Here is a 132,161-nt window from a genome sequence, read left to right as displayed (position 1 = left end):
ATACTTAAAGAGTGGGAAAGGAATTACTATTCAGTGGATGTTAAGGCCCTGCCACTTCACAAGACAGTGGCAATGCGAATTTTCATCTTACGTACAGATATTGTATTATCACAACAGGCACAACTTTGAAAAAGAATGCTAAACAAACAAAAAGACATTTAGCAGTTTATATCCATAGTTGAAAAATGCTATTGTAGCTCTACTCAAGAAAATCTATTTAAAAGTGAAAACATAAATGGATAGCTCCAATACCTGTATAAGGCCAATGACAACAGCACAGACACTGAACAGGAAAATGCCAAAAGGTACCTCTGGAAAGGAGGCCATTAAGGAAAACTAGAAAAAAATGAAACTAGGTGAAATATTTAATTAAGAAGCTATGTAGGAATAACAGTAGAGAAAGGGAAGCACTTTTCATTCAATATAGAAGCTCAAAAACTTAAATAAGACTTTGCATTTCAATATAATTCCATGAAATGTAATTTCTAACCCCAAATACATGCAGGCATCACAACCAAAGGCATCTGGAGAGGTGGCTTTGCTCTCATGTTGATACACCAAAACTCTCTGATGCTGTGTCTCCATACTAACTACAGACTGGCTTGCAGCTCAGCACAAAGTTTAACAGTGTTTTCAGTGGACAAGATGTTCATAGCTGTGAAAATTAATACGCAGACACCTTTTTGAATGTTTTAATTTCTCTGTCTCCATGGCCTCCTGTTATATTAATTTCTGCAGCTTCATTAGAGGAGGGGAAAAAAAGCGGGAAGTAGTATTAGGGTAACATTGACAACTTTAAAAAATTATTTCAGCTTCAAGGCAAAGTAGAAAGTATGTGCTCTTGCTAATAAAGGTAATTTCATTGACCACAGCCTTATCCTTTGCAGACTAATATATAATGCAGATATATCCACAGAGAAACAGGTGCCTGTCGTGTATATATATATATATATGTTCTACACACAATAAAAGTCAAGATGCATTTTTGCTGGTTTGTTCTGTGAATATGGTGTTCAGCTGCAAATATTCTTGCAAGGTCTAAAGGTCATCTGACCAGAAATTATGCGAAACATCAAATTCACAGATTTCAAAAATGAATGTTTGGCTGCCAGAATGAACTTTACTGAATTAAGTCAAAAGTTAATCCAAAACCTGTCTAGATTACAAAAGGAAAATGTTCTGTCATCTAAAGAGGAGCTTGAAACACAGCTAGTTCCCTTACAAAATGCAAAATTCTCATCAGGCAACTTTGACATTTTTCAGTATGGCTACTTTTTTATAAGAAATCATGGGAAACGATAACTTTCCATGTTTATAAGTTCTCTTTTAGCATACCAGTTTTCTGCCAGGTCTATAACATGCAGTGACTGAAGGTTATAACATGTCCTCGTGAATTTTTAAAAAGTAAAGCTTAACGATTACAATGGATTCAGGGTTTATATTGTAACAACACTTTCTGGGTTTCTGAATATTTTGATAAAAGTCTTTCCAATTAAAGAAAGAAAAAAACTTTCTAATTTAAAAATATATTTTAGAAAAGTACTTACTGTGTATGGCAAGAAAGTTATGATCATCATACAAGCCTAAAAAAGAAAGAAGTGTACTGAAGCACTAAAGACAAAGCAGAGAATTCCCTCATTAAAGACATGTCCAGGTAATGGAACACAAACAGCTCAAATACTTGTGCTGTATCATGAAAAAAACCCACATTTCTGAGGTTGCTGAGCTTTGACTGTAACAAATGGCTAGTTCTGTACACATCTTCCATGTTTGCTATCCAAACTGTACAGGTTTATTTTAGTAAACACTACAGTTTTGTTAGCAATACCATGGGTAGAAGTTTGGTATGGTTCTTAACAGACTTCTTTCTACAGTAGCAATGCCAAAAGTACCACACCTCCTAAAGAGCTGTTTCTGATTGGTCACAAACATTAATTTCTGATGACAAATATTTCATATATAAAAAATCCAATTAAAAAAAAAAGAACAAAAAAAACACCTCAAGCACAAAGAAATGCATTGCTTTAAAAGCTACATTACATAAGAATTACATGCCTTAAGCTAGTCTCCTAGCATTATTTCCTGTAGCGTTATCCCATGGAGTTTAAATGCAGTATCTTTATTACCAAAATTAAATTAACTGTGTAGTTGCACTGTCAGAGAACAGAATTTTAAACCATATCGCAAAAAAAAAAAAAAGCTGAGAGCAAGAATATGTTCACCATTGCAGCATCCCATTACAACTATTAGTAAACAAGATATTACAGGGTTAAAAAACTTACTCAAATAAATGACGAGTTTTTAAGAGATAAGATTTAGGCAAGTGTAAAGCTCAGAACACTGATTCAGGATTGGTCCCTCAGTGGCAGTTTTTGAAAGATCATATAATCCTCTGTTTCAAATAAGCTTCAGAATGACTTTCTAAGCAACTTAAACAAAGAAATGACTGAAAACGTAACTGTAAATCAAACCTACACTTAAGATATTTTTGCCGCAAAAGACATAGCATTTCATTTTCTTAAGCCTGGAGGACAGACAGTTCAGCTGGACAGAGATAAACAGAGGTAAAAAGCTTTTGCCATAGGTGCCTCTTCAGTTCCCTCAGATGACCTTCACTTCAACCTGTTGCAGAGCTTCTTTTGACTTATAGTAAACCATGCAGAAGTTAAAAGCAAGTTAGTTATCAATCATCCACTTTGGCAAGGAGTAATTCAAGCTCTCTGTATCTTCCTGACTTGGAAATCTGGTAGAGTTATGCTATATAATTTAGAAACTTTTGGACATGTACATACAGACTTAAGAAAAAGTGACCTGTATTTGCTCATCAAACATCCAGCGTGTCTGACAAGACTCACCAGATTTAGAAGAGCGAGGACATCATCTATAAGCTTTATCACCTGAAACAACCTGGCAAGGCAAGGCAAGATATCATGAACAAGCCATCTCCCAAAATGTTTTACAACACTGTATAAAAATTGCACTTTTATAATATTATAGGGGAATGTGATTTAATTTCCTCCAGAATTTATGCAAGTAGTGCAGGTCTACCAAAACTCATTGGCTCAAACATGGCAGTAATTTGCTAGAAAAATTTGAAAAACGAGATACAAACAGTCAAGTTCAATTACGGAGTAGTTATTAAGAACCTCACTTCTATCTGAAGGACAAGTGGCATATGGTGTAGCAAACTGGCTTCCCCCTACCCCCACTCTATCCTTCCTCTACACCTGACTTTATATATAAACTTTGATGTAAACTTCACTGTTGTTAACAGCCAATTAATCTGTGAAGAAGTGATCCAGATGTTAGCTCTGATTGAGTCACACACCAAAAACCTAACAAGGCAGTGAGCTACAAATTGATATATTTCCTTGGAAAATGGAAGATACGGGGATGATTTGAGAGCAGGAGTTGATGACGATTCTCTGCAGGACTTGCCACTTCACTACAGGATTAAATGCAGCCAAGTCACAGGGTTTGGTTTGCCTTCTTCCATGGCAGTTTTGTTCCAGAACAACTCTTATCTTTTGCCATCTGGCAAACTGGGGACCGGACAGCCAGCAAACTGCTAGTGAGCTGCACAAGGCTTGGAGTCACATGAAAACTATCATTAACTGACAATTAATCGCCTATTTACTTAAACACAGGCAAGGCCCAGAACTAACTGGAGACTCACAGCCTGTGCTCGCTGCTCAAGCAAACGCTTCTGAAGCATGAACAAAGGCAGACTTTCACCAGCAGTCACTGTTCACTGCTCACACGAGAACATCAACAAGTTCATTTCATACTCTGATGCCAAAATAAACACACTGGCACCAGCTAAAAGGCTGACTTTTAGCTTGTCATGGGAAGCAATATTGTGTAGGGATCTGAGCCCTGCAGTAGCACTGCACAGATCTTCCAGAGCAGATGCAGATGTTCAGAGTCTCAGATTTTTCTTTGTCTCATATGCCATTGTAAAGAGCTATTAATTCTGATTTTCTCTAAGTTTTACTTGAGAGAACAGAGACAAGTTCACGCTGTTAGGGCCACAGTATTTTCAGAATTTTAAGGCTTAAAATTATTTCTACTGAAGATATAATGTAGTTCTTATTATGCAAAGAAAAATTAGCTTTTCTTCCAAACTGCCCCACACCTTGTTATTGAAACTCCAGAACCACAGAAGTGTCTCTTAGAAACGATAGAGCCAATCGCCCTCCACCAAACCCTAAACTATTCAAAGGCTATATGCCTTAGTATTTACTTATGCAAAGAAAAGCAATGCAGTAAGAGCACTAGATGTGAAGTACCAGCTTCAAGTATCAAATTACAGGTTGCACACCTCTATTAGAATGCTGTCAATCCACTTAAGGAAAGAATATAGTAACATTTGTAAATTTCGTAATTCACACAAAAACTGCCTTAATTCCACTGTGATGCCTGCATGTCAATTTCTTAACTACCACAACAGGGGCAGGTGACAGTGACCACAGCTCTATAAAATGCAGCATCTGCAACATCACTATTGATTTTGTGAGAAGCACTGCTGAGGACTAAGACAAGCTTTAGGCCAGCTGTACTACATCAGCTACGCAAATATTCCCCTATTTGTGTAGCATACAAAGTCATGCTTTTGCAGCATAATCAGAAGCTCAATTTCATCTAGAATATGAAGTAAAATGAAGAGTAACTCTCATTTAAAATATACAAAATGCTTGGTTTTCATTGTATCACTGTGTCAGTGGTGTAAGCGTACAGTTATTCACTGCTTAGGGTAGCACTTGGTTACAATGAATTTTTGGTATTACCCAACAAAAGGCAATTCAGAAATACATCAGCAAGACAGAAATGTTACCTCCTGTCCTTTTAAACAATACTTTTAACTTTGGAGTTAAATACTGTGTTCCTACCTTACATGAGCTGCCCATGCCACTGTGACTATTAAGAAGGTCATCAAGTAGACTGCAATTTTTGCGAGAAGAAGTTGCTGAATACTTTCACCGAGTTTCTGAAACAGAAAGTGACACCCAGTGACAGAGAAATGAAAGGTAAATGTTACATTGTGAAATTATTAGCAACATCTGCAAATGACGAAGGGCATGCAGTCACGTAGCAGATTTTCTGAAAATGCCTGCCAAAAATGCTGTTCTTTTCCAACAATCTTCTCACTGCCATGCAGAGGAACTGGTTTATTAGACGCCTGTGAGTATGCTGAAGTGTGTAGTTAGTGGCCTATGATGAACCAACATCTCTCTTTAATCTATAAAAGGGCTTCCCAATGTGATCCATTTACACACACTCTCTATCACACAGGTAACGTGACAATGCATTTCAGAGGAGGGCTGGCCACAAAATGGTCCTTTTTTTTCTTAGCACTGACTTCTGAGGTAGAAGCATCACACAGGTTTTCGTGTGATGATTGTTAACAAGGAACAGGAAGGCTTAACCACAACAGATTTTGCATGTACCACCACAATGGCTTAAACAGACTCATGTGGCTATTTGCTGTGTTAGGGATCATACTTGAGTTTCCTGTACTAAATGAGAAGAGATATTTGCATCTATATGTGTTTATAACAGCAGAAAAATAAATCCTGATTAAACAAAATCTTGTACTTTCTCAATTTATTAATTTACGTTTCCTAACATTCCTGGCTTTTTCAGATTTAATTTATTTTCTCTAGTCTTCTATTTCCACCTTTGCTTACTCTGATTGCATTTATTATTAACCTGATCTTAAAACCAGCATTTAGATTGCACTATGTAAGTGGTTTCTCTATGTGAGGATGTATTACCAAAAGGAGCAGACGCTTTCTGAAAGGTGTTTTAGTCAGACAGGCAATTCATTTCGCATTCAAAAGTGACTAGATAAATCTGTGGCCTACATTATACACCTCATTCAGGCTTTACACCACAACTTCTGCAGATTACACAGATCTTCAGTATTTAAGTTCTTCACGTCAAGTTCCACAGCTCCTCCCCCTATGGGAAGTTTCTGTTGGCTTTAGCGTTGCAAATCTGGAACTTGAAGTGGGGGTGCAAAAGTAGGATGTTACATGTAGTTGCAAAGACAGGGGAAACAGCAAAACAGAAGACGTACGGTACCTGATCAGGATGTATTTTTGTGTGAGCCACAGGCAAAATCTGAAAAAACAAAACCTCGTCAGTACAGGGCATTCTTTTCCTTACGGAGAGCTTTATTAAAATCCGGCAAACTTCAGGTGGCCGCTGATACTCCCGGGCCGGGCCGCTCCCACAGCCCGCGGTGCGGCCGGCAGCGCCGCTCGGCCGCCGCACGGGGCCCGCGCCCCCGCCCCGCCCCGCCGAGCGCTGCGGCCCGGGGGCGGCCAGCCGCGACCGCCGGCACCGGGCTCCCAGGCGCCCTGCGGGGCCGGGGGAACGGGCGAACACGGCCCCTCGAAAGCGCCGGGTAGACAGGCCCACGGCCCGCGCACGGGCTCGGTCCGGAGGGCCCGGTCCAAGCTGCGGCTGCTCGGGGGCCTTTTCCCTCACGACGCCTAACGGCGGGCCCCGCGCCTCCCCGCGGAGCCAGCCCGCCCCGGCCCCGCCACCCCGCCGGCGCCGCCGCCCGCCCGGGTCCCGCGGCAGGGCCAGACCCGGGCCGGGCAGGCCCCGCTCCGCGGCAGGGCCGGGCGCTCACCATCACCGTGGCGATGATAGAGAGCAGCGCATCGCTGTAGGCCAGCAGCCGGTGCGACGTCGGCGTGCTGCTTCCCTCCAGCTCCAGTCCCCGGCCGCGCAGCGGCACCGGCTCCGGTTCCCCCGCCCCGCCGCCGGGGCCCGGCGCCGCGGCTCGCGAGGCCGACATGGCCCCGGTGCGCTGCGCCCGCGGCGGCGGCCGGTGGGCGGGGCGGGAGCGGCGCGGCCCCTCCTCGGGCGCCGTGAGGCGGCCCCCGCCGGCCTGGCCTGGCCTGGGGGGCAGCGGCCTCCGGCCCCCCGCGGGGCCACGGCTGCCGGCCGGCACTCGGGCTTCTGCTGCCGGAATGCCGAAATCCCCACGAACCGAGGGTGCTTTCCCCTGGGTCTGGGAATGTCTGCCGTGACCTCTTGAAATCTGGAAGCCCAGGGCTGGTGCGGGTGACATGGGTGGGTGGGCACCGGGGGGAGCAACCGCGTTACAAATGGTGTGTCGGTGTGTTACCCGCCACCGGAGGTCTTCATAGCACATGTATGCACACCAAAGATTGCGCTCACTGGATGCTGTAGCGTCTGGAGATTCTCAGCTTTGTTTACAAATTGTATGTTAAAATCTGTAATCTGAATTCCAGCGTAACTTGTCCCCACCCGGGTTGGGTTTGGTTTGGTTTTTTTACCCGCCTAACCAACCTTGTCCCACCGCTTCAAACCATTTGGCATTTGCTCTGTCTGTCACCTTCTGTCCTCTGGAGCTGTGAACTGGAGACTTTTGTTTTACGTTCAGGTGTTTATTCCATTGGCACATTTAGACCATGCCATAATGATAGTTTATTTGGCCCATGTAGGCCTTATTGTAGTTTCCAGCTGTGCTTTAACAAGTGATTCCAGCGCTGCTGCAAGGTGGTTTTGTTGCAGAGGAACAGCTGTGTTTTTTAAGTCTTCTGCTGTAACTGAAACGGAATTGAGGTCTTAAAGGAAACATGCCCGAATTTGTGAGAGGTTTTTGTCTGGCAGTGTCTTTGTCATCCTGAAAGTTGTATTTTCGGTTTCAAGAAAGCCTATTCACTGAATAATGGACTTCATAAGAGAAAACCAGAGAAAAGGCCAAGATTTAAATATCATGTAAAGAACGCAAATTACAGGGAGCAAAACCACAGTCTGATGGGGCGAAAATCCTCTAGGTTTGCACAAATTCTGATCTGAAAATACACTGAAGATACAGTTTAATTCATAAACAGTTGCCTCAGCTTACTGATGGGAGTTAGAAATCCAAGATGTTCTAGACTGAAAAGCTTCATGATACTGTGTTCTTGTAGTATAGGATGCTGCCTCCCGTAAATGGTAACTGGTTTTCCTCAGTTCCTGTATTAACTGAAGCTAAGGGTACAATAGCCAGGTCAGAAATACACAGCTAAGTACGTACTGTAAATCGGAATGAGTTTGTTGTAGACTTTTGGGAAGGAAGAGCCCAGCAGATGTGCTAGAACTGCTGTGGAAATCTCTAAAATTCGTAACTAGGAGTTGGAAATACAATCTAGTAAATAGTTGGAAGAACCTGTGGAGACCACTGAGCTGTGCCCCAGTCTCTGCTCAAGAGAGATGTTTCTGCCTCTGGTGCAAGTCAGCTCTTAAACCAGTTAGGGTATGCAAGAAAGTGGGTGGATGTTGTAGACCTGCCTATATGCCAGAACTGATCAGCCTGAGAGTGTGATATGCTTGAAACTTCGGGTGGTCTTCCTGGAAAGAAGAATGTGAGAAAAACCAGGAATCATGGCTGCACTCAGAAGCAGGAAGAGGCTGGAGGAAAGAGCTGAAAAGCTGGGATGTCTCATCTGGGAAAAAAGGAGCAGCCAAACAGCTTTTGACTAAGTGTATGAGGAGACTCTCATCAGGCATTAGCAGCTGGCCTTAGGAGAGAATGGGCTGGAAATCACCTTGGAACAGCTTGTTGGAGTGCCAGGAACAGTCCGGAGAGAAAGACCTGAATACATTTGCCTGTAAGAACAGCATTTCTTCCACAAAAGTTTCCTGAGGCAGGTAATGTGAATGAATGGCATTTTCATTTGGGGCTGACCTGAGTGGTCTGAGCTGGAACACACATTGTTCTAATAGAACTAATTACAGAAGACTTCAGCTGTAAGATCTCAGAAGTCAACCTCTTTTCATTAGCAAGTTGAACTGAAGTATTGTATAGATGATAAGAGAAAACAGCAGAACTGTGGCAAAAATAAATTTGTAAAGCAAAAAGGGGCAAGACTGGCTGAAATACTGAATGGGTGTGCCAAATATAAGTAGCATATGCATGGACTTCAGCTGGGACAGGTACAGTTCTGTGGCTCCAACAGTAAATTTTTGTGAGGCCCTGGGATGCGGAGCAATACTGAAAGTTCAGCTGCTGAAGTGATCCTGCTTTTAAAAGGTCTTACAGTTCATCTCACTATTTTCCATAGCAGCTTTCTGAATCTGGTGACACTGATGGCTTTTTTTTACACTTGGTCAAGAAACATCAGCAGAAGAGGCAAAAGAAAACATGGCTCTGACAGATATTCCTTGAACAAATTCACTAGTGATAGATAAATCTTGGCTGGGACTGCTGCCTTGTAAAACACAACCCCACTGCCACAGGCAACAGAACAGCTTGTTTTTAACTGAATTTATTGCCAATTAATGAACTTTTAATTACTGATTCTAGTATTGAAAAGAAGACAAAAGATCACTCAGGGAGAAGTGACCTGACTTCACTCTGGACACCTCTCCTCCCCGCTTCCTGACTTCAGTCCCTTGAGTGAGGTGATGGGGAGCACGAGATTGGGTTCAGTGTGTTGTCATTGCTTTTCTTTTGCTCCTCCATGTTTCTGTCTCTGCTCCTCTGACATGGGCTTCTCCACCATGTGCAGACCCCTTGGAGGCCTACCAACCCTGGGTCTTTTGTGTGTCTGCCCCGCTGTGGATGTCTCTGTTGTTGTCCTGCTCAAGCACCTTCTCTTGTGCCTGCTTTTTCTCCAGCATCCTCCTTCCTTCATGTTTCTTCTGCCCTGGCACCCCTTCCCTATGCTCTAGTGTCTCTTGCCTCCATTTTTTTGGGTTCTCGCTTACAAAGGTTGACTCTATTTTCTTTTTTTTTTTTTCTTTTTTTCTTTTACATTCAAGGCTAGGGTTGGGTATATGTATACCCCACATTATAAAACATGCTGAGAAGAATTTATTTTATATTTATATTTTATATTTATAAGAATTGTGTATAAGACACAACGAAAGCACAAGTATTTTAGAATGGAGCATAATTCATGCAGCATAATGAATTCAAGGTACAGGACACAGAAACTCTTCATGTGAGTGGTTCTCTATACTTTATATTAAGTGTTTTATGGAATGTTTAACTTGAGCTCAAAGTGTATTTATTACACAGAATTGAAGTACCTCCAGGCACAGAGATCTCTGTATTACTAGTTTAGTTTTGTATTGTATCATAATAAATTCTGAAGCTAAAGAAAAGCAAATAAATAGATGATTTAATGGATTTCATAGGGCACTTCTGGCAATCATTAACTGTGGTTTAAAGTCTTTCTCTTTATTGCTCTCCTTCACAAACACTTAAGCAATCATTGTCCTCTGAGAATTGGTGTGTTTTTTGGTGTTAGGCGCCAAAAACTTTTGTTCCTGAGATACAAATAAAAGGGGCAAAATCAAAAGATGTGCAGATGGTCTCCTTTCTCCAACCAGATCACCTCTTTCACCTCTTTGTGTATCGCTCTGTAAAGCAGTGGTTTTCACCGAGGTTGACTGGCCTGTTGCAGCACACTAGCAGCCACTTGAGTTACCACAGCTAGCCAGTGCCTCCTCTAGTCATTCATGCAGCTGAGCTATAATTTTGCTTTGGTTATTTTAAGGGTTGGCTTTGACTCATTTGTCTTAAGCGCTTTGCCTTCATTGCTGCTTTCATTCCCTCATACCCCTCACTCCCTGAAGTAAAGGGATGATACTTCTTAGCAGTGAAGACTTCTTTGCAGAATGAACACGCATCTCTTGTGAGAAGTTTGTTGGTGTCCTGGTAGGGGATGTGGTTTGCTTGTGATGGTCAGCTGTAAAGCCTTCAGTTGTAGCTGAAGTTGTACCTGATCTCTGTACCACTCTTGTTACTGTTTAACATGCTTAGTTTATGGAGCAACATTTTCAGAAACAACTACTGATTTAGAGAAGCTGAGCTCAACAGGATGTATTGCAGCAGTGTAGAGCTGCTCAGCAGAACAAGTGTTGTTATGACCAGATAACCTGTTGTCATTCCTAGGTAGCTTTGCAACACTGTGCTGTACTCAGGTGCTCCGGTGTGCTTGTTGCACTGCGTTCTGAAATAAGCCAAAGCAAACAATGCTTCCAAAGGGGCAGTGCTTCTTTTCTTAGTTTAGATACTTGAGTCCAGTTGTTTCCTGCTAGTATCTCTTCATCAAGGCAAACAGTGGGAGAAAAGGGGTCTGTAAAATGAATTGCGAGAGCCTGACCATTGACAAGTTTAAGATTTATTAAGCTAGGACATATATTTTAGTCTCAAAATCCAAGGTAACTTATCAACCCACTGTCTTCATAATTGTTTCTACAAGGTGTGCTGTTGGTTGCTCTGCAGCTCCTCACATAGCCACTGACACAAACAGAATTTGGGGGAAAGAGCACAGTTCACCACCTGGAGCTGTTAGGAACATTTGTCTCACATAGACATTTCTCCGCACAGTTCACTGCTGCAGCTGAGTACAATGTATAGATATTATACCTAGGAGAAAGTGTTATTTGACCTTACAAATTCAGATAAGATCTCTGTGCTGGGTTACTATCTTGAGTAGTTTGCACTTAGAAGAAACAGTAAGAATGGAGGCTTGGGGAAGTGTGTGAAAGTATTGAACTCTGGCTTAGCTGTGTTCACCTTTCACATCATGACAATGCTTCTGCAGAGTTTAGCGGGACCACTATTAACCAAACACAAAAGTCTTATGAAAGGAGTTTCTGTAGCAATGCATTGTAAAATCCACACAGAGCAGTCTTAATCTATTGAACTTCTGAGGAACAAACATGCAGAAGTGATTACCTCAGCTGTTTGCATAGATATTAACCTTTCCACGTCACCTTCTGCCTGTGCTTGTTCTGTAGCCCAGTTACTTTGGGTCTTTCTCATTTGCAGGCTTGCTGAAGGTACCAAGTCATGTCAATTCATACCTCAAAAAGGGAAAAACGTTTTCTTTTTACCTCAGAATCTGTTGCTGAAGGACATTCTGGTAAGTAAAAATGGTGACTGAATCTTTGCTTTTATTAATGTTTGCACTGAAGAATGGTATCTAATGAAAGTTCATTCATATCTCCTCCAAAAGAGGAAACGAAGGACCCGATTAGTTATTTTGAATAGACTTCAGATTAGTGTCTTGGTTTACTTGACAAGAATTTGTTTTGTTCAGAATGCAACATCATCTGGAACAGACAAAATTAAATCCTTGTTTGAGAGAAAAAAGCACGGAGAGGACTTCTACAGGTAGACTTGGAGCTGCCACATGTACTGGAATTACAATTTAATTTTTAATTCTGTAATGAAAAAATACTACTCTATGCACGTGTTTATTATAGGTGATCACTGAACTCTGAATGTCTGAAATGTTTGGAATACTAAGTATGGATTTTTGTCCAGCTGCATTTCAGATACAGCTGTAATACTGCTTATGCCTCTTTGCCATATTGCTCTCCCTACCACAAGTTTACCGGTGCTGTAGGCTGTACAAAGCCATTGCATTTTTCAGGTTTGGGACTGCACGACTGCTTCAGCTGTAATTGCTATTTATTAAATTTAGCTATTTTCCACACAGTTTTGTTTATACAAATACTTATCTAGAAGCTGTGTTAACTGATAGACCGGAGGAGGTTTGGACCTCCAGCACACATACTAGTAACTCAAATTTACAGTAAAGGTAGCAACAGTTCCTTTTATGGTGGAACATTCAAATGGAGTGTTTTTTAATGTTAAGACTACCTCTTACCTTTTCCATAGTAGAAGGAAAGACAAAAGACCCAATAGTGAAAAATGAGTGTGGTGTCAAACACTGAAGGTTTGCAGCAGAGTTTTTCTTGTGTATCTGTGTTCTCAGGTTTCTTATTCGTTAGGTGGGAGTGGCACAGTGTGAGACCAGTTACATTATGCTGTGTGCCCAGCCCCTAGTGAACAGTCCCAACAGCTGCAAGACCACTGGAGCATGTAGCATCATATCTTGAACCGCTGCAACCACTTGTTTGCTACAAAACACTGTGCGGGATGTTGTAATGGTGCAAGTAACTGAAGGCAATAAAACTTACCAGTTTTTCCAGGTTATGCCATTCCTGCTTGAGCATCGGACCTTCTGATGTGATTCAGGACTGTTTGCCTCTGGGTTGTTGACGAATTTAGCCCAATGACAGACTTTGGAACTTGACATTACTGATTCCATAGTTGATTGCACAAACGATTTCTGGGTCTGAAATTATGACCACATGGTGTCTCTGTCTTTCATCTTACATCCTTGTGTCTTGAAACTGTGGTTAATTTTTGTCAGTGAAGGTACCATACAACTTTAGTAACTGACCAGGATTCTGATTCTCTTAAGTAATATGCTAGCAAGAAATTTCAGTAAGATAGGGCTTGAGCTGAGGATCAGTGCAGCACAAATAGCTGAAGACAGGCTTTACAGCTATCAAGTTGGCTTTTTTGTGTGTTTTCTTTTGATGTTTTTCAAGCCTCTAATTTGTTTCATTTACTTTGCAAGTACTTATAAAATGCAGAGTTAAATGTTTTCAGCTTGTTTGGGGAAAGCACTAGAAATAAAACATAAAGCTATGGAAATTGCTGCTTCAGATTGTGAAAATTATGCCAGTGAAGGAGAGAGCTGTGCACCTCCATAAGCAAATCTCATGCTGACACTGAGATCACTGTAGCCTGTGTGAATAAAAGGGGCACATACATTTTTAGCACTACTGCTTTGCTTTTAGCCTGTTTTTAGTTTGTATGTGCGTGAGATAGCATTGATGGCACTATGGCTGATCCATTCAAAGCTACAGGCTAGCATGTTTCACTTCACTTTTACATTGTGCTGGAAAATACTACTCTACAGTTTCATACTAAAATGCAGTTTTCACTTACACTTTGCATTGAATTACACATCCTTTGGGGTACAGAATAACTCAACTCTTACCTAATAATTTCATTCTAATGTTTGTTTGCTTCCAGACCAGATTATCTTTAAAAGTAAGTAAGTAAGTAGTTTAAACTGGACATTCACTTATGCTTCTTCATCAACTTCCTCTTCGGACCCTCAAGAGAAGTTATTTTAGATTGGCAATTAATGGATAATTACATAGGCTGTTTAAAGCAATATAGGCACCTGGATCATTGATACAGTGTTGTAAATCCAGCTGTGTAGTTGTGTGGCTGAACATATTTTGGTTACCTTTTTTTGTAATAATGGTGGGTGAAAATTAGTTCACATGTCTTATGTTTGATCTGCAGATGCCTTTCAAACCTGTACTTTTGAATAAATAATCTGAATTGCTTTTACCTGGTTCAGTTACCCTGATGGGAGAAAGAAACTCAATTTGTCCCCTAAATTGTTCATTAACTTTTAACAAACCAAATGTGTTTGACATACTCAGGTCTTACTTGGACAGTAAGTCACAGGTGCTAAAGACAGAATAGGTATAATTTTTTTCTCCAGTGCTTTTGTCCTAAAAAAAAAAAAAAAAAAAGACCAAACCTCAGATATATAACTGGAAACTTATAAGTGGCCAATGCTTGTCTGTGAGATAATATTTGCAGATGCTTTTCTAAATTCAGTTGAGCCAAATAGTTGTGGGTAATTGCAGCAGTGGCTTAAATCTAATGCAGCTGTTTATAGGGCAAACAATGCTTCTTGGCATCCAAAAAAGAGATCTTAGAGGTCCCCACTGGTGTACTGAAGGGATAAACACTGCCTTAAGCACAGACCTCTGACAGTTAAAAGATGTAGATCAAAATAGGCAATTCACACAGAAAATGCAATACAAGGTTAAAATAAAGAGGGGAAGAATGCAAAACCCCTACAGAAAGTTCTTAGCTTAAATACTTCTTCCAGAGTTACTACTTGTATCTTCTATTCCCATAAAACTAATATTTCAAGATGCCCTCACAGGCCTTTTTCATTGTTCCCCCACGTGGGAGGCTGCTGGCCTGTGCAGATGACAGTAAAATATCAGAGGAGTGAAAACAGGGTAAAACACACCTTTCAGAATATACATTGCTAAAGTTGCCTCTTGGCAGATGGTCTATAAACAGAAGTCTCTTGCCCACTGGAAATTAAATTTTATTGAGAAATCACTTTTTTGTTTTCATCACAGAAAGAAATGTCTCTCTTATTTTTGTCTTCCAGATAAGATGTGTGATCAGATAAGTGATGCTGTTCTAGACGCTCATCTCAGTATTGATCCAGATGCCAAGGTTGCCTGTGGTGAGTACAACGCAAATAGAAAAACAGATTGATGAAGTACAACAACTGATCCATGTTGATATATATCCTGTGATCCAAAAATTTTTTCAGGAGCTGACTGGCAGTCAACACTTCTACAGTCAGTCAAGAGGCCAGCTCTGGCACACTGACTGAGAGGAGAAGAGAAGGCAGGAAAAAAGCTGCAAAAAATAAGCAGAACAGAGGAAATACACAGTACTCCAATACAAATTAAAAATGCTGACATGTAAGAAATAGATGAGAAAAAGCCAGCTGTATCAGGGAAAACAATGGTTGACAGAGCTAATGATAATGAGGAATCTCATAAAATTAAGGAAAAAGAGAACTGAGGAAAGATGTATGTCAAGATATATTTCTTCACAGAGTGAGTAAAAGCTGTTAATAAAACTCAAAATTCAGAAATGCTAAATAGATATTTACCATGCCTTTACAGTAGCAGAGTGATGCCCTTGGTTCACAGGAAAGTAAGTGCACAGTGATTTAAATTTTATTGTGATTTAAGTGTGATTCTGATCAAAGTGGCTTGCCTTGTTCATGGGACTTTATATTATGACTACCCTTTATGCTGCATGGATGTCACCATCAACATAACCTCTTCCAGAGGCTAAGAACATATCATCAAATTGGAATGATCTGGGTTGTCAAAGGCAAATGAACACAGAAAGGGAATATGTCTAAAGAGCTCTTTGAATGCAGTCATTTTTTTCTTAGAACAAGCCATCAAGGCTGTAGTTTCATCTCAGAGGACTAGCTGCATCCCACAAATACAGTGATCTAATATGATGCATCATCTGAAAAATTTCATGTGATCCTTGATGCGTAGATGTGAGCATTGAGGAGGCATGGGGGAGACGGTTTAGCTTTATGTGTTAGACTTGATGAAGCATGGATTTCAGTACTGCAAACAGTTATTCTTCCAAAACTGCTAAAAAGCTAGAGATGGTAGCATCGAAATGCTGCAAAAATGACAAGGACTGAAACATATGTCATAAGAAATGTGAGAAAAATGATCACTTTGTCTTACCAAAAAAGAAGACTGAGATGTGACATGATTACATAGATAAATTCTGTGTAATCTGTAGGGTAACGTATCGAAAATGCTGACTGGAGTCAGAGAACTTGAGTATAACATTAAAGTGTAAGTCTGGAAAAGATAAATTGGCTAAGCAGACACAGTTTGCTAAAAAAAAAATAGTGGACTGGAGAACAGAAAGCAATTATGGCACTGAATACAGGGTTTACCAGGTGAAAAACAGAATTTCTGTTAAGTTGTACAGGCCTTGCCTCAAAGTTTCAGAAAAAATCTCAAAGCATTGTGTAAGTAGCAAGTCACTGTAACACTGTATTTTACAAAGCTATGAAATGTAGTTTATAAAGATGTTTAAACTAGGTTATCTATACCAGTAAGAAAATGTGTCTGTGGTTCTATGAGTTTTGTTTGCTGTGGATAACTGGCTAGCTGAAAAAGTTCACATAAACATAGTCCAGCTGGCTGGACAACAATGCACATCCCTCTCAGCTTATCTGAAGTAAAGCAAAAATGCACTGTCTTTGGCTGTTCTTGTTACACAGTAACAGGAAGATCGAGGTGGGAAAAGAATGTTACAGGTGGGAACAGATAACTACAGAAGAGAAACTAGGGGCGGGCTTGGTATTTAGGCAACTAACCAATAATGAGCTTAACTTTTGTAATATGTATGAGCTAATTATAACAAGGCATAAAAGGTGACTGTAAGGGACAATAAATGAAGTCTGCTGATCACTCATATTGAGTGACTGCGTCTTCCCTCCGTCGCGACAGTTTGCTGCTTGGACTTGTGAGTATCAACAACTTTTGCATGCAATGTTCTGAATTATTACACTGGCGCTACCTCATTTCAGCAGAACAGAGCTGGTGTCTGTGCTGCCAACAAACTAGGTAGCAGTAAAATCAAGCAAGAAAACACTGGCTGCAAATAGCATAAAGCAGAAGCAAAAAGAATTATTTTACTTCCTCTCTGATTAAGTGAAGCCAAATGCTTTCTTAAAAAAAAATCCTTCCCAGTGTGCCCAACAAATGAGAGTCAAGAGAAAAAAATAACTAACCATAAATCAAGACAGTACAAAAGAGAAGGTGGCAGTTTCTAACTACTAATGGTGTCCAAAATATTCTTTCTGGGGGACTTAAAGATGTAAGAAGTCACCCCCCAGTGAAAAGCCCAAAACTTTATACAGTAACTTTCTCTTGGATAGAGCAGGTGGGGGTGTTGCTTGGGCTCACTTGTAAGTTGCAGCTGTAGTGCAGCTACTGAGATGTATTTTCTTTTGGTTGGATTGACTTTCAGTCAGGATGGAAAGCAATGAAAGGTGGGAAAATGAATCTATCTTACCCTGTTACTAAGAAAAGATCATCATGCCATGAAGTGTATCACCATCAAGCTTTGCCTGGTTGTAAGAGGCCAGGGAGAGTTTCTAGGGACTGTTGGTGCTGATTGCAGCCTTGTTCTTCCATCTTTTTAAGGCCCAGTTCCCCTACTTTGTGTTCTTCCAGAGAGGCTTCCCCTTTTTATAATAACCAGCATCTTGCAATGACCACCCAGCACAAGATTCACAGCACCATACATGTCTCGCACACATAGGTGGTCTGTAGCAGACAGGAAGAGCACTGCTCATCATTAGAGCAGGGACACAAGACTGAGTATGAAAATAATGGTACCAGGACACCCTGCACTGTAGTGGTATCGCTGCTGGCGTTGATATGCTGTATATATTTAGGACTATGATATTATTATGTACTCTCACTGTGTCCACAGTGCAATTCAGGCATGCCAGTTAGGATGTAGCTTAACAGTTAAGTCTAGACTAATTGCCCCTACAGACAGAGAACATTTCCTTGTGCTAAATTCTCAACTGCTTGTCTAGATTATCTAAGCTAAGCTGCCAGTTAAATCTTGTTTGATGATCTTTATGTGATGCTACAGTCCGTAGTTGTGCAATTTTATAGCATATTCCTACCTTAATCTTGAAATCAAATAAAATTCAAATGAGATGGTGACTGGATGATAGAAGTGATGGATGAAATTTAGTGTAGGCTAATATGCAAGGGGGAAGGGAGCAATCTAATCCCCATGTATAGAAAGTAAGTCTGCAGTTCACTGCAAACATTCAGAAGAGAGATTTTGGGGTTGTAATAGACATACATTTCTGTGAAAAGAATTGGTGTTCAGTAGTAGTAAAAGCCAAAGCTGACTATTAGGGCTTGCTGAGAAAGGAATAAGCAGTGCAGCTGAGAACATCATTAAGTCATATAAATCCATGGTTGCCTGTCTTGAGTACTGTGTGCAATCTGTTTCTCTTTCCCCATCCCACAAAAGGCTATAGTAAGATTATATGTCAAGAGTATCAAATACGATCATAGCCTTATAGTGTCATAGCCTAGGCCTTCTCAGTCTGGAAAAGAGGATTGAATGGGGTATGAAATAGAGCTATACAGTTGTAGGTTGTGTTACTGTGATGAATTTTTAAAGATTATTTTCTCTATGTTTTTACATAAAATGGAAAAGTTTAGAAGCCAGGTGGATGCTTGAAAGGAGCAATGAGATAAAATATGAAATGACTCTGCATAGAATTTGTAATGAAGTTGCATATCTTCTTGCTCCAGGATCCTGTAGATGCTAAAAGTTTTTGTGGTTGCCAAGGGCAACTGGCCAAATTACTGTAACAAAAATCTATCACTGGTAATGCCCTCTATTATAAAATTATGTCCATTTAGCTTTAGGAAGACCCTGAGCTGAAATCATAGGGAGACCAGGGAAGTGTTTGAAGAAATAGCACTATATACTTGACCTGGTCTTAGAGATGTTTGCTGCTGTCCTGGAGATAGGATAATTTGGTAAGATGGATCCCCCACCCCCTGCAAGCATTTTAACGTTCATATCAGCTGAAGAGTGGTTGCACACAGACCTGTGTATAGATAGTAAGGCTTTACACTGTTTCCCCTATACCTAATCCTTTGTTATAGCACCATCTTCTGGATCTCTCTGTGTAAGTGTAAACAGTGGTGAAAAGTTTCATGTTTCATCTTTTTTCTGCAGAGTGTGTAGCAAAAACTGGAATGATTTTGCTTTGTGGAGAGATCACATCCAAGGCTATAGTAGATTACCAACAAATTGTAAGAGAGACTATTAAGAGGATAGGGTATGATGACTCTTCCAAAGGTGAGTAGTGAGATCTTTCATGTGTTCACTCTTGGGTCTGTTCTGCATGTGACCAAAGCTGTGGTTTTATGATCTTATGGAAAATAAAATGACATGTGTATCTAGGCCTAGGAGGAAACTGCACGGGTGTTGATATGCATTTTTCAGTGCCTGGTACTGATGAAGCTATTTTAAGGTGGCATACTTAGAAAAGACTTACTCTTGAAAGTGCCAGGTTGCTCTTGCTCTTCTGATGCAGGAGAACTGATGGTTGCACAAGTGTCAGAAGGTGGTTACGTCTTCAGGTTTGTACAGTGAAAGCATTAACGCTGATGTTCCTTGTCTCTGGGGTGCATAAGCATATGACAGTTGAAGTTCACACCCAAGTGAATTCTTTATTTATTCTTAACATATTATCCAAAGTAGCTTCCTTTCAGCAGTTGAACCCCTTAGATGACTATTCCCCTTCAGTCTTCCTTTTTCATGCACGATATATATAGCTTTTCTCTAAACCTACTGAACTCTAGAACCTACAAGAAAAACTGAATACCAGTGGCCAGTAACATTTTCTACGCTCCTCTCCCAGCTTAAATACGTAAATATTTTCAACTCTAGCCATCATAAGCAGTGTAACAAGCTTTGGTGGGGCAGCTTGTAGGAATACACATATCCTCTCGGTTTCAAGAGCTCAAGTTTGAACCAATACCACTAACTTGCCCACATCCTGAGACAATTATATAAATGTGCTGATTGTCTGCTTCTATTAGCAACAAAAAATGTAGTTTAGGAGGCTTAGAGTTTTAAAAGTTTTAGCCAACTAGATAATTCCTAAAAGCTGCTCCAGCGATTTGTGAACTCTCAAGAATATATGACCTAATTTTACAAAATTCCCTTCACTAGGACTGGACTACAAGACTTGCACAGTTTTAGTGTCCTTAGAACAGCAGTGTAAAGAGATCAAGCATGCTGTCTGCCATGGCAAGACCGATGATGACATTGGAGCAGGTGATCAGGTAATGGTGCTTAATTAACTTACTCAAATTTAGTTTATGTGCAAGCAATTGGAACTGCATTGGACCAGAGCCTTTCCTTAAAAGCTATCGTGCAAAGTGTAAAAATTAGCAGCTAAACACCGTGCACTCTCTTAATCACCCAAAGTGCAAAAAGAGTAACATAGGATTCACTATTTTTCAGTGAAAGTGGCTTTTCCTATATCCAGCGGCCTTGCGGGACAGAGCTACAATTAAGCTTTTTATCATGTTCTGGTCTTTCAAGTCCTTTGGGTAGCCTGGTTTCACCTCTTAGGCATCAAATGCTGTGTTATTTTAGTTGTCATGTGTAGGGAGAAGTCTGAGCAGTCTTTATGAGCTATATGTTTATTAAGCCTTTGCAGTGGATTCTTATGGATGCTTAAGGCAGAGTCGTTCTTGGGAACCAGACCCTGCTGTGGCTCTGATTCTTGTGCATGCAGATACATAAACGTTATTTCAGGCTGGTTATATGTCAAAGTGTAGTCACTCTGCTTGTTACTGTGGTTTCTTTCTAGGTTTTGGGTGGTTTTAAAGTACTATGTGGCAAAGACAGGTGCAGAAATGGAAAGAGAACACAGAAATGAGTGGCTTATTTCCCTGTTTTTCAATGCAGGGTTTGATGTTTGGCTATGCCACCGATGAAACTGAGGAATGTATGCCCTTAACAGTCCTCCTGGCACACAAATTGGCTGCAAGGATAAAGACTTTGGAACGAAATGGAACATGGCCCTGGGTTAGACCAGATGGGAAAACACAGGTTTGTAATATAGATGCATAAACCATAAGGGTGAGAAACAATAGAAATCATTTACCCTGTCGGCTAGTAAATCAGAACTGATGTTTGTCAAAAATGGTGATGTCATATTCAAGGTGGTGTGAGTTTCATAAGGTACATTTGTAGGCAGCACACATGGTTTGTTTAAACTGTTCTATCAGTCTTTTAGCAGGTTTCTTCAAATAACTCTTGTATTTTGCTTCTTTTACTCTGGAGATTAAGAAAATTAACAAACTACTGATAATCAGATGGGTTTTATCTGAGTAAATATCATAATTCCAGAAGCATGGACTGGGATATTGCTTTGGTTTCCCAGTCAGAACTGTTATTGATTCAGCCTCAAATGATCAGTAGTCACAGCCACTGACATCTGTGTTGCAGAGCTGAGTGGATGAGTCACTGAGCCTACTGTAAGATTGATGCACCTTGGCAGTCTCAAAGGCAGTAAATTCTCTGTCTTCCAGGCTGTGAAATCTGCAGGAGAGAAAATGCATACATGTGGCATTTCCAAGACAGCAAGTGTTTAAAATAGTCTTAATTTATGTTGTTTAGTGAGGAAGAACCACATTGATTTATACTGCTGCTGTTGTTGCAGTGCAGCATGGATTGTGTCCCTAGCTTTTGTCAGCAGTGCATAGTTCATGTGAATACATCGATTTCTGTGTGATGTATCTAGCCAAGCATTTTTTAAGGGTAGCAAAGTAGAAAGGCCTTCTTAGTCTGTAAGAAAACCTATACCAAGGATGGAGCAATGCCTGCATATATTTGCATGTACATAAAAGCTTTGCAGTAGGTAGCGAAGAATACACCCTATCATATTATAATCAACAGCTGCTCATTTTAGCAGGGTCCCCCAAAAGTTATTTGGGCTTTACTTTTGTTGTTCACTATTTAAAGTTATGTTAACATGCCAAACCATGAATGCTTTTAAATCTGCCAGTAAAATCTTAGGCTTCTGCGGCTTTCTTGTTGTTATTTTGCTTCTCTGTAATGATACATGTTGTCGCGGATAATGCCAGCTGGAAACTAAGTACCATGCAGCCGCTTGCTCACTCCTCCCCGCCCCCTCCATCGGGATGGGAAGTATATTTGGAAAAAAGATGAAAACTTGTGGGTTGAGATAAGAAGAATTTAATAACTGAAATAAAATAATGTATAATAATAACGACAACAATTGTCATGAAAAGGATAGAGCAGGAGAGAGGAATAAAAAAGGACAAAACCCCCAAGTGATGCACAACATAACTGCTTACCACCCACCGACCAATGCCCAGCCAGTCCCTGAGCAGTGACCTGTGGGCCCTGGCTACCCCCCACCCCCTAGTTTATATACTGAGCATGATGTTCTATGGTATGGAATATGCCTTTGGCTAGTTTGGGTCAGACGTGCTAGCTATGCTCCCTCCTGGCTTCTTGTGCAGCTGCTCACTCGCAGAGCATGGGAAATGCAAAAGTCTTTGATTTTAAGTAAGAATTACTTAGCAACAGCTAAACCACCAGTGCATTACCAACATTATTCTCATACTAAATCGAAAACACAGCGTTGTACCAGCTACTAAGAAGAAAGCTAACTCAATCACATCCAAAACCAGGACACGTGTAATATCCTTTAGTTAATTCTTTTGGTAGTGGTACTTTAGTACTTCTGGTTTGAGTGGTTGTTTTTTTTTTCTTTACAGTGACTTTAAGCACTAGCATCAATCCATCAATTTTCATCCCATTTCACTTCATCTATTTGTTTTTTGCTGCAGAAAGTAACTGTGAGGTGCATTTTAAGTTTTCAAACATGCTCTTGGCCTTCAGTGTTCACCGTCCTTTTTTCTTCTCTTTAGGTCACAATGGAATACAAGGAGAGTAATGGTGCAGTGGAGCCCATCCGAGTGCACACACTTGTTATTTCAGTTCATCATGCCCCAGACATACCTCTACAACAAATACAGAAGGAGCTAATGGAGAAAGTTGTTAAAGAAGTAATTCCACGGAAGTATCTTGATGAGGGCACAATTTATCATCTCCTTCCAAGTGAAAAGTTTATAGAAGGTGGTCCTAAGGTATGGTACTTTGAAAGAAGATAGCTTATACAGAGCCTATACAGACTTGTATTCTACTTTGCCACTTATACAGAGCCTATACAGACTTGGATTCTACTTTGCCACATGCTTCTAAACATTCTCTTGAACAGAAGTGCAAAAACCTGGTATACCTTTAAGAATAAGGGTTAAGAATAAGAAAGGGGTTGTTTTGTTTTGTTTCAAGGAAGCTTCAATCATTTCTATTGGATTTTTCCTAATGGACGGCTGGCATTTAAACTGAAGCTGTACCTGCTTGGACAGCCAAATGTAAAGATTCTTGATTTTTCTCTTTCTCCCAGAAAATATTTTAAATTACGAAAAGCCAGCCCTTAAGTTATATGCTAAAAAGCCTGAATGAAGTGTTTCTTCACTTTCACAGTAAAAATCAAAACAAGAAATAACAACAGATCTGATTTTCTACATTGAAATTAGTCAGAAAACTGAACAAATTTCAAGGGAGGCCTTAATGGGCTAAGTCTCAATAGTCATTAGAATTTGACATGTATTCTGCTTTCCAGGTACTGGTACTATGTAAGCAGGTCATTGCTGTGAAATTGTAAAAAGTTTTGTTTCACAAAACTGTCTAGTTTTGTATAAAGACTTCAGTGAAGGATTAAAACTACAAGGTGTGCTTATGATCACACTAGGATGACGTAAAGATACTGCTTTCATTGTGAAATAAATGTCAGCTTTACTCCCATATTACTTATTTGGGGATTTTAAATTAGTGGCTTAATGCAGTTTATCCTCTTTCAGGATGGAGTTTCTCAACACCCTGGAGTTCATTTATCAGCTTGCAGTCAGCAGCTTTGCTAATCTGGCAGAAAGGCAGTAATTCTCTGCTGGTTGAACAAGTTGGATCAGTTTATCATGTTGCAGGCAGACAAAAGTCCATGCAAAAGGGTGGGTTCCATTATCAGGGAGGCACAGGCAGGGAGGAAGAAGAAAGAAGAGTAGTACCAAATGGCCCTTGTGCCACTAGTGAAGGCTTAGGTGAATGCAGCTAGAATTTCTTAGTACTCTCATGCTGGTAGCACTAAACTGCATCTCTATAAGCCCCCACTTCCCAGTTAGTATGTGTATCCAAGTGAAGCTTGTTAACCTTTTAGGTTACACGTGATCTGTTTTTCAGGAAGGCTTTTGTCTAAATTCTTGGCCTCCATCAAGTGTCACTGAATGGAGTCATTGGCCGGTAATCCAGAGACAGTACTTCATGATCGGTGATTTGAAGGCAGCACACATTGTGTGATCTTTACAGTTGTGCCATATTCTTAGCAGTCTTCAGAAGTGACTGCAGCACAGACACCTTAGTATGTCTGAAAAATACTTCAGTCACGTAGACCTCATTCATTATGTGAATGTAGCATGTGAAGGTGAACAATGAGTCGTATCTATGGCAAATACAAAACAAAACTGTACCCGATAACCTAGTGTGGGATTGGGTAAACTGTTGTGTCTTGTGAATATATTCACTTGTTTGTCCTGTAGAGTGATGCTGGACTGACTGGCAGGAAGATCATTGTTGATACCTATGGAGGCTGGGGAGCCCATGGTGGAGGTGCATTCTCTGGAAAAGATCCCTCCAAAGTTGATCGTTCTGCAGCATATGCAGCTCGCTGGATTGCAAAATCTCTGGTGAAAGCTGGTCTCTGTAAAAGAGTATTAATCCAGGTAAAAGCAACCATGAAAGTAATATACCATAACAGAAATTCTGTCTCATGTGTGGTTACCCTGTCAGAATCTGTACTGCCACCACTGCCCTGCTCCAGTTTCAGAAAAGCATTCCTCATACTAGAATGGGGCTCCAGGAAGTTCCTCTTGGGGGTGTGTTATTAAGGAGTCCTATGAGGGAAGCCAAAGACACAGGGCAGGACAGTCCTCACAAGGATTTTGTTCTCAGTAGTATTCTTTCTCCAGCTCTTGTTGGTATCCCTGGTCCAGGTACATCTTTGCATCATCCTTGCTTTTACTTCCAGTAACTCCAGTGATCCTCTGCACACACATGCATGCCAAGCAGCCCAACCTGGGCTGCAGAGCATGTTACAGACAGCTATGCTAGCAGTGTCTGGATGTAGTTGTACAACTTGCTGTACTATGTGGTCATACTAGTTGTAACTTAACCATTTTAAGATGTATTTGAAAATACCTAAAAGTTAAAATGAGTGCTCTGCTGTGTGTTCCTAGTATAGTACTACAGTGTGAGGTGTGACTAAAAGCAAAATTCAATTGTTTTTAAATTTAAAACAAGAACAATTATCATCAGTCTTACATGTTCAGAAGAAATACTCTTCCTTCCTTGTGCACGAATTTTTGGGACTACTAAATCTAAGAAGCTGAAAGAGGTGTTTTATTGACCCCTGGACAGTTTCACCATTAAACATGAACCCAAGTGGATGCTAAACAATTGAGGTTTATCAAGGGAGTCTGCAATACTAGTTTATACACATACTTATTCTAAGTAGCTGCTATGTAATAACTTTATCCTAATATAACAAATTACTACAGTAAAAAGCAGCAGTGATCTGGCTGATGTTTTGCTGCAGCAGTGTGTTTAAAACCTTTTATTTTCTCCATGGACCAGAGAGGCCCACTGGATGTGGTTATGATCAATGACATTGTATCCAGACATCCCAATTAGGAACAAGGGCTCTTGCTTTAGATGTTGTGCATGCGTTCAATAGCTGATTAAAATTGTAGTTTTGAATTAGTCAAGGAAAGGGGAGATTGTGAATAAGCCAAGCACAAATAGTGATGGTTAGCAAATTGTTGATAATTTTTTTCTCTGAATGGACAGAAGATAAACTTCTGACTTCTTGGTATGCACACTTTGAGCACATTTCGCATTTTTGAGCATACACATCACTGTCTTAATTCTTGAGTTAGTTGGGAATGTTGTACTTCCAGTAATTCCCAGAGGTTCTCCTTAATACCTGAACCTGACTCTAGATGGGGCAAGATTGATTTTGTTAACAGCAAACTATGGAGATGTCAGATACTAGTAAAGAAGGTGAGATGGGGGAGGAGAGAGGAGGATGGGAAAGCAGAAAAGCAAATGTCCTGTGAAGTCATTGAAGGCTGGATTAAAGATTAAGAAAAGGAAAAAAGGTCTCTAGTGGAAATGCAAATGTGTTTTCAAACCATTAGTGTCTGTGTGTTATAGTAAGGTCTTGCCAGCCTCCACTGAGGCTGACAGTTGAGCTGGCTCTGCTATGGATATTGTTTCCATGCTAACCACCTTTTCATACTGAAAGGGCAAAATGGATAATGGAGGGAACTGCAGACTAATTAGCTGTATATTACCACAAATACCATGTACGCTTTATTTAGTGTGATATAGAACTGTCATCTTATTGGTTAATGAAAAACAGACTTAGCTCAATCTCAGAATTAGCTAAGGGGAAGATAGTCGTGATTAGGGCAGTTTTTAACAATAATCAGTTCTTGGTTACTAAGAAGTATATAGGTAGAACTGAGCCATTGGACTATTACTAATTGAAATCTGTAGGAAGCAAACACAACGAGGAAGACCAGTTAAAGCAACAGAAAGGTTTGTGTTGCTAAGTGATATTCAAGCAAAACATATTTTCATCCAAATACACTACGACGGAAGAAAATGAAGTGCATGTTGGCCTATACTGCAGCAGGGCTGTGTTTTTGGAGGGGGGCTGAATGATAAAACCAAATATATTTCAGGACAACCTGTCAGTGCTATGCTGTTCAGTGCTGTGGTGAAAAGAAACTAATGTGTTTCTTCTGTCAGAAGGGAACTATAGAGTGCCTCTGTCTTCCTTTGTATGAGGTGAAATTACAACAAATATTTCCTGGGTTACTTTGTCTACTTCTGATAACTGTGTTTGTAAAAGTAGGTGGAAATACTGAATGAAGTTCAAGGGAGTACATGGAAATAACTCACTCTGGGAAAACAAGTCTGAGAGTGCTTTAGGAACATGGAGCTTTCCCTCATCTTGTCCTACATGATCTTTCCTCAGCCAAAAAAAAAACCCAAACCAACCCCAGAAATACTTGTAGATCTCAGAGTCTCCAGTCTCAAATGCATGAAATCCTTGTGGGCTAGTTGAGGCTGAAGGACGCAGAATGGTAGTGTCTGAGGATGATTAGAAAGTGCCCCTTCTGCTTTTAAGGAATGTCACTTAGGTTTGATATTTGCCTAGGCTGAGTATTCTCTGAGGAAAACAGATAATTTTCTAACATAAAAGACAAATACCCAAAACGTATCTCCTAGCTTTCTTTATGCAGAAAAGATGTATATAAAATCTTCCTGATACATAAAATAAGCTTTTTGTTTCTTTTAAGCAAAATGTAGGAAGGACTGGTTTAACTGTGTTTGGGTTGTATGCCTGTTTCTACAGCTGTCATATGCTATTGGTCTGAGTCATCCTCTTGCGATCTCAGTGTTTCATTACGGAACGTCAGACAGATCTGAAGAAGAACTGCTTGAGATTGTGCAGAAAAACTTTGATCTACGCCTTGGAGCTATCATAAGGTTTGTGTGTTATTAGTGTTTGCTGAAGAGAATAATTTTTAATGCTGTCTTTAACAGTTTAATGTTAGAGTTTCTGGCTCCTAACTTCACAAAATTCACCTTCATCATAAATCTATAATTGCCATCATTTCTGCTCTTCCCTCACCCATGCACCCAGTACAACATACAAGGGTCAATTCATAAATTTGGTCACAAGATGTACTGAATAAGTAAGACTGGTCTAAACCACACCATGTTATATCTCCCAGTAGCCCTGGTAGTGTGCTGCATTGCAGCTCATTAGCCAGATGGTAATGTGCTTGGTAAAGTAGAATTAGAATTTAACATTAAATGTAGTTAGGTTTTCCAGTCTCTTTACAGGATATGTAAGGCTCCTAATCCCTGCCTTATCTGGAAGGCACCAGAAATACTGGGTCTTCCTTTTGCCCAGAGAAGCTGTGGATGCCCCATCCCTGGGAGTGTTGGAGGCTAGGCTGGATGGAGCTTTGAGCAACCTGGTCCAGTGGAAGGTGTCCCTGCACATGGCAGGGGGGTTGGAACTAGATGGTCTTTAAGGTCCCTTCCAACCCAAACCATTCTGTGATTCTTTGAAAGGAGTACCGGTGTAAGTATGGTCTCCTGCCTTTGATCTTTAGGTGGCAACAACTTGTGAGACACCTGCCACAAGACAGAAAGGTTCTGGTGCTCTCATTTCACAAGCAAGCCCATTGAAATGAGTGGGATGTTATGTGCTGTAATCTTTCCTTGCTCACACACAGAATTTGAGTGTCACGGTACCACAATCCTGGCAGTATGGTGTTCCATTGGCCGTTAGCCCAGAAGAGAAAAGAACACTATTAAGTGACTAGCTTCTTCATTAGGTGTTAAGTGTAATCTACCTTCTGCGTCAGAAAAGCTGAACACTGAAAGCCTGTCTCTGGTCATCATGCAGTCTTGTGCAGCCTGTTTGAAGGCGACTAAACTTAATTAAAAGGAATCTGAGTTTCTCAAATGCTCTTTTAAGATTTGGCAAGCCATTGAATTATTGTATTCACTTAAAATCCCACTATGAGATGGGCTGTCTTGAAGTGAAAATTCAGTTGTATTCAAAAGTGTCATTGAGGCTACCATGCAGTCAGAGAGGACAAGAAAAATCAAACCTACTTACATTGCCTCTTGCAGCAAATCCAGCTATATTCCTTTATGGAATATTGCTGGACCCAAAAAAGCAGGTCTTTTAGACAAACATCATCCTTAGACATAAAAAAGCATGGGAATTACCCTTTTCTTTGAGAGAAGAAAAGGCTAGAGGACAGAAGCAGATCAGCACCTGCCCTTACCAGCAGTTACCCACCTATATTTCAGGGAGCTGTAATTTGACCCTCATATTTTTCCTTCTTCTTCTCCCTTTTGTGACTCATATGATTCCTTATGTGTACTTTCAGGAGGTAGAGCTTCTTGCCTATTTGTAGTACAGCTTCCTAAGACCTAATGGTACAGGCTCATCTTCTCAGTCCTGAAAAACTTTTGAACCTCTTGGATGATTTTCACCAAACTTTACAGGCTGAACTTCTTAAAAGTTCCATGAATTTGCAACTAATGGAGAGAAACACTATCTCTGTCCACTCTTAATGGAGCAGCCATACTATGAGTTCACCCCTTATTCAACTCTGTGAAATTAACATCGGAGCTTAAGCCTGAGACAGATAACAGCAAGAATCTGACTACATGCACAGAGGAGTCACTTTGTCAGTTTGAGCAACGCAGGTTTTAAAACCTCTGTTCTAAATGCTAAAACATACATGTTAGCTATCTCATTATTTGAGGAAAATTCTTTTAATGATTCACTTCTCTCTTAAATCTAGAGCTGTTAATATCATTCTAGTCTCTATATTCCAAAGGAAACTTGAGCATATTTAACTCTGAGGGGAGAAATGTCAACTTTTCAGTGAATAGGAAGTCTCTTTTGTCCGTTGAAAAATGTAAGACATTTCTGACAAGCTCTGTCAACATTTCTCTGGTGTAGCCAGCCTTTTGCACTCCTTTGTATAATGTTTCCTGAACATACACACTGAGAATAGAGTGGACTTATTTTCAATAGTATGACATAAGGCAAGGCATTATGGCAACCTCTGTGGCTAAGTAATGTCTTCCAAGTGTTATAAGTTCACAAGTATAATCAAAACTCTTCTTTGCATTTGTCATTATGGCAGTTCAACACCATGAGAAATTTGTGTGGTGTTTCCCAGACACACTCCTCAATTTGGTGCGCTCAGAAATGCTTCATTTTAAAACTATGTCATCATAGCCCTGGAAGTGGTAGGGCAGTAAGAAGGGAAGAAAGCAGGTGAAAACATGAACATTGTTTAGAAAATATTTCCTTGTTAAACATTACCTCATTTAAACTCCTGTAAATGGTGCTGGCTATCTGTTCTAATCAACTATGCACCAAAGTACTTCATGATGTCTTAATTTTCATTTAGTCAGCACTCACATTTTGATGGCTTCTGTGTTATGGTCAAGCACAAATGATTGTAGTAGCCCTTGGAACACATGATCATGTTGGAACAAAATATTACTTGAAACAAGACTAAGCTGCTGTACATCATAAATGACTCCATAAGTGTGAGAATGTGTAACCTCTTCACTGTCTGAAATGTGTTCATTATCCTGTTAGTATTTGTGCTTCTTTCCTCGCTTTGCCATTTCTCCACCAATTTTCTCTCCAGCAGTTTATGATATGAATCATCTGTTTTAAATGTGCTTTCAAAGGTAATTAAACAACATAATACCAAATAGAAGAAAGCTCAAGCAGAAAAAAAGTGTTTCAGGCCTTTCAAGAAATGAAGAGAAACTTCTGTGTAGATACTTGCGCCTAATCATTTAGCACAGCTGCATTCTGCTATATTATGCAGGCCAAAAAGCAATAAACATGACTTGCATCTTCATTATTTATCTAGTAATAATCAGCGTTAAGCCCTATTCTAAACAGTGAATTTGTGCATCTGTATGAGCCGTTAACCCTCCACAGTTACTCAGTCTACTAAATCATCTTTGGCTGCTTCTTTTGAGATTGCTGTTGTCTTTCTGGCACAGTAGTATTAGAAAATATTCTATATTACACTTGCAATAACAGGAAACACATTGATGCTTGGATGCTTGCACAGATATAGTTTAACTTTATTCCAATTGTAATGCTTCTGCTTTGTAATGCTTATAAAACCTAACTGCATACTTTTGATACATTTGCATGTATGATACATTTGAAGAAAGCTGACTGTTTCTAGTCACCTTAAAATTGAAACCATCAGCTCTTACCTTTCCTGAAACCAACCATTACCTTTCCTGCTGTAAATCTGAGTGACTGGGAAAGGGAACAACTCCTAAGTTTTATCGTCTTTCTTCTGATGATCCCTCTCATGTGTCTAATTCTTAGTATATGTTGGAGTTAAGTGTAAGACTTGGTTGTTTTGGGTTTTTTTTCTTTCCATTAAGGGAGCTGGATTTGAAGAAGCCAATCTATCAAAAAACAGCATGCTATGGGCACTTTGGGAGAGAAGAATTTACATGGGAAATACCCAAAAAGCTTGTGTATTAAGCTTTTCAGAATGTGTTATGTAATAGACAGGTGGTTTAATAATCAGGTAAAATTTCAAGCTGTTTAAGGAAAGACTATCTACTCTTTTTTAAATGACATTCTAATTATCTGAGCCGACTTCCACAACTACAGCGTTAATTATGGTCCTTCTAGTCCAAGCAAATTAGTCAAAATACCCATTTTGGAACACTGTTCACTGTAACCCCAAATATACTTAGCTACGAGATAGTGTTGTCTGTTTGCTTTTAACTTTACAGTTTTGTAGGCATATCTGTGAAAAATACTCAACTGTTATGTTGCAAATCTTTTACTAATTTATAGTTACTCCTTTGCAAACTGAAATTGTCTATGTCTGCGTGAATTGCAATTGGCTGTATAAAGTTTCAATTAAGTTTCATTTGGCCACTTCTAAAATGTAAAACAATTTGTAAAAAAAACATGTAGGATATTACCTTCCTTTGACTTCTCTGACTGAAAGCACTATATATGTATATATATAGAATTCAAAATCATTTAGCTTCTCTTCAAGGACTAGAGAGCATGAAAAGGCTTGTATACAGAAAGTAGCAATTCTGGCAAGCAAATTTATCATAAAATTTTGAAGTATAACAATGTTAAACGCTGTAACTGCATTACTTAGCTGCAATTACTCAATATCAGGGAATTTTAATAGACAAACAATATGGCTACTCTGTCCTCAATAAGGGAAAAATACAGGCTTCAGGGGTAAGTCTGATCAAATGGAAGTAGTTGAATATAGCATTAGTCTTGAGCAAGTTTTAAAAAGCTGCTTCCTTTCACGTAAAGACTGATTGATCCACTGCTCCTTTGACAGACCAGAGCTGAAATGAAGTAATTGTACAGCTGTACCTGCACCTTTTGTGGCCTGGTACAGTTAACCCAACAGTGGTCTGCAGTCAGTCTTGTGACCTACAAAAAAGGTGCTTTTTTGCTTCCATAAGAAAACCAAATTTGTTCCTGGAATAAAAGCTGAAATTCTTTTGTGGGCTTTTTTTGAGTTTTTTATTTAATGAAAACTTGTTTTTATCATAGGATCCTGGACACTTGTCTTTGCCTGAAACTAATCCAGTTTAATATGCATATGGCCATGCAGGTGTAAAATATGTCTTTAAACTTCATTAAAATTTGTTCAAACTGGTATTGTCTAGGAAATAGTAATGTAACTTGCTAAAAATTTTTAAATGCTTTTAGTAATACAGGGGTACAATATTTAATTGGCAAGAGATTGCAGAGATCACTATATAGTAAACTGACTATAATGACCTTCTGAAAGAGATTTCGCTAAATGGGCATGTAGTCTCAATTTTACTAGCTGTTCAATTAGAGCTAGTATGAATTTTACTGTCATGATGCTTCACACTTCCAGAATTGAATAGTGCTTTGGTAAGAAGCTGTGATGCTTTGTTTCTCACAGGATAAGACCATTTTGATAATGAAAAAGTCTCTTATTAAATTCAACAAGGAAATTATTTGTTCAATGGAGGTGTCTTTTAATCACTGCTTATTGTGAAAAAGAAAAAGCAGAGCTTAGGCTTTTCTGTTAGAAAGCTGGAGCCTACAGGAGCCGAATTGGACCACGGTGAGTTTCAGACAGTAAGAACACATTTCTGTTACACTTCTTTCACCTTGCTCTCTGGTTTCCTATAAAAGACTTGAGGTCAAAGTGACAGAGCTTTTCTTTAAGGAGTTGGATAGTCCCTGTCTCCAGACTACAAACCTTTCTTTCCCTTTGTTGTTGATTTGTGTTTCAAAGTAGCCAGGAGCATGTTTTGCTGATTGACTGGATACCAAGCGAAAATGAACTCTAAAACAAATATAAGAATAAATGCAGTTTAATGTATTACAGTATAATAAAGGAAAATATGCAATATGATAAAATGAAACAGTTATTATGCACAATATGATAAGAGAGCAATAGGAGTGAAGCATCAAATCATTACTGCAAAGTGTTACAAAGAAAAGGATGCATCACCGATTACCACCTTAATAACATCACCCAGGCCCACACCTCAGCTGTGAAGCCATGTTGCAGCTGGTGCCAGGAGTCTTCCTGTAACTGGGAAATTCCTATGCAGTGCATCCACCTGTACATGAGGCTTCTGGCCCAGTCCTGGGGCTTGCCTGCCTTTGTACTCAGTGGAAAACAAAAACAACTTTTTATAAGTTATAATTAACAAAAATAACAAAAAAAACTTTTAAGTTATGGTAAGTGCAGATGTGTACTATCTCATGATTCACAAGGTTCAAACATGCCAGGGATGTTGGCCAGAGCGGCATGCAGTATTTATTGTCTGGATGTTCCTGCTTATATCTTGCTTGTTCAGGGGCCTCAGGACAAACCCTACCTGCCCATTAAAGTTGTCCTTGAGCTTCTGAGCTCCCTGTCCAAGTTAAACAATTCCAAATGAAATACAAAGACTTTTTCATAATCAGTAATTGATTTAATACATTTTCACCACATTTGGTCCTTTGATTATTGCTCATGAAAAACATACAATAAAGGTATCATCATAGGATCTTGTGTTATCTTACAAATTTTATATTGTATATGAAAATTCCACAATGTTAACAATGTAATAGAAATAAAAATTGCAATTATAGGATGAAGTAAAATATTTAACACTTCAGTTGCAGAAGGTGAATATCCAATAACTATATCCCACCAGTGACGGGCAGTTTCATGCTCTATTTGATGCCCAAAATTGACTAGCTGTTGACCCACTATCACAGTCTGTATTTGACTATCAGTCAAGGTTTTATTTCTTGTAGCCAAATGTTTCCTCATGTGTTCAGTGTCCTTCAAAATGTGCTTTAAAGGTTCCAAAGATATACTCGATTTACTTTGGGGTAAGATATCAGGATGCTAGTACAAAGTTACTTGTTGCTCTCGATCTAGGATAAAAGTGAGGATTCTCCCTTTCCAATATAAATGAGTCACATTTTCTAAACAGCCTGAAAAGGGAGTGGTCAAATGGTAGAGAACACCAGCTGCAGAAGAGACCCCGAACCACAGTTTGGAACAGCTATGTTATACAACCAATCTCCAGAGATCCTGTATACAAATTTTAGCAAGTTTTCTAATGACTAGTGAATTAATTTTATTTAGTGTAGCTTATTTGCCCTATGTAAAATTTTTCCAAAGAACAGAAAAAGACACACGTCTTGTTTGAAACAAGCAGAGAAAAGCTACCTCTGCTAAATTTGTAGTGTCTAGTCCGAAGTCAGAGATAAAACTATTGCTCCATAAAATCAGTGATTAGTTTTTAATGATTGGCATGTTTTACCATTCTTATTCTAGAAATTAATCACTTAAATTGGAACCTCAAAAAATGAAAAAGGGTTCCCAAATCAGGCATAAGCATTAAGATGGCAGTTATTGCTGACAGTTTAGCTAAACTGTAATGTAGCCTACATACAGGGATCAATCAAAATATTTGTATTTCCAAATGTTGCAACTGTTGCTTTATTAAACTTGCTATTTTAATACGAAATGAACAGGCCCTTCTTTGAAATATGTGGTTACAATATGTTGTAAAAATCACCCAAAGTACAGTAGCTCATAATCTGTTTAAGAAAAAAAAAATTGTAACTGCACATCAGAAGAACACAATTGTTTATGAATTGTGTTTTGCAACTTCATCCAAAGTAGCAGGCTGCACAGATATTCAGTTAATACAATAAAGCTACATGAATGAAAAATCTATTACACAAAATTACTTGGGTGTAACATGTAGAGGTAGTGGCTGTTCTAGAATTTTTTTTTTTCAAATAGTTTATTTGGATGCGTGCTTTCAAAAGCTGATGATTCTTACTGGATGGTGTGAGGCAAAATTAAACCCAAATCTTTCAAAAGGGCATGGTTTCACATAAACCTAGACTAGTGAATTAAGGAAGAAAATGACTGAAACGGAAATGTCATGTTCCCATCTTCCTGGCAACAGAAGGGAGGAAGGGTCTCAGCATGCAAAATGAGGACACTAAATAAGACAGGTCAAACCTGTTCTGTGTGCTTTGTGACAGGATTAGCTTTGTGACTCATGCTTTCAAAGTACATCACAAGAGCAGCTGCATTAAAAAATACAAACCTTGGAGATGTATTTAATCTTCCTTCCAAGATGTACTTCTGAAAAAGATTTTCAGCTGTGCTGAACCTAATAAAGCCTATTTAGAGCCATGCAGACATTATCATATATAACATTTTCCTAGCTATATCTCAATTAAATGCTATATAAAGAAATGCAAGGTAGAATGCTAATTTTTTACTATTTAATTCATCTAATTCCTAAGGAGCTGAATGCAGTTACTGGAATGGAAATTAAAGTGCAGATCTTTACTTCATGGTAATAGACAGAATGAACTTTTAATTTAATAATTTTCCAGTTTATAGCTCTGTCCTGCCTTGACCTTATGATACAAAAAGAAATTCCTTCTTTACCACCTTCCCCACCCAGGAGTTTTGGCCAGAAGGACTCTTGGCTCATTCTGGGTGAGGCTGTAGAAGGAAGAGGAGACTGGGTGAATGTTAAAATGGGAAGGCTGAAGCAGAGCTTTTTTCATCAGGAGCAAAATCATCCTGCAGCAGTCCACTGTGGCTGTCAGAACTAGGATGCAAATTAGTAACAGATGGCACAACCTGGTTTTCCTCTGCTTTTCAAGGGATGATGTCAGCATTTAAATGGGTAAGTCTTACTGCCTTTAACAACTTGAGGAAAAAATCTATAGGCCTGTCAAGCTGCATAAATAAAAAGAATACATTACTCTTTTTGGCCAAGCACTGTTAAAAACTAGAGTATTTTACCACACTTTTGTCTCAGCAATAAATAAAAATGTCAGCCCCACTCATGGAGAACCTTCTAGACAGCTGCACACATTTCAGACTGCATCTTACTTAGTGGTCTGCTTGACCTCTCCAGTATAGTCTTGGATATTCAAAAAGACAGGTCAGTAAAATATTACTTAGGCATTCTTTCAAACTTTTTGGCCAGAAAAGCTGCATCTACATCAAGGCTCTCTTCTAGCGTATCTGCAGTAGTTGGAGTGCCAAATCCATCTTCATCTTTTCAAATGTAACATTCCTGCTTCTTATCCTGCATTTTTTTCTTATACTTCCTTCATGTGTAACAGATAGTTACCGCTCCTGCAGTCTTTCTTAGGACAAAGTCCCAATGTAAGCTATGACTGTCCTATTACAGCAATTTCAAGCAACCAGAGGAACTGTACAAATCTTTGGATTGAACTTTTAGTATCATACCTCACACTTGGTGCCTATCTATGTATAATTTTTGGACTGAAATTTTGGATTATTTGTGCCAAGATTCTTTCTGAACAGTCAAATTAAATCTCTCTTGTGTAAATAGTAAAAACGCAAAGTTTTACATACAATCAGTTTTCACTGAAGGGATTTTATTTGCCAAATTTTATGCACTAAAAATGCACACATTGATAAGAAAATCAAGATTCTGAGACAGTAGGTTTATGGGCATTCCAAGCAGGCATAAGCCTGTACTACTGCTGAAAGAAATAAATAGTCCTGCTGCCTTGTCCTCCCCCAGCTGTTTCTTCCGACCTTTGGGATGTCTCTTCTGTGTTGAGGTAGAGGTGAGGCTTAGCAGTGGAACAGTCAGGGAACTAGTCATATTAAAGCTGGTTAGTAAAAAAACACAAAACCAATCACCCGAAAGAAGAGGTCATTTTAGCCCAGGTCACTCCATCTGTTAGTGAAGGTATAGCAGAAACATCAGTCTCCATTTAAGCCGGAGTTTTAGTTGCCTTATATTCTATCTACAACAGAGTCCTGCTCTTGGGAATAAGAAAGTTGCTAACGTAAAATCTAGACTTTCAAATACAGAAGGATTACTTCTGTGGTTCCTTATAATGGATTCCTTTTCCAGTGGCCTTGTGAATGAGTCTTTGAAGAGGAATATGCAGGTAAATGATAGGACAACAGACAATGAGTGTAACAGCATGGCGTAGCAAGTCTAACTAGCAGTTTTCGTTTGTCCAAAAGAATTTTGGCCTTTGCCTGAAAAAAAAGTAATTGGAAAAGTCAGAAACCAAAATGGGATTGAAGGCAGAATGTTCCTGCTGTGAATACAATCTGCTGTTCTCAAAGTGGTGATGGTGGTATGATTTATAATAGCAAAAGAGGTTTTCTTATAGGAAGAATTGAAAAATAGCAGTTGACCTCCGTTACAGATAGGAGGAGATTATTCATATAACCTGACTTCGATGTTTTAAACTTTTTTTTTTTATAAGAGATGTTAAACCATGGGATCTCTGGACAAATGTACTGGCCTTTAGGACCACACTTTTTGACTGGTACAGCATTACAGAACAGTGAGAGGGAAGCACGACAGTGAGGGAAGTACAAGAGCCATGCCCCTCATAATTGACACAGTAGCATGAAGAGCAGCAAGTTCTTGGCTTATGGAGGTTGATTGAGAAATACAACTTTAAAACATTTGACTGTTCATCTGTGCAGGAGAAAGTAAGCACAGCCACCTGAAATCTTACGGAATTTGGGCGTGTCTGGGATTGTCTCAAAGTGACAGCTGCTAGCAGGGCGCAGACCACAATGTGAGGAGACACAGCTTCTAGAAGCAGAGCCCTGGCTAGCAGGACTGTTTCTGAAAGGAGCTTTCTAGACAGCCTTGCTTTGTGCGATCTGCTGTCCCAGGCCGTACAGCCTTCCGCAGCTGACAGGCCCCACGAGTTACTGACCTGCTGGTGCGAACCCAACAGCCAGGCCTCACACCTGAACACGCAGGCTAACGCTCAACGTGGACCACAGCCACCACCAACACCCATGTCCCTGTCGTGCTGCCCAGGCACCGCCACCACGTTCCGCTCTGCGCTCAGGTGCGGGCGGCAGGGATGCAGGCTGGGCAAAGGGCCGGCCTGCCAGGGTTGCAGGGAAAAGCGAAGGCGGGCGGTGTCGAGGGCAGACGCACAGTGCCAGGACTACGGCAGCCTCCGTGGGGGACGCGCATGTCCTGCCCGAGTGCCACCCGTGCGGGGCTGAGCGGCTGACGCCAGGAGCGTTACCTCGGCGGCGGCCAAGCTGCCGGCTGCTCACGGCGGCGGCCAGCCCGGTGTCCACCGCCCCCAGCCCCTGCTCCCACCCCCGAGCACGGCCCAGCCGCCCCGGCCCGCTCCTCCTCAGCCAGGCCGCGGCGGCTCGGCATCCAAGGTGCCTCGGGGGGCAGCCGGGGGCGCCTGCACCAGCCCGCCCCGAGCCTTCGGCTCCTCCAGCGGCGGGAGGCCCCTGCGCCCCGCCGCGGCCCAGTGCCCCCGCCCACGAGGCGGGAAGGCGAGCCCCGGCCCGCCCGTCCCCGGTTGCCGTGCCGGGAGGGCGGGGCCGGCCGGGCGGGCTGCGGCGGCGGGGCGGGCTGGCGGGAGGCGGCCCCGTGAGGTCACATAGGACGTATCGCTCCCGGAAGCAGCCAGGAGCGGAGGCAATGGCGGCTGAGGCGGTGGCGGCCTACGGCCGTTGCAGTCAGTAGCTTGGCGGAGCCGCCGCGCCCCGTTAGCCCGCCTCGCCTCCCCGCCCCGCCTCACCTCACCGACCCCCCTGGCCCCTCCGCCTCCTCGGCAGCCAGCCGGACAGCGCCTGCCTGGGCCATGTCGCTCTTCCAGTCCGCCCTGGACTTCCTAGCGGGCCCCGGCTCCCTGGGGGCCGCCAGCCGCGACCAGAACGATTTCGTGGGGCAGACGGTGGAGATGGGCGACATGAAGCTGCGCATCAAGCGGGTCATCGCAGAAGGTAAGACCCGGCGGCGGCGGCGCGCCCGGGGGCGGTGCAGGGCCGGGCCGCGCTTCCCCTCGGGCCTCCCGCCGCCCCTCGCCCGGCCGGGCGGCCTGCCCTCTGGGCCGGGGGAGGCCTTGTGGGGGCGAGCGGCCGGCGCCGCGGGCCGGGCCGGGGCCGGCGGGTTCGTGCTGCGAGGGCAGGCAGCCCCGCCGCGGGGCTTGCGGCCTCCGAGTGCGGCTTCGGTGAGGGCCGCGCAGCGGGTTAGCGGGGGTGCGCGGCGAGGGCCGGGTGCGGGAGCGCGGCGCTGCCGCTGTTAGCGGGCTTCGGAGCACCCGCTGCGGGCCGGCGTGTTGTGCGGCCGCAGCTTCGCCTGCGTTACGGGGTGGAATGCTTTCACCGCGTAATACAACTCTCCAAGGAGTTCATGATCCACGGGAGGTCCTCATGGAAGTGCTGGATTGCGTGCATATTACAAAAAATAAACAAAGATGTATAATATTATGCCGAGGTGCACGTTTGCCTGTGCCGTTCTGGGGTGTTTAAAAGCGGAAAGGCAGGAAAATACATTAACTTTAAACACAAATGTCAGGAAGCTGATCTCGGCCTGCATATAGGCTTTGCTGAAGCACAGGAATTGAATGTCTGGACAGTTTTTAGTTTCAGTGGATTTTTGGGTAGGCACCTTGGCACACTACTTGCTGCTCTGTTTTAAAATAAGTATTATGTTTGGGGTGTGCACACTACTTGGAAATTAGCACAGATTTGGATCTTGTGCTTGTGGTCACAGGAATTGCTTTGGTTTTTTCCTGTAGAAGAGACATTGGAAGCTTGTCTCAAAAGACTAAAAGGTGAATTTGTACATATTAATACAGTTATAGTTGATTAACTTTATACAGATGGTTAGTATTATTTAGGTTAAATATCCCAAAGCTCTCTTCAGAGCCCCTTTCCATTATTTAAGTTGTTTTTTATAGTTGCTTTTTATTGTCTTGTATTTAAGTAGTTTTATAAATAGATGTATTGATTATCTTTTTCCCTGAGTAGTTTTTCATTGAAATCTTAGTGACCAGTGTGGAAGAAAAATTTGATTCTTCAAGACCAGCTACTTTAGCTAAACTCCCCAAAAATTTGCTCATGTAAAACAACAGGACATGGTCTTCACTGATGTTTTATTTTCTTAAGGACAAATAAGTTGTTACTTTTAATGCTTAAACACGTCTGGCATATGATCTCAGACAAAACCTGGCAGTTTTGTAGGTAATGAGTTGCATTTAAAACAGTACTGAATGTCAGGTCCTATGCTGCCTTCAGCCTTTACTTAGATGCTCTTCGCGAAAGAGAGTTGCAAGTGAAATGTTGGCATTCAATGTGGCGTGAATGCTGAATGAACTGGCTGGTGCTGCTGTTATTGTGACATTCCTACCAGGAGTGACCACAGCAGTTTCCAAAGAACAACAAAGGAAAGGAAGGGCAGGAAGCTCTATCTGAGATATATCTGCTGTTCAGTTCTTGATTCTGAAACAAGTATTTCATATGTTACTTTGGCAGCAGCCTGCTGTCTCCCACGATCTGACACAGGCTTTCTAAAATGTCAGGGGAAGGATGCCAGGTTAGATGATTTAAAGCAAATGGAGACATGCTTTAAGTCTGGTGTTCTTGAGAATTGATCTCTAACCACTGCTTTGTGTTCCATGTTTCATTTCATGTTGTTTTTCTCTGTATTTCCCTGACTGCAATTGGGCCTAACTGCTTACTTTACCTAGAAAGTAAGACTTTCCAGCCAGCATAGCTGGGCTAGAACAACCCTTAAGGTAAATTCAGTATAAATACAAAATGCAAAAGTCCCAGCCTCTTGCTGTCTTCAGACTTGTATTTGTCTTAGTGTATAATTTATTTTGTGGCTGAACTTGAATTCATCTTTGAGCTCTGAACCTGTGTTTGACATCTCCTGATACATGCTTGCATAACTGTGGTTTATAAGCATTCTCTTCCATACTTAAAAATTCAGAATCTGTTTTACTTTTTAATGGAGTCCTTTCATGCTAAATTCACTACTAGAATGTAAAGTGCTGCTTTCTGAATTTAGATTTCAAATCAGTGATGAACTGTGTGTGATCAGCCAGTGCAGAGGGGTAGCCTTTTCCATAAGATCGTACAGTCTGCTGCTTTTTCAGTTGGTGTGAACACAGTCTGTGGATTAGCATTACCGAGTATTATATGGCAGTGTAAGTTCAGTTGTTCTCGCACTCTACAGCTCTTTCCAGCTCTGGAGTGTGCTGCCCATCTGTGTCGGTGCAATACACGTTTGGCCAAGCTGTAAGCTGAGAAACTGGCAGCACCACCTTTGGATTGTGGTGGGCTGCTGCAGGAAGTTGAGAGCAACCTGGGGGGGACAGGCTGGTGATGATCTCTAGTGCTGATACTACCTCCAAATGCATGAGCAGACTGAAGTGTGTCACAGGACAGACTGAGTGTTCCTAGAATAGTGTCTCCTGTATTTTCTACTTGGGTATTTTGGTAGCTTACTGCAGTTAAGAAATTTTTAGAGAAGGTGGGTTGGGGCCTTTACATGTAATCCCTACTTGCCCTTTGTGTGATGCTGGTTCAGCTGTGGTTCTTTTGGGTCCTCCAGTTAAGTGCACAGACTGCCACACAATTTTACTTAAGTAGAATAGTCATTGATTGCGTATAGAAGTAGACAATATTAGTAAAAGTAACTATCTTACACTCTTGTGACAGAGGGCACTCTCTTGTATGTCCGTAAGTCATTGCAGTCTGAGTATACTGTACCTGTTTATATCACAACATGGATGTCTGCTGTCACCAGGGTGACTGCATGTGTATAGTCCAGATATATGTGGTAATTCTCCAAATGCTTGCTAACACATTTGGGTTTTGTAGGGTTAGGTGAGAGAGGCTTAAACTCTCTTGAAAAGCCTCAGTCAGATCGCTTACTGTTCACATGAACAGTATGTGCATTTTTATGCCGACTCTCTGCTTCATCATTTAACATCCTGGAGTATCCATCGCTTTCATTCAGGAATGTCAGGATTCCTGTATCAATCTGTACTAGGTAGTTGAGGGACTAAAGTAGTTCTTAATGATTCAGGAATCCTTGCAGCCTGCACATTTGACTTCAGGTGAGAATGGGGAGAGCAAGTGACCACAGCAGGCTAAACAGTAGTTTTCAGAAATTTCTTGTTTCTTGCTCCTGTAAACTGGCATATTTGCATAGACAACCAACCTTGCAAATGTGTTTTTCAAATGCTGGATGCTGCTGGCTTTCATTTTTGCCTGCGTTGGACATAAGGTCTTCTGATAAGACCTTATGCTTGTTTACCTGATAATGGTGACACTTAAAAGATGGTGGACAAGTAAGTATGGGAAACTTCTTGGTTTCCACCTATACTGTAGAAGGAATAGAACCTGGTCACTGGGCTCTCAGATTATTTGTTGAGAGACTGCTGATGCATTTCTTCACTATGAAGAAAGCATCATTCCTTAGTCAGAAAGGTAGCAGCTACAGACTTCAATTTTTTTGGAGTTTACAAAGCTGTCATTGAATGGAAGTCATGTAGATGACTTGTTACAAGCTGCATTCTGACAAAGTGAAACTTGCATCTGTCATTAAAGTATCAAAAAGTTGCTGCTTTAGACTTCAAGGTTCCTTCAGTAAATTGAGTGTGAATAGGCAGTATTACAGTTTACCAAATTTACAGATACAATTTCATGGTCTCTGCAACTTCGGGATTTATAGGATGGTGGTAACATAATTAAATGTGGATTATTTTTTTAATGGAAGTAATTCATAAAACTCTGGGCAGCAGAATTACAATGGGCACTTAATGGTCAAGTTTCAGCAAACGTTTTAGTTTGATTTGCTGACAGATGCTTGGAGTTACTATGAAAGGAGGAGAGCTTGTATCAAATCAAAGAGAAATTGCAACAGCGTGTCATGTAAAGGATGAACTGACAGTTACTCTGCAAATAATGTGTGAGGCAGAGTTTTTGGAAGTAGGAGAAAAATATAATAATCTCTGAAGAACTGAAGCATGCTGACCTAGCAGCTTTCCAGTTTGCATTCCCTTTACTGTAGATGTAGAGAAGTTTTTCAACGTTAAGTGGAACAGTGCCGTTTTTTAAAACTGATGTTTCTGAGGTATAGCAGTTCCTGCTTCCAGGTGAGCGCTGAAAGTTTTAGGGTGTCATACCTCTCTACTTCTCAAGTCATGGGAAAAAATCCAGATTTTAGAGCCATACTTCATTTTTGAGGCCTGTTTAATCTTGTTATTAGTGTTACTGTTTTACCTGAGCTCCTGACATGCAGAAAAGACTACATTTAGGAAGGAGACATTGCTTTATTTGATTGTGTGCAGAATCAGGACAGTTGGGAAAAACTCCCCAAATGGAGTGCAAAGTTGGACAGAAAACTTAGTGTATTTATATGCTCAAATTTACATAAACTGTTAGTATAGCTTATATGTCACATTGACTCCTCCTAGCTACTACGTTTCCATATTGCTATCATTGCAAAGCTATACTATGCATGCACGCGGATCCTGGTTGGTCATTGGTGGTCACTTGAGTCAGTGCCCCCTATTCATTTCAAAGTTAACTCCAAAATACCCTTATGGCTGTTACTTTCACCGTATGCTTTGTAGGCATTCTGTAAGTATCCTGTGCTTCCTTAACTGCTCAGGTGTTTATTTTTCTAATAAAGAAAAGCTGCTTTCTAAGATAAGTTCCTGTTAAAAAATTCCATGCTTGACCTCATGAGCGTTCAGCACAATAGCTAAAGTTACAGTAACTGGAGCATATTTACATTTAATTTGAACTCTGCTGATATCATTAGGACTTTGAAATTGACACAATTATGTGACTGGACTTCAAAAAACATGCTTATGAATCAATGCTTGGCAACAATCACAGAGCATCCTTTCTGCTTTGATTAAGGATGTTGCCTGTACTCTGGTGGAAAAACAGCTAACATGGAGCCCAGGCTAAAATTACAGATTTTTAATGAAGTTATGATTGAAACATAAGCTACTTAGTATTGATAAGGGAACAAATTTGGTCAGTATTTGGGAAGGGAGTGGACAAGTCATACCAAGTTGTTATAAACAGGAAGCTATTCACACCACCCTTTTCTCATAACTAGTTAAGTGTGCAATGAAACAATACATTACAGTGGTAAGCAGTTTTATGTTGTGGTTGATGTCCCTATTTTGATGCTTCACTAGCTGATAAGTAGGAAAACTGTCATTTCACTGAAATGGTTTCTATGAAAAAATCACTGAAGACAGAGAAAACAGGGACAGGATAAAAAAAGGAGCAGATTTAAATCCAATTTGATTTATAGTACAGTGAACTTATTCAATATTATGTTGATGCCAAGGTTTAACTTGAGGGAGAAGGCAAACCTCTGGGTTGGAAAAGAAAGGGTCTTCTAATCTTTACAAGAGGATGCTAAAATACTGACAGGAGTAATGCCTGTGGGCTGCAGTGGTGTAAGGACGAGTGTAGATTGTTTCCTATTAAAGCAAATGAGGTAGGGCTAATTTCCTAATGCAGAGGAAGTCATCAGATGGTCTCAGCGTGGGCCAGAAAGGTGAGGCTGGTAAGCTTTGTGGTCTAGCGTGTTTCTCTGGATCTGCTACGAGCCAAGATTGATTCCGGGACGGACTGTTGTACTTTGGCTACTCCATTTTCATGAGCTGGTGTGGTACGCTATAGTGAACCTCTTATGTTTAAGCTTGCGCTGCAGAAAAGAAAGAAAACTAGTTTTCTTCTGTGATAATTTTTGTGGCAGAAAATAATAATCTGAGACCATTTTTAGAGCTTGGGCTGTGTTCTGAGAAAGGGACTATGAAATGCTTAGTCAGTGGAAAAACTAGTGTCATGGTTTAACCCCAGCCGGCAGCCACCAAGCTCCACGCAGCCGCTCACGCACCACTCCACCCCCACCCCCCCCCACCCCAGAGAAATAGGGAGGAGAATCAGAAAGAAATGTTAAACTTGAGAGTTGAAATAAGAACAATTTAATAGGTAAAGCAAAATCTGTGCACATAAGTGAAGCAAAACAAGGAATTCATTCACCACTTCCCATGGGCAGGCAGGCGTTCAGCCATCCCCAGGAAAGCAGGGCTCCAGCACGTGTAACCCATTACTTGGGCAGACAAATGCCATAATGCCAAATGTCCCCCCTTCCTTCTTCCCCCGGTTTATATACTCAGCATGATGTCCTGTCATATGGAGTATCCCTTTGGCTAGTTCAGGTCACCTGTCCTGGCTGTGTCCCCTCCCGATTTCCTGTGCCCCTCCAGCCCTCTCACTTAGTGTCTCAGGGCAAGAGCTGGGATGGCTGTGTACATATATGCACACTGGTAACCTGTACGGGGAGATGCTAAGATGATTCTGCTGATGTAAAAAACTTCAGAAAACTGACTTAAAATGGTCTCAGGTGTTTATGTGAGTGGAAATAATGAGCAAAACCACCCCAAATAAAAATATATTCTTTCTGCACCCGTAGGAAAGAAACCAAAGTCCTCCTACTCTTAACTTTCATGTTGTCATTTGCCTCAGTTGGGTCTAGTATACAGGTGTTTGTTCATACAGGTATGTTGGTGTAGGAATGTGATCGTTAACTGCCATGGCTGTGTTGACTGTGAAATCCTTGGTGTGGTTATAGTTAAACAGGTGAAACTTTCTTAAAATTTTTGCGAATTATATTGCAGACTACATTGGTCAGAAGGCCTGGAGTAAGCTGTTAGGGCAAAGAAGTTTTGTCAGTGAAGTTGTCCCTATTCAGGTTATATTAAAACTGTTTTAATAGACTAGCTCCACAAGGAAGCCAGTTTCAAACCCTAAACAAAACAATAAGGAAGCAGGTAGGACTAATTTTGCCTTTTGTGAAAAAAAAAAAAATAAAAAAAATTTCACCAATAACAGATACTTTTAATTTACTTTTTTTAAAAGCCATCTTTGCAACTTACTATACCTCTTCTGGTACCCCAGAAAATCCATAATTTAAAATTGCTATCAGCTGTAGAGCTGCAGTAGTTGTGAACTAACCACCACCTGGAATGAGCAGTGTTGCGGGGAATGAATTGTGTTCAGGTGAAACAATGAAGTGACTGAATGAGAAACTTAAAACTGATGTTTTGACAGGGGCATAGCTATAAAGGGTGGGGTTAGAGGCCATAGCAGTGAACTTACCTATAAAACCAGTGCAATGAATTAGGAATTTAATCAGGCATGATACCACTGGCTTTTGTTTGGAGTTCTGAAAAGTTTAATGAACTTAACTATCTGTTTAGCATTTCAGTACTTGATTTTAAGGTACCATCACTGAACTAAAAGTGCATCTTTTAAACTACTTGTGTACTCTGAAGCTATCACTATTTTAATGAAGTTTCTCCTTTCAGCTTATTATTCTAATACCTCTAATAAATTGTTAGATCTTACTGCATGAGGAGCTCTAGTAAGCTGTGACACCATTGAAATGACATTAAAGAAGACTCTCTTCATTACTTTTCCTTTTGTTGACCCCTTCTATGAAAATGTAGTAAGTAAACGAAGTATTTTGCTAATACACAAGTTGAGTCTTGCCAGCTTTGTATTTAACTGCAGCAAAATCCTAGTATGGACAGTTTCTATGGAGATTCCACTGGATTTTCAGTTAATGGTAATTATGCTTCACTTAAATACCTGTGCTTTAACTGAAGCAGAGCTTGTATTAACTTCTGTTGATAACAGGAAGTAATTTTTAAGTGGCTTGCATTGCCCAAAATGTTCACTTGTGCTGCTAGGCCAAAATGAACATTAATGACTTTCAATGAATAGTGAAACCTACATCCAGTGCATGTTTTGAAGTAGTTATGAAGCTGAATATAAGATTTCTTTAGATTCCTAGCTAGCTATTAAGAGAATTGAAATTAATTGTTTTTGATTGAAGTGAGGTTTATTGAAATTGAACAGAAATTACTTAAACTTCAGGAGCCCTTCTGAAGTGGTTTTAATGTTGTGATTCTAAGTGTTAAAAACACAGCCTTTTCCATCAAGAAATGAACTTGTGTAGTTTTCATAAAAGTGGCTGAGATTTAAGCATGAATTTCAAGATTTGTGAACAGAAAGAAAATTTTGGGGCAACTGAATGTGTGTAGAGTTTTGGGAGGACTGTATGATGATCAGGACTTCTGTGAAAGTTTAAGAAATACCTCTTTTTGAAGACTCGCTGTAATATTTTTCTAGTTGTATACACTGATTCCTCCTTTTACTCTTTTGTACTCAGTGTCAACAGGATTAAGCTTAGTGATAATGTGAAACTTGGTCTATATTGTAAACATTTCTTGTATTGTAGGAAGAGCTTGTAGGAAAGCTTATCAGACCAGTTGAAGTAGTTGGAAAGATAGCAGTGCTTCTAGGGCCTTTCTTCAGAGTTTGGATCAGCTTGGGTGTTAATCAGGTACATGCTTGAAAGTGATGCATTGAATTGATTTGATGACTTAATTCTGATGCATAGGTGCTTTCACATGTGGGATTTCCAGGAGGGCCCTTAATGCATTTGAATGAAGCATAGATAGATTTTTTTTTTTACAACATGCATGTAGGTCTGTGGACATTTGTAGAGGTACTAGCAAGGTGTATGCTTGCAATTAAGAGTAGTCTTGCCCCATTCCAGCCCTCCTGGAACCCTTGGCCGTGTACACAGTTGATCAGAGTGATTTAATGTTCTAGAAGTTTGTGCTGGCCTGAAGTCCCTAATTTTGCAAATGGAAGCATATATTTTCAAGGTGGGTTTGAAGGGTTATTAGAATAAAATCAAACATTGATCAGGATGAATGTAATGACTTCCTTCTGTAGGGCCAGCAGTACTTCCATTGTGTAGGTAGTCTGCAGCATCTGTGTAGGTCAAAGATGTGTAGGCAGTAGCTCTGTAATGTAGTGACTGGTACACACTGGTGTGGGGGCTTGCAATTCACTAGGATAGCGGCCTCTGAAACCTGGGACATGCCCCCAGATGTGAATAGGGAACTGGTTGGGAAGAGCAGTCAAAACCCATGGTTTCCCAGCATCCAGCTTCAGTGGAAGGATGACTCACAAATTACCATGCTTCTTTCACCAGCTCTATGCGATCTGTAAGCAATAGTCGTAACTGATCAGCACTGTCCAGAACCATGTTCTTCTTGCGTATGTTCTCATTCAAAAAGAAGCAAAGTATCTTGAGGTAATGCTTTTAAGATGATGGTAAGTGTGGACTTCATTCTGTCTTTGGCCCCTCTCCCATCTGTGCCTGAAATGGTGAGTGTAATTGCTGATCAGAAGACTTGCACTAGGGGCTTTAGAAAAGCTAAGGAAACTTCTGTTGTGGGAAGTACCAAAACTGTTTTTCTAGGATAGGTCAAAGTAAATGGATAAGCACAATGCATGCATGGGTGATACATGGTGGGAATGAACAGCAGCCCTTACTGTCTGTCATCTTCAGTGTTCTCATTAGTACTTTAACTCTTTCCTGTCTTTTGCTTGTCCTTCCTGCAAGTGCAGTGTTGGTTTTGCTGGTTTTGTGTGTAATTCCTATTTAGATATCAAAAGCAAAGGTAATATCCAGCAGCCTGTCACTTATTTAGTGTTTTGCATGCTACTGGAAAAATGACAAGGTGTGTGGGCAGTACCGTTCAGAATGGTACTTGGAGAACTCTGGTCAATTGCCATGTAAAACTCTTCTTGAAAAATGTTGTGTTTATTGAATTGCGAAAGCAAATGCTGTGTCCACTTCAAGCCTTTTGTTAATATTCCCCATCCACAAGAAGGTATTGGGTACTAATGTGACTGTACTGACCTGGATTCTGCATCTTTTTTTAAAAGGGCCTTGTCAACTTCTTTCTTGTCTGTGGTGGTTCATTCTTTAGTTACCTTATTCCCTTAGGCTTATGTGGTTTGCTGACATCTTCTGTGTTTATTCTCCAAATTATTGCTAGAGAAAACATCACTATGTGGTTCAATGAAGATAGCATTTATATTAAAAGAGTGGAAAGGCAAATCATTGAAGTTTGTCACTTTGGTTGTTAATCTACTAAAGATACTCTGTAATACACAGTGAGCATGTATGCAACTACAGTGTCTGTGTAACCATGAAGATGACATTCCTAGAAGAAATTGGAGTAATACCAGGATCTTTACAATGGGAGTAGAACTGTTCAAATATGTTCTTTTGATAGTTAGATTAACATAATTAGCAACTGAGGAAATTTAGTAGACCTGTAACTTTTTCTCAGTCTTTTTTACTTTGTGGAAATTTGCAGTGTTCTTGAACAAATTGGTAGTGTTTGATGAAATAGATATTCTGACAAAAGAAGTTGAAATGAAAATAATGCTGTATGCAGTGACAAATTGCATTTAGTAACAGCATCGCTGTCATTGGAATTATGTGCTTCAGTGCTTGAAAATGCTTTCCACTTTTAACATGAAGTCTGAAGCATGGAAATTATCCTAAAAGTATGAGGAGGTATGTATTTAACATTTTATCTCCCTTGGTTATTGCTGTTTTTATACGAAGCCTAACAGTGTAAAACAAAGGAGTAGTTTACTTAAAATCATTAGGTAGTATTGGCGGTAGTGAATCTTGGTTGCATAGGGACCTGCGTTAAAAAAAAGGTTGCTTCATTAGGAAATCTGCATATGCAGACTGACAGAGTGCACGAAAGTAACAGTGCTTCTGGCATATGTAAAAGAAAGGAAGAGAATATTTTAGCTCTTGTATGTAGGTTACCCATGCTCTTGGCAAGCCACTGAAAAATACGTATAATTTGTGCATTTGGAGACGTGTCTATACTCTTGTACTAGATTTGTTAGACTAAAAATAACTGTTTACCTGAATATTGAGATTAAAACTGACTTTATGTGCCTTCTTTTTGCAGGTGGTTTTGCTTTTGTCTATGAAGCTCAAGACCTTGGAAGTGGCAAAGATTATGCTTTAAAGGTAAAACAAATTTACTTCACCACAAGTTTACAAGGTCTGTCTTTTTGCTTGGTGCTTTAGCATGATAGTTAATCCTTTGTGTATGCCACTGAACAAGTCATCAGAACGATGAAGTGGTGTTTTTAGCACACCATACCTGTATTCAGAATGGTCATTCCTGTTAGGGGCCTGCACTTTACATTTAGATGTTGAAGATGGGAGTTGCTCTGTTGGGTACTACTGCTGTTTGTCTTCATTTGGTCTAGAAATCCATGACGCTTCCCAAGCATTCTGTTACATGAGTATAAGGAATTTTTCCTAGTTACCTGTATGGGAATATTTTCACTCCTCAGAAGCAGATTTAGGCTGCTGGTTAGCCTACCTTTGTACTTACACAGTAAGTTTCCACGCTCTTGACTTGTTCATCAAATGTTAATCCTGGCACTTTTCAGAGACATGCCACTGGATTCTTGTTTTCTGAAAGCTTATAATAATCATGTAACAGCTGAAAAACTGAAGTATTATGTAAAGGACAATAAAGTGAAGTAACTTACTTGGTCATATTTTGCTGCAAAAAAATATCATGTCACTTGTTTTTACCACAAAATGGCTTCATTTTTGGGGTGGGGATATCCTGTGCCTGTACCTATCTTGAGAGAAAGTGGAAAGAGTAGTAGTATGAGAGTTGGGAGAGGTAAGTAATTACACGACCAGTAATTACTTAGTCTGTTTTTTTACTTTTCATACCACATCCTACAGTAACAAAATGTGACCAAATCCATATAGTATATATGTTCAAAATGTCATCTAGAAGTAGCCCTAGTTAAAAATAATAGATGGAAGGTGAACAATTACTGTACATTCTGTGTTTTGTAAAACTGGTACTTTTGTAGCAAATGCTCAGATTGATTCTAGTCTAAATCCAAGTAGATATTGGAAATAGTTATGGTTGATTTTGCTGATGATTACTTGAGTACTGTTGAAAAAAATTGGGCTGCCTAATTTGGAGAAGTTTTGGTTAGAGGAGGTTGAAAGTTCTGTCTAAAGACTTGAGGCAGAAGATTAATTTTTCTTTGTCAGTGCACAGTGCTCAAACTTTAGTGTTTTACACATCACAAAGCTGTCAGAGCAGTTACTTTTTGAGTGTCAAAGTTTACAATTGCTCAGTTATCACTAAACCTGAATAGTACAGGTACCTGCAGAACTGGGTGGTATGTTTATGGCAGTATGTCCAAATGTACAACAAGCCCATTTTGTTTACTGTCCCATCACACTTCCTTAGTTTTTTGACTGTAGCTTATCTTTTGTGGTCTGGAAAAAAAAATCAATGAACTGTTTTTCTCTAAGTTTTAATAACTGTATCTTCTCAATTACTCTTCTTTTTTGACAGCGGTTGTTGTCCAATGAAGAAGAAAAGAACAAAGCCATCATTCAGGAAGTTTGTTTTATGGTATCTTTTCTGGAACATATCTTAAAGTTTTGATTGAATTGCCTGCTATCAAATGTTTCTGGGAAATAGAGGACTGCTCTATAGATTCAGTTCTTTCTATGCCCTACAATGCTTAAGAGGACTGACATTCTGAGGAAAGTCTAGGTTCCTGGTTTGTCCTGAATCTGACACCAACATCCAGCAAGTTGTTAAAAAATTGCAGGAATTCAATGTGTGCAGAAAACTTCTGTAGCTAGTGTAGACTTTATCTAGCCAGAAGTGAAATTCGTATTTGGGCTTTCTTGCAGTCCTCTGACCATGGTAAACAGACCTTTTGACCATTCAGATGATACTTGGATCTTAAGTACACTTCCCTCACATGCACTGGATTTATTGCCTTTTTGACTATTCAGAACTTCTTTGACTCACAATGTTTCTTAATTTCTGCCTCAGGTACATCTGGCTTTAAAAAGTAATACTGAATATTAAGGAATAAATTACAGTAGGATACGTGCATCTGTTTTACCAGTTGATGGGGTCAGTAGATAGCATACAGACACCAATAGAGAAGATAACCTTGATTTACTGTTCATTTCAAATTAATACAGAAAATAAGGCAATATGCACATACAAATGGATTAGCCTATGATACCCTGATTCAAGCAATAAAACAGATAAGCAAGGCAATGCACCTAGTTATTATGACTCAAGATTAGCTATAGTGAGCAAGAAAGATACATCATCCATTGCCCTAATACGTTACCATCAGCCAGATCTGCAGTCACTGGGGAGCCCCTGTTGCAGGGACAATTTAGAAAGCCTGACCCAGCAATGGGGAAGTCCTACACAGGGCATCCCCTCATAGGTGATGTCTCCAAAGTCACTGCAGAAGGGCCCAGCTTTTATACCAGGGGCCCTCAAACTACGGCCCGCAGGCTGGATACGGCCCCCCAGGGTCCTCAATCCAGCCCCCGGTATTTACAGACCCCCCGCCGGGGGTTGGGGGGGGAAACCAAGCAGCCGCAGATGGCTGTCTGACACTGCATCCGCGCCGGCCCCCTGGTTAAAAAGTGTGAGGGCCCCTGTTTTATACTGTTGAATAAACAAGTTCACTTAATATCAAATGTGGAAACACCTGGCTTTACTCCCCTCAGATCCCACCCAAGCCTGGCCAGGGCTCAGGGGGGAACCAAGGGAGTTTCCTTTGTCTACTGGATTTTAACCACCAGTTTCCAAACAAGGCCAACCATTGGTTTCACAGCCTTGTCCCCCTGCCCCTAAGCAAGGAGGGATGCACTGTATCTTCACTAATGATTACATTTTATTGAAGCTACGTCTTTCACTAAGCATATTTTGCTAATGATAGGATACCAAAAATTATATATATATATATATATATATAAAGTTTGTTTGGCAGGTTCATGTAGAGGCCAACTTTAGCTCAGGGCCTGTTGCTCAGGCCTCAGCACTTCAGCATCAGAAACAAGAAGCAGATGTTTTTCAGTGTTGTTGCTGTCCTTTTTGTCTTCAGTGACATTAGATGGTAGGGTATAATGTAATCTTGCGGGTATAAAGCAATCTCAGAGTGTTTTAATCCCTGGCTTCAGAAAATTCAGTATTTGCTCCACAGCATCTACTCTGACCCTCAGTTTATTTCAAGAGTCAGTGAGTAGCTGTGGTGTGCTGTTATTTTATTTTCTACTCTTTAGTATTCAGCTTCATTTTAAGTTACTAGGCAAGCCCACTGATACTAAATTAAGCCACTCAAACATCTGAAATGCTTGGCAAAATCTTAACACTAAATACTGTTCGCTAGAGGTACACTTGCAAAGAACAGACTACCATAGCACTGTATATTTTCTAGCTACGCTGTATCTTGCCAGCAGTAGGGAACCTGAATATTCTTTGGAAGTTTTCCACAGCTCAGGCTCATTAAGGCATATGTATGACATGAACGAGAGTTAACTGTTGCTGACTTTCCAAGATATAATTTTGAAATGAAATTAATTCCTGCAGCTTGGAGTAAAAGGTTGTGAAGAACTGCGTAAGATAAATTCTAATTTGGTGGATCCAGCTTGCCCTTTTTTGTATAGCTTTGCTTTACTTACTGTGTCTTCACTTTTTTCTCTCCAAACTTGGTGAATGCATCTTGTAAATATTGTGTGTTTTCCTCATAGGCATGAGTCTCAGCATATGGCTGAGGTGGTGCATACCAGGGACAACACAGAGGCATGTTGTAGTGTTACTTCCACTGGCAGGGTCTGAGATCACTCACATTTTACTCCCCTTTACATATTTAAAAAAGGATACCTTGAATTTTTGAACTGGAAGTGAAGCATGGCTAAGGTTTTAGTGTACAGAATTATTACTAATGATGGGAGGATAAGATCCTGGGTCCTTTAGAGCTTTCATTTGTTTTGAACTTTGTTTTGGTTAAATACTTGCTTTGTAAAGACAGGTGTTGATATAACAGCCCTTTCTTGATCAGCCAACTAAAGAAGCACCTGACAATTAAAAGATCTCTCTTGTACTTGTACCTAATACCTTGCAGTCATTGTCAAAAGAGAAAAAGAAGTAACTAGGCCTGTTAGTTACTGAAGTCCAGTTTTCTTAGAGAACCTTAATCACAAGGATTTTTTTTAATGTTTTATGTTATGTTTTTATTACATTACCTTCAGTGTCTTCCCCTGAAGTATTTTTTTTTTCAGCTGAGGCATGGATTTTTCTGTTCTACTTAGCATTTTAATTGCAGCTGTGATGTTTTCTGTGGTTTTAAGCTAACATTTCAAATGACTTGTCTGTGAACTGCTTTATACAGTAGTATCAATAAACTTGGCAGTTGTCTTCCTTGAACGTGTTATCTCCAGAAAAAACTTTCCGGTCACCCCAACATTGTCCAGTTCTGTTCTGCTGCATCTATTGGAAAAGAAGAATCTGATACAGGACAGGGAGAGTTTCTTCTGCTTACAGAGCTGTGTAAAGGTAAACTTTCTTTTCCCAGAGTGCATGTTGTTTCTGACAGCTGTTTTGCCCAGGTTTCTTCACAGCTTAGAAGCTTTGAAATCCTCTTAAAGATAGCATAGTTCAGTTCGTGAGCTGGAGTTCAGCCGCATCCTTCATAAGATAAAGGATCATGTTCTTTTAAGACTACAGTTCAACCTCATCTTAAATATGAGGTGATCATCAAGTTCTTAGTGTTTGAGACTAGACAGAGGAAGGAAGGGAAAGAATACTTCCTTAGAGCACCTTTTCCTATGGCATTGCAGTTGGTGTGAATTTGCCATTTTCAGAATATTCATCTAATATTACAATTTGAAACTGTAAATCTTCCTTGACAAGAATTGTTTGTCTATTCATGCCAAGTTTTCAGAATTTGTGGTGTACTGTGTGTGCTTATGTGAACTTCTTTGATTTCCTGCAGGACAGCTGGTGGAATTCTTAAAGAAAGTAGAGTCCAAAGGAGCTATTTCCTGTGACACAGTTTTGAAGATCTTCTATCAGACCTGCAGAGCAGTGCAGCATATGCATAAACAGAAGCCTCCTATTATCCATAGAGATTTAAAGGTATGTTCCAATGTTTAAATAAAGGCTGAATTTTTAAACAGCAGAGAGCATGTTTGGCTGAATCGGTGTTAAGACTTGATCAAATAGAGTGGACACCCTTGAGCATAGTGCTTGTGTGTATTGCCTTGCCAGGACCACTTGGATGTCACTCACTTGAATTTCCTCACTGCAATACTTGCATCTTTTCATGTCTTTTCCTTGTGGTTAGTGCTACTTGTACTCTCTCTGAACATGCTGACAGAAAAGTAGTATATCATGGTTAGCTGGTTGAGTTAGTCTTTAAGTAGTTGACTTTTGATAAAATAACCAGTTAGAACTTGTGAGTTGCAGTTTAGAGGTGAGCACATTGCTAAATAGAAGAGGTAAAGATTTGAAGGAGGAAAGAAATAACATTCTCTGTGAAAGATTACATAGTCTTTAAGAATGTGTAGTAAGCTCTTAGTTTTAGAACTAACAACTTGCATTGCATTTTATGGTTTGTTTTTAACTTGAATTTTAAAGTTTGGTAGGCATAATTCACGATCTGTTTTGTTTCTTAATTTTCATTCTGTTGCCTTTACCAAGATTGCTCTGGGGTTATGCTGTAGAAGGTGGTGTTCCCTTAGAAACTCTGGAGATTTGGAAGGACTTCTATCTGTCTTTGAATTTTGTATTTTGAAGGCAGGGAGTTCACCTTTACATGTATGCTGCCCTTTAGAGAAAGGAGCTCTAATCATCAGTGAGTCTCTGCTGTACTACATATACGTTTGAACGTAGTGGAAGGAGTTGGTCTCTGTAAATATAAACAAAATAAGAGAAGATTTTTATTCCTGAAACAGTGTCTGAAGTTTACATGTCAGCTGCTTGATGTGATATCAGCTGAATATAAAAAGAAAGGAAAACTTGTTTCTTCTTAAGTATGTATTAGATTACTTCGGGGAGGAGAAAACCAAGCCGCTTTTTAAAAGTAAATACGTGCTAAGTGTTTTCAAGCCTGTTGAAAGCTTTCGTGTTAGGCACTAGTATAGCCTCTTAATATAAAAATAATTTCGATTATGATGCACTTTTTTCCCCTCAGTACCATTGAGCAGGCTTCTAGGTCATGTCAAAGAAATTTTAACCCAGCTGGGATAGAACTTTCTTGGCATTACTTTCTAAAATAAAATCTTTTATTCTTCACTGAAATTCATGTACCCTAGCCCCTAGAAAAGCTCATAGAAAAGATGCATCTCTTCTCTGAAAACAGGGTGGAAAGCTATTTACAAATAAATACACAATTTCTTACATAGACAGCTCCACAGAAATTGAACTGATGCTGTAATTCATTTTTTTTCTTGTCAAGTAATGCAAGTTCCTGGCAGAAATAAAATACGGGAAAAGGCAGGAATTTGATTGCATGTTGGTTTCGTGTTAAAGAGGCTGCAAAGCAAGATCAAATGATAGTTGTTCTGCAACAGGCAGAGACCTTACTACAACCAGGAGCCAAACAGGGATCACTTAACTTTGCTATGCTTTCTAGAAGGTTGAACTAAGGTCAGCAGCATAAAAAACTGTAGGTCAGAGTTTTGAGCCAACCTGCAACAAGACCTGAGATGCTAGTGTAGTTTTTGGGGAGGCTAATAGGATGTTCTGAAAACAGGTTTTACAGAAGGGAGTCCAGAGAAGTTGTGGTTTCAGAGGGAAGACAAACTTAGCTCTCTGTGTGGTGTTGCAATGTTACTGACACGCCTCTTAACTTCTACATATTTTCCTGATTTTATCCAGAGGTACAAATTTTTTTCAGCCCTTTGGTGGTTATGACTCCACAATACTTCTGCCTACTTTTACCCTCCCTTTAAGTTTCTTCTGCATTCCATTTAGCAATCCAGGAAGGCTGGATTTTATGAAGTAGAAAAAATTCTGGCAGCATATGGTCCTCAAATAGCTGGTTTCTATCTCTGCACAGGGTCACAGCTATATCTTTCTGGGTGTCGCCCAGCAGCCTACCTCTCTACTAGTACCTTCCTGTTCTATGTCTGCAGCAGTCCTAACATCCAATCCACTGCAATTAAGCTAACAGTGTTCAGTTTTTATGCATGAAAATATTTGGATCCCAAGACACTGCTTCTAGAAGTGGTCCTCTGAAAAACTGGCCTCTTAGGCACTAACAAAATGATTTTTTTTCCCTGGGGTTTATTTTCTGCTCATAGTGGCTTTGGTGCTGCTTTTAAAAAAACTGGCTGTATTGCTACCATGTAAATCTACAGCACAGTCTGAAAACTCTCTGGGCTAAAGTGAGTATATTTTTTTTATATATATGCACAAGTGAGTTCGTGTTTAAAAGCATGTGTGTTAGTGTAGAAAAATAAAAATAAAGGCATCTTTAATTTGTTGTTCTACCTCTTTTTGAAGGTGGAAAACTTGCTTATTAGTAACCAAGGAACAATTAAACTTTGTGACTTCGGTAGTGCTACAACTATAGCTTACTATCCTGACTACAACTGGTCTGCACAAAAGAGAGCACTGGTTGAAGAAGAGGTGAGACTGTTTTTATGTAATTAATATCAACAGTGGATTCATTTAACTGTTGCTCTTAATCTGATACAGATTCATGGGACTTCAAAGGCAACCGAAGATTGTTTCCATTCATAAAGTTTTGGTTTTGTATTTGTGTTGCCAGAGTTTAAACACTGACTGGAGACAATCACAGCTTGTGTTCTGTAGCTGCATATACAAACACTGCTTCAACTTGAGCAGTGTCCATTCTGCAATCTCGTGTGAAAGCAGAAGGGTTTACTAGAGTTTATTCTGATTGCATTCTTAACAGGAAGTCAAAAATTGGTTATGCCGAAGTGATTCTCACATTCTCATCTGTTTTTCTCAGTTTAATGATATATAAAGAGGTGGCGAGTCTGCTCAGCAGGATTTGAATATGCAGTATTGCAGTGCCTTTAGGACTACAGCGGTGGTGTCAGGCACGCAGTGTAATATTGCAAAGTGCATTTGTTCTTAGAGTTGAGAGTAATGCTGGTAAATCTCATGTATTACATCAACTGGATTCAGACTTTCAAGTGTAGCAAAATACAGTCACTTCAAATTGTGTGCAACTTGTGATATCATAAGTCTTTGTAAACTCTGCTTGTTTTTGAATCCAGCATCCTTAGAGAGCAATCCAACAGTTTCTGGAGAAGAAATGATGGTGTTGTACCACTGTCTTGTATAATCTATGCCAGAAAATGGTAGAAAAGGTCTCTTCAAGGATGCTTGAGAGCATGGCTTAACTCTTTGGATGTGTCTGCACTGTCATTAAATGTGATGAGGAAGTGGGAAATACACACTGGAGCATGAATTCACTTCTTGTTTTATTGTTGATTTATGTTCTTTATATTCATACTGCTTTTTTTCCTTCATGAAGAACTGTCATTTTACTTTGTGCTTTACACTTTGGAAGGACTCTTGAATATCACAGTGTTATTTGAGTACTAACTTCTTTATCTGGCCTCTAAATCAAAGCTATTGTGACTTTTCCAGGATTCAATTGATGGCTTCTGCCTTGACAAGTATTTCTGTAATCAATTTTCAAAGTTAAGACTGTTTCCGTGGTTGAATGCAGTTAGAACTTATTATGCAAATTGGTTTCAAGCAATTCTGTTTTCTGCAGATCACAAGGAATACAACGCCGATGTACAGGACACCAGAAATGATAGACTTGTATTCAAATTTTCCAATTGGTGAAAAACAGGACATTTGGGTAAGAAATTTTTCTCTTGCTGTATCATAGCTGCTTATGTCATAGTGAAACTGATTTTGCCATCTTCATGTTAATTTGCTTATTAAATAAATAAAAGCACCTTAATAAACATAGAATAGACTGTCATGTCAAAATAAAACTTGAATAGTATGAACGGTGTATCTATTAAAAGAATGAGATGTCATATTTGAGATTTTCTCTCAGATTTAGCTTGACTTCCACTATGAGAGACATTGCTCAACAAATTTGACATTCAGTAGAGCTGTTGCCTAGTTGGAACTTGCTGCCATAGAGCCAGAATACTTACAGTCCTTAGATTCAGATTCTTGCTTTTCATGTGCTGCCATGAGTGAGACAGCCTGTTGCTGGGTTCAGAATGGTTATGTCTAGGTACTGAATCTAGATAAAATACTGACAGGTAGGAAGGATGAGAATGATGCAGAAATCATTCATGCTTTGTGTAGGGAGCATGATAAGCTGTTAACATTCACTAAAAAATCTGTAGCTAGAATTAAAGGTAAATATTTAAATCCTCAATTGTACCTTTTTCCAGTTGTGTAACACTGTAATAGTACAGAGGTACTGCCCAGTGACTTTGTGGTTAGGGACTTTGTTTATTGCATATTTTTCATACAGGCAGGTGTCAGGATGTTCAGCTGTTGTCTGCATTGGGAGTGTGTCAAAAGACAAATACTGGTGCTTTAAAAGTTTTTGTTAGGAATCACAGAACTTCATTCAGTTTAGTTACAAGATGTTGTGGAAACTCTTATTCCACTACAAAAGCTGTTAGCGGTTTTCTTCTGATATGTGAAGAAGCACCAGGAAAAATACATTTTTCTGTCCATTTGGCTGCTTTGCATGTGTTAAATGCTGGCAGTCTGAGCCAATATTACATCCAGTTAAACACAATGCTACAAATGCACTTAACAAAAACCACACTTGGAAGGGCAGTTTGCAGTTTATTTTTTGTTTAAAGGACTCTGTATCCATTGGAATTAACGTAGTGGTTGTCTCCTGCTGTATCTTTGGAAGAGCTGTTCCATTTACCATGCCTTTATTGGAACATGTTGTTCTGTGTTTTTTCCTTTGCACTCTGGGTTCAGTGAAAACATGCAAAGTATTTGGCAATAGAATATGGCGCTGTCTCAGGAAGCATCACTGGTTGTGTGGTTTGTGATTAGGATAAACAAAGTAGTTTTCAAGAAGAGAGCAGATAGGGTGAGTAACACTCATGGTTGTAAGGCCTGTGTGCTTGCTACTGTGTGGGCTTGAAAGCATAAAGGAGATAGAAATACCTTTCTTAGAACAGTGGCATAGATGAAACGTTAGTTATCAACCACATAGATGCCACAGTGGGAATGTGGTTAGATAGTGGTTGTAAGAGCAGAGGTCCTTAGGCTCGGCCAGCTGCTTTCTGTACATTTCCTACCTAAGTCTAGAGATCTTCAGAAAATAAACACTAAACTCAAATAACTTTAGTTCCATTTTTTCCAAATTAATGTGGTTTCTGAAGTTCTGTGGAACTGAAATTCAACTGAATTTCACTAAAATGACAGGCTTTACCTTGGCATGAAGATTCTTCTTCATTGACATTGTCTTTTGGCTTGAAAGGCCTTTTGTGTACTCCCACTCTTGCACTTCTTTGCTTTTTCAGAAATTTGTGCTTTGGAATAATTTCAGCGTGTGTTAATTTCAAAGTTAGGTTATCCTTATCAATATCTGGTAAAAAATTGTTCTGATCAGTGTGAGTCACCTTGCAGGTTTCAATTCTGCAGGAGCCGAATGATCTCTTTAGATTTCATGTAGTTTAATTCTATGCAGAAAGTACTTTGCTGTAAAACCTGTGTGTCATCCTGCAGCTATATTGTAGAATTTCTCATCATTTGAAGTGTGCTCATTATTGCCTGAAGCTGGTCAGTGGAAAAATAACAGAATTTTGATTTGTTTCAAGCACCCCTGCCAAGGCCAAACATTACTAGAACCACACACACACCCCCAACCCCACTGTCCCCTTAAGGAAAGGTTAAATTAGCTGCTCATGAAGGCCCAGCAGCAGGTCAAACAGTAATTCCTAGTTATGTTTGGTCACTCTGTCATGCTGCTTTTCTACGTGCTGGCACGCGAGTGTCAGACTGATCCAGGTAGCTTCTGTAGATGGACTACAGTAGATGTATAGATGCAGCTTTTGAGCAACATCTACAGATAATGGGCTCTTCTCTTAAGTGTATTGGTGCTGAGGCTATGTGCATGATGTTGGCTTTGAGAAATTGCCTTGCTGCAACTGGAATTGCCTTTTAGCCACATGGAATCGAAACTGGTGTTTAAAATATTCTAAATGTATCACTGTTACAGTCCTAAATTACAGATAAAGCTGATGGAATGAAAAACATTCTCTAGCAATTAAACTGAAGATAAAATCTAAGTGGTCTTTTCACTTTCTGTGTGCTCAGCTGATTGCCCTTGTGCTTTCCTCTGTGGCTGCTGTCTTCTGATGTGCATGGTGCGCAGGGAGTAGTTTCATTCCTCCCAACTAAATTATGATCTGCTTTACATGCTTGTAAACAGGCATTTCTGTAACAGAGTAGGTGGTATTTCCTGTACTCTCCTGCTGGATTTTAATTAATGTGGACTATATGATGCCTCAGTGTATACGCTACGGAGAGCTTTTTGTCAACAGACTGACAAAATATACTTGCTATACAATAATACAGAATTAATATATACAGTTTATTTCTGGCCTTGGATTGAGAGACTTGGTAAGTGTTCTGGAGTAACTAAATCTTAAACATTTGAGACTTTAATAACATTCAAATCTTTGAAACTGTTCTTGGGATCAATTGACAGCCAAGGACAGTTGGAGGTGGTCCATGTAGAGGACTGGAGACAGTGAGCAGATTGCTTAACTAACATAGTCACTGGCTTTTTTTATTTGTGGGTGCTGTAGAAGCCCATATGGTCAAGCAACTAAGACAGGGTTCAGCATAAACTTTGAGGAGGAATTTTCTATTCTGTTGTGCAAACATTTTCTTGGAGGTATTGGATGCTTTATTGTTAAACTTTTACAGGTCAGATGGAGATGGTTTTACTACAATAGTGTATCTCTGCCAGTATATTTCATATGTTAATTTATATTAAAAATATATATATAAACTTTTGCTGAAGTAACAGATGAGATTATCCGAATTAATCTGTAACACCTGGACTATTCACAGATTAGAGTTCAAACTGACTTCTAGCTTTGGTGGCTGTTCCCTTGTCAGGTTGCACAGGTCTTGGGTTTGGGCATACCAAGGAATTTCAGAGCTCCCAGAAAGTGGTAGTCCCAGTTCTGTGATTTTTGAGGCTTGTATGAACTTGTCTGAAAATGATCTTAAATTTTGTACAAGAATTGAATAGCCTTCTGACTGTAGGGAATAAAGGGGCTGTCAGTTCAGGCTTATTTTCTTCAAATCTTTACGAAAGCAAGTCTTTTAGAGATGATGTTGTCACCCTAGTGTCACTTAAACTGATTTATACTGAAATGTTTACTTAGTTGGTGGATTGCATAGCAGAATGCATCTGAGTTAGAAACACAAAAGACCAAATTCTGTCCCCACAAATAATATTAGTCTTCTTGAAGCACAGGATGAAGATATGAAATAAAACTTCTGAGACTTTTTGTAAGAAAAATCCTGGTCTTGAACATGTTCAGTGTTGTAAGACTAGTAATTTTTTCTATACTGAGAAATTCATAAAATGGATTTTTAGAGGCAGGAATAGGAGAATCCCTGAACCTGAAAACCCCACAAACCTATTTAGTAGCAGTACTGCTGCTTGGAGTTCTCTAATTGACATGCCAAACAAATGAATGTTTCACTAAGTGTTCTGTCCTCAGAGAAACATCAATACTAATTATTTCTAAAAGCCTACGAAGCTGATCTCTAAAGCACTGGGAATATACATAGAGTTGCATGAATCAGCAGTTGATGGAAAACTGTGATTTGCAGACAGTATTAGGAAGCGTAATCAATTTCATAGTCTAAAATTCTGCTTTAAATATCACTGCCTGAATTAAACACAGCACAAACAAGAAGAACGAGCCAGTGGGTTCATGAATCAGAAAATTTACATTTATAAACTTTGTTCATTCTGTGATAAGTTTCACAGAAAGAAGGTGGATGCTGCAGAGCTCCTTTTGTCCATGGCTGTGGAGACCTACCAGCTTCCTGTAGGACCATGATGCTATCTGTCATGGGGCACAACATAAGGTGTAGAGAGGTACAGGATAAGGTGTTTCTTAATCCTTGGGGTTGTGTAGTCTGGAGGAAAGGAGATGGAGGGGAGACCTTGTTGCTCTCTACAGCTGCCTTTCAGGCAGTTGTAGGCAAGTGGGGTAGGTATCTTCTCCCAGGTAACAAGCGACAGGACAGAAGGAAACAGCCTCAGGTTGTGCCAGGGGAAATTGAAATTGGTTATCACGATAGCATTGGAACAGGCTGCCCAGGGAAGTGCTGAGTCTCCATCCTTTGAGGTATTAAGATACGTGTAGATGTTGCATTTAGGGACCTGGTTTAGTGATGGACTTGGCAGTTAATAGTTGGACTCTATCTTAAGGTTTTTTTTCCAGCCTAAATAATTTCATGATTCTATGAAATGTTTCTACCTTTATCTCTGTGTAGGCTCTGGGCTGTATCCTGTACTTGCTGTGCTTTAGGCAACATCCATTCGAAGATGGAGCGAAGCTTCGCATAGTAAATGGGAAATATGTCTTCCCACAAAATGACACCCGCTATTCTGTGTTTCATGATCTCATTCGTAAGTTTACAGTCTTATTTAATTTGATATCTTTATGCATAGATCTCATTATTGACAATGTTGTGTTATTGATACTTAAATGTTATTGACATGTTATAGTGAAAAAGGTTAACTTCAACAACCTCTTGTTCTATTAAAAATTTTAATCCATTATCTATAAATCTGGGAATTGTAAGTGAAACTTTTGGTTGTTTTAGTGCTGTTGCTTGTCTTGATTAGGATCTGAATTAGTCCGTAGGAGCAACTAGTGTTTTGATACAGTTTCCTTGAATTTGCTTTAAAACTATTTTCTTTAAATTTCAAATAGATAACTGGAAAATTTAATTACAGTGCCAGAAATATGTCTCCAGCTCCAACAGTATTGGATATAAAGTTACTTTTGAGGTTGTTCATTGACTGATCCTAAAGTATATTGCTAGAAATACTCTGAGTCCTAAACTGTTGGAAGAAGGGTTCACCGGAGTCAAGAAGACGCTCAATATGAGTTATGCATCTTGCTCAACTTTATTAGTTTCTAGCACTACTTATATAGAACTGATACACATGCATATTCGTAAAGCAGAAATATAATTGGTTAGTAGTCTCTAAACGTGCACGTTATCATGACTAAAATAAGCATTCTATCCATGTAGGTAATTGTGTTGCTGTGCTTCAGCCTTGTAGTTTGTTACTCCCTATTTTCCCATACTGGTCCCCATCTTTCTTGGCCCTGCACCTGCTTTCCCAGCAGCTGTAGCTTGTTACAGCCACGGCCTGTTGGCACAACATAATTTAGTCTCAGGATTCAAGAACAGCTCCAGGCCACCTTTCTTGTTATCTTCAGCACAGCAACTTCAGTACAATTCTGATTACAGGCCTGTTCTAATACCAGGCCTGGATTGTGCAGATCTTCAGAGATTCTAAGGCCACGCTTCTGCAGCCATTCTTCTACACTAAATGGTGTTTTTTCATGGATACCTGTTATGGCAATGATACTTTGATATAGATGTAGCAGTTCCTCCACTCTGTTCATGTGTTTGATTGCTTATTGCACTGGAGTGCATTGAAGAAATTATTATGTACTGGGAGAAAAGTTCTGAAGGGTTTCTGTTACATTGTCTGAATCTCCTTTTTTAGGATCCACTTTAAAGGTGAACCCAGAGGAGAGACTGTCAATCACTGAACTTGTGAATCAACTGCAGGAGATTGCAGCAGCTAGGAATGTGAATCCTAAATCCCCCATCACAGAGGTAAAGATGTCTTATAAGGAGTATTATTGATTAGGCCTCCTTTCTCTCCTCTCTTATCTAGTGAGTGTGAGTTTAGTAACAGATGTCAGAGCAGATCCCCTGTTCCTTAGTCTTCTGTAAACTTCACACTCATTTGTTTTGAAATTCAACTGTGAATTGATCTGTATCACTTGTAGGATCTTTGAAAATATGCCTTTTAAAGCACAGAGCTTGCATGACATCAAAGGAAACTAGTTGTTCTTACTTCTTGTTGAAAAACTTCTCATATACTGGGTCATTCTTGGATGTGCAAGTTCTGTGTGACACGCTGCATTCAATCATAATGAACTTCCACAGAAAAATCTAGTATATGAAGACCATGCCTATAGGAACTCGAAACCCACTTAGGTGTCTTCTGTTCGATATTTAATTTGCACAACACTGCAAGTTAATCAATTAGTGTTTTTTAACTTCCTGGTTTCTGCTGAGGTTCAGCTTGCTTGTTGTCACCAAGAAGTAGTAAATTACAAAGCATAAGAAGTTGGCTGAATTGGCCAGAAAATACTCACAGTGAATATTAATGTTTTCAGCTCCTGGAACAGAATGGAGGCTATGGAAACAATGCTCAGCCTCGGACATCAGTGACCTCCATTTCACAGAGCTCCAAGCCTGCAGGACAGCTCAACAATATGTACAATGCAGGTGAGTGCAGTAAAAGACTTCATCTTTGTAAATGTGTATCTTCTATGTGAAAAAAAAATAATTTGAGGATTTTAGACACTTTGCACAAGTACTAGCTATTTTGCATTTATATCATTGTTTCTAACCTTGTTTTAATTTTTTTGCAGGGTTTGGTTGTACATAGATACATGCATATCTGAATTTCTCAGTTTCATTGCTGGGCAAGTTAAAATCTGGTTTCCTATGTAAAATTGAAACTAAAATGCATTATTGACCTGTAGATGTGGGAGAGTTGAAATAAGTGAGCTAAAACTTGATGGAGGTGGTGTATACAATAAGCAATAATGTTCTTAAGAACAAAAGCTATAGAGAAAGTAGTCTTCAGGTTATGACAAACCAACAAAAATAGCTTATTTTAAATCCAAAACTTCCAGTTCAGTGAGGCGGTGATACTTGAAAGTGTCTTGTTTAAAGAGAATTTAAGAGTTTACATTTCTCTTCAAAAAAATAAATCTTATTGCTGTGTCTTAACTGAAACCATGTTACTTTGTGGCAGAAGTTACTGAAATCACTACATATCCTGAGTTTGTGCACAATATTGGATCTTCGGTGTAAGAAAATGGCAGTTGTCTTTGTTTTCCAATAAATGCTACTTAACATCAGATAGGTTAAAACTTAAAGATAGTAGCCATTCTGTGGCTTTTGGTATAACTGTATGCTAAAACAGGCTTGGTGTCTAACAGTCGAGGTAGTCCAGTAAAGAAACAGAAGCAGTTGTAGGGATTTTGGTTATGGACCACAGTAGTTCATTAATGCCAAGTAGTCGTGGACCTGACATGTATTTCTTCGAGCCTGCAGAAAGCCTGTATAAGGAAAAAATTATTCTGTAAGCATCGGGGATCTACCGCTCTCTTCTCCTCTCTCCCCTGCCAAAAAGATTTGTGACCCCTTGCAATAGTTTGAAGTTCATCCGATAGAGTGATCAAAGACTAAAGCTATTGAGGCTGTCAGACATGAGCCTTTAGGAAGCGACAAAACTAAAAGGGAAAAAGCAACAGCCTAAACTCAGTTTCTTGGCTGTCGAGTCAGTACTTTCTGTACATAGCTGGTACTGCTTTGAGCCCAGCTAATTATGGGAGGATTGTGCAGGGAGGACTTCAGAAGATGGTTGCACCGTAGGACATCAGCGGTGAGAAGGTGTGGTTTCATCTAAGAAAACTGTAAAATGGTAGTTTGAGTAGCAGTAATAAATTGAGTCAACCAAAACACGTCTCTAGAAAGACAATTGAAGGCTGATATACCTATTCTGTAAAAACAGGTATTCTACACTTCATTTAGGTGAAAATACCTGCACTTCATTTAAAATAAAAAAAGAAAATTAGAAGCTTGATAAGCTTATTTGCATCTGATTTTTTCTTAAAAGGCAATTTCTGCACGCATCTTAATATATATTAATGTAGAACATTTCAATTAAGTAAAAGATACTGAGGGAATATTTCATACTGTATTCAACTTTCCTTCCAGCTTGATATTTTTTTCTTGATACTACTTGTGCTGAATTGCCAATGAGACAAAGGATATTAATGTTGCAGAGAAACTTTTAAAATTGGTTAATATTTGTTGCAGTAATGTTATCGGTGTATCAGTTCCTGTGGAAGAATCCAGCTTCCTAATAGGATTATAGTCAAAAGACTGTCTGGCCATCTGTTTTGTGCAAGAATAAGTACTGTTGTATACAGTCATATTAATAGGGATGTTATGCTGGGGTGCTGTGCTAGCTGGGATGTTGTGCTTCAGAAGTAAACTTAATTATACCAGCTGCTTTTGAAGTCCTGCATTAAATCATTAAACTGTGTCAGCTGGGGGTGCTTGAGTGCATTTGCTAATAATAAGCTGCACTTTAAGAGACTAATGCTAAAAAAAATACAGTATTTTGCTTCACTGGCAATATGAAATATATGCTTGACTTAAAGAAATTATTTACTTTGTTTTCTTTTAAATGCAGACAGTTTATTAAAAATGTGTTCAGTAGTTTGCTGGTACCTCCTGACCACAGGAGGTATTGTTTTTTTGCATAGGTCATAATGAAGGCGAGCTTCAGAACTGTGAGCCTTACAGCAAGGCATAGGCTGTATGTGCATTCACTTCCAGCTTTGTAGGCAACTTGCTTTAGTATGGAGCCCGTTCCAGGATATGACTTAAAGTACAATTATTTTTATTCAACTACTCTAGGCCTGACCGTTGCGGAATGTGACCAGACTTATGGAGGGTTCTTTGATATTCTGAGGGGTGGAACAGAGCGATTTTTCACTAATATTAAGGATACATCTTCTAAAGTTATCCAGTCTGTGGCCAAGTGAGTAAAAAACCAAAAACCAAGTTCTGCTGGTAAGATTTCTAAATGAAGTGTCAGGAGCTTACTCCAGAAGTGATAAGATTCAGCATACTTTTCCAAGTATGAGCTCTAGTAGCCAGCCCAAAGATACTATGAATTATATTAATACAAAAGTTACTATAGCAGTCATATACTAGAAATGAGAATGGGTGCAAAAGCCTGTCCATTAGTACTAATTTCCCTGCTGTATTTTAGATAGTGAAAGCTGGGGAGAGATACGAGCAGGTGGGGCTGGAGCAGGGTGGAGAGGTGTGGAACAGGACTATCATGATTCAAAATGAATGAATTGAATTAGTAGATAGGGCCTCCATAAATAAGAGAGGAAATAAGAAAGATGGAGTGGTGAAAGGTACAAATAAAGGGAATGGAGGTGAGAAGAAAAACTGCGGGGAAATACTGTATGAGCTCTTTTGGTTAGTTTTCAGGTCGAATCCTGTGCCCTCAAGGCAGAGGATCTGCACTGTATTGCATAGAACAATACTCTCCTGTTTTGATGTATGTGTACTCGCATACCTAGTGTGTGATTATTTTTTTCTAATCAGACTTGCAGTCCCATTCCAAATGTTCTAGTACCTCTGTATGATCAATATTGATCAATATGTATGATTTATAAATTTTTAATAATAAAATTTTACGCAGTGTAAAACATTTTTCTTCATTCTAGGAAGAGCAGGTAAGTCACTACTGAATACCTCCTAAGGAATACTGAACCTTATCCATCACTGTAGTATTTGTGGCCCTTTAATTGGGATACTGCACTATGGTTTCTGTAATCTATTGCTTGCATTGTGTTTTTCTGTGACTGAATATAATTTGTTCATAATGCTGCTCTAAAATGTTTGTAATGATCATATAAGTTAGACCTGTAGATCTTGCACCTCTGTAGCAACTTCAAGTGCATTTTTATGGGTTTGCTCTTACACTTAAGTCTGTTTAAATTTCCTATGCTTGGCTTAGAAAGGCCAGGTCCTGTATTTTTTTTAAAGGCTGTGCAGCTTTGGTTTGTCCTTAAGCTTTCTACAGAAGCAACTGGCACAGTAGCATCAAACTTCTCACTCTGTGGAAACCACACTAAACCACACTGACTCAAGAGAAAACAGGGAGGTGTACAAGGGGAGTGAACTTTTGCATGATGAAAAATGGTGACTTGTTAACAGCTTAGCAGAACTGTAGGAATTCCATGTATGAAGTAACATGATGAGCTACAACTTTTAAGCAACTGCTCTCCATTTTATTTCTTTGACTGTGCTGTCTTGCAGGCTTCTGTTCTTTACCTTCTTGTACCTGCTACCTTCTGTGGAACTGGTCTTCAGTCCTACTTCTGTTCCTTTTGTGGTATCTTGTTAAATGAAATTTACTGTGTGGTAAAACATGGAAATATTCTGCAGATTCCTTGCCTTTGACAGCTCTACTATTTATAAACTCAAAGGTACTTAAATTCTTTGTCTTAAATTCTGCCGGTTTTGCTTAGATTTGAGGCTCACAGTGGAGAAATTACTTTTCATCCTTTGGGACAGATAACATTTAAATTCTTCTCTACCTTTGACAGTTGTAAGCCCTACTCTCCCATGCCTGTGTTCCTCTTTTAGTTCTTACTCTGATACTGTATTTTGATTGTGCACTATGTGCTTCTGAAGTATTCCTATACTTCACGTTCTTGTGCTCTTGTCTTCACATGACTTTCTGGATTATTGTGCCTCCATCAGTCAGTTACGTGTGAAGAAGTTTCCTCTTCCCACTCTTGCAAGCGGTTGCTTCCTTTAAAGGACACTGGAAGTTTAATTACTTTTTTAAATTTAATCTTGTGCCATTTTCATAGTGGTGGATTAGGACTGTCTAAAATTGACTTTTTAATATGGAATGGTTTACTTTTTGCCTGCACCTTATTTTTATTTCTCTTGCCTGACAGGGGTGTGTGGGTTTTTGGTCTGTGTGGTTTCCTTTGGTTCTGTAGTTAGTGTAGCGTGCAAAGAATAAAATGGTAACTGTACATCCAGATGCATCTGCAGAGATCATGTGGCAGCTTCTGAAGTATGGGACAGTGAGTATTTGCTGTCTGAAAAGATGCGGTTCAGTTCACATGCTCTTCTCTACAAATGTTTGCTTAGATTATAGTAACTGCCCCAAATAAGTCTTGCGTCTGTCTTGAAGTTTCTACTATGCTACTTCTGAATTTCTAGTTGGTGTTCTGCAGCTTAACTATATGCTTGGCATTTGAGTTAGAATCTTTTTTGGCAAAGATGGGAAAGTATGATTGAGATGGAACTTGAGTCTCTAGAGTCCTGCACAGAGCCCTGTAGCATCTGTAGATGTGTGCCTTAAATTTGTATGGAACGTAAGGAACTGCTAGAATCCTCTATGCTGCTTCAAACTTTCTGGCATGACTGTTTCCTTTGTGGTAGTGGTTGAGCCTCTGTCAGGAATGCAAGTACTGTTGGAGACAGTTCATGTCTTGCGGAACTTATCAAATATTAGTCAAAGAAAAGGTCATTACTTTTACATCTTGTTTGTATTAATTAGTCATGTGGATATTCGCTAGAACTGACCAGGTTTTGGTTTGTACCTCTTAATGGCTTGAGAGTATTGTAATATCCAAATTCGATCAAAGAACCACAGGCCTTTTCCAGCTGATGGGGAAAATAGCACTTCCATGGGCTGTGATGGATTGACAGAGGATTGTCAGTGTGTGTTAAGTCCCAAGATTCATCATGAAGAGATCAGTCCCTCACCAGATGTTTTGGATTAAGCTGATTAAATAAGGGTTTGTATTCAAGTGACTTGTGCACATCATCTCTGACAGGGTATGTGAAACTCAGATTTTTAATTGGAGGACCCTCTGTCTTCATACAACTGCCTTTTTGTATTCTTGTGTTATCTGAGTAAATTTAGTTGTTTGGGGAGTGAAAGAAAAGGAGGGAACACACCAAATACATAATTATGCTAATAAGAACCAGTTACTTCACTACTTAATTTCCAGATAATACTTAATCAATACCGAAAGAGAAACTGTCCACTTGTAATTTGCCAATATTCTTCAGTGGCTCTTTGTTCTGTAATTTTCATTCCTTGATAAGTCCGTCTTGTATTTTGAATCTTAACTGTATTTAACAGTTCACTGAAATGGCAAAACATGAATTAATGTAAGCAATACTTAATGATATGTATTTAATGTAATAGTTAAGGTAGCCTCAGGTCTTTAGCATTTAACATTCACCATGCTGCTGAGAGTCCCACCACTGGGCTTGTGCATTCTTAAATTATTTATGCTTTAACCAATCCAAGTGTTAATGCTTTTGTTCACACCTAAAATAGGACATAGCTTTTTCTGTTATAGTCATTCTCTGCCTTTGCAAACTTGTGCTGTGGCTACAGCTGATACCATCAGGGATGTGAGAATATTTCTTTACTGTTGTACTCTTGACTGCCTTTCCAAAACTCTTCAACCAACACGAGAAGCAGACATTCTCTTCCTTGTCATGCATTTTCCTCGCCACACTTAAGCACTTCTTGTGTTGGAGTCATCTCATTAGGCAGGCTCCCTGTTCCTACTTACTGTTGCTTTTCTGAGTTGTGGAGTTATTTCCTTTACCTGCGGACAGACTTCTTACTGAATCCAAACCACAGTGGAAGAGTTAGTATTGTGTAGTTGCTACAAAAATTATTTTTTTCTTCTCCTCCATAGCTGCCTTTATCTTAATTCAAATTTTGGTCTCTTCTTTATTCTAATAAGTAATAAAGTCTGAAAACTGAAACATATGTCACAGGCTACTAGAAACAGGAGAGTGAATGAGGGCCATCTTGATTGTCCCCAAGGCCACCTCACTTGCAGGTGTCACAACCTCTGTTGCAGATTCAGGTCAGGCAGAAGCAGTTTATAGCTACATGAGAGAGAACACAGAGCAACAGAGGTTCTGCCCTCCTTTGATACCAACTGACCTAAAGGGAAGTACTAGGGTGTATACACGCTTTGACCAGATATACCCTGCTCTTTGGAGGAGCCTGATACTGGCACAGGAGTGTCTCTATACAAGGGAGCTTGGTTCCAGCAGATGTACCTGTGTATGGCTGACAACTCAGTCTGCAGCCTCAACATACCTCTGTTCAGCTTATCCATCATCTTGCAGTGATGCTGCTGTGCCCTTAACCAGCTTTTAGCTTAGTGATATCTGCATCCACATGGGTTACAGATGCCCTGCCAAAAAACGTATCTAAATGTTTTAAGTATCCAGTCTTCACTGGTATCGAAAGCAGCATGCAAAACTTATGATCGGTCTTGTTTTGGTGTGTGAGAACAGTCTCCTTCACTGAAGAGTCTATGATCTAGTAATCTAGGGAACAATTAGCTGCCTTTTATTGCTAGCTTCCTTTGCTCCTGAGGTAACTTTCTTTCTGATTTGATGCTGCATTAATGTTTTATTTCATGCATCTGTGTGGCACTAAGTAGTTGAATGATTAATTCAGTTTTATGAAGCAAAATCAAGTGGGAACAGATTTATGTGAATTTCAGTGCTATGTTTCTTCCTGGCTTTTAGAAAATAAACTGTTAAAATGGTGGTATTTAGCTAATGAATAGATGTTTTTCTACTCTTATGAGTTGTAGAGATGTCTGGAGGAAGATTTTTTGGTGTTAAGAGCATTATTTAACTGAAGATAACTGTGTGCTCACATTGTAGCTGTGCTGGTTAGTTTTGTCATTTATTCTTTCCCATCTTCAGCTGTTAGTAATACAAGGTAACTATATGCTGTTGTAGAATTTTGTGGTGCATGCTAATTAGTTTTTGTGAATTGTTAATTTTAACTTAATTGTTCTTAATTTGCTGGAATGGTCTTTTGTTTACTATTAGTTGTGGTCTTTAAGTGCAGCTGTTCTCTGGCAAGGCTGATGACACCAACCATTTACATAGTGAAAAGTTTTTAACATTTAATTAAAACTTATGATTTGGTTGAGGTATTTATTCCGCAAAATGAGAATTCATATCTTGTTTGCTACATTTTCCACTAGACTTCTCACTAAAAACTTGAAGTAGCCTGATATCATCAGAAAAGTGACTAAATATTGGCATCATAACTTACTGTCCTGTCTAGCTTAATTAGAGCCTTAAAAAGCACACAGTTTTCCATATGGATCACAAGCCAGAAACCCTCTGTGCAGTCTCTTGATTTGTTTGCATGTTCTGCTGCTAACACCTGCCAGCAACATCACTATGTAAATTAAATGTCTGCTGTTAACAACATGAAAAGAAAGTCCTTATTCCTGATTCTTAGTTACAGGACTGTATCTTGAAATGTGTGGGAATGCTTACCAGTGTGAAGAATACCCCTTTTTTTTCTTTCCCACCTCCCTGCCATTTAAAGCAATCTCAGTTGCCAATCTGACATGAAACACTCCACTAAAAAGAGTACCTTGTGTTCAAGTCTTAACTACTGGAATAGTTCTGAAATCTTCAGAATAAAGTACAAGGAATAGTAATTCAAGGACAATTTCATGTGTTTTAGGAGACTTGTGTTGATTTCACAGTTTAGCAGCTACATTTTAATTAAGGCAGCACAACCATTCTAAAGCTTTTTCGTCTGTAACAGGCATACAGATTTTTTTCCTGCAGGACATCAAGCTTGAATTGGCTGTGCTCTGTTGTTGACGTACAAAGCTGCACTTTTCCAGAGGTGTATGTATGGTGAGACCCGTGCTTCTAATAATGTTGCATTTCAGTTTACACAGATGTAAAAAGCAAAGCTGAATTGAGTGGTGTTGCTAGCAAGAAGTCAGTCTCTGAAAGTGTTCTCAAGGGAATGGGTGTATGGGTGTGAGGACTATAATTTTTTTTTTTTTTTGCTCTTAATAGTTCTGTACTTCTGTTTCAAGTTGCTCCTTAACCTGAGCATATAGCGTCAAAGTGCTGATGGTTCTTTGTTCTCAGGCTATCGTATTAGGTGGTTCTTTACCTTGCTGTCAAAAAAAGCTGATATCATTAGAATTACCTGCATGTTTTCTTGTTTGAAGCTGGTGCATGTAAGCAACTAATGACACTTCAATCATATGGAGGACTGTGCTCATCACTACCTCTGAACGTAAATTTCTACCTTAGTTTGCTGTTGACTGCAATAGTATTGCAACTTGAACTAGGTGATGAAGTTATGTCCTTCCAGAGATGGAAAGAATTTTGAAATAGTGTTTACTTAGCCATTTTGTCTACCTTCTTATGCAAGACTTTTCAAGGTTGAGGATTTTTAGTTCTTTGTCTGGTGAGACTCTCAAACTTCCTTGTGGTGATACCAGTTTCCCTTGAGACCTTGGGTCATTACTACTGTTAGGAGACTGATTATGCCATTCCACATAAACATTTAATGTCCTTGCTTTCTGAACAGATGTTCTTGCCTTATCTAAAATCCTGCTCCCAATCTTTGTAAAATCAATCATCTTTAAATCAGTCCCTCCAGCCTCCTTCACCTTTACTAGCAAACAATAAGGAATTAAAGCATAATATTGTTTCAATGTTTCAAAATGTGGGTGCAGTATCCTAGGTCTGTCTGCACTTTCAAGCAGTGTCTTGAAACTTTGTAGTGATATAGAAGTATTGGTTTGATAGTGCCTCTGCGTTTCTTAAACCTGCATTATAGTGTTGTGATGACTTCTTGATATTCTGAAGATAATATGCTACTTATATTCTGTAGTGGAGGCTTGTTCTTACTTTGCCAATCAGGAGTGCAGACCTCTGATTATACTCAAGGGTATTGGCTTGTACTCTGGCTCTTCAGTCTTTTTTTCGAGTTTTTTTGCCCTGCTATATAGCATAGAATCACAGAATCATTAAGGTTGAAAAAGACCTTTGAGATCATGAAGTCCAACCATTAACCCAGGACTACCAAGTCCATCACTAAACCATGTCCCTGAGCACTGCATCTATGGTGTTTTTTACATGCCTCCAGGGATGGTGATTCCACCACCTCCTTGGGCAGCCTGGTCCAATGCTTCACCACCCTTTCAGTGAATAAATTTTTCGTAATATCCAGTCTTAAACCTCCCCTGGCATAACTTGAAGTAGTCTCCTCTTGTCCTGTTGCTAGTTACCTGGGAGAAGAGACCTACTCCCACCTGCCTACAGCCTCCTTTCAGGTAGTTGTAGAGAGCAGTAAGGTGCCCCCTGAGCCTCTTCTTCTCCAGACTAAACAACCTCGGTTCCCTCAGCCGCTCCCCATAAGACCTGTGCCTCAGACCCTTCACCAGCTTCGTTGCCCTTCTCTGGACACACTCCAGCACCTTTACATCCCTCTTGAACACAGTATTTGAAGTGTGGCCTCACCAGTCCCAAGTACAGAGGGATGATCACTCCCCTTGTCCAGCTGGCCACACTTTTTTGGATACAGGCCAGGATACTGTTGGCTGCCTTGACCACCTGGGCACACGGCTGGCTCATGTTCAGCCAGCTGCTGACTAACACCCCCCAGGTCTTTTCCCACCAGGCAGCTTTCCAGCCACTCTTTTCCAAGCCTTGGCATTGTGTGGGGTTGTTGTGACCCATGTGCAGGACCCAGCACTTCTTGTTGAACCTGATACAGTTGGCCTCAGCCCATTGGTCCAACCTGTCCAGATCCCTCTGGAGATCTACAGTCCTGCCCAACTTAGTGGTGTCTGCCACCTTACTGAGGATGCACTTGATCCCCTTGTCTAGATAGTCTAATAAAGATATTACAGAACTGGCCCTAGTACTGAGCCCTGGGGCACACCGCTTGTGACTGGCTGCCAGCTGGATGTACAGCCATTTACTACCACTCTTTGGGTTCTGCTGTCCAGGCAGCTTTTTATCCAGTGTAAAGCATGCCCATCTAAGCAATGGGCAGCCAGTTTCTCCAGGAGAATGCTGTGGGAGACAGTGTCAAAAGCTTTACTAAGGTCCAGGCAGACAGCATCCACAGCCTTTCCCTCATCCACTAGGCAGGTCATCTTGCTATAGAAGGAGATCAGGATTGTCAAGCAGGACCTGCTTTTCATGAATCCCTGCTGGCTGGGCCTGATTCCTCAGCTGTCCTGCACATGCTGCATGATGACACTCAGGATGATCTGCCCCATAACCTTCCCTGGCATCAAGGTCAGGTGGACAGGCCTATAGTTAATAGTCTAGCAGATACGCTAGGAACAAAAAAATAACAGTGGTCTTAAAATTGCTGGCATAATGTGGGTAATTGGGTAGAGATGAAGGGAATGGACTTCAACAACAACAAAAAATCACTGGGAGACTGTTTTTCAAAAAAGGCTGCTCTTTAAAACTGTGGACAACTATATGAGAAGGGGATTAGTAATGATTAATGCTTTGCTCACTGAGAGTTTTGGAAGTGAATTTTTGGAGGAATTATTTAAATGAGGAAAGAGATTCAGGTACCTGTGGATTCATGTGGAATCCAGAAATTGGGCAGCTTGGCCATCTAGGCCAGATAGTAATAAGCGAGAACTACATAATTTAAAACGTAATGTTTCAACAAATGGTCATTGTTTTAAGCATTTTGATGTCCTCTATAAAAGTTGTTAATGCATCCTCATTATATACCTGCTATGAACGTTTATCCGTAGGAGCAGGGGCTAGAGTTAAGGAAGTTAAACACTGAAGGCATCTGTGCAAAATCACGAGAAATTATTTTGTTGTGACTGATGTGAATGCATAACAATTCAAATACAACCCCTGTTCTAAAAACCTTCAAATGTGAGGTGACAAGCCTCTGATGGAAGAAATGAAATATTCATAGTAGTGGGTGTAGCTGAGAGAACTGGGGTTTAGCCTTACAGCTTGAATGGTTCTACTTCCCAGTATTAACTCCAATATATTTTGTTTCAGTTATGCAAAAGGAGACTTGGACATATCATACATCACTTCCAGAATTGCTGGTAGGATAGCTATGTCTGTCTTCAGAATAACTTCTGTTTGTTCTTAATATATATTAAAAAATCAATACTTTACATGGTGTTTGTTGTTCTGTCTTCAGTGATGTCCTTTCCAGCTGAAGGTGTAGAATCTGCCATCAAAAATAACATAGAAGATGTGCGGTTATATCTGGACTCTAAACATCCTGGCCACTATGCTGTGTACAATCTCTCTCCGAGAACATACAGGCCTTCAAGATTCCATAATAGGGTGCGTATAGTTTTTGTGTATTTCTTTAAAAGGTCTTTCAACACAATGTCTTGATTATACCTTCAACATTTTAGTATGAAATATGTTAAAATAGGCTGCCTAATCCAAAAAGGTGACAATAAGTATAAACATGAGGTCAAAGAGTGACCTGTATTCTGCTTGTGTGCTTTCAATCCAAACTTAACTGATTAAAGACTAATCTTTAATCTTACCGACTAGAGCCTGTATTTCTTAGGCTGGTGATATCTTTGAAAACATGCACGGGTCCTGAACATGCTTCAGATTTAAATGGAGAAAACTTAAAATCTTACTAAATTTTCAGTCTCTCCTACATTCAGAAGTTTTTCTTCATCGGAGGTAGTATTCCTTTGGTAACTGATTTGCACAACCTGTTTACTGGACTTTCTCCTTGTGCCACTATCATTTGACTACTATATGGCTTACTCAGCCCTAACTGACTGCTTGTTGCTACTGCCTGAAATATTGATACAGTTTAGCTGAGCCTCTGTTAGCCTTCCTGGCTATTTCTCTGATACTAGGATGAAGACATTTGCCTAGTAACAAGGTAGTAAGGACAGCTTGTTAGGTGCTGAGGTATTGAACTTCACTGTTTGCTGCCAAATACACCTCAGCTGTCCTGTAAGTAGCTCATCAGTGAAGACTTACTCTCCACTTCCTGTCCACAGCTTACTGTGTTGTGAGTTGTCTAGCATTGGCCACATTAGACCTCACCTGAACAGTCTGTAGTGATCATGGCCCTTCCCCACGACACTAACTGTCCAGAAGAGAGTCTAGAAGCATTATTTGTTACAGGAAATCCCCTTCTGGACTTCACCCTGCAGAGCCATCCTTAGCATTACTTCAGGTACCCAACTTCACTTAAACTGTCAGACTGAGGCATGTCTAGTGTGTTCTGTATAGTGCTTGTCACTTCCTTTTGTTTCCTGTAAACAAAGTATTGTCACACCTTAAAAAAAGGTTACTGCCTGTGGTGGGTTTGACTTTGGCTGGGTGCCAGGTGCCCACCAAAGCTGCTTTATCACTGCCCTTCTTAGCAGAACAGGGGGAGAGAGAAAATGTAACAAAAAGCTCATGGGTTGAGATAAGAGCAGGGAAATCATGCACCGGTTACCATCATGGGCAAAACAGACTCGACTTGGGGAAAAACGAATTTAATTTATTAGCATTCAAATCAGAAAAACACCTTCCCCCCACCCCTCCCTTCTTCCTGGGCTTAACTTAATTCTGATTTCTCTGTATCTCCCACAGAGTGGCACAGGGGAACAGGGAGTGGCGGTTACAGTCAGTTCATCACAGCTTGTTTCTAACACTTCTTTCTCCTCACACTCTTCCCCTGCTCCAGCACGGGGTCCCTCTCACGAGAGACGGTTCTCCATGAACTTCTCCAACATGAGTCCTTCCCCAGGGCTCCAGTTCTTCACACACTGCTCCATTGTGGGTCCCTCCCACGGGGTGCAGCCCTTCAGGAGCAGACTGCTCCAGTGTGGGTCTCCCACAGGGTCACAAGTCCTGCCAGCAAACCTGTGTCAGCGTGGGCTTCTCTCTCCATGGGTCCACAGGTCCTGCCAGCAAACCTGCTTCAGCAGAGGCTTCCCATGGGTCACAGCCTCCTTCAGGCACCCACCTGGTACAGTGTGGGGTCCTCCATGGGCTGCATGTGGATATCTGCTCCACTGTGGACCTCCATGGGCTGCAGGGGCACAGCCTGCCTCACCGTGGGCTTCACCTTCAAGGCTGCAGCCTTCACTCATGGGCTGCAGAGGAATCTCTGCTCTGGTGCCTGGAGCACCTCTTGCTCCTCCTTCTGCACTGACCTGGGTGTCTGCAGAGCTGTTGCTTTCACATTGTCTCACTCCTCTGTCTTACTGGTGCAGATATTTTTCTATTATTTTTGTTGTATTTTTTATTTCTTAATATGTTATCACAGAGGCACTACCACTCCTGTAGGCCTCCGGCTACTAAAACCTTGCCATGCAAGCCCACTACACTGCCTCTTTGGGTGGAGGCGATCAAATTCTTATCTGCATCTGGTTCAGTATGAGGTTCAGACAGAGATTGTTCAACATGGAAGGCAAAGCTTAATCATACAGGAAGCCTCCTCCTGCATGATTATTTAGAGCAGGTACCTCAAAGCAAAATCTTTAGCACTATGTTGCTGGAAAGCCCACTGAAGCCGACATAGGGAATACATTTATTCCTCATCCAACAATGTTAACAATCTCTGTTTATGGAACGATGAATTCTGTGACTGGGAAATTGTTTACCCTGGGGATGGTGTTTTGGTTATGCAAGTCTGAGATACCTATATATTGATATTCCTGATACGTTACCATTTACAGTACAAATAGGAGCACTGATAAATCTAGCAGTGACCTGGAACTGTTCTGGTCTACATTACTCTTTTTGACATTCATTTTGTGTTACCATCTTTGTTTTGCTGGGAAATAATAATAGATCATCACTTTGTCAAAATATTCTAGGTTCCTGGCCAGTTCATTGGCTGGGAGTATTTACGAAGTTTCTACAAAACATTGCCTTCTGTTGGTTTGGTTTTGTTTTTTAAGGCAGGCAGCTGTTTTACTTGGAAAACATACTCTTTCAAGATGTTGGGGGAATTTTCCCTGTCCATCTTTGAAACCCACATGCACAATGAGCAATATGACTGACTTGACTTTGTTATTCAGTGCTGAGTGAAAGCAGCCACATAGGAAGCTAAGGAAATTTAGTTTTTCTTCAGTACCTGCAAAAGAGATTATGGCAAGTCTCAGACATGATCAAAGGAGAATTGTTTCTGAAATTCTTAATTCTGACATTTTGTTTAGTAAGTATTTATGAAATTATGTATCCTTGCTCTCTTGCTGTATGCTATTTGTACGTAACTCTTACAAATTTCTTTAACCGTGGTTAAAGCTAATGGTAGTCTGGAAGCCTGTGCTAGTTTTGAGTCCTGCTTGCTCAAGGAGGTTGTGCATTCTCCATCATTCTGCTAATGATCAGAACATTTTGAACTTACAACATTACCTTCTCTGCGTTGACTGTTTTATGGTATGCATTGTGTAACAGAACTAGTGTTTGGGCAGGAAGTAAATGGTAAATCAGAAAAAAGTGAGTTCTCTTTGCTCTTTTTGAATACACTTGCTTTTCTAGAGTGGTTTCTGGTTTGTAGTTGTAACACTGCAGTATGAATCTTTTACTGCTGTTCTAATATTTGAGATGTAATGAAGCCCACATCGAATCATGTTATGAACAGAAATATAAAGACTGCTTGTGTTACCTTTTATTCGTTCAGTGGTGATTTTGCATAAACTTTCACTAACAAAAGAACTTTCAATTTAAATACATCAGAGTGACACTTCCTGAAACTGCCTTCATTTTTATTTAAAATACTAGAATATAGTGAAATGCTATAGGAGTCTTTGTATATCAGACTGTTTTTGTGCCAAGCTGAGGACAAAAGACTGAAAGAAACAATCTCATTGAGAATTTTCTGTAATACTTGGTTATTTCAGTAATTCATCTCAGAATAACCCTTGAACTCTTTTATCTGGGTAAGAAGACATGCTGCTGATAGAAAAACTTGGTCTTCTACATTCAGCAGTTGTGATCCTAGCTAAAAAGAAATAGAAAACTCTTGCTGTCTAAGTTGTTTTCTTGGTCCTGGCACAACATCTGCTCTTCAGATGTTGCAAGTGCTTAAGGATCAGGTTTCATATACTGCATTCTAACTGGACAGCTGATTCTAAGAATATAGACTTTCAGCAATGAAGCTGATTATTCAGTAGTGTTTTGCAATACTAATTGCAGAAGGGATGTTAATCAACTGTTGAGGTTTTTTGAGTAATGAACAAGTGTAAAAGCAAACGAAGTCTGGTTTGGTTTCTATTTTTGGTTAGGAATATGTGCATGGATTGAGTTGAAAGCTGTTTTACTTTATTCCTTGCTCTAAGAAAATTTCAGATAGGAATCTGAGTTGTTGATTCTTCTAGTGCAGCAGATGATAAACAGGACTGGAGTTTTATTGCATTGCATCCTATAAAGTCGTGCTTACACTGTATGAGACTGCTTTTCTTGAGCAGCTTGCTTAATTTCTACCTGAAGGTGGCATTAAAGTCTAAAATTGCCTCTTACATGCACAGTTTATGCTATGCAAATGTATGTGAAGATGTGATCTTGTTTCTCACCTCTGCTGTCTCTCTCACTGCAGGTTTCTGAATGTGGCTGGCCAGCAAGACGAGCGCCAAATCTTCAGAATCTTTATAGCATATGCAAGAATATGCATTTGTGGCTGAAACAGGACCAGAAAAATGTTTGCATTGTGCACTGCCTTGTAAGAAATTGGTTTGAATCTAAAGTGTGTTGCTCAATGCAGCTTTAAATTGTGAATAATAAATTGTATGCTAGTATTCACTCAGTTTGTGAAGATTACTGGCTTTCTTCACTGTGAGGCCAAGAGGCAGTTCTATCTGGCTGTGTCTTTAGGAAAGTTACTTGCAGACATTTTCTCTTCAGGCAATTAGTAAGGTAGTTTAGCCCTTGCTTACTTGCATGTAGCATGGAAGGCAGTAAGTATATAGGAGGGGTTAAGACAAAACAGCCTTTGGGAGAAACACTCTGCTCTACTATTTGTTTGCTCTACTATAAATGGAGCTCTGTGTTTGCTCCATTTTATTGTTCATATTTTCTGAGTGACAGCTGAGTGTGTACAGCATTTCCCACTACGGTCTGCTTGGAATGTAATCTGTATCTGCAGAATTGCAGAAAGTGACTGAGACTTTTTGCCCAACTTGCTTTTGCTGACAGCAGACTGCTATATAACTTCCGCTGTTCTCTAATGTATTGTTAACCTTGATATAACCCAAAAGAGCAGTAAATCTCTGGGTAGAGCCAATTCATGTCAAATGTGTGTGTGTGTGGGAAATAATTTAAAAAATACTTACTATACTCAGGATCTGAAAACATGAGGTTACTCTTATGTTTGTGTAAGAGTATTGCATGTGGTATTTTGATATTCATATTTTCCTGCAGAGTAAAAAGAGAAACATGACAGTTGTTACAAGGCTTATGATGCTGCTAGAAAGCATTCAAAACCAGTCCTTTGATGTGATATAGTAGTCTATATGGAATATCACTATCAGAGCCTAAAAGAGGATTTGTTAATCTGGTATAGTGTACTTCCTTAAACAGAGTTTTGCAAGGAAAAAATTGGTTAATGCCAGCTCCTGAAAACCAATCGGATTTTCAGTGCTGCTGTGAGGTTAGGAATCTAGTTCTATATTAACATGATACGTATGTTATCAAGTAGGGAAGAGACAGATGTGGTGAATTAGCGCTAGTTTTTGTAACATCTTTCCCTTAAAGTGTTTCCTTTAAGGTACCTAACTCATTAATTTTCTTCAGATGTGAGGGAAGCTTGTATATGTATGGCTGCGTGCCCAATGTGATGTAAAGAGCATAGACCAGAGCTACTAGAAATGAATAGTAGTTGCAAAATGTGTCCTGGATTCACTTAGCTGGAAATTTTGTAGATTTCAAAGTTAGCACTCTTTTTTTTTTAACCTAGATTTCCTTTGTCTGGTAGAGATAGAATATTTTAGTCTAATAAACTTCCTTGAATAACAAAACATAAGAGTTGCTTCTTGTAAAGGTGGAACTGCTTCTAGCTGGCCAAGATTCAGGTAGGGCTTCCTGGTCTTTTGATCTTTACTGCAGAGGTTTGCAGTAATACAGTGAATTGTTAAATTTTTACTTGTTCTCAACTGGATTATTCAAATTAGAAGCAGTTGAAAACAAGGTTTAGGTGACAGCTCCTTGCTTCAGCTAGTTATGTCTTTCTCCACTGGCAGTGACTGGGATCAGTTTTTTAAGGGGCATCCTGTTCTGATGATATCGCAAGACTGTAGCACGTATGCCAGAGGCTGGAGTAACTCCTGGATACGTGCAGTAATACTTTGTGTAATTGTTTGGGGCCATGCAGTGATGGTCGTCCTTGAAAACTCGCACAGCTTTAAGAAGGTGTGAGTACAAAGATCATCTTCATGGAACTTAATGGCAAAGAGACTTGCAGTTGGGTGTGCTGCTGCTCTCTAAGTGTGCTTGAGTGTTCCTTCAGGTAGTTTTATCTGACCTGTGTTTAAATCAACCAAGCTGAGATAATCTTGCATGCACTATGAAAAGTTATGTTTAATATTTATTTTATTTAATATTATTTTATGAAGGTTATTTCGTTTCAAAATAGTTCAGACACAAAACTCCTCTGTCTTTTTGAGGCTTTGGAACAAAACTTAACTCAAAATGTATCTTTTTCCAATCATTGTTTTTTACGGCAGCCTTCGTGATTGTTTATGCCTGAGGATTTTATACTTTCGTAGCCAAGATCTATCATCCTTGTAAAATCATACAAGGAAAAGTTGAAATTCCTACTGTCTCGTCTCCCTATAGGAGTGCAAAGTTTTGTTTCTATTCTGCAACTTTAGAAAGCTTCTTTCTGAAGTGCAAAGTTCTGTCATCAAATTTGTTTACTAATGAATAAGATACTCTTTATTTTGAATGATGTATTTTTAGCTGTAAAGTTGTCTTTTAAATCTTGTAAAGTTGTTGTCTGACTACCTGCTGTAGTTGCAAAGGGTTTGCTGTGACTTGCTAGCTGACCTCCTTGGACAATGATTTTTCTCCCCTTGGTGTGGTGCTGTAATTTGGAAGTGGGTTTTTAATGCAAGGGTACATAGGTCACTGCTTGTCATGCTGGTCAGTGTTGTTTCATTCTTCCCTTGCATTCATTAATGTTTTGTCCTAAGTGTAGGCCTTTCCGCGTAGGGGCCATGTTTTTGTTGCATTTGTGTGAAATTTAACTGAAAAGCCGGATCCAGACCATGTAATCATAAACTAGTTTAGTGACTTCTGGAAATCATTGGGCTTGCTAGGTACACCAGCAGTAAGAATACTGATTTGTTGAACTGATCTTTAAAGATCTGGCTTTTATGGTGCTGGCAGATCTTGTCTTCACTGATGTAAGTAATGGTTGGAATTAAAGCCTGGCACTGAGGGAAATGCCTGTTAAAACAAGTTGAGGAAAAACACTTCCCTCTTTCCCATTTCCACACTTACATGCCAAATGATCACCAACAGAAAATCTGTTCTGTGTTGCTAGCAAAAAAACTTGACAGGTCTTGTTCTGTGAACCATTATTTCTTTCTGAATCTTCAGTCTTTTATGATGTAGGGATTAATCTGGGCTGTGTGTAGCTGTGGGCCCTGCAGAAAGATGTTCAGTGTTCTAATTTCCTTCTTGGCGTTTCATGGTAATCTATTACCTCAGGCAGTTTCAGGCAGAAGACTAAAGAGTTTTTAGTGTGGCTTAGTTCTTCTGAATCTTAGGACGCCTCTTGTAGCAAAAATCCATGGTTATCAGCCGAAAATAGCACTGAGCTGGAGTTACAGGTAGCAGCCAGGAAATAAATGTAAAGATAGTAGTGGTAGTAAGGTAATAAGCATCAACTGGAAATATCAGTGTTAAGTTAAAGCAACTATTCGCATTTGAGCAAGCAGATAATATGTAGTATCCTTTGTAGTGTGTAGAAATAAAAAGAAAACATTGCACATTCAGATAGAAAGTGCAAATCTGACGATTGCAGTAGTCCTTGGACTTCATTACACTAAATAAGGAGATAGCATGCTCTTCACTAACTTCTGTAATGCTTTTTCCACTGGGTTTAATAACAGTCACAATTATTTATTTTTTTTTTGTAGGATGGGAGAGCTGCATCTGCTGTTGTAGTTTGTTCTTTTTTGTGTTTCTGCCGTCTCTTCACTACTGCTGAAGCTGCAGTTTATATGTTCAGTATGAAACGCTGTCCTCCTGGCATTTGGCCCTCTCATAAGAGGTATGGTATCAGTCTGTAGGTACTGTTGAAGCAAGTCATTATGCAATTGTGAATATGCTACTGTTTTTACAGGATGCTTTTTAGGAAAATAAATTGTTTCAATTGTGTCTGTGTTTGAATGGCAAAATGCTTGGAATATATTATGAGTAAGGAAAGTAATTCTGAATTTTGTGAGCCCTTGAGTTACTTGTGATGCTTTTATTAAAAGTGAGTCAAGTATGACCTGTAGTGAAGAAATGTCAGGAATGAAAATAAGGGTATGCAGTGCTTTTGAATGCTCTATTTAAAGTATAAAATCCTCTTGCACGTGTGTAAGGCTTATTCCACTTTTACTAGTTTATTAGAACAGGTTTTGCTGTGTCTGAACACTGCAGGTTCTATGGAAAGACCACTAACAATTTTTGTTTAGGTAGGGGATGCCTTCTGCTTTTTTAAAGGAGTGCATGAAGAGGTGACTTTCATATACTTTGAATATTTTAAACTGATTATTAGATTTAATTTGATAGATCTTATAACAATGAAGTCTTAGTAGCAAGTGACACTGGCAGTAAGGGTGATTCCTACAAAAAGGGTTAGATTTAGAAATGTGAGAAGTAAGGATTAGTTAAATATAAGTGACATTATGCTGTTGTGCAGATTTACTTTTAGTATATTTAATGGGTTGTCTACAAGATAACATATTAATGAGGATGAATTAAAGTCCTTAGGAAGCTTTGAGTTACTAGCTTCAGAACTGCTATGCAACTTCAATCAGTTATGTGCAAGATAATAAATAGTTCTCCTTGTTTGGTGTTTTAAAGCCTTTGGAAGGAGTGGCTAGTTTGTTTTACAACTGAATATATGTAAGGCTGCAGACCTAAAGCAATGTCTAGAGTTGTCTGGAAGGTGGGACACAGGTGCACGTGAGTTCATATGCAGTGCTGTATTCAGTTTTCTGGGCAGTGCATTTTTCCATTGTGGTGCAGCCATCAGGCTTTTGTACAGAAACTGTTTCTGCCCTTAAATTGGGAGGCCAGCTAGGGATCATAAATATTTCTCCATGTTTCCATTTCATTTTCCTGTTGTGAATTCCTATCAGACCTGAAAATGTGGTTGCTGAAAATGCTGTTCCCAGTGTTTTTATTGTTACCATTTGTCACTGCTCAGTGGCTGGGTATGAACAGAAGTAACTCAGCTGTGTGTTTACCTATTTTTACAATTTGTTTTCTGGCTAAATGAGTACCTCTTTGTTTTTGCTAGATACATCGAATATATGTGTGACATGATGGCTGAAGAACCCATTATTCCTCACAGCAAGCCCATCCTTGTGAGATCAATAGTCATGACTCCAGTTCCTCTTTTCAGTAAGCAGCGTAATGGCTGCAGGCCTTTCTGTGAAGTTTATGTGGGAGATGAGAGAGTAACCACTACCTCCCAGGAATATGACAAAATGAGGTAAGTACAGGTTATGATTTGCTCTGAAACAGCACATTACGTTTTTCTGGACCGCCTTAAATATTAAGTGCTCACTGTTAAGAGAAAGCATGATCTTGCGTGTCCCAGCTGAGCCCAAAGCTTCTTTAACATGTGACAACAGCTCCTCTGTCCACTTTTTCTTGTGGAAGAGACAACGTAGTTACAATAGCAGCTTATATTTGTTCCTGCAAAAAGTGGGGATGATGGTGGGGTTGGCACAGTGGACATGGCACAGCAGAGGTGAACAAGAGCCTCTTTCCTCTCACTCCATGTGATGTGAACTGGGAAGACTGATTCCTGGTGTACATGTACTGAATTGAACACCATGTTTCAGTCATGGAAACAATTAGGATCCCACAGGCATGGTAGCTGTAAGGGGAGTGCTTGTTAGCCCTTGTACAGCTCTGGTATCTGCAGTTGTAATACAGCACAGGAATTGCAAAGGGTACGAACAGTATTAGGTGTAGGTAGTCACAGAGAGAGGAAAGATGAGAGAATACCTCTAGCTTTCCTATAAATCCAAGCCCCTTAAGGAGTTTAATGAATTTGAAGAGAGCAGGAACAGAAACAGCTGTGGGGTGTTACAGAGCAGCTTTTAAATTTTAATCATTTAGAGCAAATTCTCTGTAATAAGAACTTGAAGCAGTTTTTTATGGGTTGATATTGAAGGCCTTGGAGAAACAAAACAAAACATAAGGTAATACATTATTTTTAAAAAATGAAATTAACTGTGGTTATGTTTTTTCTTTAGAGAGTTTAAAATTGAAGATGGGAAAGCAGTAATTCCGCTAGGTATAACAGTCCAGGGCGATGTTCTCATTGTGATCTATCATGCCAGGTCAACACTAGGAGGCCGACTACAAGCTAAGGTAATGATAAATGTAACAGCCTGCATGGAAGATTTGCTTTTTCTTGTTACAATTTTGTATTTGTGTTTGTGATCTCATTAAGTACATGGCTTTATTTCCTTTTCTTTGTTCAAAGACATGTGAGGTTTTCATGCACTTGGGAATTCAGCTTTTTCAAGGCTAATGTGTATGTCCGTTCTTAGTGCTCTGCATGTAGGTGCTTTGGTAAGCATTTCTTGAGATTACTTCAGTAGTGATATTCACTATATTTGCACGGAAAGCCTCCACACAGTAAAAAAGTGGAATTTCAGGGACTGCCTGCACATAAGAGGCTAGAAGAAACCATGTGGTTTTGTATCCTGTTTCTAGAGCTAGGTCAAGTTTTTATAGCAAGCTTTCTTACTAGTCTTTGTTTTCTTAGGCAGAATGCATGTTTCCTTTAATTCAACTATGGATGCAAGTGTATTGCAGGATCCCAAAAAACTTGCTAATGAAGCCTGTCTTCCAATTTCTAAGAATGAAGCATGGGATTTTTTTTTTCTTCTAGATGAGTAACCCAAATTAAACTTGGAGATCCATGTAGAAGATAGGAAGGGGTAGTGCAAAGTTTAGGATAACTTAAAGCATTGTGAAAATCGATCCAGGGGTTCTTCAGACAGTTTCCATACATCTGGGGCAAACAAGCATATTCATACATATCTACTACTACTGAAATAAATGGTTTCCCCTGTGTTTTTTCTACTTTGTAGAAAGGTGAGTATCAAATCTTGTCATGTTGCAGAGATTCAGAACTTTCTTAATGTCACCAGAGTGCTGTGGGACAGATGCAAGATACTTTAAACCTGAAAGCTCAGTGAAAAGATTCTCTAATGCACAAAGATAACTAGTATATGGTTCAAGATCATCAGTGAAGAAGGCATGCAGCTGGGGAAAATTGAGTTTATACTCCTTGTGCGATCTCGGTTTCAGAGATAAGTTTCTTTGGCATTTATTCACTGATTGGAAGACATTAGGATTTTCCCATCCATCTGCTGTAACTGATACATCAACAGTGTTTGTAATGATCCTGGTGTGGAGCCTTGGTGGAAAGGTATTAAATGTGTCCATAGGTGCATGTCCTCTAAATTGCTCCTTGAAGCTCTGTGCAGAACTCTTACAGAGATCAACCACCACATTTCAATATTGCTGTTACATGCCTAGAGCTGGGCATTGCGAATGGCTCCCACTGGCTCACAGTTAATCTGAGGGGGGATTTCGTTTATCTTCTAGGAAATGTCTTGCATAGCAAGGGATTAAGAAAACTGATTTAATAGGATGTTCAGGTTTTCATGTGTAGACCAGGGTAGGGATGGATGGATCAGAAAAACTTTCTCTGGTATGTCCATGTGTGTTTTATACTGAGGAGCCCAGCACTGGACACAGGACTTCAGATGTGACCTCACTAGTGCTGGATTGAGGGGAAAGATAACCTCCCTCAACCTGCTAGCAGTGCTTTGTCTGTCACTTGACTTTTGGTTATAATGTTCAATAAATGCTCATTTACAAGGAGAACTTCCATAATTCTATTTTAGTCTGTCATATTTACTTGACTGTTACTGTAATACTTTCTTTGTAAGGACTGGCAAGACTATTCCACTTGTGTTGTAACTGAAGCCAGTGAACAAATACATTGTGGATGTATCAGTTTGCTGTAATTTAGATTTGTGTAAGACCAGGAGGTACATTAAACTTCTATAGTAGCATTTTCTGGACTCTCATATGCTGATCAGGCATGGGAAAGTAGTCTTTCTGTCAGCAGAAAAAAATGAGTTGGGAAAGTTGAAAGGCTATAATGAATCAGTTTGGACAAGCCCTATAATTCTCTCTGGGATGGATGGTTGACTTGAAGTTGCATAGGAAAGAGCTCTGCGTTTCTTACGAAGTGTCCGTTAGAATGTGCTACATTTAAAACTGTTCTGAATGGACTCCTGTTTATATGTGTATTTCCTGATTAGTGTATTGCACAATGAGGTTTTCTGGGTGTATGATATTCAGGAAAGCAACAGAGGTCATGCAGTTTCAGCCTCTAGAACAGGGTCTGGAAGTGCTTAACAGACTTTGATAGCCTTAGGTTAGTGAGACATAGCTGGTTTGAGGTCTTTTGGTTTGTTTCTGGTAGTAATAGATTTGTCTACATTCTGTCTCAAGCTGCATTTAAGTCTCTCAAGATAAAGTATACGTAGAATTAAGGTGAAATGGTAGCAAAACAAACACTTTAAAGTATTTTAATACTGAAAATATTTTGTTTTGTAATGAAGGCAGAACACTGTGCAGAATACTAATCGTGTGGATTTATCTATTTTCCCTGTATTTCTTGTTTTCAACAGATGGCTTCAATGAAGATGTTTCAGATACAGTTCCACACAGGTTTTGTGCCCCGAAATGCTACCACAGTGAAATTTGCCAAGTATGTTGACACCTGTTCCTATGTAGGAAACTGGCAGAAGTTTTATTTGAAACTGTTTAGTCTGCCAAACCAACGTGGCAGGGGGAGGAAATATGGTTAGTGTAGGAAGTAAATGACTTTGATTGCAATACGGTTCTTTTGTTTTCTCATCTGAAGGAAACTGAAGGTTTTGTTCATAATACAGCAAAAAAACCCCACATACCAATATACCATCGGTTTAAAATCCATAGAAAAAGTATACAAATACAGCATGATACTAACTGATACTGATACAGCCTGATACTAACTCCTTTAAAAATTTGCCTTGGACTGTGGTGAACTTAATCTAGTTAGCAATCAGTATCAAGAACCTACTTGTATGCATCTTTTCAGGTATGATCTGGATGCCTGTGACATACAAGAAAAATATCCTGATTTATTTCAAGTCAATCTGGAAGTAGAGGTGGAGCCCAGAGGCAGACCTAGCTGTGAACAGCCACCATGGGATAACATGAATATAAAGGGACTGAATCCCAAGATCCTCTTCTCCACCCGAGAGGAGCAACAAGAGATTTTATCAAAATTTGGTAATGAATCTTTTGAAAAACTAGAGAACATGCTAAAGTTTCTAATGTCCTTAACGTTTGAGGCTTTTGTTTCATTTCTGACATTCCTTTAAATGAAAGAAATTTAAAAGGTGTATTTTTTTGTAAATATCACTTAAAATTTTCCATTATATGAAGGAGTATAAATTATCCTTCAATAAGGGATTATAATTTTCCTTGTCTTTACACTTTATCCACTGTCATTACATTTGCTTGCTTTACTATTTGATAGCTATGAATATCCTATTGGCAGGGATTTTAGCAAATGGAATTGTAACAACCAGGATTTGTAGGCAAAATGTCTTGAAAGAACTTCACTTGGCTAACCGGCACCATTATTTCACTTAAAATCATCTGAGCGTTCCTCACAAATGGTCTTAAGAATAAAACATAAAAATATTTTTAATTACGTATAGCCAAGTAATGTCATAATTCAATTTCTCAACTTCTTCTATTGTGCTCCAGCAGATGTTCAGTTTTTCTGGTACTACGTATTCTGTGCTTCATCTGTAGATGTCTGCATTAATTCTGGTTAATGCTGTTCAGGATCTTCCTTCTTCTCCTGGTATCAGTAATGAGCTTTGACATTTTCATTAAGTCTCTTAAACCTTCTCTGTGCTTCCAGAATAAAAAGCATGATGGAGATTACTGTGGTGGTTTTAGTACACCATACACGAGATCTTAGTCTCTGCTCTTAATATGGTACATCTTAATTACATTTCTTTTGGTACAAGGTAGTTGCTGCCGTCTTACTTTTTTTTTTTTTTTTTTTTAGCAGGTTATGTTTGGTTAGTATTATGACATAGATAATTTTCTATTTAACTTAGGTTATGTATATTTTAAAAATCTCTGAACACAACTCACTAAAGTTTCATTGACAATGAGGATTGTAACAATTACTCATTTTTAAAGTTGTTTTCATTTTCTGATAAATGAAATGTAAGAGTTTCAAATCTCACTAAAAATATTTCTTAAAACTGGTGGGAAGGATATAGGATAAGGACGATAGGTTTTATAAAACTTGCTTATTAAAATTGAATTTGTACTATTCCGTTATTAATGACCTTTCATGTATGTTTTCTGAGACAGACTTTTTTCAGCTTCTCTGTAAGCTACAGCTGAGTATGTGGAAAGAGGGTGCTCTACTGGTTTGGTATTTAGATTTAGACAGCTAGCTTTCTTCCAAGGATTCATCACATTCTTTTCAAACAGTGAATGAACACTTACTAATTTAGGGAGTCTACATATTTGCCTTGGAGAAATCTCCTTTTTGAGAGCTGATACAGCAGTAGGTAACTCAGCCTAACTCAGTCTTACACGAGAGTCACATAATCTGGTGACCTCAGTAAAATAATAAATGTAAGGAGTAGTTAATCACAGAACACAGTGTATTACTTAACTCCTTGGAGATGTTTGTTAACAACTGCCATGTTCTTCTCTGGCTTTATACTCTGCTTGGTTGTTTTTTTTCCTGTAGCTGCATTTGCTCTTTCCTGCTGTTCTGTTCTGTATTGCGGATGTTATTCCTAGCTCTTGCATATTCTATACAATGGCACAAGTGAGGTGTCAATTACATTTTCCTTCAAATGTCAGAATGCTTGAGTGCTTTGCTATGAATCTGATGTAATCTGATGTTAAAGTTGAAAACAGGGTCTTGATAGCTTTTGCAGTTGAAACAATAATGCCAATTTCGAATGGAGTGTGAGGGAGGGAATTTTGTGCCTTTGTAGAATAATAGGCACTTTGAGACAGTTGTTGTGGTACAGCAGTCATTCTGTAAGCCAAATACTAGCTGCTATGACCAGGATTGAGTTTTGGAAGTTTCTCCCCAAGGGTTCTGACTTAAATTCTATTTTATAGGGAAACCAGAGCTGCCTAGACAACCAGGTTCAACTGCACAATATGAAGCAGAAGCATCCCAGCTGGAGCAGTCTTCAGAAAGTGCACCTACTGATACAGAATCCCCACACAGCAGTAGTACTGATGCAAATAACTTCTTTCATTCTCTGGACTGGAAAGGTATGGGTTTTCCTCTGAAGTAACTATTTGTTGTGCTTGTTGTCTTATACACCTTCCAATGAGCGCTTAAACCTTCTTATGCAGCAGAAGTCACTATTTCACCAGACCATGACAAAAAGCTATTTAAAGAGTGAGGTCTACAGGCCATTCTGCTTCATTTGTGTAAAGTAATGTTTTTTTGGTGTTGTGTGTGGCTTAAACGCTGAGCTAAGTTTTTCTTTTTCTGCACAAATCTTAACCTTAAAGGTCTGCAAGGAAACCTTTGCCTTCCCACAGCCCCCTTAGGCTGGCTGAGGAACAGAGAAAAAGTAGACTAGCCGGTGGAGTCCAGATCAGTGTTTGGACTGAGAAAATGTAAATTTGTAGTGCATGTGCAAGTCGTTTTTCTGGGTTCTGCTGTATTGGCAAAAATATCAGTAACTGCTCATGCTGTCACTGATGTTATTGTTGAGTTGGAGCAGCAGTTAGTGGTCTGTTGTGGTTTAACCCTAGCTGGCAACTAAGCACCACACAACCACTTGCTCATTTCACACACACCCTGCCCCAGGATGGGGAGGAGAACCAGGGAAAGGGTAAAACTTGAGGGCTGAGATAAGAATAATTTAATAGTTGAAATAAAATAATTAATAATAATAGTAACAATTGTAATGAAAAGAAGGGAGAAGAGGAATAACATCCAAAGGAAAGGAGGAAAAAAACCCCAAGTAATGTACAATTGCTTTGCCAGCCGCTGGCTGATGCCCAGCCAGTCCCCAGGCAGTGATTGGTGGGCCCTGGCCAACTCCCCCAAGTTTATATACTTAGCATCACATTCTGTGGTATGGAGTATCCCTTTGGCTAGTTCAGGCCAGCTGTCCTGGCTGTGTCCCCTCACAATTTCTTGTGCTCCTCCAATCTTCTTGGTGGTAGGGCCTGAGAAACTGGGAAGTCTTTGACTTCCTATAAACATTACTTAGCAACAACTGGAAATGTTAGTATGTTATCCTGTCGTGGCTTAGCCTGAGCTGGTAACTAAGTACCATACAGTCTTTCACTCACCCCAGCCTCACCCAGAAGGATGGGGAGGAGAACTGGAATGTAAAACTTAAGGGTTGAAATAAGAACTGTTTAATAATTGAAATAAAATAAACCCCAAAGAACAATAATAATAACAGTTATGGTGAAAAGGACGGAGGAGAGGAGAGGAATGAAATCCAAAGGGAAGGGAGAAAAGAAAACAAGTGATGCACAGTACGGTTGGTCACCATCCACTGACAGATGCCCTGTCAGTCCCTGAGCAACTATTGGCAGGCCCCAGCTGACCCCTCCCTGTTTATGTACCAAGCATGATGTCCCATGGTATGGAATACCTCTTTGTCTAGTTTGTGTCAGCTGTCCTGGCTGTGCTCCCTCCCAATTTCATATGTCACTCCAGCCCTTTTGCAGGCAAGGCCTGAGAAACTAAAAAGTCCTGGTATAAATATTACCTAGCAACAACTAAAAAGATCAGTGTGTTATCAACACCGTTCTCACACCAAATCCGGAACACAGCACTGCACCAGCTACTAAGAAGAAAATGAACTCTGTTCCAGCTGAAACCAGGACATCTTCTAAGCCATAAGTGGTACTATGTCCACAGGTGAATGTCCAAGTCAGTCTCATTTTGAAAAAGTTCCTAACACCTGACCATGCAGAGTGGCAAGCGTGGTACTGAGCTGCCCCTTTGCCTGCCCTGTATAAAGAGGTGGTAGGCAAAAGTTCTTTTTTCGTCAGTGCTTTTGTGAGCTTTGTTTAATTAATGATTGGTTTCATATGATGTCACTGTGTAAGTCTGTCTTATCCTAGTTGACAGAAGAATCCTGGTAATCTAAAGCTGTTTCTTTTTATTCAAGAAGGAAAAAGTCCAGAAAGTGGAGTAGAGGACAGTTCATCTAAAAATGATCGTGTTCAACTATCTGATGATAGGGAGGAGAGTGATCCTTCAGATGAGGAATTCCCTACATTTCCAGGTGAAGAAAGTGCAGTCGCTGATAATGAAAAAGACTGTGTTACTCCAGAAGGCGAGTTGCTTTTTGAAGCAAATTTTGAAGCTCCATCTGCACCATTACAAAAATCTCTTCCTGAAGAGAATGTAGACTTACTTGGACTACATTCCGACATTTCACCAGAACAGAAACAACCTATCTCAGAAGTAAACTCTTCATCAAGTAATGCAGACTTGCTGAACAATCTGTTTGTGAATAATGCATCACAGATTTCAGAAGGGCCCACTGGAGATCTCCTTGGACAAGGAACAGATTTCTTTTTCAGCAGTCAGTGTCCAGCTGCTACTCAGGGTGTGTCTTCAGCAGCAACCATGTCTTCAGGTACATAAAATTAACAGTACTCTTCAGCTGGCCAAAAGATAAAAGCTGCTGCTTGCATTTTGCTTGGAAAATGAGTACTGTATTTTTATTGGTCCAGTGAAGCCCTGTTGGTCTATAGCAAGAATCTACATAGAGCAGGTGTTTTACTGCATGAATGAGAGAAGTTGCTGTATATTACCCAAGTATTTTGTTATGTTGCTAGTATCCTGTTAACTTCAAACCATGTAAATGGAAAAGAATCAAATTTTGAATTTAAAGGGGACTCGGTATTTTTAAAGAATCCATAACCTCCCCATACAAACATTACATGCTACATCCTTTTCTAAATCCATGTGTAAATAACTTTTCCTACCAAGGCATAGACTTGTAGTAACTTACTGCTTTACACGAAGTGGGAGAAAGCAGTAGCATTAGGTGTGGTACAGAGCTGTGAGTTTAGGTCAAGCATCTGTGAGGGTTTTTTGTGTTAATCATGTAAGATTGCTAGGCAGCTGGAAATTGTGTAGGTTGTTGTTCAAACCAGTAGGATAAGGGTACTGCTAAAAGGTGTTTTCTTGCTGTTTTTACTGATGTTGTTGGCAGGTCTGTATCCTGAAAGAGAATGTTACGTCCTGTTGTATTTGGTATTTGAAACAAGACATTTCAGTTCAGAGGTTCTGCTCCTCTTAGCAATGGATCATTAGCCCTGTCACATGACTAAACTTTAGGGAACAGCAACTCTCTGCCTGATGTTAACGCTAAGATTTCTGAGAATATTAAGTCTAATAATCTGGGTAACTGTTACAAGATTTAGCTTATTTGCACAAAGATAATTCATTTAGACTAAAAGCTTTGATCTACATACAACTGTAAAGTGTTTTTGTAGAACATTTAGATGATTTCAAATATTGTAATTCTGAAGCAGTGCAGTATTATACTGTGATGAATGAGGAATCAATTTACCTTTTTTACACTGGCAGAAGTCCATAAAAGAGAATCTTTAATACTTTAACTATGCCTTTCTTATATCTACTCCAGGAAACACCTGGGTAGTAGCCATGTATGGATCTAATTTTACCTTTGAATTGGATAAGAGAAAGATAATGGCAGAAGTGAGAATATTTGGCCTTTGTTGTATTTTAGTTTACACATCAAACTTGTACTTGAGATTTTGTGTATGTCTGATACTATAGTAAGATAGCTTGATGACAATCCAGGGTTTGTTTCTTTGAAGTGTTACTGAGTCTTGTACAATGTGGCCATCGCCTCAGGATGTGCTAGGGCACTATGGCAGGGTTATTCCTTTCTTCAGTTTGAGTGAATTGTGGCAGGAGCCCCTGGGCTTTTGAGGATTTTGACCCTAGAGGGCAGCAGAAGATCTCGAGCCTTTATTCCAGCTGACTGTCACGTGTTACCCCATGCTGACTATAAATACTCTTCCACTTAGTTTTTTTTCATTGTGATCACTAGAGACTTGTTGAAAGCCTGGCTTCTTTTGGTTTTCATTTTTGAGTTGACGTGCTTTCTACCCCAGTCACTAATGCCTTCAAGTCGAAACGGTGGTATGAATGTTTTAGTTTATCTTTTTAGTAGTTTGATAGTAGATTTGTTTAAATTCTTTGGAGGTTTGGCATTATAGAGCATCTAAAAAATGTAATTCTTCTGTTTGCAGTTGATCGGTAAAATTTAAGATGTTTCTTACATGGATGAAGTTAACAATGTTATTGAAAGTATGCAGCCTTTTCAAGGACTTTTGTTTGAAAACGTAGCTGTTCGTATTGTGTATGTACCAACATTGAAGTACAGATGTCTAGAGGAAGGGACAAATGGTGACTCTGTACCAGGAAAAAGTCTTAGAAGGCTGCTGCAGTTACTGACATGAACTTTGCTTTTTGTCTGTGCTTCCAGAGGAGTAAGGCTTTTTCAACTTTGTTTATTCTGAAATTTGTCGTAAGATAATTTTTGGTTTTGCTTCTTTTTTAGCTGATCCTTTCGACCCATTCACAATGTCATCAACTTCAGAGAATCAAGCCCTGTCTGGTCCAGACCTCTTTGGGGACTTCCTTAATCCAAGCTCGGTATCTACACCTAGTACAGTTCCTTCCACACACAGTTCGCTTCCGCCTTCTTCCAGCTCAGACTTCTTAAATTTAGGTAAGTGTGCTTCTGGTGTTCTGTTTCTGAACAGTTGCTGCTGCTCTGTGCATTTGTCTTTCAGCTTAGTCAAGGTGGATTAGTGTCTTAACAGATCCACTTGTTTTGACTGCTGTTTTAATTAGCTCCATGTTCTGGGAATGCAAATACATATGCACCAAGTAGTGAGAGTCTCCTGTATAATGTCATGCTATTATTTATGAGGCGAGAGGATTTCTAGCATTGCTCACCTTCTGTTGGGAGCTGGAGTTTCCTCTGAGAGTACTTAGAAATGAGAGTACACAAACACCTGCAAAGTTAATGACGATGCTATTTTGATTGTATTCAGTTTTTAAAGATTTTTTCTGAAAGACTTGGAAAAGAAATGAGCAAGTCAAATTATAATGTAGCCAATTATTTAAATGCAAGCTGAAGCTAGCTTGGACCTTCTTGATCTGAACGTGTTCTGGTAATACACTTGTGGAGTACATTATGTAATACTCTAATCTTATTTCTTTCATTTAATTTCTGACGTATTCTTGGTGATGTCTTTTCCTCATGCATTTATTTTAAAATCTATTTGTCATTAAACAAAAAGCTTTGTGATCTGTTCGGTCTTCTCATATCTCCTTGCTAAACACATTATTTTCAAAGTGTTACTAAGTAGAGCTTCTGAGCATGCTCATTCTTTAGAGAAGCATACCCTTACAGAAATGGAGTGGTAGAGCCAGAAGTGTTGGCATTTTAAATCTGACTTTCAAAGACAAGTGTGGGTCCTCTCCATAGGAATGGAGCTTGTGGCCAGTCTGTAACAGCTCTTTGCTGCTGTCTCATCCCGCACTGTTCCCTGCTCCTGTGTAGGTCCTTCCCATGGGTTAGGCTTTCAGGAACATGGGTCTCTGTAGGGTACAGTCCTTCAGGAGCAGACTGCTCCAGTGTGGGTCCTCCAGGGGCTGCAGCTCCTGCCCGGAGCCTGCTGCTGTGTGGGCTCCTCTCCATGGGCTGTGGCTGTGTCCAGCGTACATCCATCTGCACGGGCTCATCTACAGGCTGCAGTGTGGATATTTTTACTCCACTGTGATTTTCTCCACAGGCTGTGGGGAAATCTCTGCTCTGGCACCTGGAACACCTCCTCCCCTTCATCCATTGGCCTTGGTGTCTGCAGGGCTGGTTTTCATTTGCTTTTCTCACTCTTCTCACAGCTGCTGTGCAGTGTTTTTTACCCTTTCTTATTTATGTATGTGTTTCCAGAGGTGAAAACATCCCCTCTTGGCTGAGCAGCACTTGGCAGCTGTATCCTGCGGTAGGTCTATTGGAGCTGGTTGTGTCCAGCATGGAGCAGTTAGGCCTCTCCTCACAGAGTCTGCCCTTGCAGACTCCTACTTAGAAATTGGATGTAGTTAGGAATGGTGGTATCACATTCCTCACCCTGAATCCAGCAGCATTTTCTTCCCAGCACTTACTGCATGCAGTTTTGAGTTGCCATCGTTGTTGGACAGTCTTGTCTAGTTGACCCTGCCTTTGAGTGATACAGTCTGAGTGTTAGCTACAGAGAAACTCGTTTAAAAAAATGCAGTATTTGCCTGTCTGAGATGAGGCCTTCATCCTTGAAATAAGACTAGCCAGCTGATTAGCCTCTCTACCATGTATTTAAGCATTATATTTGAGCTGTGGTTGATTCTGCTGAGAAGATCCCACTTGCTGCTTTCTTTGCGGCATTTTTGTTCTGGCCTGGATACAGTAACAGCTGTGTGTTATAGTTGTATAGTTGCCAGTTTTATGCTGCTTTTAATTATGACACTTTCATTGTCACTACATGAGATTACCAAGCAGATGATACTTTTTTTTTTTCTGTAAAGCAGAAGTTTTAATCAATACTGATCTGTGGAGCATCATCTTGGCCAAAAAATCTCATCTCACTCCAGAGTCAGGGACCTCTGAAGATTATCTAGTTGACCTGCACAAAGCAGGGTCAGGTAGAACAGGCTGCTCAAGACCATGACCTTGCTGATTTTCATTGTTTCCAAGGATGCAGTCTTTAACAAGACTCAACAACCTCTATGGGCAACTTGTGTGCCAGTACTTGACTACTCTTACAGAAAAAACTACTGCTTAGATGGGGTTTCCTGTGTTTCAGTTTGTGCCTATTGCCCTCTTGTCCTTCCACTGAACAGCACTAAGAAGCCTGGCTGTCTTTATTTCTTCCTGTTAAGTATTTATACACATTGGTAAGATTGCCCACCCCCAGTCCTTCTCTTCTCCAGATTAAACAATACCAGGATCTTCAGCCTGTCCTCATATCAGAGGTGCTTCAATCCCTATATGACAGAGGACTCTTTCATATACTAAATTTAAGTTGTAAAAATACATAAACGTGATTTTCTGCTCTCTGAATGTTTCCCTGCAACCTCTAGGAGACCACCATCAATGTTCAGCTGTTAGTAACATCTGAGCAAGTACAGAAGAAAAGAAATATTTTGACACATGACTTCACTGCTTACTGTTTCATGTGTACTATTCCTTATTTTGGCTGAAAACTTGCACTGTGGTAAATGCATTAGCATACTGCTATTTTAATGTGATTTCTGGAGCTTTCTGTCAACACAAGGAAAAGATGCTTAAAATGTACCCATCTTCTTGTTTAGTCTACAGTTATACAGGGATTTCCCAATTTTTCTCCATTGATATTCAGGCTTTAAAAACCCTGTGGGAGTGGAGGACTTGGGATAATATTTCATGCTCCTTATCTTTACCGAAAGGATGACTTTAAAATGGACGACTTTTCTGTGTTCAGCTGAAATGGAGTATGTATTTGTGACCAGATGGAATGGTAAAGGCTCAGGTATTTAGCAGGGAAGTTTGAAAAATTAATAGCTGTAATGCTTCTAACATGAGTGAGTGAGTGAAAGGACGTGGTAACTAGCAACTGGAGAAGAGGGCAAATGTGTTTTCAAATGACGTATTTGGAAGAATTATGTTGAGCAAGCAGAAGAAAGTGCAAACAGGAAGTCATTAAAGTGAGGAACAATTTTAAACACACTAAAAAAATTAGTAGTAATGTCAGTGTTCATTCAAAATAAGCTGCAGCCATGAGACATGGTGGATCTACTGTTAGAGCGGTAATACGTGTCTAGAATTAAATTTTAGCGATGGGTAAGCTTTCTGGAGTAGTAAACAGTTACTGAACCTCTATAGATAACAGGAAAAAGCGGTTTCAGTGAGCGTAATCAAGAATTAGAATTTTAGGCTTGTATTTCTTAGGGTGCCTTGAAATTTAAAATCATAGGAGTGTTAAAATGTGATTTCAATTTGTAGGAAAAATGGGTCTTAAAGAATATCTGATCTGTTAAGGCATTCTATCCTGTACTATAAAAATGTTGATCAGTTTTGCTAAATGGCAGTATGTTAACAAGGTATTTTAATTTTCTGTGAAAAAACTAGTAATTTAGAGAAGCTAGTAGGATGACTGAGTTCAGAATCGATAACCTGCACTTGAGTGGCCACACTTGCAAAAACAAGCTGTCACCAGTAGCTGGAGGAGTATCCTTTTTTCCTTAGTAGGTACCTGCTCAGCGAGCGCTTTTGAGAACAGAAATGATTTGTTTGGATATGCAAGTAGGTGGTCATCTCTAATGCAGGTTGAGTCAGGAATGTGTTTCCCTTTGCAAGAATGAACTGATCTGATCAAGAGATAGCAGGAGATGCAGAAGGTGATCAAAAGAAACCTGATTGACCAATGTAGTATTCTCCTGTGTAGAAGTTAGTTTCAGGCTGTTCTCAGTCAGGCTTTAGAGAAGGTTAAAAAAACCTTGTGTCATATTAAACCAGCCTCTCGGTCCACAGAAAATCCTGTTGTCCTCTGTGATTAAAGGATTTCCTGTAGAGATGACAAGTTAAATAAAGAAAACCTAATGTGAGGTGGTGTGTTTGATAGACTAAAATGTAGGGCTCTTATTTTGGGAAGCTGGGAAGTGTGATCTGATTACCACCAACTTATTCTTGTATCTTAGCTTGGTTGGAGCACTGTTAGTAAAGCACTGTGCTCTGACCTTCAGCAGTGTACTGCTTTATGGCTAAGGATTATACATATGTGCGTTAAAGAAGAACTTAAGGGGCAAGCAGCTATGGATCTCCTTGCCCGTAATAAATTGCTTCAACTTTCTGAATGTTTAGCTATGCTTCATGTTTTACTCTTTAGATATTCTGCTCCTTTACCGTAATGTATCTGTATGATTCCAGTGTGCCAGGTTACAAAAATCAGGGATTCAGCATGCGGTCTCTTCAAAAATATGTAGAGGTAGGAGTATCATGTTGGTAGCACTATTTCTTGATGTGAAAATCTATTGTAATGCCCAAATTGTACAACTAGAAAGAATGTAGCATAAGAATAAACAGTTGCAGAAGGAACATCTTATCTGTTCAGTGTATTGCACATTGTACTCCATTGTTTCAGATTTTTGTGATAAAAGCATAACGGATGAGTGTAAGCTTGTACTATTTATAGTGAATTTACTGCTGAACAAGTAGGCTGCTCCCTGCTTTGTTCAGGGTGGGGGATGTGATGAATTTGATTGCTCTTAAACCAGCAGTTATAAAACAGCTGATTCCCATAGTGTGTTCTCAGTCTTTCAAGTGCATTCAGCTGTAGTTTAGTCTAGCTTACTCTTATTTCTCTCAAGCTTAAGTCTGGAGAAAGGGCTGAAAATTGTACCATACCTTCAGAAGACTTTGGAGTCTTTGTGCATTTTATTTTGATATTTTCCTTCACATGCAGCAGAGATGATAATGCTGGAATACAGGCTCTCGGCAGACATTTCCTGCAGAGTATTTAATGTTCTCTGTTTGCAACCGTAAGATCTAAGTATAAATACAATTAGTGGATTGAGGTGGTGGAAGGGATATTTAATTTGCTTCAAGTTATTTCCTCAAGTAAGATAAAATAGTTTTTGTGACTTGGTAGCTATTCAGAATGTAAAGCTGAGAGAAGTGAAAAGCTGTGATGTAGTGTCTGAACATCCAAAGCATCAAAACATCACGATTTCTGAAAGGATGGCTGGGTTAGCTTTCCAAATTCTAGTCTTTGGAAATGTCTTCGAGTACCACTAAACATACTGGCTTTGAAATACCACCTTTGCTCTGTAGCACTGACTGTTGTCATAGCATTGAAGGGACGGTTCTGCTTTGTCTCTGCAAGCTGTGCTTGAAGGGAATGCTCAGAGCTGGCGTGCAGCTTTTGAGTGTTCCTTATCTAGGACCTCTCATTCCGAGGATGGCTCACCTCATACTCTGTGTGTCAGAAAGTGCAAAATCATTTTTTGTCAGGTGGTGGCAGTTATAACCCTGTATGGGATAGGGCACATTCTAGAAGTTAGTGGAAGCAGCCTTGCATCCTTTTGAATGTGACTGTTTCATTATCTGTTCTCAGTTAGCATGGTGCTTTTGCTTTGCACATAGAAAAGCAGCTTCTATCCACTGAGCTAGTGATTCTCAATCTTTTCGCAGAAGAGATCACTCTTCCTGTATTCTGCTTTTTAATTGCATGCATTCATTCGTGTATTGAACTGAAAAGGGCTATTAGTTTGTCAAGAGCTCCCTTTGTCACACGAGGCCTGGAGTAGTCAAACCTGCAGTTTGAAATGACCTGGCTCCACCTGTGTAGCACGCAGACTGCTGAGTGATATGGAGCACTGTTTCATAAGCACTGCTGCTTTCTCGTTAGCCGTTGTGTTGTCAGGATCATCAGTGTGCCCTGAAGCCAACCCTTAGCTAGTCCTTTTGCCCCGGAGACCGAAGTTGTTAAAATCGTAGCACTGCCTATGCATGAAAATACCTCCTCTATGAAGTGCATGAGATGTTTCAAATACAAATGAAGGAATTCCAGTGGTAAAACCCTTCTGAGTCCTGTGTAAGACTGCATGGCTGTGTTACGGGGAAGTTTAAGCAAGCTGTGTAGTTGGTCATTGTAGCTGGCAATGTGGTACACAGTTCTATTGGTATTGGCAGGATATCAATTATTGTGATGGTTTTCTTTTTCTGTAGGGAATTTGACACCAGAGCCACCTAAAATAGCATCTTCTGCAAGCCATCCAGATCTCTTAGGTGGATGGGATTCTTGGGCAGATTCCTCGGCAACGAGTGATGTAGCATCACCACAGTTGAAGCCTCTTTTTGAAGGTATTAAATTCTTCCATTAAAGGGAATAAGAAATACTCCAGACTTAGTCAGTTTAATCATCTGATACTGCTGAACATGCCTTCATGCCTTTTTGCTCTGTTGCTTAAAGGACTCCATGCTCTTGTGCTTAAATGCCTCTTCAGTAAGGCACCTGTGTAGTTTTTCAAAGTACATTCAAGGCTGAGGAACCAAATAGTTTGTTGTCTATAGTAATGGTGATTCTTGCCATGGTAAAAGATGTTGTGGGGCACAATGGTGGGGAGGTTTACATGAGGCGTTGTGGAAATAGTGTGTTTACTCATTTTCTCAATTTCCAAATACACCAGGTGCATGATATGTTTTCTTATCACATAGGCCAAGGTTTTACCACAGGGAGCCAGTCCAGTGTGTCTTCAGGTCTGTCTTTCAGCCAGGCTAAGTCTCAGAACTTTGATCCTTTTGCTGATCTTGCCAATCTTGGATCTGGTCTTCCAGGTAAGATGTTAATTTTAAGAGACTATACATAATGCCACTAACATTTGATTTGCTTCTTGTACCAATAAATGTAACTGATAGCTTATGTAAACCATTTTCTTTTAATTAACAAACAGCTTGAGGCAGTTGCTGGGAGCAGACAAGTAACAAGAAAAGACTGAATTTTTACTCAGATTGCATGAAACATCCAGAATAGTATTTAAGAAGATAACCACACTGTGACTTAGAAACAGTGTAATACGTAGTGCTTCAGAATCTAGTTCAGAGGGTAAGAGAAACCCAGGGTTGCTGATTAAGTAACTGAGCATGAAGTTTCTTATCCAGCATTGATTGATGCTGTGCTGTGAAGGATATAAAGCGAAACCTGAGTTAAATTCTTTTAGATCCAAAGCAGCAGTTGTTTTATTTCAGTAGGCCTTTGTAGCTCCGCTGCTCAAATATGTCATGTTCAAGATGAGCACAAATCAAGCCCATACTTGTACACCTATAGCATGAGCGTTATTTGTCGGTTTGCAGTGCTGTGCACAAGAAGTTATGGAAGATAAGACACAACGTGGAGTAACACTTGTTCCAGGATGTTATCTTCACCCCAGACTCAGGAATTAGCCCTGCAGCATTCTCAAACAGCAGAAAAACTAAGGACAATGAAAAGAGCTGAGGTCCGTGCATTTCAGGACCACACTGCCATAGCAAATGGCTGATCTGTAGCTGCTAAATTTGCCTAGCTGCCAAGAGTCCAAGGAATGATTTGGAACAGCCTGTATTTGTTGAGCTGCTGAATTACAGAAATGTGCTTTTCCCTTAGCTTGGAGCTGACAGAGGTTTTATCCTGTTGCCTTGGCAATTAGCATTGTGTATTGCATTGAGTACCCTCTTGGTGGAATTATCTTATGTAAACATAGGTAACGTACACTATTTGGCTTCTTTATGTTGCCTGTGCATAACTACTTGCAAAATTCTGGTGTTGAAGCAGTACCAATAAGGCTGCTCTGCAGTAAACAGTTTACAAAAACTTTCTAGCTTAATAATTTAGGTTAGTATGGACTTATTAATAAAATCTATAGATAGTGTGACATTAAAAAAAGTCAACTTATCTTTGACATACTGAACCAGTGGGAGAAATTTACTGGTTTTAGCAGGATTTAGATCAATTTGTTATTCTTTCAGGTAACTTTCAATAGGAAAAATGACTGCATTAGAAAGTAGCCAGATGTCACTGTGCTAGTTAACCTTCTTAGGCATGAACAGAATTTTCAGGGAGTTATAGCAACTGGAGTTTAGACTCGGTGTTGTATTTTTCATAGGAGTTTTGGCCTTCACATAAAAGTCGTCATGAAAGCTGCTTAATTGGGAGTGCTACATAAACAGAAAACAAGCAATAGCTAGAGGGAGGTGTTAGTAGTGTATGAGGCTAGTGGTGGGATACCAAGACTGTTCTGTAATAGTTGTTCTCACACCCTTCATTTCTAGGGATGATCTTGTACCAGAAAGTAGGAGTGTAGTGTTGAAAAGTTGCTAGTGAGGCATTAGCTTGTTCTACAGGAAGAATTTATTTGCTTTCAAGAATGAAATAAGGAATGTAGAATGCTTGGAAAGAGTAGTAGAATGAGATTATTTTTCAGTGTGGAAGGTTATGTACTCTGACAAGTGATGGGGCTATTTTTTTTTTTTCCTGTGAATTTCACACATTAGTTACCTCAGTCTTCAATCACTTCTATACAATTGTATGCTTTCATAAAAAAACTAGTGCAATTGTAGATTCTATCAGGTGTTGTATTGCAGTACCAGGTTTTATCAGGTATGGTATTAGAGGTATAGTATGGTATCTTGTAGGTGGCCCTGGGGAGACTTTTTGTGTAAACTGTTACAGCTATGAGCAGTGGCTACCAGAAAGAGCTATCAAGAGATCTGAGGTGTGGGGAACTAGTTTTGAAAGAAGAAAACAAGTTTACATTGCTGTGTCTACACAGACAAGCTTGGGTGTTTTTTCTGAGGCTTTAGGCTGAATCAAAGGGGATAAAAATAAGAACAAGTAAGTTTAAGCTGACTTGGGATATGTTTGATCTGAAAGTTCGGTTCTAAGCAGCAGCAGCTGATCATTAATGTATGTGGAGATTCAAATAATAATCTACCTTCTTCCAAGAAATAATGAGATGGGATCATAAGTTTGTCATTCAAGACCAGTGATAAAGATTTTCTGGTTTTGAAGTGTTGGTATTTCATTCATATTAGACTTCCTGACTGGCTTCAGGTGTGTAATTATATTTGACCACTAGTCTTGAATTTGTGGTTCTCTCACTTTTAGGGAATTCTTCCAACATGAAGAAGTCTTAAGCTGTTTAGGATGCCACATATATCAAATGTTTCTCTTACAAAAAAAATCTATATGTATCTAAATTCAGTCATCATTCTATTTTTTGCCTCGGTATAATGCCAGGTATATGCAACTTGTCAAGGGAACTCGGTTTCTAGGAATCTTTCCAAAGGAAGTCAGTCAAGGGCAACTGAATGGTGGCTTGGTTTAGAATAAAAAAAAAATCAGGTTTATTTTCTTCAGTGAGACAAAAAGCTGAATAATGAATTTAGAAGGTTGGAGCTTTATTCTGCTCAATTTGTTTACAGTGAGTATTGTAGCGTTGAGAAAAGGCCCTGTACGTTCTTCCCAAAGTAAGGAGCAGTGAAGCTGCTAAGCAGGGTTATTTTATACTGGTTTAATGAAAGGAAATGGGATACTAAAATTTGAGTCAATATTGTGTTGATAGAGGCTTGTTGATTACACCAAGGTGATTACAACAGTCTCCTGCAGGTTTCAGTGCCTTTCTTACTCATGTGCAACATTCCCTGCTAATGCTGCTGTAGGGTAATGTTTTCATCTTTCTTAAACAGTAGTGCAAGAAATCACTAGAAACTTGGAAAGCATTCATTTGAAAAACTAATTCTATGATCAAGAAAATGTAATATATTGAGAATATTTTATTGTCCTCCGCATATTAACGATTGTTGAAGTATAATGAATTGGGAGGCAGAACTAATGTCAATGCCAAATTATTTTCTGACCTTACACATGCCTAGCTGACCAGGCAAGAGCAGATGCTTCTGCTAAAACTAACAGTTGAGAACTTTAATGGTAAGAGACAGAGACTTTCAGTAACAGTTCTAGCTCCTGCCATCCAAGTTACTCGTTAATGAGACTCTTCAATTCATTTTAGACAAGTTTTTCTGTAAGTGTTCTCTTTTATAATGGTATCACTATAAACTATGTGGTTGGATGTCAAAACTAAACTGTCTTACTTGTATTAAACAGGTGACAGATACTGAGCTGAAAAACTTAATTAGGTGTTTATTGTTAGGTTCCTCCAGTGGTGGACTTTCAAGTAGTGGCTTTGGTCAGAAGACTGCTCCATCTCAGAAGCTGGGAAATCAGTGGCAGAAATCGATGAAACCACAAAGTACTTCATGGCAGTCCCAGCCCAAATCCAGCACAGCAGCTAAACCCAATTACACAGTAAACTTCAGTGTCATTGGGGGACGAGAAGAAAGAGGAGTCAGAACCCTAAGCTTTGGTAAGTTTTCTGAAGGCATCACTTATAATGGCCTGCTGAAGTTAGTCAGTATAATGGCCTGCTGAAGTTAGTCAGATGCTCTGTTAGCTGCAGACACTCTTGTACCTTCATTTTTTAATATCTGTTGAGATTATTATCTAGTAGAAATCAGAAAAAAGCTTGGCAAATCTGGTGTCCTGCTTTTGCAAAACTACACTGGAATATCACAGAGATAAACTGGCCATGACCCCAAAATATTTGCAGGTGCGGGTATAAAGTCTCAAGGCTATATTCACTAACCCACATGGGTGCTGGTTTTGCATCACTGGGTTAAAAAGGTAAATTTGACCTATCCAGGGGGAGGTGGTTGGTAATGTTGCTTCATGCTAGTCCACTTGTGATACACAGGTAAAAGGATGCAACATTCTTCCTACCTGAAGAATAGCAGCTACCCTTAAGAAAGGTTGAGGTTAAACTTACTGAAAATTCTTGTGTTTCCAACAAGGATGGGGACAGGAACAGGTGGAGTCATTCCTGGAACTAGTTCCTTAAGATATTCCCACTGAACATGCAAACCTAGACATATAGGGATGGGCATAGCCTCTTCTATGTTAACCTTCTTGGAAAATTTTATTTTATTAGGATTATGGTGAGCAGTAGGTACTTATGTATGTTGAAGTAATTCTGTTGATCTGTATCTGCAAAGAGGTGACAGGATAGAGAGGCAGTGGGCATAAGTTGCAGCCCAGGGAAGTCTGGAGAACAGGGAAAAAAATTTCATTTAGCATCATGAAATGCTGAAATGGGGAAATGGATCTTGTGGTTCCTTGTCCTTGAAAATAGGTGGACCTCAACTGGACAAGGACCTGAGAAGCTTATCTTGTTGTCCCTGTTTTGATTGGGCATTGGGCTGGATGACATCCAAACACATCTTCAGAATTTAATTATTCTACAGCTCTCTGAAATTTGTTGGTTCTGTAATGACTATTCATGTTTTATCCCTCCATTATTGTGCTTGTTTCAACATACTTAAATGTTGAGTAAATACTTTGGACTAGAGTGAGTATATGGTCACTTGAAAAACTGCTGCGCGGCAGTTAGCATTACTTTATGGTGGAGAAGTGGAACTGTTTCCAAAATCATAAATAGGTAGGTGTGTATTCCCTCGTGCTCCATTTTTTAAAAAAGAGGATGTATAAGTATTTAGTCACATGTACACACATGAGGTTATCTGCTCTGCTGGGCTGAGAACTTGTCAGTAACCCCTCTTGTTCTTATCCTTCCGTAGTCTTGTAATTCATTTATCAGGCCACTGAAGAATATTTGTCATGGTAGTGAGATCTCATGCAGGTATGTCTAAGTGCAGTGTGTTTTCCCAGTTAATGTATTCTCCTATTAAACTTTTCATTTAATGTTTTTCTTCTTTCATAGGTCAAAAGCCAAAAGTTTCAGAAAATGACTTTGAGGATCTTTTATCTAATCAAGGGTTTTCAACTAAATCTGATAAAAAGGGACCAAAGACCATTGCTGAGATGAGAAAACAAGAAATGTCCAAAGATATGGATCCCTTGAAACTCAAGGTTTGTTTAATGTTGATTTTGGTTTATAGTGAAAAGCTGCACTCGTGATTGGAACTACTGATAACAGCAGAAGGATACAATGATTAACAGAGCAAACTAATAGAACAGAATGAAGTTCTATCTGTATTTAAACGAATATAACTGTAAAAGTTAATTAGCATGAGCAAGAAGCAGTTGGCAGTGAATATAGCACAAGAAGTGTGTGGATGGAACGTGAGTTCCTGTTTGTTTCAGCTAAGCTTGGAGAATTAAGAACCTGGGATTTTGTCCATTTCTTGAAGCCCAGACTGTTCTTTATCTCTAGTATTCCTAAAGGTCTCCTTAGAAAAGGTGGGTTTGGCTGATAATACAAAACTACACTTTCAAAAAACAGGTGGGTGAGTAGTTGTCTTCAGGGTGACCACTTCCTTGCATTTACCGGTTAACAAGTGCTAACCTAAGAAATTATGAAAAGGTACAGTTCTGGAGATAGGCTGTAGAACTGATCTGTGGGGTGTTGCCTGATCGGCTGTTCAGATTTTTTGATGTATTACTCATAATATCAAATGTTAGTAACTTCCAGTTTTGTAGTCTTTATGGTGCTTCAGATATTAATAAAAGAACTTTGGAGGGATGATGAAATTTGTTTTCACAAAGTGTTTTACTTGAAGAGAGTGTACACAGCTTGCATGGTTACCTTTTGACACAAATCACCATAAATGGAAATACGTACAGATTTTTATTTACCATACTTGTTGCTGATAGAGGGCAGAGATTTTCAGATTACTGAAACCAGTGTTCAGTGAAGACACTGTGTCACTGTGTCACAGTGACTTGAATATTTCTCTTTAAGTCTCTAAAACGGCTAGTTACTCTAATCAACTTTCCTGGGGGTATCTGAAAGAACACTTCAGTTTGTGCACCCCCGCAGGTTGCGTAAGTAAACATTAACTATTAATATACATGATCTGAAACTTTTGTACAAATAAAGAAAGAATTTTAGTAAACTAATGCTGTGGCTTGACAGGGAGTTAATGTAATTGTGACAGATGTTCTTAATTACTCCAGTCAGTTTTCTTGTCATTAATTCTACAAGGTTTTGTAATATGTTACTCTCATAATTTCTCTTGCAACAACTGAATTTCTGCAGTGAACTGGTAACAATGAGCTACTCTGTAATGGCAGATGTAAAATACCACTTTTAGGTGGTTAATGGTCTGGGTACCAGAAAGAAAAATGTAGTAGAGCAGTTGGACCTCTGGGGTGAATGCAGCAAGACAACTGTACTTGGGTCTTAATCTTGTGGTCTTGTACAGAGTGAAGATTATGTCTTCAGACAGACTGAGAACGTTTACAGTGCTGCATCATTCTATACATTCTGTTTTTCCCAGATTCTTGAATGGATTGAAGGAAAGGAGAGAAATATCAGAGCATTAATATCCACTCTTCATACAGTGCTTTGGGAAGGGGAAAATAAGTGGAAACCAGTCAGCATGGCAGATCTAGTAACTCCTGAACAAGTAAAGAAGTACTACAGGAAAGCAGTGCTTGTAGTACATCCAGACAAGGTGAGCATGTGCCTCGGATCTTGTTTCCTTCTAGAAGGAATGCGAACTGTTTTTACCACACCATGCTAGTCCCTGAGGTGATGCAGCCTTATTTCTTGATTAGCACACTAGATGCTCTTCACTTTGCTTCTGTTGTCTTCTGGATTTGGTGTCCTCCTGCGTTCAGGTAGTACAGGATTTTTCTTGTCACCCTGTCACAGTGCAGAGTTCCAACAGGTAAATGTTAACAAATGAAAGATCCCATTAAGGTTGTACTGAGCACCAAAGTCAGTTATGCTGGGTTCTGACTGACTGCAGGCAGGTTTAATGCTGATTAGTAGAATCTGCTTTATTTCTACCAGCTGATACTTCAGGTCTTTTAGGACTATTCACCAGTGTATGAAGACTCGGAGGCCACCACAGCAAAACTGGTGGAAAAAACCTGCTGAGCCTCCTTTAATAAACAACTTTACTAGGAACCAGAAAAAGTAAACTTTACTAGAGTAAACAAATTAGCAGTTAAAAAATACTTGATGAATGTGACATTCCAGTTGTCTTTTAAAAATATTTAATGCATTCTGTTGCTGTTTGTTATTCTCCCAATGTATAAAGGTAGCTTCTTATCCTGAGTTACTGCTCTAGGCTGTGTTTGAGATAAAAAGATAAACATTGAATATACCGGGTTTGAATTTTAAGGGTTTTGTATCACTGGTGGTTCAGTGAGCCATATTCTAAGCCATATGTTGTCCTGTATCCATAACAAAGAAACAAGACATTGTTCATTCTTTTCTTCCCCCCAGTCCTTTGCTGATTTTGGCCATGTTGCTGTTCTTGCCCATGTGCCTTCCTCCACCGTTGTGGTGGTTTTTTTGGTGCTTTCTGTAAGCCCCTTAGTGCATCAGTGTCAGTATGCAGGTCTTTAGAGGCATTTTCTTCCTCTTTTTTTTTTTTTTTTTGTTTTTTTGTTTGCCACTTTGACTTAAAGCAGTCCGTAGAAGTGTCTGTAAAGTACTGCAGCTGGCAAAAGCCAAGCAGCAGGAGAAAGGGAAGGATAATGGAGAGGGCTCTGGGGCTTCCTTTTTGTGTTGGAAAGAACCCGTTAAAATGGCTCGTCTTGTGGGACTGAATCTTCACTAAGCATGAGGGTTGGGTTGGCCCAGAGGCAGGGCTGATGTGAAACAGGCAGGGAATCAGGAGCATACCATCTTCATTTGAATATGGAGGCATATGCACAGAAGGTGCTATGTAGTTAATGTTGAATCTTAGTATCATTCACAATAAGCAACAGATTTTTCTCCAGGAAATCTGTCCCAAAGGGGTCATCTTAAATAGTGCTTAAATGTTGTTCTTTTACATTACTGCAAGGTCTGTCAGGAAGCAATCCCAAAAATGACTGGATTTGATCATTAACTAATACTCACTAAAACTATTTATGAAAAGAACGGCTTCAAAATCTTTAAGTTGTTTATGAATTGCACTAAAAGTTTGAAGTAATGTAAGGAAACCAAGACTTCGGCTTTGTTTAAAATAATCATGCCAAACTTTGGATAAGATCGGAGAGAGCTGTGTGTCTGCAAAATTATATTCACGGAGCAGTCTAAAGTTTTTGAATAAGATAGCAAATATAAAAGGGGTGAGATCTTTCCCGAGTCACACAACTTCTGTTCTTTTTAAGCTTCTAATGTGTTCTGTTTTTTTTCAGGCCACAGGACAACCTTATGAGCAGTATGCCAAAATGATCTTCATGGAATTGAATGATGCATGGTCAGAGTTTGAAAACCAGGGATCAAAATCCCTTTTTTAAAACTTAATCTGTTCCAGAACTGCTTCCAAAAGCTGGAGCTGAGCATTGTTGTGACTTTATTGTGCCTATGATTTATGAAGAGCTTTATCATGATTTCAGCAGTTTCTATTAATTCATTAGTGTGGTGATGTATTTTGGAAGATGTAGAGTACAAAGCATTACACAGATGCATTAAAAAAACCAGCTGCTTAGTACTTGAAGAAATCAGTCTGGGAGTAAAGATTTCCTTTCAGATTTGTATATGGTAAAATAGATTTTTAATGAAGCTCCATGATTTCTGGTATACTAGTATTAATTAGAAATCATTCCAATTTCATCAGTCTTTGTTTTCCCTCTGCTTTCCTCAATTTGTCTACTATCTTTTAGTAGTTTTGTCATTCATTTTTTGTTTGCTGCCTGTCGCCTTACTGAGTTTTGGTTATCAGCAGTGAATTTGCTTGGCTTATCTCAGAGCTGAAGGTGTATATTTTTATCTGTATTTTCTGTAATCAATCTGATAATCATTCTGTAAATAATGTTTTCTGGCAATACCTGTGTTTCTTATAACAAAGTAACAGGTGTTTAGCCAAAAAGACCCCAAATGTGGGACAGTAAGCCAGGGTTGTTCTTGATCTTTAGTCTTCTTACATACCATGAATCTGGAAACAAATCCTGACTAAATTTAAGGTCTGCATGTTCCTGCTGTTTTGTTATTTATTGTGAACCTTTGGAAGGCAGTACTCTGATGAGAACTTACTTTCCTAGCTCTTAAAATGGTGTCTCTTGCTTCTGATTTCAGTGGAACGTTCCTTCCATTGGACTTTCGGCTACTAAGATAGAAATAATGTTACTCTGAAACTTGAAGTGTAAGCACAAAACATTTTACTCTGCTTTGATTTGTCTGAGTAATACTCCATTACTCACTACCATCTGGGGAGCATTTGAAGTGCTTTAACACATTTTGCTGCATGTCTGAACTTACGTATTTTTGAGATATGCATGACATCAGTGTACATGAAAATACGGAGTGTATTGGTAGACTGTTGCATATCTGCTCACCTACCTTCCGTGCAAGAAGAGTAGACACAAACTTCATAACAAAACTTGCCATGTTTTCTCATCCCTGTCCAGAAGGCGGTTTTTCACTAGTGCTGGGGTGAATGAATGCAAATGACCAATGACTGTTATACTCTGTGTAATAACAAAATGCAATTTATGTATCTAGTTGAAAATGTAGAAAATTAAGTGTTGTGGTATTAAAGCTTTGGCAGCAGTCTCTTGAAGAAAGTACAGTTGGGCATTTAAGGGGATATTTTTATCATCTCACTGTTTTATACATTTTGCATGCTGAACTGAGAGTGAAGCTGTACAGTTATCAGAGGTACCTGTTCAGCTGAACAACATCTGAAGAGAAAACGTGAGATTTTTTTTTAATGCCAACTGGACAGTTCTGGATGAGGCTTTCCACTGCCATGCACTGATGAACATAGTGAACTGAAGATTTGTTTTCTGTAGAAGATAAAGCAGCATGAGGACCAATAAAGATGTTTCATAAGGCTTATATTATTATTTTTTTTTTTTAGTTACAGCAGTCTGGGGGGAGGGAAGCTAAGGTAAATCCTCTAGAAACATATGTTGGGTCTTAATGTTCCTTCTAAAGGCGAGGGTCATTTGGAAGAAAAATCCAGAAGTTCCAAGAAGTGGTAAAAAACCCCCAAAACAACCAACTGGGAATGAGGGCTTTTCAGCCTTTCTCATGCTCTGTACTTCATTGTTAGTTGGTTGTCTGCTGTACCGGCTAGGACTGCACTCAAACTATTACATACCCATTTCACTGTAGCTATATTCTTAATGTCCACAAGCTGAAAAGCTTTTAGAACAGGCTACAGAAAAAAATGATTAAGCTGAGACTTGATTAGATACTGTGAATTGTCTGTGGGCTTAAAATGTATATTTTCCATTCATGCTTATATTATTATTCATTGCACAGTTAGATTTTGAAATGTTGAAGTGAAATTGTGCCCTGAAAGCTAGACTTTATATCTGCTTCTGCTGCCTGCAAAGCTTGAGGTTGAGGTGACTGAATGTTGCCAATAGGTTAATGTGTCTACCAGACTTCACATGTGGCACTTGAAGTTCTGTTGTGATCTCCTTTACTCTTGTAGCAAATCACAGTGCCTTTTGGCCCATGTTTCTAAGTTCTTTTGTCTGTTAATGACAACTGACTCATACCATGCCGCCTTTGTAGCCTACCGGGATCCAGTTTTTCAAAGCCAGTAGCTTGACACGGTTATTGCAGGAGCACAGAAAAACAATGCAGCATAAATTAAGGAAAGAGTAGAGAAGAACATCCCGATTCTAATCTGCATCTCAGATTTTTTTCTAAAGTTGACCTATTCCTACCTTCCTCTGCTAAAAAGTCGTCTAGACTGGTAGAAGGAACCTAGAAAGGTTTGTAGCCTGCTTTTCCAGGCCTTTTAGAAGTGCTACTGGTAAGCTATAGGCAAGCGGCAGTACCAAGTGCTAGGCTTTTCTGCAGAAGTTGCTATAAAGCAGGGCTTATAAAATGATAGGGCAGGTTTCCACTAGTTATTTCTGAATTAAGTTGTTTATGTTACATTGCTGTTAGATCTGGAGGCCACCTTAAAATGGAGATCTGTGAAGAAGAATCTGTGTTAGGAGTGCACGTGACTAGAACCTGCCGCATGTGGAAGAGTGGTGTGTTTTGACCATGTTGGAGGAAATCGCTTGGTGTCTTTAACCTTGGGCATGCCTCTGATGTTTCCTGATGCTGTCAAATTTCCTTGAACTTCACAACAGGGAAGAGAAAGAAAATGAGCATACATTCATATTAGATCACAGGGTTATACTCCGTATTGTTAGTGGGTAGTGATTGCCAAACGTCAAACCTGGGAGGAAAACTTCCTCTGCTTTGTCGTTTGGGTAAAGTTCAGGTAGTTTGCTAATCAGTGGTAACTTCATTCAGCGAGTACAGAATGGAAAACCTACAACAGTACTGAAGTGCATTTCCTTCAAATAGAGGCTAAGCCCTTGGCATTCCACCTGTGAGGGTAACTAGTGTTCATGAAAAATGGCTTGTTTACCTCCACTTTCTTGCTAATTCTAGAAAGTTCCTCCAATGTTGTCTTGCCAAGCACAGAGTAACAGTTCCTTCCTGAACGCAGGCTAAGCCCCAAAGCTGCATGCCCAGGACTGAGATGGCCAGGTTGCATGCACCGTTCCACGTCTCAGGGCCAGGCTGCAGTTTCCACAGCAGCAGCAGTATGTTTGCGTAGTGATTGGCCATTGCGTTTTCTGTTGCTCACAGGAATATTTCGGGGTAGCATAAATGGGGAAACCTTGTTGCTCCTTAGCTGTGACCTTTAACTGTATAACAATTGCAATGTAACAAATGCTTTGTAAATAAGTTCAGATTAGTCTTGTACAGATGCCTGTGCTTTGTGAGTTGGTTGACATTTTCTGTCAAGGATTTGCGGGTGATTGACCTGCGAAAGCTGTATAAGGAATGTATCATTTATTGCCCCTTGAGTCTGTCCCTGGTGCAGAATGCCCAGTGACAAGGAGCAAAGGGTGTGACTCAGCTGAGCTGTGGTTCTGATCTCGATGAATCTTGCAGTGCTCACTTGCTCTCTGTTTGGGTGAGTTTATTGTAGGCTGCAGTTCGGACTGCATTAAGCTTCTAACATACGCTCCAAAAATAAGAATTCAGTCATTTTTATAAAGGATACACGTTGTCACAGGAACTTTTTATTACCAAAAGAGGATTAAGAGGCATTGTGAGAACTCCCAAAACTCTTCAGTGGAATGTACTGTATATTTGCAATGTAGACTTCTAGAAGCGATTGTCATCTCTGATAAGGACTTAGTTGTTCTGAGGTCCTTATTGTATTTACCTGTAGTTGTGATTGTACTTTCTATACCTGTGATTTTTCTAGTTTGGGGATGTGGAAGGACAGAACAGATATTCATTCTTTGCAATCTTTCAGGAAATGCAATGTACTGAGTAATTTTGCTAATAGTGAAAATTATACCTGTATGTATATAATGGTAATATTGTCAAATTAAGCCTTGTTTCAAAGTAGGTTTGATGTTTAGCACAATGTCCTTGCACAGAATATTTTGCTTTGAAATGTATTACAACTTAACCAGTGATCAATTAAAACAAACAAAATGACTTTGCATGTTTCTTTCTTTCCCAAGGGAGAAGCAACCCGAATACACAAAGCATTTACGCTGCCTCTTTCAGAACAATATGCGAGTGTTAGAGAAGTGGTTCTCATTAGTTGACCGAACCTCTTAGAAACCAAGTGTGCCATCAGAAGTGTCTCTTCTGTTGAAGAGTCCCTGCAGTGTGCTCTGTGGTTTGGCAGCTGAATTTCTTAGACTGCCTGTATGGTGCCGTCAGGGGTTCTTGCACAGGACTTGGTGTAATGCAATGCCATCCCATCCCCCAAGAGAAACTTACTCTCCCATCCCCTAAGAGAAACAAGAAGCTTGCATATCTGCGTGGCAGGACTCAAAGGGAAGGAGAACAGGAACAAGTGGACAAGACTGAGGGAGGAATGAGCAGCCTGAAGGGAGATGGGCGGTGGGGGTGGGGGTGTGTAACGTACAGTGATGAAGGACTTCATGGATATGGGGAATCTGTGAGGGAACGCAGGAGGAGGAGGAGTCACTGCTGGGACAGTACTTACAATGTGCCAAGAAGTGTCTTTTGGCTCTATGCTCTCAAACAAGAATGAGGGAAGTGGAATCTTTCAGAGTTGGGAACAAAGCACTTGGTGACATTAAAAAAAGTTTATTTTTTAAAAAAAGAAAAGCATAGCAATGTAGAACTACCACAGAGGATCCCCAAGGAGAAGGGTGGAAAACAGGGAGGATAGGGAAAAATGGAGACATAACCAAAGGAGCATGGGTGGGATATAAGCATAGGGCAGGGAGGAGAAGCATTAGCAAGCTGAGAAGCAAGCAAAGCAAAGCTCTGTTAGGGAAAGGCTGTTGCCATTGCTAATGTTTTGCATATTCTGCTTACTGCTCTGAATAGTCTGATGAAGTTACAAGAACTTAATATAAGATAGCTTTTCTAGCATTTTTTTATCAAATAATTTTTCTACCTGTATCCCATAAAGAACATGCTGCTCCTTTGGCTGTTAATCTGTTCAGTGTGCAAAGCTGCTGAAAAATGTATTGCTAGCTGCTTCCAATCCTTTACTGCTGCAGCAAGGAAGGGTAATGATAGTCAGTTGCACCTTTCTTTGCCATATACAAAGCCTCTGTCTACTCCCAACGTGTATTTAGAAAGACTTGAGTTGGGGGTACAATCCACAGCAGATGGAAGCCCTGCAGTGTCAAGCTGGCACGTGTCAGTAAGTAATCACACCAGGTAGGTAGTAATTACACCAGAATGTGTAACAAAGAAGTAGCACGGCCTTAAATTCAATTTCAGGTAGGGCAAATAAAATGGCAAGAGCAAATGGAGGATTCAAAAAAGGCGACAGAAACGCTGTGCAGAACACTGTGTACTGTGGAGTGCAGAGCAGCTTGCAGCAAATACGAGCCAAAGGATTCAAAGTTTGCACCATAGACACCTGATCCGGATGCTGGAGTGATGAAGAGGATGCGATTTGCCCTGCCTCAGCACCACCCTCTGTCGTGAGGGTGAGAGGAGGATTTCAAACAGATTTTTACCTTCTATGGAAGAACAGAGCAAAAAGCACTGAAGAAGGGAAAATGGAGCATGTGGGTAGGTGAAGATTGAACTGGAATGATCCCTGTTAGAACAAACTTGCAAGGGGTTCTTCAGCTCCTGTAATCTGTAGAACAATGCTGGCTGTTCTCCTGGGCTGGCTTCCACTCCTAATCGAAGGCCCAGGCACATACAGAATGATGTTTCAGAAGTTCTTCCGTGTGGAATGCTGCTGACAGACACAAGAATTAAGTAGTTCTCTTTGTGTGGGTGTTTGGGGGCTCATGCTTAGCAAGGCTTCACTTGGCCATTATTATCTGGTGAACTTCACTGTTTGCTTCCTTGTTCGTGGTTTTGGTGAGAAGCAGGACAGCAGAAGCACTCTGAGGAGGTGGGGTTGTCAGTGTGCTGCCTCCCTGCCAAACAATATGCATTGTATTCAGCAGACTTCTAATGTGCAAGATGAAACCTGAAAGGACAGCTCATCCAAGTTGCTCAGGAAGCTAATTTAAATTACAAGCCTCTTCAAAGGTTTAAGATTGCAGCTGCTAAATCTGTTTATTTCTCCTGTATGAAACAAACTGAATTTTGTTTCATACATACACAGTACATAGCTGTGAATTTTGAGCACCAGCCAAAACCTTGCTGGCTTTGGAAAGAGGAATACTGTGTTTGTGAAACAACTTACGTAGAAAGTAGAATCAAAATGCCTCAAAACCCAGGGAAATCAGGAGAGCTAGTTGTAGCTGGTGCTTGTTAACGTAGGCATGTTGTGTGCTGTGAGGTGCTGAGTGTTCCCTAGCTTAGTGTTTGAGCTCGGTGCTTCCGTTGGGTTGGCTCCTCTCCTGATCTCTGCTAGCTGGGGCCAGTCAGTTTCATTATGAAGCTCAAAAATGCGAAGTGATGTTGACAGCCTTGCTAGTAGCTGTTAATGGAGTGCTTGACCCAGAGCCTTTCCCGTTGTCTTTGGTTCCAAGACTTCAGCTTCCTCCAGGCTTCTGGAATTTCTAAGGCAAAGGGTTTCGTAAGATGTCATGTGGAAACTGACCGGCAGCAAAGCAGAACCAGAAACAGTAACCTGCAGCAGCAAGCAGCTGCGGTGTGTCATGGATCCTCCTTTCCTGCTGCATCCCTGCTCTGTCTGAATCCTAGCTGTGGTTCACCCAGCAAATCGGAGGTGTCGGGTTTGTTACAGGCATGTATGAACCGTGAGAACCGGAACCTCACAACTGTTTCAATGGATTGAATTAAGGTTCTTGAAACACTGCGTGTTCTGTGTAATTTCACTCTGAGACTTTTTTGTATATTATGACTAAACTTGCCTCTCCTGTCTTCACCGGGTCATCATGAAACCAGGGATGAGTGTGGGGATTTTATTACCAATACCCTTTTTCTTTTTTTCTTCCCCCACAACTGTCACTTCACCATGGAAGCTGCTCTCCCTTTTCCTTCTCCCACTCCCCCGCTTCCTCGCCGGGCTTTTCTGCTGCCCCTACCAGCATGAGCCTAACACCTATTAGACCTGGCAGTTCCTTATCTGTTTCTGTGCCCACCTGCTGCAGCTGCTTCCCCACATGTGCAGGGTATGGGTCACTTTCAGACCTCTGTATTTCTTTTCTTGTGTGTGAGGCATCGTGAGGAGCACACCTCCCATGGAGAGTTGAGCTGCAATTGTTTACCATCTCTAGATGTAAAAAAACAGTGATTTCCTGGGACTGTAAAATCTTCCTAGGAATTCAGCTAAGGAGGAGAGCCAGAAGGGCTCCATTCTGTGGTCTGCTTTTCCTAATGCAGGCAGCTCTTCTCAGCCTGTCCTTGGCCTTGTGGGCTCCACAGTAAGTGTTCTTCTCCATCCTGCCAGGAGAGGAGGAGGGGAAATGATGGGGAGGCAGCTGCCCTGAGCCAGCCCTTCTGATGGCAGGCAGGACTGTGGCCAGCACAGCTCTGCCAGAAGAGACAGCTGCAGTCCCTGCTGGAGAGGGGGCAGGAGCTGGGGGGTGAGAAGCATCAACCCTCTACTGTGCACCCCTCAGGGTGGGTGGCAGCTGCATTTCTCACTTCAATAAAATGAACCTGACCAGTGGAATTAATAATCGGATGTAATCACGTTCCTTTATTTTGATAGCCATCTGCTGGAAGAAGGATAGGTTCATAGGCATTTCACAGGTTTTGGGTTGGGTTTTAGGTTTTTGGTTTGGGTTTTTTTGTGGTTTTTGTGGGGTGTTTTTTTTTGTTTGTTTGTAACAAAACCTGTGCCACTAATCATTTTGCATGTGTTTCAGTGTTTTGTGTGTGAATGCTGCAAAAAAAGGGGCTGGTTTTGGATGTCTGAATTCATAGAGCTGATGATGCCTGAGGAAAGACTCACAGCTGTCTGTGGGGCTGGAAGAGCAGCAGAGGCACCTGGCTCATCTCCCCAAGCTTTGCTGGGGAACATGCTGTGCCGCTGGTGCCGTTTCAAGCCGGGGCACTGCTGCTGGTTTTCCCCCTCCAGGAGCCCACAGGCTCAACCACTGCTGCTTTTTAACTGTTACCCCAGTTTAACAGGGCATCCACTACTTGAAGCAGGAGCAAGTAATCTACCTTGCTGTTGGTCATCTTTAGAGCTGGAGAAAAGGGGGAGACGTGCACTACAGGAGTCACTGAACTGGGGTGTGTGGGGATGTGACTGAAAACCGCGTAGGAGAGCAGAGGGTTAAGGGGTAAGCAGGGAGATCACAGGGCTGTGGATTGGAAACGCCGGGCTATGGTGAATAGATGTGACCCTCGGTACACATGTGCAAGTATTTAGAGTGCAGATACTCAGACATAGTTGCCTGCAACAAAGGGAGGAAGAATAAACTCAGGAGCCAAAGCTTCTTGGTGGCACAGTCTGCTATACTGTCCCAATACTTGCTTGAAGCCCCCAGTAAATGAAGCTGTGCCGACTGTTCAGCCCAGGCTGCTTCACCTACGCTGAGGTGGTTGAGCCATCACCTGCTCCTGGGTGGCTGTGAAGGATGCTTGCCTGCACTGTCAAGCACAAGGCTTAGAGGTGGCACCCTTGACACATGCTCTCATAGAAAAGATGCTCCTATGTCCCACTATGTCACTAGTGCTCCTATGTCCCACCGTGAATGCCGCAAAATTCCTCTGGCTGGCATGTTAAATACCTGAACTTAGAGTGCTGAATTAAGTTCTGCACTGGGAAGTTTCCTGCCCAAAGAAAGATGCCAGCAACTTCAAAGCAAATTTGACCTGACATGCAGGAAGTAGAACTTCCTACGCTCAGCCTAACTGACAGAAATTCACACAGATTTGATACCAAGACCTTAAAAGCTAACTTTGAGTTTTACCTGGAGGACTAGTTGGAAACTGCATCTTTAATATGATCAAGTGTCTTGTGTATGGTAAATAAAATCAGATGAGCTTCAGCTTCTAATTCTGTTGCTGTCAAGTGTAACATGTCTCCTTCAACTGAGAAATGATAAATGCAGTTCTTTAATTTCAACACTATGCAAATACTATTAGAAGATTACTCCTGATGCTGGAAGATCAGCATCAGCTGGAAGATTAGCATAGGGTGGAAGATCTATTGCTGTGATCCACGGTGGCATGTAATACTTCGTACTCTTCTCCGCAGACAGACTGAAAAGCTAATGCATTTCCCAAAGGCACTTTTCCTAGCACAAGCATTTGTTGTTTGTGCAGAAGCGTACAAAGAAGGAGATGGTAAAAGACCATGCACAGGTCTGCAGAACATGGGTGACCTTTGCATCCCTTAATTGGATGAAGGCTGCATCATTTTTAATGATCCCTGCTGGAGAGTGCACAGGAGAAGGCACACGCACCCCTGCAGCTCCCACCTGTGCCACCCCTACACTTTCCCCCAGGGAGTCCCTAGGGTTCAGTGTGAGCAAAGCCAAACATTTTTCTTCTTCTCTTTTCTTGGAAATAGCTTGAGTCCTGTGCAAGAAAATTCCCTGCAGCCTGTATAGGAGAGCTTGTGGAAAGGGCACGTAGGTGCGAGGAAAGCGTTATAGGTGGTGCCAGGGCCTGTCTATGTGGGAGCAGTGCTGCTGCAGTCCCTGTGTGAACCAAGCTGGGCCCAGGGGTGGGTCTGTGGGAGGCCATAGCCCCTTGTGGAGGACAGAGAGGGATTCTGTGGCATTAGCAACATGCTGTCTTCCCAGCAGGAGAGTTTAGTAAGAAAATTATGCTTTGCAGTTCTGCTTTTTGCTAAGGGGCAGAATAAATATTGAAGTGTTAGTAAGACCCAGCTGAGCTGTCTGAATAATCCTCCAATAAATTGCATAATAAGTGAATTCAGTATTTCAGCTATTTACCCTGGTCCACAATTGATCTCTAGCAAATAACACATCCACTTAGCATCTTTCCTGCTTCCAGATATGCTAGTACGGACCGTTCAGCTCTAGAGGCATGGAGGATGAGGTGGAATGAGCCAGTTCCCTCCTTTCTGCTTGCAACATCATGATTTGCATAGTCACCAGGATTAGGCACATCCTGTGCAGCATGAGCCACTGCTGGCTAGCAGAAATACCTTGCTAGGCAGAACTGATTCTACTCCTGCTGCTGCAGATTCAGCACTGAAATCTGACAAGGGAGCTGGCTTAACATCACTGAAGGGAGGACGGTTTGCAGGAGCTTGCTCTATGGCTTGCAGGGGCTGCTGCAGGGAGCAAGGTGGCTCTGGGATGCTGGGTACCTGCTGCAGTCTCAGACCTCTGACTTCAGGGCAGATATTTTGGAAACACATCATATGATGCCTGGAAATCTGCACATTGCTTCCCCAGGGACTCTGTCCTACACCACCTGCCTTGTGTGGTCTGGGCCCCTGGAACAGGGTCTTGGTGCATTTGCTCTTGTGGACGGATCAGACCTCAGGGTTTCTGGAAAGTTCCCTGATAATACTGTGATGGTGTGAGTCTGAAGCACTGGCACAGCCAACCATGCAAACACAGGTTCAGAGTCAGAGAGAGGATCTGCCCTTCTCCAGAGGCTCGTGTCATGGCAACGTACCCTTTTGTGCCATGGGGCAAGGGACTGAGTGAAAAGAATTGGGTGCCATCTGCCAGCCCTGTGGAGACACATGCTGTCCTGCTTCTGCTGCTTCCCCATGCCATACATCATGCTGGGGCAGGACACCAAAGGAACCTATCTACTTCTGTGTGCCCTGTAAATCCTGTCCCAAATGCCTAGGAGAGGGAGGTGATCCCTGCTCTTCTTCCCCTCACAACAGCTACAAAGCATGGGACACAATGTTTTCCTCATGATCCCAAGTTGCATTTCTTAAGTCTTCTACGTGCCCTTCTGCAACAGACACAACTCTGCCTAACACAACAGCACAAGAGGCTCTGCTGTTCAGTCTGGTCCTTCCTCAGTGCTGCAGAGGGGCTTGCACTTCCTACAGGCTCCCCTCCTGCTCCCCCTGCATCCAACGATTGCTCTGAGCCACAGGGCACCTTCTAATGCTTCCCACCGTCTGCCTGAGGAGCTGCCCGGTGGCTGGGCCTGAGATGGTGAGGTCTGTGCCTAGCATGAGTGTGCTTTGGCCCCAGAACAGGTTTTAGGTATGTACTTCGGAGTCCTGATGCTTGTCTGCGTGAAAGGCTTGATGGGTTACAAATGATGTAGAGCCCTGGTGCAATGCACCCCATCTGTTGGGTGGTGGGAACTGGCTAACGTTTCCTTTCTGTCACCCGCACAGCATGATCTGCCCTCTCCTCTCTGCCTTCCTTTATTCCAGAGTGCACACAGACTTAATTTGCTAGTGAGGAGGCGTGCTGGGTATGCAGATCACGCTGTGGTACCCACCGCCCGTGTTGCTGCTGGGAAGGCTTTAGGAGCTGTGAAATGAGATATGCCCAAGAGCCTTACACTGGGTATCAGTGGACAAAAGAATCAAAAGTAAGGGTTCTGCATAACAACAACAACAACAAAGATGTATTAATTCTGATGTTAGATGGTTCATGAAATAATTAGCGTTTCCAAGTGTGTCCTAATTTCAGACAAAAGTTAAAATACAACAAGATGAACAGAAAATGACGGGTTATGCTTTTGGAACAAGGCACTTAAATTGAGCCAGATGGGCCCAGATGTTTCCTCCCACTCACTGAAATGATCACCTATTCAGAGAGAAATGTTGTGGGAGAAACTGTAACAAAGATGCAAGAGGAAATTTTCCGCAAGCAATGATTACATTAAAGGGGCTTCAGGCAGCTCTTACTGCTCTAGTGAGGCTAATTGTGTATGAAAATAGGAACATTTGAAGGTTGACTTAAAGAGGTGCTTACTGCTGCTCACACTTCACTTTGCATTTTCATTCAAGAAAGATTCTATAATCAGTTTCCTCTCTCATCAACTGGCTTTGACTCCAGGTTTCCTTTTGGTCATCTGCTCTTTCTGTTCTTAGTTAATGCAAGCAGACCTCCCCTCTGTGTTCCAGCTTTCCTGATGAGTTTGATAACAGTATCTATTTTTCTTCTAATCCATTTTTAGAGTGTCAGTTTGAAGTTGCACCTGCAACATTTGTTGTATCACTGCAGCTTTTGATCTGATCAACCTAACCAGAGATCTTTGAAGAGTGTCTCACACTGAGAAGGTCTCCCTGCTTCCCTGCACGTGCATTTGAAGCTTCTGAGGGTTATGCATGCACTCATATGCAGATTTGCGCACAAGAAAAAGTGGAAATTTAAGACTATAAATCGGGAATCTGGTAGGTCTTGGGACCCAAGAAACCCAAGACTCATGAGTACAGGTTGGCTCAAAGCTTAAGGGAAATAAATTGGATAACTGTAGTTGTTCATCCTACAGTGCCAAATCCATATATACTTTCAGACACTGTACCTGAGACAAATGTTTATTTTACAGTTCTGGTTTTGAAAGATGTTTTCTTCTCCATACCTGTTGCTGAGCAGTGTCAGACTGTCTTTGCCTTTGAATGGGAGAACCTGACCACTGGAAGAAAAGTGCAGTTATGCTGGACCATGCTCCCACAAGGTTTCAAGAACAGCCCCACTCTGTTTGGTAATGTATCTGCAAAGGAAATGGAGCCACAGCAAGGTAAATACCACAACATTACTGTGCTTCAATACGAAGTAAAATCAAAATTGATGGAAGCTCCAGCTTTGGGCTTACCTAACATGAATAAGCCCCTTCAGCTCTACGTACATGAAAGACAGCAGGTGGCACTGGGGCTGTTAACTCAGCTGCCTGGTCGTTGGAAGTGGCCAGTCACTTACTTTTCTAAACAATTAAATGAAGTAAGTAAAGGCTTGCCTATGATCTGTACTTCTATAGCATTGCTAACTGAAAATCAGCTTTAGGACAACCAGTAACTGTCCTGGTGCCTCATGCAGTAATAGCCGTTTTAGAACAGTGACTAGCGAGATACCAAGCCGTGTTGCTGGAACGAGCTGACACCAATCTTAAAACAGTAACGTCCCTGAACTCTGCCACCCTATTGACCCTGCCAGGACAAGAATCTAATCTTGGGAAATCAACAAGCAGATGCAGTGTCAAGAAGGACGGCAATAAAAGGCTCATTACTGGAAGCACCGACACCTGAAAGAAAAATGAGTTTGGGGTAACCAAACTACACTGAAAAGGAAGATGAATTAGCCACAACACTAAAATGCTCAAAAAATTCTGAAGGATGGTGGGTGACACATGATCAAAAGGTACGCACTAGGAACAAAAATGCAGACCCTTGCGGACATCACTGTGAAGAATTGCCAGATGTGTTCTATGAATAATCCTAAAATCCAAAAGAAATTACCAGCAGGAGATGTGAACAGAGGAATTGCTCCTGCGGAACACTGGCAAATAGATTTTTCTGAGTTACCAAGATGCAATCAGTGTAAATATTTACCTGTTTTAGTAGACGCCTTTTCAGGATGGCCAGAAGCTTTCCCTTGCTGTACCAATTGGGCAAGAGAAGTTGTTAAGGTTATATTAAAAGAAATAATTCCTGGATTTGGGATTCCGGAAATATTTTCTTCTGATAACAGACCCCATTTTGTTGCAGAGATAATCCAAGGAGTATCCAAATTCCTCCAGTTTAAATGTGATTTGCACACCCCTTGGAGACTAAAATCTAGCAGGAAAATAGAAAGGATGAGTCAAACAGTTAAGAGACTAATAACAAAACTGTGCCAGGAAACTCATATGAAGTGGATTGAGGTATTATCTGTGATATTAATATATTAGTAAGACTTAGGGTTGCTCCTGGAACAAATTAAGGGGGTAAGGCCATTTAAAACTTTATACAGGAAACCTTACCCAGTTAACAGCCTAACCACAACAAAGGACAAAATGCATATTGAAAAAGAAGAAATGTTAAGGAGATATTTAACGTCTCTGTGACGAATCTTATAATTCTTAACATAAATACGTAAATCAAAGAGCTCTTTTGCCTTTGGGTTTGCCAGTACATCATTTCAACCAAGAGATTTAGTTTACCTCAGAAATTGGCAAGATGAACCACTAAAAGGAAAGTGGAAAGGACCATCCAGAGTTTTACTGACTGCCTACACAGGAGTGGAATTAGGAGTCAACTCCTGGATAATTATACCCATGTGAAGAAGGCACCTATAACAAAACAGTGGACCACTGAACAAACCATGGACTGTAAACTGAAATTTACTGAAGTTCGATGAACTGTACAAAGGATTCTGGAAAACCATGTCTTGAATTAGATTGTACTTAAGGATTAATTCCGTATTATTGCACGCTAGTAATAAGAACTGTAGTAGTAACAGAGTGCATCCAGAAAAATATTAACTTCCTTGTAATGAGAAATGGCACTAAAACGGCTGTCCTTTGCTTAGTTTCAGCAGCTGAGCAATGCAGGAACCCTGAGAGGCAGCCATTAAGGGATGCCTTGGGAGGAAAATATGCATTTTTAAACTAAGGCAGAAAACAATACAAATAGTAAGCAGAACCAATTGCTGGGCCTGTACACAGTTCCCAGAAGCCTTGGAAAGAGGAATATCTTTCTAATGTACCTTGGGGAGAATTATGGACAAATAACATCCTCTACTATAAGCTGAGGAACAGAACAGGAATGGGAAACAACTATCCCTGATCTCCCAGAAAATTATTGCACTTGTTTCCAAAGATGCAATCCCCCAGAAGGAACAGTTAAGTTAGACTGACATGCTATTCGCATCTAAGGGGTGTGTGCGTACCAAAGCAATAGAATATCTAACATGAGATACAAAAGGCTGACAATTCTATTGGGTTTGCTGAAATGTGGAAATGGCTGACTTCTTGGGTATCAGATTTAAGTTTGTGGATAAAGAAAATAGTATGTATTGTGACTGTAAGAGTTCTAATATCTGTAACTATATGTATTAATTCAATTTACATGGAGATGTTTTATCTTGGGTAGATTGATTAATGAAAAGTTGAGACTAATACAAGGGGGAAATATAAATTCTTTGCTTATACAGTCTCAAAGGGGCAATTTGATCAAAGAATTATTTACTTTTAAAAAGAAAAAGAGGGAAAAAATAAATATGTAAATACCTATAGTGAAAAACAAGAAAGAATTTGAAAAACAGAGACTGTTAGTTAACCCTTACAAATTTAACAGAACATGGCCTTGGGAGAAGGAATAGACACCATAAATACCACAAGGTAAGGAGAAACAAGATAAGCTCAAGGAGACCCAAATTGTTAATGAGACTAAACAGAAAATTACTGGAACTGTGTGTGAACTGTCCTAATTAGCAGACTAAAAGATCCACCCATGTGACTAAACATAATTGTAAACAATCGCTCAAAGAGTATAAAGTGTTTCACCACGTATTAGAAGGGGTGCCAGCTTTGTGGATTCACCACCTAGCACCCATCTCCAGACAGATGTGCCATCAACACTTATCTGAGCTCCGTGTGTGGACTGGCTCTTGCACACCGGGTGAAGAACCCAGATTTGGGATAACACATTCATACCCAAGTTTGGTATTTCTGATATGATTATCCGTACAGTCTGTCCTTTATGCTATTACTGATGCAGTTGCCAGATCACTGCTGGCCTGGCAAGAGTTATTCCCCCCTAGATCCCCAAAACTCCCCTCCCTGTGAAGTTCAGCCACTTCTCAGATCTCTGAATGGTCTGTGAAACCCAGCCAGCCCTCACAGTGACCTGGAAATTTCCGTCTTCTTCCTTCACCACGTTCTGTCCTGAAGAGCTGGTAAAGTCCCGTGCAAGATCATGTCCCAGCATCATCCATGGGTTAATCAGTACTCCATCTCCACTCCTCTTCATCACAGCAGGGAAAGAGAAGACTCGTGAGAAACAGATATGACTCAGCTGCCCTGTGACTGACTTTTAGTTGAAGCTCCTGTAGTATCCTGATGTCCCCAGTTCCTCTTGTAAGAGTCCTCTAGAGACTGGGCACAGCCCTACCTCCCTGACGTGTCCTTCTGGCTGGATGGAGGTGGGAGCATCCCAGGTAGGTTTCAGCTCCATCTTGCCCTCCTTGGACAATACGCCACCCCTGAGCTGGGGCTGGAGCTAGGGTATTGCCCTACTAGCATGAGTCCCAAACACAGCCTCACACCACAGATGGGTGATGGCTTCCTCCCACCTTGCAAAGCTCCTGCAGGCTCGTTCATCAGGGCACTGATGGGAAAGTGGAGTAACTGGCTTTGGCACTAAGAAAGTCTTCTGAAGAAAATCTCTCAGGTCTGGGGGTCAGTGGTCCTCTTCCAAATGCTCTCAGAGTTAGGAAAAGGGGCCTCTCCCATCTGATCTAGCCCCCAAAGTGCTCCACTGCCAGACTCTGGGTTGGAGCTGTGTCTCTTCCAGTCCCAGCACACCCCAGGAAGGAACTGATGGGCCTTGGGTAGAGTGTGGTGGGGCCTGGCCTCTGCAGAGAGGCTCATTGGGAGCTCTGTACCCTTCCTTCATAAACTGAATCTCAATCCAGCTAAGCTGGGGCGGGGGGCAGGGGATTGTTGGTGAGTATTACACTAACTAACATCGCAGAGTGGCACTTTTCTCTCAGGTGCCTGTTACCCTGCTCCTCTACTGCTGGGAACTGGTTCCTGATAAAAGGGTCCCAGGCTGGTGGAGCAAAAAAACCTCCAGGGAAACCCACTGCTTCCTTCTCCTCCCTGTTTGGTGAGGGTGTTGGACCCAGGGATTCAGATTTGCCTTACAGACAAACAGGAGACTCTCTCCTTTGGCTAACCCAGGGCAGCGTGTTTCTCACCACATGCCTAAAATGCTGTTGCAGAATGGCAGGGGAGCAAGGTGTCCAAGGTGGTGCTTGAGATGTGGGAAGCTGCTGCATCCACCAAACACAACCAGGTCCTTCTTGGAAAGGGATCTCTAAATGAGAGCAGTGGGGAGCTGGAGAGCACAGGCCAAGACACAGCCCTGCAGAGCCTTGCTCCTCTCTAACTTGGCAGCTTTCTGCTGAGCTCCCGTTAAGCTCTGTGGCCAGCTGATGTTCTGGCGCTTTCTGTGGCGGCCTGTTTGCAGGTCTCAAATGGTCAAGCTGTACTGGTAGCATAATAGCCCCCGAGAAAAACTGCCTTGTAGTTCCTTTTCATAATACAGGAAAGGCTTGAAGCTGTTAGACAGGTCTTTAGCTCTGATCTGGATCCCTGCGTGTGGGTTGATCAATGAGAACCCCAGGGAGCAGGGATAATACTCATGTTCAGTTGTTCCAAGCAACACTGCAAGCCAAACAGCTGTTAAAAAAAAATCTTATGAAGGTAGTAACTCCTCACCACCCCCTCACACCTGTTACCTAGTAGCTTACAAAGTCTCCTCTCTGCTGATGAGAATAAAGAGGTTTTGTTTCTCCCTCTTTTCAATAGGTTTCTGGGTAGGAGGTAGTTGCACAGAAACAAAAATTCCATGAGTTCCTGGCCTGATCTTGATGTAGGAAGACAGTACTCTACATGACACTCTCCTGCCCTGGGTACATCTGCAACAGACAGCTCATCAGCAAACAGCCACTGGGAGAGAGGGAGATGCAAAGGCACCCTGTGTGTCCTCAGACAGTATAGCTGCAGAAAATACAAAAAAACCTACCTTGAATATGCCTTGGTAGCTGGTACCTGCAGCTATCGCTGCCACAGGATCTCAGAAGTGCTGGATATTCATTCAGGAAATTGAGCTCCAGGGTGACCACCAGTTCTTCCTGAAACCAGGGGCCCTCACACTTTAACCAGGGGCCGGCGCGGATGCAGTGGCAGGCAGCCATCTGCGGCTGCTTGGTTTCACCCCCCAACCCCCGGCGGGGGGGGCAGGGGGGTCTGCAAATACCGGGGGCGGGATTGAGGACCCTGGGGGGCCGTATCTGGCCCATGGGCCGTAGTTTGAGGACCCTGCTTAAACACCTCTGTTACAATGCACAGAAGTGTGTGAACCACAGCTCCAGAATGGAGAGCACTCCCTGCGTGCACCCTGGGATGTGGAAATGTTGTTCCCTCAGTTTTGGCAACCCAAATGCAACATTACAGATGATCTGGACAGTTCTCCCCCTTGTGACTGCATCACAAGCTTCCTTTGGTTTTGATTTTTTTTTTCTTTCTTCAAAATACAGGGCAGTGAGAAGATGAGATACAGACAAACTGCAGCACGGTGAGACACAGCTGTTCCTCTGCAGACTCACAAAAACTGTCCTAGAAGTGCAAATGCTGTTATCATATCTATGGTTTGTGCTGGTGTTTGAGCAGCTAGTGCATGATATACTGCAAGAGTCACTGAACCCTGATCAAATAAAGTGATATAAAAAAAAAAAAAAAAGAGGAACTGCTTGACAATGAATTTAGACACAGCATTTTTTCCTTGACCAAGGGGTTCAGGCATTTTGAACCCTGGCATTCAGCAGCTCTCACCTGGAGGGGACCCTCCAGAGGATCCTGTAAGTTAGTACGGAGAACTCTCTTCAAAGCAAGAGTCAGTTGCTAAACAGCACACGGAGGAGTCTGAGTATTTACTCAGCCTGTCCCTTTGAGCATGACACAGCAGCTCCTCACTATGAACACCTCTCTGCTGTCAAGTCAGCAGGACTGTGGCTTGGACTGGGAGTTGTTCACAGAAGACCTGGGAAGCAGCTTTTCCTATACTGGAAATGCTGTGCTCTGCCTCCTGGCAGCCTAGAGGTGGGCTGGGATGTATCTGCCCATATCTGCATACTCTAGTTTATTCCAAAGGAAATACCTTCCACCACTGTTGGTAAAGGAATCTGGTTACCTCACTGGGTATCAGCACAGGTTTTCTTTTTTGGGAAACAGAAACAAAAGTTCTTTAGCAGTCTTTAATTTCCAAAATAATTTTAGTTTTCCATGAAATGTACAATGGCCAAATCTTCCTGTGAAAACAGTTGATCTTTGTTACTGTCACAGACTGTCCAGAATATGCCTTCTCACATGGGACAGGTAAAGGCAGAAAGAAATTTTCTTTTTTTTTTAAGTCATAAGGCCAAGTCATTCTAATAAACGTTATCTTCAGGGCTGCACTATGGTGACTGTGACCACAACAGACAGATGGCCAAAACATTGCTTATGTTTGCTCAGACCGAGTGAGAAGGTGCAGAAATGGGCTTCACTCTAGCAGAAATGGTTGGGTGACTTCTTTGGCTTTCCTTGCACATGTAAGAGGGAAGGAGATTGGTGCCTACTGTTCTCCCTCCAGACTCAGCAGGCACAACGTCAGCTCTGTGGTGACCCTAAATATCAGGCAAGTTCGTGAGGATGCAGAGCGTGTGCTGTTGATTCAGCAGATTTCCCAGCCTCTGGTCTCTAGATGAGAACTGAGTTCCAGGGATTAACTCAAGAGAAGGCAAACTTTGCAAAGGAACTGAAATTAGAAGTAATGTATTGAAAATGAACAGTATATTACAGCAGGTGAATTGAAATGCATGCACTACAAATACTAAACAAAATAAATAGCATGTGATATAAATTCTATAAATAAAACAGAAGAGAATACTTGTACCAAATATTTTGTAAGCTTGAAGATGTTAAAATACCACAGATGGGTAGCCAGACACTGCACAGACTTCTGATACAGTCTAGTTTTGTTACCTTCATTTTACAAGAACTAGCCTGGCTCTCTACCTTGCTGTTAGTTTGAGTAAAACTAACAAACAAAGTCTGCATTGCTTCCATAGCTTCTTGCTGAAGCCCACATTCTCTGGTTCCTCTTTTCTATTTGATCCAGCTTAAGTTGGAAAGTGTTGACATAATACTCATAATCCTTCAAAGAAAACTAAGGCCTCTGAAAGAAATGCAAAAATCTACCGCCTTTGTTACTTTCCTGCTTATTTTTGTATATACAACTGTGTGATAAAAGCAGCCACTCTGTATTGTGTTCACACAACACCCAGCTCAGCAGATCTGGTCCGTCTCTGGGGTTTCTACATTCTGCTGAAAAGCCTGGAAACTTTCCCTACATTCTTCAGGCATCTATCAAGCTTGCATTCCTGCAAGAGCCCAGACTGGATCTCTGGCTGATCGAAGTCACTACCAGGTGCTTTGCTCGTGCACTTGCCTTTGCCCCATGCCAGTTCTGAAACAATGCATCTGTCCTTCCAAGAGAGCTCTGCTCCCAGAACGGTATTCATATCAGCTGCACCAGCCTGGAGAACAAATGTATTCCCCCTGCTTTTACGAACAGCTGCATGGTTGGGCTTGCTGTGTCCCATCTCTATGGGACATCTCTATAGGGTGATACACTGATGCAAACACCTGCGCCTTGTCCAAGAGGTGAACCCCTTCATTGCAGCAAATATCAGCAG

At 40.4% G+C, this 132,161-nt stretch overlaps 3 protein-coding genes across 6 annotated transcripts in view; 2 read left to right on the top strand and 1 right to left on the bottom strand.

The window, feature by feature from the left end:
- TMEM175 (transmembrane protein 175) overlaps positions 1–6,860 on the bottom strand; it is a 14,617-nt gene extending 7,757 nt beyond the window's left edge. Inside the window, exons 1-6 of one of the 2 annotated variants that reach the window (XM_055791127.1) lie at positions 6,641–6,860; positions 6,085–6,123; positions 4,890–4,987; positions 2,856–2,907; positions 1,548–1,583; positions 253–336 (exon numbers count right to left, since the gene is read on the bottom strand). In XM_055791127.1, the coding sequence (XP_055647102.1) occupies positions 253–336; positions 1,548–1,583; positions 2,856–2,907; positions 4,890–4,987; positions 6,085–6,123; positions 6,641–6,808 (477 nt within the window). In that variant the 5' untranslated portion in view covers positions 6,809–6,860. The remainder of the gene's footprint in view (positions 1–252; positions 337–1,547; positions 1,584–2,855; positions 2,908–4,889; positions 4,988–6,084; positions 6,124–6,640) is intronic. The other variant, XM_055791128.1, reaches the window with a different exon arrangement.
- A 4,928-nt stretch (positions 6,861–11,788) lies between these two features.
- LOC101922820 (S-adenosylmethionine synthase-like) lies at positions 11,789–33,811 on the top strand. Of its 2 annotated transcripts, XM_005232828.3 has the most exons (9): positions 11,789–11,900; positions 15,045–15,122; positions 19,214–19,336; positions 20,216–20,328; positions 20,960–21,103; positions 22,954–23,172; positions 24,682–24,864; positions 27,564–27,697; positions 31,172–33,811. In XM_005232828.3, the coding sequence occupies exons 1-9, from the start codon at positions 11,828–11,830 to the stop codon at positions 31,272–31,274; spliced, it is 1,170 nt and encodes a 389-aa protein (XP_005232885.1). In that variant the 5' UTR covers positions 11,789–11,827; the 3' UTR covers positions 31,275–33,811. The 2 variants fall into 2 exon arrangements, with proteins under 2 accessions (XP_005232885.1, XP_027636104.1); XM_027780303.2 differs by lacking the exons at positions 11,789–11,900; positions 15,045–15,122 and adding an exon at positions 16,501–16,957.
- A 4,934-nt stretch (positions 33,812–38,745) lies between these two features.
- On the top strand, positions 38,746–115,887 carry GAK (cyclin G associated kinase). 2 transcript variants are annotated; one of them, XM_055791491.1, is made up of 28 exons: positions 38,746–39,057; positions 49,959–50,020; positions 51,390–51,449; positions 54,296–54,410; positions 54,850–54,992; positions 57,363–57,488; positions 58,612–58,701; positions 63,360–63,495; positions 64,612–64,724; positions 65,294–65,405; positions 67,617–67,740; positions 76,608–76,657; positions 76,756–76,904; positions 81,130–81,252; positions 84,671–84,804; positions 86,044–86,238; positions 87,011–87,128; positions 89,474–89,553; positions 89,926–90,119; positions 91,998–92,156; positions 94,031–94,501; positions 96,464–96,634; positions 102,653–102,787; positions 103,142–103,261; positions 106,612–106,824; positions 108,235–108,383; positions 109,754–109,930; positions 111,612–115,887. In XM_055791491.1, exons 1-28 carry the CDS (start codon positions 38,916–38,918, stop codon positions 111,711–111,713), a joined length of 3,963 nt encoding a protein of 1,320 aa, XP_055647466.1. In that variant the 5' UTR covers positions 38,746–38,915; the 3' UTR covers positions 111,714–115,887. The 2 variants fall into 2 exon arrangements, with proteins under 2 accessions (XP_055647466.1, XP_055647465.1); XM_055791490.1 differs by having other exon boundaries at positions 38,747–39,057; positions 94,028–94,501.
- The last annotated feature ends 16,274 nt before the right edge of the window (positions 115,888–132,161 follow it).

The sequence above is a fragment of the Falco peregrinus genome, chromosome Z (assembly GCF_023634155.1).
Source record: "Falco peregrinus isolate bFalPer1 chromosome Z, bFalPer1.pri, whole genome shotgun sequence".
NCBI classification, from domain to species: domain Eukaryota; kingdom Metazoa; phylum Chordata; class Aves; order Falconiformes; family Falconidae; genus Falco; species Falco peregrinus.
Note: the sequence above shows the minus strand (reverse complement) of the source record. Positions and strands in the feature narration are given on the sequence as shown.

Bases quoted from the DNA above. Each gene is read 5' to 3' on its own strand.
- GAK (XM_055791490.1), top strand. From the start codon at position 38,916: ATGTCGCTCTTCCAGTCCGCCCTGGACTTCCTAGCGGGCCCCGGCTCC. The intron at 81,253-84,670 runs GTAAGAAATTGG...TTTTTTTTGTAG, and splicing joins TTTGCATTGTGCACTGCCTT to GATGGGAGAGCTGCATCTGC. The intron at 96,635-102,652 runs GTAAGTGTGCTT...CTTTTTCTGTAG, and splicing joins CTCAGACTTCTTAAATTTAG to GGAATTTGACACCAGAGCCA.
- LOC101922820 (XM_005232828.3), top strand. From the start codon at position 11,828: ATGTCAATTCATACCTCAAAAAGGGAAAAACGTTTTCTTTTTACCTCA. The intron at 19,337-20,215 runs GTGAGTAGTGAG...TCCCTTCACTAG, and splicing joins GTATGATGACTCTTCCAAAG to GACTGGACTACAAGACTTGC. The intron at 24,865-27,563 runs GTAAAAGCAACC...CTGTTTCTACAG, and splicing joins GTAAAAGAGTATTAATCCAG to CTGTCATATGCTATTGGTCT.